The 138,309-nt window shown below is 32.0% G+C and overlaps 2 protein-coding genes and 1 long non-coding RNA gene across 6 annotated transcripts; 2 read left to right on the forward strand and 1 right to left on the reverse strand.

The window, feature by feature from the left end:
- Window positions 1–19,354: 19,354 nt before the first annotated feature.
- LOC143056799 (uncharacterized) lies at window positions 19,355–82,354 on the reverse strand. The gene is made up of 4 exons (XR_012972509.1): window positions 82,268–82,354; window positions 79,934–80,059; window positions 21,396–21,551; window positions 19,355–19,873 (listed from the first exon to the last, which is right to left on the reverse strand). It is a non-coding gene; the product is annotated as an uncharacterized LOC143056799 (long non-coding RNA).
- LOC143057091 (O-acyltransferase like protein-like) lies at window positions 23,498–58,880 on the forward strand. Its single transcript, XM_076230316.1, has 15 exons — window positions 23,498–24,808; window positions 44,418–44,620; window positions 45,835–45,925; window positions 47,353–47,449; window positions 48,741–49,138; window positions 50,298–50,483; window positions 51,075–51,168; window positions 51,697–51,810; window positions 52,541–52,706; window positions 53,801–53,880; window positions 54,773–54,871; window positions 55,785–55,914; window positions 56,246–56,438; window positions 56,913–57,055; window positions 58,462–58,880. Exons 1-15 carry the CDS (start codon window positions 23,632–23,634, stop codon window positions 58,570–58,572), a joined length of 3,282 nt encoding a protein of 1,093 aa, XP_076086431.1. The 5' UTR covers window positions 23,498–23,631; the 3' UTR covers window positions 58,573–58,880.
- Window positions 82,355–90,281: 7,927 nt separating the features above from the next.
- Window positions 90,282–115,497, forward strand: LOC143057798 (nose resistant to fluoxetine protein 6-like). 4 transcript variants are annotated; one of them, XM_076231210.1, is made up of 16 exons: window positions 90,282–90,368; window positions 90,911–92,084; window positions 93,535–93,737; window positions 95,794–95,884; window positions 96,833–96,929; window positions 97,241–97,611; window positions 98,645–98,830; window positions 101,023–101,116; window positions 101,623–101,736; window positions 104,672–104,837; window positions 105,546–105,625; window positions 106,230–106,328; window positions 107,180–107,309; window positions 110,230–110,422; window positions 110,859–111,001; window positions 115,168–115,497. In XM_076231210.1, exons 2-16 carry the CDS (start codon window positions 90,953–90,955, stop codon window positions 115,276–115,278), a joined length of 3,210 nt encoding a protein of 1,069 aa, XP_076087325.1. In that variant the 5' UTR covers window positions 90,282–90,368; window positions 90,911–90,952; the 3' UTR covers window positions 115,279–115,497. The 4 variants fall into 4 exon arrangements, with proteins under 4 accessions (XP_076087325.1, XP_076087324.1, XP_076087327.1 ...); XM_076231209.1 differs by lacking the exon at window positions 90,282–90,368 and adding an exon at window positions 90,377–90,456; XM_076231212.1 differs by lacking the exons at window positions 90,282–90,368; window positions 90,911–92,084; window positions 93,535–93,737 and adding an exon at window positions 94,539–94,579.
- The last annotated feature ends 22,812 nt before the right edge of the window (window positions 115,498–138,309 follow it).

Consider the following 138,309-nt stretch of genomic DNA (forward strand, 5'->3'; position numbering starts at 1 on the left):
TAATCCAAAAGTTCCAAAAAGTATAGCCAAATCCGTGAAAGAAATCAGAGCTTTGCACGAGGGAGATACATTCCTTAATTTATAATAATTTTTAACATTTTGTAACAGCTAATTTATGAACACAAGATTTGACTGCTGGTGGACGTTTTGACATCAGTCCAGCAGTCAGCACTTCTATGTAATTTCAAATGTGACGTCACTTTGTGAGTTGAGGCTTGGGCTAACTCGGCTGTGTATTTTTATGTGCTGGATTAGGTTATCTTATTCTGTAGATAGTCACCACTTCAGTTTCATCATGTATATCTGTTATATAGTCATTTTTAATCAAATTTATTGTTTGCAAAATTATGAATAATTCTATATAATAAGGATGTTCTTATCCGAGGCAGAAAACCTTAGGCGTATTGGGCACAACTTTTTGAAACTTTAAGTTCTCAGTGCTCTTCGAGTTTGTACTTGTTTTGGCTTCCGAACTATTTTCATCCGAGCGTGTTTGATTGGTCTTGAACGGACGAAACGCACGTCTGGCGTATTGAATTTTAGACCTGTTAATTTTATTGGAAATAATTCGTGTGTTTCTCTGTCCTATATGTTCTCCCATTTATTTGTATTATAGTCTCGTCATGTAATATTGTCATTTTAATGTTATATTTAACATTGCCATAAAAGCGGGAGGTTTGACATGCCACAAAACCAGGTTTAACCCACCATTTTTTCTTAAAATGTCCTGTATCAAGAAAATGGCCATTGGTATATGATAGTTCGTTTCTGTTGTGTCGTTGTTCTCCTCTTAAAATTGATGCGATTCCCTCAGTTTTAGTTTGTTTGCTTTTTCTCTATCGATTTATGAGTTTCGAACAGCGGTATACTACTGTTGCCTTTTTTTTTACATGGATATCAATATGGTCATCTTTATAAATAAACTGTTTGCGAAAGTATGAATTATTCCGAGGCAAAGATTACCTTAGCCGTATTGGCACAACTTTTTGGAATTTTGGGTCCTCAATGCTCTTCACTTTAATACTTGTTTGGCTTTTTAATTATTTTGATCTGAGCGTCACTGATGAGTCTTATGTAGACGAGACGCGCGTCTGGCGCATCAAATTATAAGCCAGGTACCTTTGATAACTATTTTACTGATGTTTGTCTATTCGTTGGTTTTTATTTTTTTACTGATGTTTGACTTTCATGAGTTTTTACTTATTTTTTTCTGAGGTTTGTCTTTCAGTGGTTTTTGATTTTTTTCCAACTGATGTTAGCCTTTTGTGTTTCATTTGTTTTGCAGATGATTGCCTTTTCGTGGGTTTTCAATTCATACTGTTGTTTGCCTTTTCGTGGGTGTTCATTTTGTTTCTGAAGTTTGCATTTTTGTGGATTTTCATTTTTCTTACTGATGTTTACCTTTTCGTGGGTTTTCATTTTTTATGATGTTTGCCGTTTTGTTTGTTTAATTTTGTATTTGGTGTTTGCCTTTATGAGGGTTTCCATTTTTGTTGACTGATGTGTGCCTTTTTTTAGGGTTCTAATCTTTAAACTGATGTTTGCTTTCATGGGTTTTAATTTTTCTTATTGCTCTTTGCCTTTTCGTGGGTTCACATTTTTTTTACTGAAGTTTGCCTTTAATGTTTTTTATTTTTTACGGGTGTTTGCCGTTTCTTGATTTTTTCATTTTTTACGGGTGTTTGCCTTTTCATGGGTTTTCAATTTTTAATTGATGTTTGCATTTTAGTATGTTTTCATTTTTCACTGATGTTTGCCTGTTTGTGGGTTTTTAATTTTTCTGATGTTCGCCTATTATTGTGTGTGTTTTTTTTTATTTTCTTATGTTTGCCTTTTCGTAGTTTTGTTTTACGACTTCAGCACGGATTGAGACAACAAAAATTTTACTGGCTAAAACTTTTCAATGTTATCATTGTTGCAGTACTTTTGTACAAAAAACCGACCTTGCGCCGATAGAATACAGTATAAAAGTTTTAATTGTTTTTATTGTTAATAACAACATTACAACATGTTCAACTTCATAAAAATATGACTAATTAATAACCATAGATGTTAAATAAGTACAATAAAAGATATGATATATGATTGCCAATGAGACAATGTTCTACTAGTGATCAAAGTGACGTAGATATAATCAATTATGTATATGTCAGCAACTATAGGTCATCATACATCTTTCAGCAGTAAGCAAAACTAAGCGGCAAAGTAATCTATTAAAAAGTGAGAGATATGTAAAACAATTCACACGTCTTAAAAAAAGAGGGACGAATAAAGGCAACAGTAGTATACCGCTGTTCAAAACTCATAAATCCAGGGACAAAAAACAAAATCGGGGTAACAAACAAAAACCGAGGGAAACGCATTAAATAAAAGAGGAGAACAACGACATAACACCGAAACGTAACACACACAGAAACGGACCAAGCATCAGACAAAACACCACGAGAATAACAAATATAACATGAAAACCAAATACATGAATTTCTGATCTCAATATCTAAAAAATAAGAGAAAACACAAACGACTCAAAGTTAAAATGCAACACACACAGAAACGAACAATAATATAACAATGGCCATCTTCCTGACTTGGTACAGGACACTTTTAAAGGGGAATAAAAGTGGTGGGTTGAACCTGGTTTTGTGGCATGCCAAACCTCGCACTTTAATGGCAAAGTTAAATATAACATTGAAATGACAACATAATATTACAGGACTACAGTACAAATAAATAGGAGAACATATTAGACAAAGAAAAACATGATTAATAGATAACAAAAAGCATCAGGTTTAAAATTCAATACGTCAAAAACGCGCCTTGTCCACACAGGACTTACAAGTGACGCCCAGATATAAAAGATCGAAAGTGAAAAAAGTACAAAGTTGTACAGCACTGGAGATAAAAAGTTGAAAAGGTTTCGCCAAATACGGCATTGTTTTTATGCCCGGGATAAGAACATTCTTATTATATAGAACAATTCATGCTATTGCAAACAGTAAATTTTATCAAATGAATATGAAAGAGATATACATAAAGAAACTGAAGTATTAACTAATTACAGAAAACTAAACCCGAATACATAACGCCCAGATATAAAAGATCGAAAGTGAAAAAGGTACAAAGTTGTACAGCACTGAAGATCAAAAGTTGAAAAGGTTTTGCCAAATACGGCATTGTTTTTATGCCCGGGATAAGAACATCCTTATTATATAGAACAATTCATGCTATTGCAAACAGTAAATTTTAACAAATGAATATGAAAGAGATATACATAATGAAACTGAAGTATTAACTAATTACAGAAAACTAAACCCGAATACATACGAAATATACCAGAGGGACAGTCAAACGCATAAATCGAAAATAATTAAACTGACAATGCAATGGCTAAAAATAAAAAAAGACAAACAGACAAACAATAGTACGAATGAAACAACATAGAAAACTAAAGAATAAGAAACACCAACCCCACCAAAAACTAGGGTTGATCTCAGGCGCTCCGCAAGGTTAAGCAGATCCTGCTCCACATATGCCACGTGTTGCTCATGCTATAACAATCCGGTAAATAGTCTAGTTTGGGTAAATAGTCTTAAATTATGTACAATTCAACAACCGAAAAACAAATTTAAGGCAGCATCCAACGAAAACTATTCATTGCTCCTCATACAAATTGAGGCGGGGTCTATTTTATTGAGCTATCAACATCCCCTTTCTTTAATCTATCAATTTTGGTTACATTTCGTCTGATAAATCATACATCTTTGAGTTTTCTTTAACCGCAGCTCTGGCAAAATTGGTCCTCAAAAGAGATTCCAAGCGCAAAGCCACGTAATTTTTTATTTACATCAAAATAAATAAGTGTTTTCTTTTCTTAAAACTATTAAATTGTAAAAAAATCTTTTTTTAAAATCTTTCTTTCAAATGTGTGAACGGAATCCCATTTTGGACCTCCTAAAAATTTAAAATGAATATCACGAACTTACGGAAGCCGATGAGGGTCATTCAAATGATGTCGTAATAACGAAACCGTCATGTCGAAATCACTACAAAAATCAAAAAGTCTGAAAAGACCAGTTTTTGTCTGAATTAGCATGAATTTTTACTCGATATTCTTAATTTGCCTGAATAATTTAAAAAAATTCTTGACATAGTATGAATTTGTCTAATAAGATTCTTGATTTTTCCTGACAAGTGTCTTGACAGTATGAACATTGTCTTAAAATTTCTCGACACTTCTTGTATCATCTGATAAGAGTCTGGATTAGTCTCGACCAATTCTTGACTGTCTTAAATTTGTCTCGATATGTCTTGACATTCTAAATAATGTCTGAATATGTCTCGACACATTCTTGACAGTCTTAAATATGTCTTGACACTATCTCAACAGTATAAATTTCACCTGAAATGTGAACAGACTTATTATTCCTGGAGTAGATAATAATTTATTTTTAATCTTTGGGAATTATTCAATTTGTTTTTATGTTAGAATAATTAACTTCATAATTTTGATGAAGAAAATTCATTTTAATTCAAATTTTTTTCATCATCAAAATGATGATTTTCCTTTTCATCTATCAACACATTTTTTAAATTGTACTGGCATGGTCAGTCAAATGATAAGTTGTATGGCTGATTACAGGTAAATCAGTAATTTCTATTTGATAGTTGCGTGTACTCTGGGGTGTGGAATACCTTAATTTTATGGGGAACATCCTGTCCATGTGTATTCCAACCGGTGACATTACACAAATTGTTCTTTTATTAAATGAATTTGTATATCATCATGATTTGCTTTTTATATAAACCACATTTTGGTACAATAATTATTTACCATATAAACATTGAGTATTATGAAATAAGTCTACAGTATGATTGGTTTTAATCATTTAATTTCTAAGATTTAGGAATCAAAATTTGTAATAATTTAAAAACCCACATTTAAATTATTTCATACTTTAGATTTCATAGCCATATTTGCATTTGTAAAAATATTTATATTTCCAAACTTTCAATTATTTTACATGCCCAACTTTTATTTTTGTTGTAAAAAGTGTAACTTGAAACAACAGTATATCATATGAAGAGAAATAAAGATAAAGTTATATCATGAATATTGGTCATGATTTATAGAGCTCAGAACTGTCAAGTAAATTTTAGACACAATTCAAAATGTTCAGAATATGTCAAGCCATACTAATATAAAATAAGAATGTCAAGAATATGTCGAGAAATTTCAAGACAGTATTCAAATATCAAGAATTTGTCAAGTAATTTTAAGACAATATCCAGAATGTCGAGAATATGTCGAGTAAATTTAATACAAATTTAATATAAATGAGAATTTGTCAAGAAAAATTAAGACACAAGTCATACTTTTGGAGAATGTCGAGTAAACGTTCATGCAAATTAAGACAAAAACTGGTCTTTTCAGACTTTTAGACTTTTGTAGTGAATATATCCTTAGGTCGTTATATCGATATTGCTATTTCGTAATTACTACATTGCTATGTCATAATTACGACAACCTTAGCGTTGTTACTTTTTTAGCTGAGCAGAAATTGATAATGGCCGCCAGCGGAGGTCAAAGTTTGCACTGAAAATAATATTTAAAACCGCATTTTCATCTTAATTTTGAAAACCACAAATCATAATTGAATCATATTTGATAGCGGTGTTCACATAAAGGTTTTACATAATTGTTATTACTTTGTTGCCAATATTTTAAAACACATGGCCAAGGGACTTTGAAAATTAAATTTTTTATAATTGGGTTTAAACTTAGTATGTACCTATCAGGTGTAATACCTTATTAGCTTCCATACGTGCTGCATTGGACTCCAGTATTAATTTGCTAACGAATAAGTGTATCATTAATTTTACAATTAGTTAAAAACATTGATAAAGTATATATATTTCAAACCCTATCAAAAAGTGGATTTAGCGTTGACAAGGAAACAAAACAAAAAGTTATCTAAAGTTCTCAGTGATAGTAAGGTGCTTGATTTGGTTAGTATCTTTGGTTAATATTTGAATATTTGTGTTCAGTATCATTCAAATATCTTTGTTGTGAAGGTACTACCTTGTAACGATGTCACCCACAAAACAAAGTCCGTTCTTGCTGACATGCGCAATGGACGGTCCGAATTGCCTTGTCATTTTTATCTGTTTATAAACAAATCTTACACAATCTTATTACCATACTATTTGACAGCTAACAGCTGATCGTTATTAACCTGTAGAAAAAGTTCATCAAAGCTGCAAATTTTCGATTAACGTTGTAATTATATAAAAGAAATGAATATTAATTTTTCATCGTGAAAAATTATAAAGTTGATTTCAGAAAGTTTTTTCCGGACAGAAAAACAAATAAAGCCAGAAATGGCACATGTTCATGTCAGTTTGTTGTGTATATTTCTCATTTTGACTTTTAACATTTCGTTCACGTCTGCTGCTGCTGCTAGAAATTCTGAAGTTAAGGACGAAGAGAAGCCGTACTACATTGCTGATGTCTTAGTGAAAAATCCGAATCTGACAAGACAACTCTGGAAAATAGGGGAAGCCGCGGCTGCACTGGCAAGTAGTTGGGTTGGTAATAGTACCGGAACCTCCTTGGATCAGCAAACCAAATACAGTTTCTATAATTACATTCTTGACAATATTCCAGTTTTGATGAGAAACGAAGTTTTCCAAAATATAACGCATGACATCACCGATGAAATATCTATTGCTTACATCAAATCCGACATTTCTAAAAATGTAACTGCTTTTAAGAATGAGAATGGATCATTCACAAACAAAGCGGCTATGGATGTGTTGAAGCATCTTGACGTTGTCAGACTTTTACACCGTAGCATTGACAGCGGAAAACCAATCATTGACGAAGTTCGAGGAAATGATTCTACAGTATTTATCGCTGTTGTGAACTATCTTATTGGAATGGCTCCTATCGTATGGAAAGATCCTTCTTTTATAAAGATTAAAGGTATTGTAACATAAGAGCTTACTTTAGGTTTAACTATCTAAGAAAAGAACATAGACAGTCCTGCTCTTGCAGAACAAAATTCAACATTACTTGTCATGGGCGTACTGCAGTACACGAAAAGAAAACGAATGCTTTTGAGGTCGATGCAAGCAGCTATTGTGTTGTGTATTGTATAAGTTTCACATCGTTTACAAAAGCTATCGGTTTTTATGCAAACGCATTTGAATTACATTAAAGATTGGACATATGTAACTCCTCACTTACGTTTAGCTTATTATACTGAATTCTTACTTTCCAATATAATGTTGATGCTACATCAAATTTCCAAAATGGGCGAATGAGAATTTCTTTGATATATTCGATTAATAGAAGAGTTAATATATATCATATGTATTTGATAGATAATTATATATCATGTGTGAATATTTAATAGTATAGAGATTAATTAACGGCTTAATGAATATATTCAGCTTATATCAGCATCGTATATAGTTCACAAATCCTAGTGCTTGTTTCATAGCAGTGCTTCTGCCTTTTGCTGACTGTTTCTATGATCAAAGCCTTAAATATCAACAATTAGTTTTATTTGTTCTGTTAAGCATAATCAAATAATATAGATACATATCAACAGTATTTAATTTTATTCATAAAAAGTGTATATTCCTTTATACTTTTTCAAATCAACTCATTGTACTAATTTTACTGTTGGCATGCACAATGTAAAACATATTGACTTTTGTAACTATTTTAAGATTTTTTAAGGATAAGGATTCCAACATAGGTGATAACATTCTGAATGTATTGTATATAGGAAAAAAGTATGTATGTTTTTCAAATAGATGGTTGTGTTTTACATATATATCTCTGAACGGGCCAAAAATCGGCTTCCTGGAAATTATAATATGTACAAACAAATTCATTAAATAACAGAAACAAAGAGGATAGATCAGTTTAACTGTTATTTATCCTATAATTGATTTTTTTTCTTTCATTTTGCTAATTTAACTGTAAAAATAAACTTATGGGCTACTTTTCCGTCAAAGTTCATATTTCAATACTCAAAATGGTTTCAGGTACAGAACTGTTAATTTGAAAACAAAATCAAAGATTGCAATTGAGATAACGGACTAAATGTTTGAACCATAAAATGATAATACAGGATAAAAAAAATATGTGTTTATGTCACTGGATATATGTATCCGTTTTGTTTCATTATTTAACATATTGTGTTATGTGTGTTTTCAGTGTTATATGTTTCACATTCATATCATATTCATATTTCATATTCATATTTCTTGACGATTGACGACAATAGTTTTGCGCTGCGTATTTTAAACAAACTATAGCGTTGTACGCTATATTTGGCTTGATATACTGAATATTTAGATTAGTACAATAGAAAGTTAAAGCGATTATTTATTATTATGTTAATGATATATATTCAAATTCAAATGGCATGAGTAATGCATGAAATCAAAGAGCGGTAATATTTACCATATGTATATATATACTAATATAAGCACTTTTCGAGTCACTGGTCAATATAACACTCAGGAAGGGCGGAAGACGAAAGACGCCACTACAGGTACTTGTAACTTTATTTATCATTATAGCTATGTTTAAAAGTAAAGTTCTTTTAGCATTTCAGTTTGGCTTGAAAGCCGCATTTTGGTGTATTAGTAAATGTCAGAATAAAGCTCCGTTGCATACGAATATATCAGTTATATATACTGTGCATATTTATTGGAACAGAATTGTAAATTTGGTTTACAATTTGTATATTTTCAGATCAATATAATAAAGTATATAAACTGGACGACTCATTAATGCAGAAAAGGGCCCACTATCTATAACACATCCAAAGTATTAGTGACCCAGGTTGGAGATAGTATTGGTGTCCAATTTTTCCTGCGACATTTACATTGTCGAAAAAATATGTTTCATTTGTTATTGCTACTACAAAACTATTAACATATGCATACAACTATATATATTGCAGTTGATATAAGAAAGCCATCAGTGGTTCAGCGTTCAAAGCTCAATTTAATAAATTCGCTCATTTATACTTTCAGGAATAGAATTGGGATAGCTTGTGTTACACTAAAGACTCTAAACAGTGTGGTCACTGGTTGGGAACGAAGAATGTATTTAGAAGGCACACATTTTTGCAAACCCACTTCGATCGTACAGAAAGCAACATAAAAGTCACGCTCATGAACATCCATCATTGCACGTGCTCGTGGCCAAATTCAACATAGAAGTAATGGTTTGCCAGAACATGTACAATATAATATCCAAAAAAGATTTAAAATAATTTAAAAAAAAGACATATAAAAAGGGCCAAAATAAATGATCTATATACAACAATTATAGCACTCATACTATAATATCATCCCCGGAATTAATAGAAAAAGAGACAAAAATAAGATGAACTACGTATAGATTTTTTTTTAACAAAAACAAGTATCCGTAGGAGAACGCGATAAAAAAGGCAACATAATAGTATACCCTGTTAAAAAGTAAAACATCTATTCAGAGAAAACTAAGCCAAGGCTAACACATCAACTATAAGGGGAAAACATCAGAGCAACAAAATCAAACACAATTTACAGAGAAACGGACTATTTGATAACACCTGTCATATTCCTGACTTTTAAGGGGAAAAAAATTGAAGTGAACCTGGTTTTATAGTTTGCCAAACCTCCTGCTTAAATGGCAATCTTAAAAAAACATATCTTTAAAATGACAACACTGCGTGACCGGAATAAATATAAACAAACGAAAGAACACTCAGTACAGAGAAACTTATAAATAAATAACATAATAGTACATTAATAACATAAAAGCCGTAGAATATCAAGGATGTTTTCTTCTGCCGTTGAAATCTCGTTCTGAAATTATTGACAAAACATGTGATACAAGTGGAAAATATTGTGGAATTTAAAAAAATGCTATAATCAAACTTAACTCTGAAAAAAATGTGTATTTACAATTAGTAGTTAATGAGTAATTTCACAATTCATTACCAATCACGTCAGTCGTTTTAGCCAAAAAAATGGGTGAGGGGTACAAGAAATGATTGTATCACAAACATGTACATCCCATTTCACGTTTATCTTTTCTTTTCAAATTTATAAGATATGTTTTTTTCTAATCATTTATAACAAATAAGTTGAAATAATATTATGTTGTTCTTAAAATAGAGAAAAATCACAAATTGACAAATTTGACAGCATGGTAAATTTGGACCAAAAAAACATCAAAATATGAAAAACGATCTTATATTAACACCTACCTATATTTTCTGTAAGTTAAATTTCTTCAGATTGGTCCACTTCATCTTTATAGAAAGTATGAAAAAAAGTTTAATTGCGGAACTGTGATTTTTCTTTTCACAAAAATAGCCCAAAAATAGGTAAAAATTGATGAAAAATGAAAAAAATTATCAAAATTGGGTACTTTTAAAGGGCCGTAGCAAATAAAAAAGTGCACCACAATATGATTTTTTCTTTACAAATTATTTGTTAACAGTCTTATAAACCCTAAAATCAGGTTAAGAAAAAAAGTTTGATTCTAGAAATGTTTGGCTCCTCAGAGGTGTACATCCTTCATGGACATCCTATATCAACGAAAGCACAAGACACCAGAAAATAAGATCAGCTGATTGCACAAACAATTGTTTGCATATGTATTAAAGATATTTTCTGTTTAATTCATCCATACCTTTTATACTTTTGACGATTTACAGATTGACATATTGTATAGAAAATTGTCTATTTTGAACACTGTATGTTACTGTATGGGTGTTTGTTGTGTCTGGTTGCAGTCTCATTCACTTCTATCCCGAATGTTCATTTATTTATTTGCAAGTACTACAAAAGACGTCTGGAAATTTCAAGAAGCTTACAGTTAATTGCACAATAACTACACATGAATACGTATGGTAACCAGTAAATTATCGGTGTTCAATTTTCAAATATAGTTTAAAAAAACTAACCAAGGTTACAAACTTAAAACTGAGAAAATTGCATAAAAAATACATAGTCATGCTGTGCCGACAAAGAAGGAGTCTCCCGTTATGGATGGATAATCCTATGTGAGTCCGCACTATCTCAAAATTTCACGAACGTAATTAGGGCAAAATCATTAAAATTATAGACAAGACTACAGTTCTGATAATCAAAGATTTAAGTCTGCGAAAATATATCTCTAGTGAGATGAAACACGCACATATCGTATCAAGTCAACTTATTTGGAGGATAACCTCAAAATTAAAATTCATGTAGTTGCGATATCAGTCGTTGTTGCATTTACAATATCAATGTTTTTTGTAACTATGAATAACAATTCTATATTTCAGAGGTGATCTGAATCAGTACTTTGGATTGCAAAAAACATCTGAGTAAAGTGATTTACAACAGGCTTCATGAGAATATATATCAGGATTGAGCTCAATTACAAAACATCAACATTGTTTTCATTTGGAAAAAAGTCAAATCACAAAAATACTGAACTCAGAGAATATCTAATCGGAAAGTCAATAATCACATGGCAAAATCAAACTATACGTAGAAGATGCAAAATATACATTTTTAAGTGTTCATCTCGACCTAAATAAGGTTTTCTATGTTCATTTTGAAGGCATGTTTGCAATTTTGTTTGTCACCATTATAAATTGTACACAAAGCATGAAATTACAAATATGTAGTCGAAAAAGCTAGAGTTATCTTTCTTTATCTTAAAAGGTATACTATTCAACATTAACAAATTTGTTATTTGAAAAGAACATGTAAATGAAATAAATGTAAATAATGAATACTTTGTAATCAACTACGACTAAATAAAATAAAATCACTAAAAATGTATCCAAAAACTTAAGTAATTTAATTCTACCGCATGTTAGCCATATTCAGATTAAGAAGCTGTTATTGTGCTTATAGGGAAATATTGTTATTACTTGGATTTGGCAATATAGTATGTAAATTACACATTGCTGTATATCGACTTCCATTTTTTTTCAGTTTTGCACGGGATTTGTTGTCAATATAAGGAAATATTACATATAATGTAGTATTCTACTGTTTTCATTGGATATGACGATCACTTGTTTCAAAGGTTATTTTACGTATCTGACGCCTTGTTTTTATTTTTACGTACATTGACGGTATGCTTCTAATAATACGTATATTGGTAGTAAATATGAAAATGTTACTAAATATAGAATTATGACGTCATGATGGCACACATAACAAGCGCTGCATAAGAAAAGAAAATTTGCAAGTTAATCATGAGATTTCTAGAACTTTATGTTGAATGCAGACAATAAAAATATAAGAATGCTAATGCAACAAGCTATGAAGTTTAAAAAAAAAAAGATATTCTCCATAAAATGTTAAAATTCTTACAAATACAATAAAAAATTACACAGAAAGAACATTGAACGTCATTTTCATAATATATATATTTATAATCATTATTTACATATGTAATATAAAAATTAAGGACTTTCACTCATTCAATACGATATATATGGACTATCAAATTATATTGACACTCGGACTTCGTCCTCGGTCAATATAATCTGAACAGGTCCATATATAATGTATTGACCTCGACAAAAGTTCATAATTGATCAATAGTATGCGACCGTCATACAAGTAACAGGTGTAGCTAGCTACAAAACCAAGTTTAATAAACCATTTTCCTCGTATTCACATGACTGTACCAGTCAGAAATATAACACTGTATGTGTTTGAGCTTTTGAATTTGGCATTTGGATGAGGGACTTTCCGTTTTGGATTTTTCTTGTAGCTTTGTATTTTTTGTTATTTTACTTTTTACACGGTATACATGGCATGTAAAGGCAACAGTAGTATAATGCTGTTAGAAAATCATAAATCAATTGAGAGAAAACAAATCCTCAATGCTCATCAACCTTGTTCTTGTTTGGCTTTATAAATATTTTGATATGAGCGTCAGTGATGAGTCTTATGAGGACGAACGAGCGTCCGGCGTACTAAATTATAATCCTGGTACCTTTGATAACTATGTACAAACTAAAACCGAGGGAAACACGTCAACTATAAGAGAAAACAACAAACGTAACAGAAACACTAAAGTGCACAAAGAAACAAACGGTAATGTAACACATACAGAAACTAACGATACGATAATGATCATAGTGCTCAGATTTATTCATGTGTTTTTATTATATCAAATGATTGTATAAAAAAGTATTTCGTGCGTCAAAGGTATTAGATAGTTAAATTTTGAGTTTCTCTTATAACTCATGTTACTGCTTACGTCAAAATGTTTGCGATGATGGGGCGTAAAGAAATACAACACTCAAAGTATACTGAAATAATTTGTGAAAGTCGTATGGCTACAATATATAAGACCATTTATTACTATGAACATTACTATTGACGATAAAAAGAATACTTCCAATAGGGGCATCTATCTAACTTTTTAGACTGAACCCCTCAAAAGGATTCATAGGTGCTTTATGATAAACCAGTTATCATATTACACATTTTCATTCCGACCAGACACAACTGCGAATCATAGCCTCAAAACAGGTAAATATACGCTCCATTATCAGGAGGTGTTTTGGGGCCGAACACGACACAGTCAGATGACAATACTAGTATGTCTTTACTCCAGTCAACTCTTTTAAAGTAAACATGAAAAATGATCAGTACAATAGGAAATGATCTTTATGAGTGATCTGGCACGGAGAACATGTTAAACTAATGTCTGCCAAAGTATCACAGGTGTATGCTTTGATTGGGATCATATGTTATCATATGCTTTGACACTTGCATGTTATACTTTAATTAACTAATATGGCTTTTTATGTTTATGTTTCTGAATGATTTATGTATACTCTATGTGTGTTCCAAACAACTGATAAATAGTTTACTTAAAGGAGGTCATGCTAGTAGCTCTGCCGTACTGTTTGGTTATATAATTTTGAAGGACACATTATACAAGAATGTTTTTGTAGAATACTGGTTTGATATATAATTACGGGATCTAATTGACGTGTATCCTAAATATTCGCTTTTCATGCAACAAATCAAAGAACAGGAACCACGCATGCCAATCCTTTTGTGTACCCGGTCTAAAGACTAACACTACGGCGATGTACTAGTATGATGGCAAATGAAACAAAAATGAATTGGTGTTAGTTAATACAGGTAACCAAACACCCATCAAACGTAAGCAAACAACATATACCGTTTAGTAAGCTATAAAAGCCTCGACATGGAAAATACAAACTGATTCAAAATAGTAACCACAGGACTCAAGAAGTTAGTGAAAATAAGTTCTAGCAAATATCGAAAGAGGGGCGAAAGTTAACAAAGAGACATTTAAATTCATGAGTTAAAAATATACTGACAATGCAATAGCATAAAAAGAAAAAGAAAAAGACTAACAGACGAACAACAGCATACAAAATAAACATAGAAATACTGAGCAATACGATATATGATTATGACTTGGCACAGCCATACATATATATGATATGGCAGGGTTTAACATGCTTGCGAATGGTCAACCCTTCCCTAACCTGTGACTGGTAACATAAGGAACAAACTGTAAAAAATGTTCGAACGGGGTTGTCTTATCAGATCATAAATTATGTAATGTTATAAACTAAATATTTTCTGGGGTAATGGGCCAACGTAGATACAATCATCCTATTTCAGTGAGGGGTAAATCCAATTTTGTAAAAAAAAAAACACTCTGAACTATCACACGAAAAATTCTCTGAAACTGTCATTATCAAGATGCTTGATTTGTTGATTGACAACATAATTATGTGTTATGTTTGGCATGTTTGGAAGCGTGTTTTTCAACAAGCATTCCCATGGGATCAAACCGTGCTCCTATCGTTGCCAAATAGTTATTTCTTTATATGAGACTGACGTCATGTAGTAACTCCTTAGGTAAAACGATATATCCGTTTCACAGATGATTACGAATGTGTTCCTATTGTCGTAACAACAATTCCGTTCCTTTTTATCGAATGTGAATTACCGAATTAGAATTATTACCGAGTTGATACAAGCGCGACGGGTGGCAAATGTATAGCAGGATTTGCCCCAGTTTTTGATGGGGTTCGTGTTCCTTAGTCTTTGGTTTTCCATGTTGTGTGTTTTGTGTACTATTGTTTATCTGGATTTTTTTATTTATGGCGTTGTCAGTTCTTTTCGACCTGCGAGTTTAAATGTCCTCTGGTATCTTTCGCCTCTCTTGGAGAGGAAGTTTCTGATATTGTTGGCAATAATCAATATCGGAAACTAATCGTGCATGTTTTGGCAAAGTATACGCTGCTGAGTGATATTCGATGATTTTTTTATGAAATGAGGAATAGATTTAGAACTCGCTCAACTGCACTGGATTGTCGAATATTCAGTTAAAAACTAGTTAAAAAATATTTAATAATCTATTCAATGTACTTAAAAAGCTCAGTACATGAAAATTATGTCACTATGAATTAAACTTTAAACTCTAAAACTACATCATGACTGCTATAAAAACTTTTGTTTTAATGATACTGATTTATAGATTTATTTGGTTTTTGCTGGGGGTCGGGGGTCACTAGAATCATATTTATTTTATGTCCAAATCAATATGTCTGGATTTGTAGAGTGAGACAAAGCAGTGAAGATAACAACTATATGCGGTAACATCGTTGACAGCATTTACATTAACACGTACATCTCTTCATTGAAAAAGTTAAGCAACAGTATTTATTGAATTTCAAATATGATGATACATGTCAAGGTTACAAACAAAAACTGATGGAAGCTCATGAACAACAAACTTTATTTGAAAGAAAGATAACAGAAAGATGCACAATGCTATAATTTTCTTATAAGATTTGCAATGATATTTCACGGTGTTTTCACATATTATTCTAGTGAATTTTAGTAAAATCTTTACTGATCGAGTTTTTTGTAGACAAAACTCGCATCTGGCGCAAATACTAAATTTCAATCCGGGTATTTATGATTAGTTTATTTAGTACAAATGTTATTATATATACAATTAGAACGTCAAGACTGCATGTACAAACAAAATTTAACATTGGTATTAGGGATAGGTTTTCAAATCAAATGCATAGCCTTCTTACTATTTTGAAAGAATCAACAATTCATATTCGGCATTTATGGGAACTATCGGTTTTAATATTTTTAACCTATAGCTATTCAGATTTGCGTGGTTGGTACAAAGTCCATTACATACTGACATTTTTTATTCAAACTTTTATTACAATCTATACAGAAAGAAGAAAAACACTATATTGCTATACAACCAAAGAGCTATAGATATATTCAAAATATGCAGTTATTCAATACACGTATCAAAGTCCATTTAAAAAGGAATTTAATATCTAGATAACAAATTTACGGAAGCTAAAAGTTCCATTAATACTTCATATATTTCCTTAGCTCTGCGTGCTCGGTTCCAAGTCCATTAATGAATACAATTGAGTAATACTAGCTTATGGTGATTCATTATGAACATTCTACGAGTCTAAGATTAATTTTTAATTTTAATAGTCTGATATGAATTAGTTTATAAAATACAGTATACAATTTTTATTTTTTTCTAATGAGAATCACCTAAAAACAGAAACATTAAAAATCTGATAACGGACTCAGACTTATTTTAAATTGGGTTATACTGTGCGTATTACTGTGTGTTTGTTTAATTTACATTGGCTAAAGGTATATGGGAGGGTTTAGATCACACAAAACATGTTTAACCCGCCGCATTTATGCGCCTGTCCCAAGTCATAAGCATCTGGCCTTTATAGGCCTTATATTATTTTTTGTTTTGGTTCATTTATATTTTTTGATGTTTAGTATGACGTCCATTTTCACTGAGATAGTACAAATTTTTGTTTAGGAGCCAGCTGAAGGACGACTTCGGGTGTGGGATTTTTGCTGTGTTGATCCCTTTGAGGCCTTTGGCTTTTTTTTTACTGTCTGGTCGGAATGTTGTCTCATTGACACATTCCGCATTTCTATTCTCTACATTGAGATAAATTATACAAAGAATTAAAATATTGGATAACTGGACATGTATTCATCACAAATCTTAAGTCAAAGTTAAGTTTCTAAAAAAACTGAACTATTTATAAAACTATCAACCTAACCTCTGTGGACAGCAAGTAATTTAACATCAGAAACATGTCCAAACTTTGAATATGCTCCGCATAAATTTGGGTAAAAACTTCTTATGTTTTACTCCCATTCCCATCTTTACAAACTTAGCGAATGACGAAATCAAGTTTTCACGTTTGCAACAGTAGCTGAGTTTTAATGCTCTCTTCTCTTATCCACATTGCTCCCTCGCTGCATTTGTATTTTCGAAGCACAGTCTGATTAAAAGTCAGAAAATTGGGAATTAAACCTGTTTTTTAGCTAGCTAAACCTCTTACTAGTATGATACTAGTAGTCGCGTAATAATCCATAATATTGACATCAATGTGTGAACAAAACAAACAAACATTATTGATAGAAGATTCACCATTGTGTCAAAATCTTAATTTCTACAAAACAAACAACAATGTAAACAAAGAGGAAACGACATTTATACATATTGGTGTGAATAAACTGAAAGTTATTTTTAGCGGCAAAAGATTGTAGAAGTAAATTTAAAAGATTTGGCTATCGAAGGAACAGTGATGCAAAAGACTTTTTTCTTAAATACAAATTTTGTACAGATGTACGACCGTACTCAAAGTTGAAGTCGCTCATAAAATCTAGGAATTACATTACATCATATCTTAAGGCTGCTAGAAAAAAAAAACCTACACACCTTATCAGATTGTTTTCGGTAATACATAAACAAAAAAATATTATCGAACAACGATATAGCCATGGATAGTTTAGTCATATTCTGATATGTCATCCCATTTCAAAGTCCAAGGAAAAGTTTAAGCCTATCAATAAAAACAAGTTTAAATATAGATAACAAATTTACGGAAACTATCGGTTTCTGTTCTGGGTACATATAGTTATGTAGATCAGCGTGATAGGTTCAAAGTCCATTAACAAGTAAAATGGTATTACACCAGTCTTGGATGATTCTTAGATTTCTATAAGGCGTCAACTACTCTCCATTGTTGATAATCTGGTACCAATTAAAGGTCAGACGTAGAAGAAACACGGGGACATATGATAAGGATGTAATAATTTTTTGTCATCTTAAAAAAAGGTTATATGTATCTACAATGCTTAAGCTCTAATTACGTTTTACACCACTGGGTCGATGCCACTGCTGGTGGACGTTTTGTCTTTGATGGTATATCACAAGCCCAGAGGTCAGCACCTCGGTGTTGACCTGAATATCAATAACATGGTAATTTTCATAAAATTACTGTTTGCAAAAGTATGAATTATTCGGAATACTAAGGATTTTCTTATCCTGGGCATAGATATCCTTAGCCGTATTTGGCACACCTTTTTTGGAATTTTTGGTCATCAATGCTCTTCAGCTTTGTACTTGTTTGGCTTTCCAAATATTTTGATCAGGTAAGGATGGAACTATGATTTGTCATCTTAAAAAAGGTGACATATACCTACAATGCTTTAGCTCAAATTGGTGTCACTGATGAGCGTCACTGATGAGTCTTATGTAGACGAAATGCGCGGTTCTGCGTATTATATTATTAGCCTGGTACATTTTACAACTATTTACACCACATGGTCGATGCCACTGCTGGTGGACGTTTTCCCCCGAGGGTATATCACCAACATAGTAGTCAGCACTTCGGAGTTGACATAAATATAAATGATAATGGTAATTTTTATAAGTTTACTGATTTCAAAAGTATTAATTATTCGAAATACTAAGGACGTTTAAATCCCAGGAAAAGGTAACATTAGCCGCATTTGGCATACATTTTTAGAATTTTGGGACACCATGCTAGTCAACTTTGTACTTGTTTTGGCTTTCTTACTATTTTGATCTGAGTGTCACTGATGAGTCTTTTGTAGACGAATCGCGCGTGTTTTTTTTTTATTGCACGATTGAAAAAAAAACAATGCTTTTTGGACATCAAATGTAATAAACAAAATCATGTGTGCTAAATTAAAATATATTAGTGTATTCAAACGTTTTAATATTTTCAATTATTCGTGCAACTGACATTTTTTCAGTCCAAAGTGCAATAAAACTTGCAACGCCTCATATATATGAAGTTGAGTCATTAAATGTATATATACATAGAAAGTCAATAATGTACGTATATAACATTACTTTATCTTATATTGCAGACTTTTAATGATACAACACTAAAGACTTTTACTATGCTGTTAAGCGACTATGTTTTAACTACACAATTAAGGAATGGCTGTAATACATTTTTCTGTCTATGACGAAATAACATGTTGCAAAAATATGTTGCACACTAGACAACTTGCGTAATCGGTTATTTAAAAGTTATTTTCGAATATACAGGATATATTCTTCTATCATTCTTTATGATTTAATCCAAAACTCCATTTCGATAAGGAGCAAATCAGGACAAAAACGTTGATGACGTCACGGTCATATGACAAAATTATGTCTATGAGCTGATAGACGAAACAATGTCAGCCAATCAGAAGACGCCTCACATCAAAAACTAAATTATAAGTATATAACAAGAAAAATGTCACTACGAAATGGTTCAATATAATATACTGTTAGGGCTAATATTTCTCAGTTTTAAGTTCAACAATCATTGGATATACATACTAGTAGTGTGTTGTTCGCTGTTGTTAGTCTTTCTGTGAAGTGTTTTTTTTTCCCCTTTTTTCCGGAGGAGTCGTTGTTCATCATTGGTCTGTTTTGCTATCTGATATTTGTATTGATTCCTGGTATTCTGCACTGTTATGACAAATCAAAACCTTTTTAGATTGAAGGCATGACATAGCTAAGAGACCTATAAGGTCAAGTAAAAGTAAATTGACTATGTCACAGATTTCAGTAACATATTGCAAACAACTGTAGATAAATGAACGTCAACCAAAAATCTTCAAACTGATTGTTTTAGTTTTAGTTCAACGAGCTAAGCTAGGTTATAAGCACATATTTTTTAATAATCTGCGGCATAGCCAATTTACTGACCTTAAGGTGGTACCTAACACTACAGGGAGATAACTCTGTAAAGTCAGCTAAACGTTTTAATTACGTTGTGTTATGAAAGGAATATTAAGCTTCTCAATGGTCAAAATTGGTGTTTGTCAAACTGCTGTCCCAAGACCACAATTAATGACCCCGCTTTTCGTTGTCCACGAATATAGTTCCTTTTAATTAGAGTGTATTTTTCCTTATTTTTTTTTCTTTCCCTTCCTCACTCATTTCTTAGATTTTTTTTGGTGGAAATAAATGAAGAGAGGTGAAATGAATTTTTGGATGTTGTGTTTTAACTGATTTTGATTTGGAATGAGTGATTAGGCCAAGTGCAAAAGGGTAATATTTACAGTTTTCGGAACATCTCTTGACTTGTCAATAGGGGTATGGATGTGTATTGGCTAAATTTGTAAAAGTGATTGCGTCAATCTTTCTGAATTTTGGATATATATTTGGACTAGGACTATACATTACACACACAAAAAAATTGACAAAAGTGCATGGTGCAATTTTTTTAATGATGCAAAAGGTTATAAAGAACTGATAGAGGAATTAATTGTGGTCTGTGGCCATATAACCAGTGTAATATTTCTGACAAAACGGTTGGTTCAAAATTTTTGAAATTTTTATACTTTTGTAAAAGGGTCAAAGTAAATACTTTGACAAAATTTTATGAAAATTAAACGAGCCAAATTAATTTTAGTGAAAGTGTTAAACCTTAAACACTATAAATCAAACAATTAATCTTCTCAAATAGTAAAAGATATGCAGATGTTAATATTACAACAATCAACAAAAGCCAAATAAAGCACTTTTCGCATTATGGTCGAATCTTTAAAATTCAACACAATTCATCAATTTTATTCACTTATAACATGCATACAATTGAGAATGGAAATTGGGAATGTTACATAAAAGACAACAACCCGACCATGAATATTCATTGCTGTTTCGTGAATCAACGATGTACACTTCTCGAATTTATTACTCTCTATAACTTACATTTTTGGTTATAAGTTCAGAGTATTCAACATACACAACAAAAACCAAAGAATAAATTTGCAAGTTTTGTGAAAGATAGAGACGTTCTTCTTTTTGTGTGGCATATATCGTGTCCTATGGTACCAGTCCAGAATATTTGTTTATCATTAAAACAAAGTCAGAAAGAAGGACCACTGGTTATTTTTGTGAATTCACAAAACAAATATCTCTCGGTCATGAATTGTGGCCCTTTTTGATGCAGAAAAATTATGTTAAAATAAGTTATTTAGCTCACCTGGCTAAATGGGCAACGTAAGCTACTGCATTCACTAGCGTCCATCTTCAATAGTGTCCGTCAACTTTGTTTTTACTAAAATTATCCTACTGAAACCACTGAAGGAACTGCATCTAATCTGATGTTTTGATGGAGAGTTGTCTCATTGCATTGGCACTGAAAAAAAAAGATGTGGTATGATTGCCAATGAGACAAATATCAACAAGAGACCAAATGACACAGAAATTTACAATTATTGGTCATCGTACGGCCTTTAACAATGAGCAAAGTCGCATAGTCTGCTATAAAGACCCCGAAATGACAAATGTAAAACAATTCAAATTAGAAAACTGATAGTCTAATGTATGTTCAAAATAATGAACGAATAACAAATATGTTACACAGCAAAAAACGACAACTCAATTACAGGTTTTTGACCGGAGATAGCCCACATACAGGATGGAATTGGGTTAAACTAGTTTGTCAAACCCTCTACCTAATTGGGGATAGTGGTGTAACGACACCACACAATAATAAATATTACAAAATAATAAACATTAAACAAATATGAAAAACTGCATAAAACGATCATAACCAATCAATTACAGGTTCCTGATTTTGGACAGGAGCATATAAAATGTGTCGGGGTTAAAGTAGTTAAAGCAGCCATCCCTCCCCTTATCTTCAACAGTGGTGTAACAGAGCAAAATAAGAAAAAAACTATTCCTCGATCAGTTATGTGTTATTTACACATTATCAAGTAAACTATAAAAGATAAATCTGACAGGGACAAAAATGCTAAAAATGTATTGCTTCGACAGTTTTAAAGATGTTTAATGATGTTTGCCTTTTCGTAGGTGTTCATTTTTCTTACAATAAAATTGAGAATGGAAATGGGGAATGTATCAAAGAGACAACAACCCGATCATAGAAGGTTTGCCTTTTGTTGGTTTTCGTTTCTTTTAATGATATTTGCGTTTTCGTGGGTTTTCATGTCTTTACTAATTTTTGCGTTTTCGTTGGTTTAGGTTTTTACTGATGTTTAGGTTTTCGTGGGTTTTGTGTTTTTACTGATGTTTATGTTTTTGTGGGTTTTCATTTTTCTACTGAAGGCTGCCTTTGCATTGGTTCTAATCTTTTATACTGATGTTTGCTTTCATGGAATTCTATTTTTTTACTAATGCATGTGTTTTCATTGGTTTTAATTCTTTATACTGATGTCTGTTTGTTCGTGTTTTTTTCATAACTGATGTTTGTCTTTTTGTCGGTTTAAAAAAAAAATAATGAAGTTTTGCCGTTTCGTGGGTTTTCATTTTTGTTAACTGATGTTTGCCTTTTCGTGAGTTTCCATTTTATTACTGATGTTTGCCTGTTCGTGGGTTTTACAATTTTTCACTGATATCTAACTTTTGTGGGTTTTTTTCGCAGATGTTTGTCTTTTCGTGGGTCTTCAATTTTTACTGATGTTTGCCTTTTCGAGTATTTAAAACAAAAAAATTACTGACGTTTGCCTTTTCGTAGGTGATTAATTTTTTTACTGATGCTTGCCTTTTTGTGGGTTTTATTTATTTTACTGATATTTGCCTTATCGTAGTTTTTTATTCTATTTTTTACTGGTGTGTATCTTTTCATGGGTTTTCATTTTTCTTACTGGTGTTTGCCTTTCGTGGGTGTTTTTTGATGTTTGGCTTTTCACTGGTGTTTGTATTTTTGACTGATGTTTGTATTTTTGTGGGTTTAATTTTGTTTAATGAAGTATATATCTTTTTCAAACACTATTAGTTTAAACAGTATTTATTAATGAAAAATTACAAGATAAAATATTACAATATTACACTATTGAAAAAGTGGATATAGCGTTGACAAGGAAACAAATAATAGTTTTCTATTATAGTTCTTAGTGATAGGCGATTGATTTTGTGATTATCTGAATATTTGTACTAATTTCAAATCAAGCAATTTTCAATATCATTCAAATATCTTTGTTGTGAAGGTGTTACCTTGTAACGATGTCACCCACAAAACAAAGTCCATTCTTGCTGACATGCGCAATGGACGGTCCGAATTGCTTTGTCATTTTTATCTGTTTATAAACAAATCTTACACAATCTTATTTTCATACCATTTGACAGCTAACAGCTGATCGTTATTTACCTGTGGAAAAAGTTCGCCAAAGCTGCAAAATTTTCGATTAACGTTGTAAAAAGAAATGAATATTAATTTTTCATAGTGAAAAATTATTAAGTTGATTTCATAAATGTTTTTTCCTTTGAAAAAAATAAAGCCGGAAATGGCATATCTTAATGCCTGTTTGTTGTGTATGTTTCTCTGTTTGACTGTTAACGTTTTGTTCACGTCTGCTGCTGTTCACGGAAGTTCTGAAGTTAAGGACGAGGAGAAGCCATACTACATTGCTGATGTCTTAGTGAAAAATCCGAATCTGACACGACAACTATGGAAAATAGGGGAAGCCGCGGCCGCACTAGCAAGTAGTGGGGGCGGTACTAGTACGGGAACCTCTATGGACCAGCAAACTAAAAACAGTATGTATAATTACATTCTTGACAATATTCCAGTTTTGATGAGAAATGAAGTTTTCCAAAATATAACGCACGACATAACTGATGAAATTTCTAAGGCTTACAGCAAATCCGACTTTTCGAAAAATGTCACTGCTTTTAAGAATGAGAATGGATCATTCACAAACAAAGCTGCTATGGATGTGCTGAAGCATCTTGACGTTGTCAGACTTTTACAACGTAGCATTGAAAGCGGGAAACCAGTCATTGATGAAGTGCGCGGAAATGATTCTACAGTGTTTATCGCTGTGGTGAACTATCTTATTGGAATGGCTCCTGTCGTATGGAAAGATCCTTCTTTTATAAAAATTAAAGGTATTGTCATACAAGAGCTTACTTTAGGCTATAATACCTTTTTAAAAGAAAAAAAGGTAGACGGCCCTGCTCTTGCAGAACAAAATTCAACATTGCTTGTCATGGGCGTACTGCAATACACTAAAAAAGAACGAATGCTTTTGAGGTCGATGCAAGCAGCTAAACCTGTCATTGATAAACTTAGAGGTAAGGACTCAACCGCTTTGTTAATGGGCCTTGGATTCCTTGCACAAGAGTACCCCGTTGTGATGGCTGATCCACGTTACCAGCATATCCAAGCAGTGGTCACTAAATATGTGGAAGAAAGTTTTGGAAATCTGAACTATACACTGAAAGACTTACAGAAAAACCAAAATGAAGTGGTAACAAATGTAATTGCCAACATTAGTAAGATCCATATGATTCAGGATATTCTGAGAGGAGGTAGTATTCGAGATGTCCTGCCATTGTCTCCTGACGATACAGTCAACGATGCCTGCTATGGGGATGCCATGGACTTTGTTGATTCAATGGTTGAGATCTCTCCATGGGCTCTGAAAAGTAAGTTTTTTACTCCGATTTTTATTGTAGGGTAGTAATATTTGGCAACATATTAGCATAACATGGAAGTTTAACTTTGATTTGAAGGGGAGGTAGTAATGTTTTGACACACACCGGTATTTTCATTTGTATTATATGAAAGTTTACCTTTAATTTGAATACAAATGAGATACAATGAGATGTAAATATTTCTAGATAAATTAGAGCAAATAAAGGGCGTCAGTAAGAAAACTCAAGTATATAGTTCAGTAAATGATTAATCTTCAAACTTTTTTGTTGATCTCTTTATCTGTTTTTTTTTCTTTCATTTTTACAATGCTCCCATTCATTGCAATTTAACACAAATTGTTTTCCATTACGCTTAATAAGAACCTATCAAAGAATTTTATTATATTTGGAAGCATTGTACTGTACACTTTGGATTCAATTTTTGGGGAATTTCTTCCTAAATCTGCTCAATGAATTTTTTTCAACGATGATAGTTCTTTCTTGCTTAACTATCAACATGTAATGCATACATTTATTTAAAAAAAATGTTAAACTAAGGTAACCATCCCAGCGGCAGGGTATAATAAGGAGTGTTTCTATATTCTTTTCTTACCTATCTACCGAGCGTGCAAGACCCTCATGGGCAGTCGAGGTCGCCCCCCCCCCCCAACCCCCGCATCATACCCTTCTTGCAGTTAGGAATATAACTCGTCGTACAATTTCTTCTTCTATTTTCATTATTAAATTTTAGAAGCAAATAAAAACATACCCTTAATTTTTTTCAATTAGTTCAAATTGGTACCCATTTTAACCTCTACAATTCATTTGTACTTATACATTAAGTGTCTACGAAGGCACAATTCACAGATGATGGACAATGAATATTTAAAACGAGTTTAAATTACAAAAAAAAGTTACAGGTCACGAATAAAATCGTGGTACAGTAGAACTTGCTTAATTTGTGTTTTCACCACAACTGGAAAAATGCGCATATAGATTAATTTAAATGATTAAAAGCGAATAACGTAGTAATGAAGAAAAAAAAAAAAACATTATTGATAAGAATTGATAATGTGTTAAAAATATAAATCATTTTATTGTTCCAAGTGTTGTACCCCGTGATGTTGTCAATCGGGAACCTCGTGGGCAGATATCATCACTATAAGACCAATACTGTTTGTTATAACACCTAATTAGACAAACTGGCATATGTTATTGAATTACCATATGTCAAGGATAAAACCTACATCTTATAGTCATAATGTTACAGAAATAATTTTTTTTGTGTATTTCGTCAACATTGACAGCTGCCAGATACACAAGAGAAAGGAGGGGACGAATTAATGTGTAATGCTTTATGTCGCTATTTTGTCATAATAGTTTGTCCAGTTGTTTGGCATAAAACAGAGACAAGTTGGGAAGTTTGTTAGAAAAGGACAATACCCTTTTCTGCAAATACTGCATGTCTTTCTTATCAAAGTCTTGTAAACGTAGTGTGCCGTTTGTTAAAGTTAAAAGGATGTTCGCTGCTCAGTTTCAAAATAAATAACTTTTCATGAAACTAGTATGCATTGATAGGAAATAAATTGCGGAATCAAAAAAGCAAAAAAAATATAGGGGTCAATGTGCTTGTTTTCGAGATATTAGTCATTGGAATTTTGGCGGGAAAATGTTCTCTCTTGACTTTTCATAGCTTTATCATTGACCAGTAAAAGTTCTCAAATACTATTAAAAATTAAATAAAATTTAATAAATAAAGACTTTTACAAACTACTTATAATTAAACATATAAAAGATTAATTAAAAGAAAAATGGGGGTTCATGGGGAAAATTTTTTAAAGCATTCAAATGGATAAAACCAGAGGATTCTGAAAAACTGATAAAAATTCAAAAACATGACAAGCAAACATCCTTAAACGTTACAAAAATAGAAACAAATGTATCGGTTAATCAGTGTTTGATCTGTTAAAAATGGTAACAAACTTATTACGCGGGAAAATAACTCCTGTAGAAGATGTTTATGATACACAAGATTATTTGTTTCTAACATAGGTTTGCAAGGTTTTCATAAACTTTGACAAACTAAATACACTGCTAAAATGCATCTACAGTTTGTCGTTTATTGTTTAATAGTGCAAACGCTGCATATCTTTCTAACTTTAGCATTGAATCAATTATCTATTTTTATTTTTCCCACTAAAAAAAATTGATTCTGACGAAAGAAAAAGGTGTAATCCTTATTTTCATAACTCAAAACAATGTCAAGAATTACCCAAATTTGGGTATATTAGGTATATGCCCTCCGTTTTTACAGTGTTGCTATTTTACATTCATATACAATTTTGTTGTCAGTTCTTCGTCTTCTTCATATGAATGTAAAATAGCAACACTGTAAAAACGGAGGGCATATACCTAATATACCCAAATTTGGGTAATTCTTGACATTGTTTTGAGTTATGAAAATAAGGATTACACCTTTTTCTTTCGTCAGAATCAATTTTTTTTAGTGGGAAAAATAAAAATAGATAATTGATTCAATGCTAAAGTTAGAAAGATATGCAGCGTTTGCACTATTAAACAATAAACGACAAACTGTAGATGCATTTTAGCAGTGTATTTAGTTTGTCAAAGTTTATGAAAACCTTGCAAACCTATGTTAGAAACAAATAATCTAAACTTGTCCCCGCTGAACCGTTTATATTGTTTGTGTTAGAAAGAAATGCACTCGTAGCTAAAATGTTAAAGAGAAAAGAGCTCATAAGGATTGCTAAATAAAACATAAAAAAAGGTAGAACTAGGTAAGTCTTTCGTCAGAAGCGATCCCTGGTCTGGTACAAAGTCCACATTTTCAGTACCTACTGATCGAATGTACTATTTATAGATCTTCTATGTGATTGTAGGTCACGTAAACAGGAATATAATACCAACATAACCTCGATACTACAAATGGAGTACGGAATGTATATGGTTTTTTTATTAAAATTCTTTGATATGGACTTTGAACGGTTACATGTACTATTGATATAAAGATTTTGATTTTAATACGCAGATATCAAAACATTTGAATAACGTCACATATTACTTTTCGGAACATGCACTTAAAAGATAATTTCAGTTGCTGTCAAAATATATGCTATTTGAACATAGTTCTATGTGTGTGATGCTATTTTAGTGTTGTTTATCACCTGAGATCACCCACGGTTTTTGATTGGGTTTCTGTTGCTCAGTATTTAGTTGTCTTTGTTGTTTTTTACATATGTTGGTTGTCTTTTATCAATTTATTTGCCAGCTTAATTTTTGTGATATCCATTTGATATCTTTTGACTTTCTAGTCGCTTCCTTTGTATTTAGAAGAATGTTTGTTTAGATATTTGAGTTTTAAGGCTTTTATATTGTATGTCGTTTGATAAACGAGTCCATGTATACAAGACTTCGGTGCTGAGGCTGTTCTTAGCAGGCTCGGTTAATTTCATTAAGAACTAAGTCTTGTCTAGACACAATAATTATATCAATACGTGTCATTTGGTTTGAATGTCTTTTGATGTTTTTTTGTTGTTGTTGGGTTGCTGTGTCATACCATGTATTCCACATCTCATTTCACACATACCTATAAAAAAAACTTATCTACGTGGGTTAAAGGTATACTTTGCTGAGTCTTTACATCTTTTGTGTTTAGCCATGGATATGTATTTATTCGGTGATATATAATAATTTACAATAAGAAAGCATATTATCTCTTTTTTTTTCTTTCCCTAAATTATGTGCGTGTTATCAAATCTACCTAATTTATAAAACTTAGGTACAAACTGAAAAATATTTTATTCTATACAAGTGTATTTGATGTTGTTATTTTGGGAGCCTAAGGGACATGCATTATTGTCATATCAAAACTAATATTGGATTAAGACTGTTCATTCGGCATTAAACTATTTCTTGTTTATTCTACACTATTGGTGCCATTGAAATACTTTTAAAAGTACATAATTGATTTATAACGAAATTACGAAAGAACGTTACTGACTATAAAGAAACGTAACAAATCAAATTTTTCGTCTGATTTTTCATCTGATTGGTATTCTTCTCAAATAAAATTCTCAAATAGAAAACATATATATATGTTTTCTATTTGAGAAGTTTTATTGTGAGATATCTGATTCAATACCTTAAATAAATGAAATATGGGGTTTTCAAAATATATTGATTGATTGTTGGTTACATAACATCCAATGGCAAAGACTTAAGCTGTATTCAGGACCATTTAAAATCTAATACATTACATGGTTGTACATGTATATTTATTATGAATCTGTTTAAGTATTCAGAGAACTAGTTGGACGGATCATTTGGCCGTAGTAAAATGCAAATCTCGTGAGCATTTATAACAGCATTTTTTTTTCATTTCATTTTCAATTTCTATTTCGTGTATTGTCTGCTTGTTGTCCCTTTGGAGTTGACACACCTTCTTGTTTTATTGATTTTGCTTTTAAATAAGAATTTGGGATAAATTTGCATAATTAGTTTTTATTCTTTGAAAGTTATAAAGATTGCCAAGTATTTTCTATGTTACGTACACCTATTATACCCCGTTGAGGACATATGGACGAAAACAGTTTGTATGTTTTTCAAGTCATCAAATATTATATTATTTATGTGTTCTAAATTATCATCCGATGGGATGATTTAAAAAATATATAAAGTTCGTTATCTTTGTTCATTTATTTTTTATACATTTTTTTAAACAGTCTATATTTTACAACAATTTCTCACCGATTAGAATGCGAACAAAATATAAAAGAATGAAAATACGGCTTTTAAAATAGCAGGGTTTATAAATTTGAAAACAAAAACAAAACAAAATGAATAAAAAAAGCCGTCAGAATATTAAACACATATACATATATGAATCACAGAAATGTTTGTACTCTATTCACCTCGTTTGACCATAGGTTTGTTTGGGTTCTAATCAATATACTCTCAGGCTGACAGTACTTAATCTGATAAACACTATATATAGTATCTACACCTTAACCTAATCCGCGGTTAAGATATTTATGTATAATCTAGAGATAGGAATATTTGGTTTGATTCTAGGTTATAAATTTAAACGAAGAGCTTAATATCTCATATTTTGATACAATTTGATAAATGAATAAGTTATTCGGTTGACGTATTAAAAGTCGTCTGCTGACCTTTTAATAATATTGAGAATGGAAATGGGGGATATGCCAAAGAGACATCAATAATACCAAATATAAAAAAAGAAGATGTGGTATGATTGCCAATGAGACAACTGTCCATAAGAGACCAAAATGACAGAAAAATTAACAATTATAGGTCACCGTACGGCTTCCAGCAATGACCCAAGCCCATATAGCATAGTCAGCTGTAAAAGGCCCCGAAATGACAATGTATTTAACAATTCAAACGAGAAAACTAACGGCCTTATTTATGTACATAAAATGAACGAAAAACAAATATGTAACATATAAACAAACGACAACCACTAAATTACAGGCTCCTGACTTGGGACAGGCATATTCGTACATAATGTGTCGGGGTTAAACATGTTAGCGGGATCCCAACCCTCCCCCTAACCTGGGACAGTGGTATAACAGTACAACGTAAGAACGAACTATAAAAATCAGTTGAAAAATACTTAACTCATCAGATGGACAAAAATACAAGTGGACGTGGCCGGGTACTTGTACATCCCAACAACAAAAAGACACTAGGAACAGATCTGAGAGTACTCACAGTTATCTGACATCTAGTTGAAAGCCACTAACAACTATTAAAAAATTCATGCATCTAAGACTAAATCGAAAGTTCAAAATCAGCAGAAGGCCACCAATGGGTCGTCAACACAAACGAGAACATCCCGCACCCGGAGTCGGGATTCAGTCCCTATACAAAAAAATGTGTACTTGTTGATGTCTCTTTTGTCTTCATTTCATTTACTAAAGTAGAAAATCTTGAAGACTTAGAGTGATATTTACATCAAAAAGACTCTTGGCTAGTCGAGTAAGATTTTGTATAAGCTGTTAAAACTGTTTGCGTCAGCTTATTTGACATGAACCATACATGATATTTGGATAAACTTTAAGGGTTATTTGATGCAAGTTATTGACAATTGGGAGAAAAAGAGGGTATACTGCTTTTGTTGGACGAACTTGATTTGTTATATTATGAAAAATACAATAGCGACAACAACGTAAAAACACACTGAGAGCGTACTTGTAAACATAAATATAAATGTAAAAAATTTACATTCAAAAACCCGCTTCCTGATTATAGACCATTTCATGTTGTACTTTAGCTTTTGTGAACTTGAGAATTCGGGTTGCTAGCTTACTCATGACATTAACTCGATTTATTACAAGTCAATTTCCAAGCAAGGACTGAATCTCTTCAACTCGGCAATCAAACTTGGCACATAAGGAAAGCATGGAGATTTTTCTTCGGAAGTTGATCAGTATGAAAAGTATATATATTTGCTTGTAAATAAATCCAGCTGAATTTAAGATTTTGTTCACAGGAATAAAAAAAAAAAAAAAACTTATATAAAGTTTATTGAGGTCTTTTTTTAATTATGCCGTTTAAATTATCGGTTACAACGGACAAAAGAACTATCGAAGTAATATGCATTGTTATCTAACCAACTTCCATATACACGAACTTATAAAATGTAAACAACAGATAAAAATATCTCTTAAGAAATTATGTCAAATGAGCATCAGCTGCCTTCTTGTGACAAAAAGATAAAAGATATCCTGTCAGTAGTTCAACAACACGTTTAACCTATATTTCAGTTCCTTAAGATAAATGAGTATGTTCAAGTTTTAGTACGAGTATCAAAACAATTGTATTCATGTGACACATGAGCCTTGTAAAGTTTAAAAAAACCAATAGATGAATTGAAAAAGAAACAAGAAAATAAATTGCAGCAGCATATGAATTCATATCTGTCCAAATTTTTAAAACTGTGAAAGAGTATTTTGTTCTATGAATAATTCGGAAGAATTTAACATTAATTATTTTTTTTTGGGGGGGGGGGGGGGGGCAAATTTAGTAAGATAGATTTTATGCAATAAATCAATTGCTGATGTTTTAGGTTTTTTCCTGAACCGTCATGGTCTACCTTTTTAATTTTTGCGGTATTCATGGGTAAATTGCGTATTGTACTTTGGGAAGTTTTACTCAAAACTTATACAGTCTATTCCTTTCTTGTTTGTTAATAATGCAGAACATACTAATCCTTTATGATAAATCTATTTCAGCTTTTTTATTGTTATTTACCGCTTTCTAGACTAAGTGAACTTTATATCGCTAACAAAGTGCCTGACATTAAAGAGCTCAATTGGAAGGAACTTACGGATATTTTTTGTAATCAGAATTCTTACTCATTGAACGTTAAATGACCTTATTGGCTTTTGATTGATAAATACAAATAATCTAAATCACGAGACTAAGAATTCGACAATGATAATGTTTATCTGTATGTCTGAATACCAGAGCGATAAATAAATATATAACAGCCTTAAATGTTCTGATTGTACATCATAACTCAATTTGTATTGTTGCTATTCGTTTTATACACTAGTTCCGGCTGAAAATGCAGATTATCCATAATGAGTGTTCATACAGTAAAACAATAGAAGCTTTTTGTGTCAAAACATCGTTTATGCCAGGAGTTTTGTGTTAGCATTCGACCTATTTTATGTCATGAAAATCATAGGCAGGAGAAATAAGATTCAATTTGAAGGTGTTAATTGTAAGGAAATTAGTTAGTTTCTTCTTCAAAACAGTTTTGAAGAATGTCGAATTTTATCTTTTATTTTTTTATTTTTCTTCTTGCTGCTGTTTTCAATTAAAATATGTTAATAAACAAATGGTACAATTGATATGTTTTGTTCTGTATAAAAGTACAATTTTACTAGGTTAAACGTCAGTGGGTTTGAAGGGGTCCTTATAATTTGAACGATTAAGGACAGATAACATTATTTATAAATCAACACTTTAGATGAACTAGTTTTGTGCCCAATCTTTACAGATGCACTCTGACAGATAATCTACCTTTACCTAAATTCTTACATATTTAGGGCGACAAAGGGGTTGTTTAAAATTTGCAATAAGGTTGAACAGTATTTCACGACGAAGAATGCAAACTAAAAAAAAAGCGAAACAATGTTCTCCTTAATGCATTTGGTTTGGTCAAGTTCATGTAAGGATTATGGGTAATAAATAAATACGCCATATCCGATAGTTTGATTGTTTTACTCTTGAAATAATGAATCTCCACCAACAAATGTACCAAACGAAACACATCGAACTTGTTTGTTTCCGTGTTTCTCTAATACTTCGTTTTTATGTATGTTGCATTGTCGTTTATGTTTTGTTGCACTATAGTGTGCTGTTGTTTCGTTGTTTAAATTTCCTCGTATAATGGATGTGTTTCCCTCAGTTTTAGTTTGTAACCCGATTTGTTTTCTCTAAATCGATTTATGACTTTTGAACAGCGGTATTGCTATTGCCTTTATTTTCTTGAGAAAAACATTTTCAAGGCACTATAATTGAGCAAGTTTCGTTGAATAGGAATAATGTATATTAACGCCAATTATTGATGTATTCATTATCCGGCTAAATTTACAACTGAAAGTCAACTATTGACGTCCGTAAGTATGTAATTCCATAATTCGTACAAAACAGATTCAGATTTAGCTGGCAATTTGATTATGAGAAATATGTCTTAAATATCAATGGTACGTTTTTGTCAACTGTATAACACATATTATTTTCATTATGTGTCACTTGAATACTTCAAACGAATTGACGTAACTGCCTATTACATGCACATTAATACAGGTTTATAGAGTTATATTCGTTTAACCAAGATATTCTGCCATAAATGCAATCGGGAAACTCGAAAAAGATAACAATGTATGAAAAAGGCAAATTAAATCAACGAGACAAATCAAAGGAATGAGAAGACGTTTACGAACAGAAAACACTTCATCAAGAGTGATGGACAATACGGACTTTCATCAAAAAGGGTGATTGATAACATATGTTACTTAAGGAAAGACTGTAATATATTTTCATTTCTATGAAGAAATAACATAAAAAAATGTGGTGCACACTGAATAATCCGCGAAGCGTGATATTTTAAAGTTAACATCACATTGTTATGTTATTTCGAAAAGACAGGAAAAAATATTACAGTAATACCTGATAAATTAGTTCTAATTTCAATTTTAATTTTAAAGCAGAGTAAATCATGAAAAACGTTGATGATAACGGTCACATGACAAAAAGCTGATAGACAAAACACTGTCAGCCAATCAGAAGTCACATTACATCCAAAATTTAATTATATTGCGTTATGTTGAATGTCACGTATTAATTCGAGCCAGACACGTTTTGTTTTGCTGTTTTAATTTATTCAATGAATATATAAGCTTGTTACGTAATTGTGAATGATTGGTAAAGTATAACCACACAATTAAGATTTTGTTTTCGTGCACTTTTAAAGCTTACTTTAATCTTAGATCATTGTTTAAAAGATTGAACACTTGTTCAAATCCGCGTCATTTTGAACATTGTTGAACTATATTGCAAACTTGTCTCATTTGGAATCCACCCATATCTCTTATGTCATATATGAATCATATAATAAGCTTACAAAGGCTTAAACAAAAAAATGTAATCTTTAAATGCATTTATTCAATTCCGATATCCTTTCCAAATTTTCATCTATCTTTTTTTTTCTGAAACTGTTATATTTGACTTGACGCACGAAATTATATATTCATTTAGAAAACCCCAAATTCCTGTATATTTTTTGGTATTGATTATCATCCTGCTCTTGCTATTGGCAAGGGCAATTTTCCTTTTTTACCAGGCCAAAATGATTATTTCCAAAATCATCTTCTCGCCTGCGAATATTATATGGTCACCACCTTATACTCATAGACATCGGGTTGAGATCGAATATTACTCCTTGCTAACAAAACATAGAAATAACATATGTAAAGAACGAGAACATTGCAGCCAAATATTTATTCCCGAGTTAAATTATATTAAATTTAAGTTGTTATAATTCTCTCACTCTTGAACTGTCTTTCATCTTTCATCAGTACTAAATCAGGAATCGAAAGGAAAATAAAAAAGGAATATGTTCATGGTTTATGGATGCCCCACCCGCAGTATTATTTGCTATGTTCAGTGGACTGTAAAATTGGGATCAAAACTCTAATTTCGCATTACAATTAGAAAGATCATATCATAGGGGCAGGTGTACTAATATTTAGGTTGATTGGACTTCAACTTCATCAAAAACTACCTTGACCAAAAATTTCAACCAGAAGCGGGACAGACAAACGAACGGACGAACAAACGGCCACACAGACCGTAACACATATTGCTCCTCTACTATCGTGTTTGCATGTAAATATAATAAACAACATATATTTCGGTGACATAACTACAAAAATCTAATTCAAGAACGATTTCCTCGATCAACCTGATCTATTTTATGTAACTATTTTTTATAATGATCAAAATAATGCATGAACATAGTTTATTTATCAGAATTTAGAATGTTTTGGACTTTAAACATCAATTCCGCATGACATCACGAATGCAAATACAATTAAAGCCTCTAGCTTTGCAAAAAAAAACCCAAAAAAAACTTGGACTTTGACCAGGAGTGAACATTCTGGTATCTATGATGAAATTATTTATACACAATCTATGTCTTTTTATACCTATATAAAACAGCCATAATGGGAGGATCTGTTATTATTCAGTACTTAGTCTAGTCAACAGGTTACGAATTTTTGGTTTAACACGTACAGCGTAGGACCAAACAAATGTGCTATAACTCTAATTCTGTCTAAAAAAAAGGCTTTTGCGCAGCTGTAGCTGAAATAAAATTGACTTTAATGATGATATCTTTATCATAATATTCACATAAAGCTTGGGAACTTGTTAAATACATAGAGAATTTAAAATACTAAAATACTCTGTTCAGCTTGATGGCTCATGATGAACCAATATTGAAGAGAGGGACATACTGAATTATACAAAGTTACATTTTTGACATTTTGATCAAGTTAAAAATTTCAATAATGACGCATTTGATCATAAACTGACTTTCACAAACACACGACAAACAAAGCGTCAAACCATTCTGATAAAATCAATACTTTTGACAGCGGGTCCAACGTATGAAGAAACTTAAATAAAACACAACACCAAACAAAAATGAATTTACTAACAGTATGGCTATAAGAAGCAAACTACTATTTGAGAGTTGGAAAGAAACGAAGCATATTCTACATATGGTTCGATTTCAATCATCCCGATATTTAGGTTTCCTTATGAATAATCATTTTTGTTAAATTTGACGTATGAATTTGTGTGCTTCTTTGTTAAATATTTGTTTCTTTTTATTGTGATTAAGATTATAAAACAATGTTGACTGTTGTACCCCTATTTTAACATTTTTACTTTAATGTCTGTTTGTTTTGTTCTTGCGTCGTTGTCAATATAATATAATTTGATTCGACTGTCGTATAAATGAGAGGTTCAGCTAGCTATAAAACCAGGTTCAATCCACCATGTTCTACCTACGAAAATGCCTGTAACAAGTGAGGAATATGACAGTTCTCATCAATTCGTTTGATGTGTTAGAGCTTTTAATTTTGCCATTTTATTAAGGACTTTCCGTTTTGAATTTTCTTTAGAGTTCAATATTATTGTTATTTTACTTTTTTGAGCGTTTTTGTTTTGGGGGTCCTTAAATTTTTGATATATATTCTTTGGATAGAATCATATACCATGTATTTTCCAATAAAATCGTTGCTTCATTCCCATTAGCAAAGTTGTAATATAAAAAAGAAGATGTGGTATTATTGCCAATGAGACAACTGTCCACAAGAGACCAAAATGACACATACATTAACAACTATAGGTCACAGTACGGCCTTCAACAATGAGCAAAGCCCATACCGCATAGTCAGCTATAAAAGGCCCCGATAAGACAATGTAAAACAATTCAAACGAGAATACTAACGGCCTTATTTATATAAAAAAAATGAACGAAAAACAAACATGTACCACATAAACAAACGACAACCACTGAATTACAGGCTCCTGACTTGGGACAGGCACATACATAAATAATGTGGCGGGGTTAAACATGTTAGCGGGATCCCAACCCTCCCCATACCGAGACGACTCTGTTATAAAGTAATCAACAAAGGTATAGCACCAGGCTGCCAAAACAACATAAACGTTAACAAAAACAAAAACAAAAAATAAAATAAACTAAGTTTTGATGATTTCTGACCTTCAGTCTAGTTTATTTTCATTTTCTCTCTCGAGACATTACATACACTTTATTTATAGACAATATTGCATAATAAGCGCTAATGATAATGCCATGTAATGGTGTGTATTTACATTGATGTTTTATCTTACAGTAAATATCATTATCATTCATTGACAAGACTGTTGAAATATAAATAAATTGAGGATATTGCAAAATATCAATACAAAAAAAAACCGACATTGAATATTAGAATCCAGATTGCGCCTCGCCTGGCTTCGACCTCTACACGGCACACAGAATGTCTAATCATTATTATGAGGAGAGCAGGTATATCATTTGCTCCATAGGCGGCAGCATAAAAATTTTCTAAACTTTTTATCATAAAAACAAGGACAAAACAGTTTGCGGGATATAAATACTTTAAAATTCTGTTTAAAAAAATAGTCTAATGATGGCATGACCATCTTCGAGCGGAGCTTGTTTTTTGTATACACATGGCCACCGTTGGTTTTACATCAAATTTACTCAAACTTTAAAGTCTTTTCGAATAACACTCATGAAAATATCTCTGTTTTTTTTGTAAATTTATATTGTTTACATACACAGTGCGGCAGTATTAAAAAAAGTCACCGCTTCTCCTTTTTTAAAATGTATAACTTACTAGTATTCCTTTCCAAACTTTCACCATTTTATGTTGACAACTGCCAAAACCATAAAAAGCACAATTAAAATAGCCTACGATATATAGTCATTTCACTAACGCTACCTATTTTTCTAAATGTTGCCAAACTGGTTGATTTGACTAGACATTGCCGAGTGACAATGTTTTTTCAAGTCGTTAATAAACTTTCTTTTACCTTTCTGTCGTATAAACTAATATAAGTAAATTGAAGGGAGAATAAAAATGAGGTAAAATACTAAAAAAAAAAACAAGAACTTGATTTGATTTTGTTACGATTTTTTTCACATTTATTTTAAATGTATCTAAATACTAATAGATTTCACTCCTGCATATCATTTACCAGGATCAATAGCAATTCTTCTGCTTAGGACTTAGTAAATTAATTTACACATGACATTACGAATGCTAACAAAACTTAAGCTTCTTCGTGAATGAAACCACGGAACTACGTAGAGAACGATGGACTTTGACTAGGCGTGAACATTTAAATTAATTAAATGATAAAGAACATTTTTAAGAACATTATGGGATTATCTGTTATTCAATATTGATTAACATGGAACGAATTCTTGGTTCAACACGTACAGTGTACTAGAAATAAACATATAATGTTATAAGAATTTTAATATATTTTTATTTTCTGAAGAACAATTTGAATTTTTACATAGTAAAAACAAAAGTTTCGACTTTAGCTCAGCTGTTACAGTTGGTAAATAAATTGATACGATAGTGATGGTTCCTACTTTGACGGTATGAACATGGAGCTTGGGAAGTTGTTAAATACATAGGCAATTTTAACAGCTTTAATAAGTCTATGACGAAAAGACATTTTTATACAGCTAAAGCTTTTAATAAAGTTCAAACGACGGATTTGATCATAACCTATCTTTCACCTACACATGACATATATAGCGTCAAACCATTGTTATAAATACTTTATCTGTTGGCAGCGGGTCTAACATATGAAGACACCTTTGAAACATAATTAGTTATAAAAGGTACCAGGATTATAATTTAATACGCCAAACAAAGATGCGCATACAAAATGTACGGCTACTAGAGGCAATATAAAACTCAAGATTTTGAAAAAAAACGAAATATATTCAAATCGTTTATGGCAATCTCGCCAATATTTTGTTTTCCTTAAGACTAATTATTTTTTTCATTTATAATTTTTAAATTGATTTTTTTTGGCTTTCTCATACGACGCTGTCATAAAGCAATTGGTAAATGTTAAACACCGGGCCTGTTGGGTCTGCAATTTAAAAATAACGTTAAGCAAGTTAAGTTTTGCTTATTTCTAATATTAAGGCCAGTGTATTTTCTTTTCTGCTGACTCTCTCTCTCTCTCTCTCTCGATCGATCGATCTCGGTCGTACGACATTTGTATATGTAAAGAAAAAAAAAGTCAAATCATTGTTATACTGACATTTGCTTTCAATGTACACACATATCATAAATCAAAATTCATCTTTTATACTTTTTCTAACTACTCGGTATGTCAAAACAACAGAAAGGTCAACAAAAGAAACAATTTAATATAGTCTTCTTTTTAAATTAAACGTTGATGTACATGTATTTTCATTTTGTTTCTATCTCTCTCAAATAACATACCGTTTATTTAAAGACAACATTGCATACTTAGCAGAAATAATAAGTGATGTAACTGTTTATTTTTACATTGATGCTTTATCTTACAGTAAATATTGTTATCATTCATTGACCAGATCTTAATAAACTGATAATTTGTACAACGTCAATAGGTTCTCAAAAAAGCGATATTGGATTTTAGAATCTGGATTGCGTTTGACCTGTCTTTCACCTGTACACGACACACAAACCCTTAAACCATTGTATTACTGTCAGAAGTTTTCATTGTATCTTTTGAAACACAGTTGCAAAAGTAGGATGAGCGAATGACCAGTATGTCTATAAGAGGCAAACCTTAGTTATGGATTGGATTAAAGAAACGTGCCAAAATGTTTTGAATATTTTAATATTTTGTTCAATATTTTCTTGATAGACAATTACGTGTATATAAGAAAACAACTATGTTTTTCATTTTTCATTTGCTTTTTTTGCTTTTGCATATCCAGACAACTCTGTCATTTAGTCATGCGGAAAAGATATATACCTTGAATGTAATACCGCACTAACATACAGGAAAAAAACAGGATTAAGTCATCCTTAAAAATAAAACTTTGACAAATTTCAAGGTCCCGATTGTTTTTTATTTGTCGTTTTCATTCAACATTACATATAGTTTATTTATAGATCATTTTGCATACTTAGCAGTGATAACTATGTGACAAAGTATGTATCAACATTGATGCTTTATCTTACAGTAAATAATGTTATCATTCATTGACCAGATTGTTAAAATTTAAAAACGTTTACATACGAAGTCAATAAATCAATGAAGAGACACAATGGTTTTTTTTTTTCATTTCATGTTCTTTGCGCAACATTTCTGACTTCCTGGCATCCGCTTATTGTTTATGGTAGTCTGATCTTAAAAAAATCACCTGCACAAGCTGTGTTTTCTGTTTTTCTTGTCAATTATGCAGTTTTAAAGAGTGAAAATTGCAATTTGTCGAGTCTGGTTTGTTTTAATTTTTTTTTTAAAGAGTGTCTCTTAAATTCAAATAAAACAAAACAAAAAAGGTTTCATTATCCTTCCTCTGTATTACTGGCCTTCTAGTACAATACAATTTGGCGAACAACATCAGTCCTCAATCGATTTAGGGTGTATCGTTCCCATTCAATATTCTCCCTGGTAACAGTAGTTAGTGCCCAAAATAAGAGCTGGTCTATATTTAGTTGCATATTTATAGTATATCACGTACGAAACACTTACACTGAATGTGATTTTTTTTAAACTGAATAATATAAAAGACGCAGTAGGTGGGGTTATATGATAAGGCGAAAAAGTTTGAACGAACTATTAGACAGATCTTTTTTTTTTAATAAATGTACATAGTGATGAAACAAAAGTTATGATTATGATAAATATTGGCCTCTCTTCTTCATCAGTCATCAGTTAATAATGCAATTGATTCAAATGATTAAAAAAAAATGATCGTATTGTTGTGACAAACTTTACTGATTTTTTAAAATATGCGACAATGATTTTGATGTGGAAATTCCAATAATTCTTAAGTTTTTTGTCTTCATGAATACATACTGCTGAAAAAAGAAATTTTCTATCAGTATAATATTTTTAGAATGTGTCAACCAGAGGTTAAAAGTAGATAAAGATATATATCACGAACTGTGTTAAAATATACAGATGAGTAATACAACGAAAAACGTACTGAAATTTTCACTTTTTTGTACTTTGAACTCCGTTTCATTCAAGATAGCACGCATAACAATTTCCATGGTGTAAAAAAAACTTGCGCATACAAGCAAATTAGATTTCTGTTAAACAATGTTGAACTATATAATGTCAATCAAAATCCATGAATATTTCAAAAAAAGTTGTTGATGTGAATTATTAGATCTACAGCAAAATAACATAATTATGAAAAATAACAATGATATAACATTAATAATCCTTAAATGAGTTATTTCTTCTTTTTTTTTTGAAAATATCTCTTCAAGTGGTTAATACGTATGTATTTGATTTTGGACCATTAAACAACGAAACTTATGACCATAATATTGACTTATATTTAGTTTCACTATTTACATAGTTAATATACCATTGTTTTATTCAACCTAACAATTTGAAATTAATATAAAAGGAAATAATGAAGTTGATACATTTAGAATTAAATATGCATTTGTAGTTATGTCTGCATATTTTCTCTTGTCGACAAATGCGAAACGGTTATTTTAATAATTTCATAATACATTGGCAAAAACAGTTCTCTTAAGATTATTTTCATATCATCGTATTTATCAAATATGAATATGATATCAACAAGTCAACATTGATAAAAGTGTTAAATATTACGCAATCACAATTGATAATATTGACAGTTATGCTGACAATAGCAGATGACTTATCGATACATACATAACGCAGATAATTTCACATGAAGAATTAAAGCTTATCACGTGAAGAGAAACCGATTAAATCATGAAAAAAATGACGAAAAGACAATCAACAGTCTACAAAACACAGAAAATAAGACTTAATAATGAGCAACACGAATTCCACAAAAAAAATGTATTTCATCTCTAGTATTTTCGAAAGGTAGGCAAATCTTCCCCACATATGGCATTCGTATTGCATACAATTTTTTTAATTTTAGGGTAGAAATAAGGATTTCACTATACCTTAGAAATACTTTTTTACTTCTTTAACTTTTTTTGTTGTTGTACGCAATTCAGACGTATATTGAGACTCAAGTATGTGTATCTAATTGCTCTAAATCCATATAAAACATTCAAATAAACAAATGTTTGAAAGATAGATATTTTGCACTTAGATTTCTAATTTTAGAATTGCAGTGTTTTTTATAATAGTACAGAGAATTACCGTGACCGTTTGTTAACCTACCATTTTATCATGCGTTTACCCTTTGCAGAAATTCCTTACCGATCACGCATATACCCGTTTCCTTATATAAACAACCTTTAAATTAAAACATATCTCATGATCTTGAACTTGACCTTAGGCGGATTTAACTTTTCATTTTTTATCATGAATCTCCTCGTGTAAGTTCTTATACATCATTGGCATTCAATTGTTTGCATTTAAGCGTTCCTGACGAATGTAAATCCAGAAAAGCGATTCGATCCGAACGAAATCTTTGTTATTTTCATATGCATATTGATATAAATAAATGATCGATGTCTTTGCACTAATCTTTCCAATGTTGGAATTTCAAGGTCTTTCAAACGTTCTAATAGTACAAATAATGACCCTGGCCGTTTATTAACCCGACGTCTTATCAAGAGTGTTATCCTTGCAAAAATTCCACACTGATCATGTATATATTAGTTTCCGTGTTTATACCCTGATTTCATTGAATTTGCTTATTGTCATCTAATTTTATGGCAATGGTAATTCTAGTTTTACAAAACTCATGCCACAGTTTATTTTCCCAATTTTTAATATAATTAACTGTGAAGGAATAAATGAGTTGTTCTTTTGTCTTTACTGATAGTTAACTCATTGGTAATCATTCTACATCTTGACATTCATATCAAATTTAGACCATTTAATTAAAATTAACTCGATCGTAGAACACATAATGATAATATAAGATAATGGTACTAAGCTAGGGAAAATGTAATATTTTAAGGTTTCATTTCAATGAAATATGAACTAATTTTTTCGTACAAAATTTCTTTTCTATTCAAATTGTGACCTTGCACAAATATCAATAATAAACTATGCACTTATTATACTGTGCACCTAACTTCCATTTTCTATTACATAATAGAACCTAATACCGGTCTTCGGATGATTTTTAATTCCTCATTAAAATAAAAATCTGTACAATAGAATCGAGATATGTTTATCGAGGTTATATCCGGATAGACCTATTAAATTCTCCTGAACTCGGAAATCGGCAACTTTATCAAACGTTCAAGGAGATCACAAATCTAAAATTGATTTTATTGAAGCCAGATTCCAATATGTCGCTGATATGAAAGTTTACTCTTTTGGTCATAGTGCCAACGTACTCGTCGTCATGATTTATGTATTGACTTTATGTAAACCTCCCACACGTAGAACATGTCTGTATCATGTTAACCATGTTGAAAAGTATATCATATGCCTTAAAGTACCTGTAGCATATTTAAATTTATTACATTTTCACTAAGATTATAATAAGTACGTGCGTACTATTGCTAGTGAGACAATTTTATTGTATTTTGAGTTATATCGGATGCAAGAAAGCTTCAACAGCTAAATTTTGTTTTAAAAACTTACAATAAAGAAAGTGAATTTTCTATCATGTCTTGGGTTGTAAATAAGATGACAGGAATATCATAATCTTACTTTGAATAAAGCTTTTTTCGGCCTGTTAAATATCAATTTCCAGCATATTGCGAGTTTCACTTATTCTCGTCATAAAATTCTTTCAATCTTGCTTTGTTGTTGTTGGCGATAAACTATTGATTTTACGTTTAAAAAGGGCTTATACACGTTTAATACTATGGGTGACTGAATATGATTTGGGGAGAAGATGCAGCTGATGTTTCTTTTTCAAAATATACAAATGTTTTTTTTTTAACTTATGATGGCATTCTCTACATACATACGGGAGCACAGACTAAACTTTTATCATAATATTACGGTAAACGAGAATATCATGGAGGAACAAGGTCGAGATAAATAAATGTAACCGCAGAACTATATCCACCTACTGAAAATCAAAGAAGACGATCTATCATTAAGTATGAAATTATAATTTATGACATACATAGACAAAGCAAATGTGTATGATAACTATGAAACAAATACACTACTCATTATGGTTATACATTTGTAAATTGTAAACTAGCTTTCGCTAGTCATAGACCATTTCAAGTAAGCATACAGTGCTTTGCTAACCGGGTCAAATTCAGGGATAATTTGACACCTACTCCAATTTGAATGTTCTAAATTCTAGATGATTCTAGACAAATTACATTTATTTCTATTATAGTGTTTGACTCTATGGGAAAGCTCCGAGAAGGTGTGATGCACGGTCAGTTGAACTTGGTTGGTTCTTTTGATGAATGCATGGAAATACAAGCACAAATAAAGGCGGGGGAAAAATTAGGAAATAGGACAAAAGAGACAGCATCATCATTCGGAACTCGGTATTGCAGAGTATCAATGGATATTCCATCCGGTGTCCTTCCAATTGTAAGTACCATCGTCAATCACCTGTATTGTTGATGTTCATTTGTTGTTGGAATTTTATGCGACTGTCATACAAGTGAGAGATTAAGCAAACTATAAAACCAGGTTTAATCCACCATTTTCTACATAAGAAAATGCCTGTACCAAGTTATGAATGCAACAGTTGTTATCCATTCGTTTGATTTTGTTTGAACTTTTCATTTTTTCCAATTGATTAGTGACTTCCCTTTTTGAGTTTTCCTCAAAGTTCGATATTTTTGTGATTTTACTTTTTGATACGTTTATAGGTGAATGTTTGTTACCATCTTCCTGTTATTTGTACTGATCTGCTTCCTGACATCGTAATAATTGAAATGTTTTGTCATGTGCTATATATTAACACTAGACCGATACCGTTGATAGTGGACTGTGAATTACCAAAAGTACCATCTGTCTAGAAGCAAGTGCTTCGGTATTGGAATAAATTGAATCATTTTCTGTTATTTTTACAATTTTGAAAACAAATATTTGAAAAGAAATGATTCAATTAAGAAATTTTACGAAATCATCTAATTGTCATGGTTTCCTAATGGTCACTCGACATATAAGACAAAATGTTATTGTATTTTCTGACTTTGACATAAGGGCTTTTAAGATCTCGTACGATAACTTTTAAATTAAATATAAAAACTTAATTTTGGCTCAAATTTGTCGTTAATCATTTGCTTCATCCGATTTGACAGTATATTATTAAAGGGGACGAAAGATACCAGAGGGACAGTCAAACTCATAAATCGAAAATAACCTGACAACGCCATGGCTTAAAATGAAAAGGAAAAACAGACAAACAATAGTACACACGACACAACATAGAAAACTAAAGAATGATTTTGTTAATGATTTTGTTGTATTGATGATATTTTGATTTTAAAACTCACAAACGATCTATCAGCTTTGCTTACAATATAGTCGGTCTCTTGCGTGTCAGATAAAGGTTTTCGTTATATGCAAGAAAAGCATACACATTTGTTTAATAAAATCAACAAAGTGCTGGACAAAATACGTCACCATAACGCAAAGCATTGAAATAATGTTAAAGCAGATTGAAAGTATGAGCAAATTGAGGCAACAACTTGGCTGAAAGAAAAAAGACGAAAAGACAACAATAATCGATAAATTCGCTTATTAATAAGATGATCATACACATGTAACTACCATTTCTCCCTTATAATTTACAGGACACCAAAGGCGTTCCAGTTCATTTGACCTGGGGAGCGTGTGTACCAGATAGTTGTCATTCTCGCGATATTTCAGGATTGTTCAAACTAGGTAAATAAAATTTTATTATATAAAAATATTTTGATTTTATAGTATATTTCATAAAGAACTCTTTCCACTTCAACTAGATATTTAGAAAATGTTATATACATATGCACAATGTTGATAGCAGTTTCACTTTGTAAGCACTAAATATTCATTGACGACATGGCTCATTTTGGCACTTCAACTGCAATATTTGACGCCGAATTAATATGTATTGACACATTGTATAAAAGTACATTGGAATTTCAAATTCGGAATTATTAAAAGAAAAACGTTAATGCCACACACTATTTTGAATAAAGTGAACTATGAACAGTATCCTTGTCAACATGTAGCTACTCATAGGTAAAATGAGATGCGGGGGATACGTGCGCGAGGTTTGGATAGCCACAAAACCAGGTTCAGCCCTCCATATTTTCTTAAAATGTCCTGTACTAAGTCAAGAAAATTGCAGTTTTTATCTTATAGTTCGTTTATGTGTGTGTTGCATTGTCGTTTGTTTTTGTTGCACTTCAGGGTTTCTGTTGTTTCGTTGTTTTCCTCTTATAGTTGATGTGTTTCCCGCGGTTTTAGTTTGTAACCTGGATTTGTTTTCTCTAAATCGATTTACGACTTTCAAAAAGAGGTAAATTACTGTTTTATTAATGAGACAGCAACAAACGATGCAATATTCAAACACATACTAAAGGTGTCATATTACAGTTCAAGATGCATAGATAGGACACCGATCTGTGTACCCTAACCACCCTGAGTGTTAGCCTATCTTAAGTTATCAAGTCTTAGGTTATCATATCTTCATGTGTTGCTTTCCAGGTCGGTGTAAAAGTAATTTGTCATGCAATGTTAACCAGGTTGGGTAAATAAACAAATAAAGATGGATTAATATTCACAACCCTGACCGCCTTTGGATAATTTGGTTATCATATCAATGTATGCAAATGAGTACAATCAAATATAACTACATAGTTTTGATACTTCCGTACTTGAAGTACGTGACGTTTTGTGCAGATATCATAGAGCAGTATTGAAAAAAAATAAAAATTCCACGAAGGTAGCAGAATCTTGAAAAAAACTGTTTCAGAACATTCTCAGAAAGATGAAATATTATTAAAATGACAGGCTCCAGCGTCCATCTTTGCATGGTATAAATAGAAAAAAAACCAGAATTAGGTTATTAAGTGTAGATGAAATCCGTATTGGAGCTATATCATCCTTTTTGAAATCATTGAAAGAAATATAAGATTATGGCCTTGCTGCTTATACTGATTTATGCCACCAAAATATATGTTGAACTAATTAACCATTTTGTTATTTGTAGTTTACCAGTCACCCTATCTTACGTATTTATTTCAAGGTACACAACTGAATTTACTTAAAGGTTTTGAATTAAAACATTGACATGAAAAATAATTAAAACTGCAATATTGTTTCAGAGGCTTTACGCAATATGACTACGACGTTTGATGGCGTATACGTTTACTGTTTCGACAATAAACCAATAACGGAGGATGATTCAGCTGTTGCTGCCATGTAAGTAAGATATTTGACATGTTGGAAAATAAGAGGAAACCGTGTCATCGTTGAATCCACCATTTTCTATTTGAAAATGCCTGTACCAAGTCAGGACTATGACAGTTGTTGTCCATTCGTTTGATGTGTTTTATCATTTGATTAGAGACTTTCCGTCTTGAATTTTCCTCGCAGTTCAGTATTTTTGTGATTAACTTTTTTCATGGTTTGCTTGCGTCGGCAGGATAATCATCTTCTGGTAATGCACGAATGACAAATTTTAAGAATCCAAAATAAAGTAAATAATATTGATAAAATTTAAAGGATATAATCGGTAAAATTTCATATCAAACCGCTGTCGTGGTATACCAAGATCTTATCTCACAGAATGTGTGTCAAAAGCGTTCCGATCAACCAATCCGTAATGTCAAACTTGTGTATTATCTGTTTTACTAATTTTTCCTGAAATCCTTCTGAGGAAGTTTTTGTACGCTTATATACTTCAACTTCAATTGCTTATATACATACTTCAATATATTCCCATTCTCAATTTTATTCAAACATGTCTTTGCGTAACATGTCAATTGTTAATTTGTCATTGATCCTAGTTTTGAACTCGTGCGAATGTGTCTATATTAGAAGAAGAAAATAGAACTAGATATGGCGCAGACTTCTGATTTTGATATGGTCTATTTTGCCATGTATACTTGAATATATGAAATGTTATTTCTTGAGTGACAGTTTTACGTGTTTTTGTACTTGAACCCAAAAGTAAAGAATGATGGTTTTCATATGTGCTTTTTCATTTATTCATATTCGTTAAGAAAGATTATTTAAATTCCGCTTTATTTGAATACTAATATAGTTTTTTTTAGAAACGCGCGTCTGGCGTATACATTATTAGCTTGAAATCTTTGATAATGTTATTTGCCAGTAGAAATGACAGCTAGTATGCATTTGAATATCAACTGTTTGTTGAAAAATCATACCACCAAAGTTGGTAAACGTTTTGTCGTTCGAATTCAGTAAAACTAACAAGTTTCGTCTCGTTTTAACAATCACAAATATGATCTCTAAAATCGATAAATAGTGATAGGTTTTTCTTTTTCAGCAACAACAATAAACAGCAGGGTGATTTCATTATTGAAATTAATCAAACTTTAAAAACAATTATTTAGAATAAAGTTACAGATATTTTAAAAATTTCTATTTTCTAAAACAATTTTTTTTTATAGCCGTCCCTTTATGTCGTATGTATGTTAGTTTCTACTTTAGTGTTGAAATATAATAAGAATACAAATGAACTTTTCAGAGTAATGTTATCCATCTTCGGTTTACTGATTGTAATGGGCACTTTATACATGATGGTTACAAATATGAAACAGAATGCAAAATCGACAGGCAATGCATATGAACTGCCAAAAGTACCATTAGAAATGAAAGCAATGTACAACATGGCTTATCAAAACGACGAAGCTGAAACTAAAGTCGATTTATCGAACAGGACAACAGACATAGACATACCTAAAGGATATATGCCTCATGCCGAGAGCAATCAGAATGGTCTTACGCATACAAATGGATCTGTGGGAAATGGATCTGCAGGAAATGGTCACGCCAGCTACGAAAAACAGTCATTCCATCAGCTTGAAAAGCCATCTCAGCAAAGTGGAGGAAAACCAAAGGCTATCAATGAAAAGAAAAAGCAAGGTACTTATGAGCAAATTGGCTTTAAGTTTTTGATAACACCCTTAGTATCGAATCTTTTTTTATTGATTACCTGCTCAATTCTGTAATTCATATTAAAAAACCCCATGGTAATATTTAAAAACAAAAACCAATACACTACATCATTGTGAATAATACGTTATATTGTAACCAATAAATACTTGGCAAATGTCGTAAAGTAAATATTAATTTGATGCACGCACACACACACACACCCTTTTTCAACCCTAAGAATACACAACCATAGTTATATTTAACAAATTCTTTTGGAAATATGAGTCTCCAGTGTTCTTCAAACTCGTAGTTTATTTGGTCTTTTAACTGTAACATCCGAGTATACTGATGAATCTTCTGTAGACTGAACGGGCATACAGCGCACAATTATAAGCCTGTATCTGTGATGGCTTTTATAACACACAAACCCATAGGAATTAACAATTATTTTAATATTGTTAAATAGTAAGATCTGTGTACAATGGTATCAAGTACACTATGCATTCATTATCATTTTTTTAATTACTAATACTTTTCAATTCTAAATCTAGAATTGAACATCAGTAAACTTCAGTCGCCTTAATTCGTATTTGGTTTCATTCGGTTGTATTCGGATATAAATGCACTTTCTGATTGTTGTTCGTATTTGTGCTTTCCTCGCTTTTGACCTAAAATATATTATATTGCATTAGAATTATTGGTATACATTTGAAGGCAGTATCCCAAAGGTCTACAAAAGTTCAGGGTCGCAACAAGTTTGAATAATAAACCAACTAGTCATGATCTTGTGTTGGAAAGGAATTATTTTTTTTGCTACTTACATGTTATGTCATGTTTCTCTGTTGACTCTGACGATTATGGTTTGTTTTCTTTGCTACGTAAAGGGGTGCTTTCGTTATGACTCTTATTCTTATTAATAGATGAACGCAATATTTCAGTTATATCTTCGTTAAATAAACATTTAAACCTCTAATTGGATATATGTATGCACCATGTTATAAATCAGTTGTTTTTATAAGAGTTTTTTTCTTTTTTTTTTTCAGAGGAGGGAATGTTTTTGTTTAACTCGGTAGTTAATGTATACTATTTATATTTTTTTGTTTGTTTAAATGCATTATTTTATATGATAAATTTTGCCTTTTTTCAGGCGTACTTCATAGAATCTTAAAAGCATTTGCTCTTCAAGAAAATGTGGAGAAAATTCTTTCTGGAAAAACAAGCGGAAATTCCATCAACTGTATTCACGGCATAAGATTCCTCAGTTTAACATGGGTTATTCTCGGTCACACATTTAATTATGGAATTGTGTCAATTCCCTCCTTGTGGACAACTGGTATGTATATTCGTAGATTTACCTATTGTTGAAGACAATATGTTGTACTTTAGATAATTTGGTTTGTATTATGATTGATTGTATGGTCGACATAAACTGATATCTCTTCTTTATGTATATAGAAACCGTAGACCATCTAAAAAGAAAATCACAAAAATACTGAACTCCGAGGAAAATTCAAAATGAAAAGTCCCTAATCAAATGGCAAAATCAAATGATAAAACAAATCAAACGAATGGGCAACAACTGTCATATTCCTGACTTGGTACAGGCATTTTCAAATATAGAAAATGGTGGATTGAACCTTGTTTTATAGCGCCAAATCTCTCACTTGAATGACAGTCGGATATTTTCTTTGTTGGTTACCATTAGAAAATCATTATTCAGCAAAATAAAATTGTGAAAAGGACACAAAATGTTCGTTTTCTATACAGCTTTTTTTCAAAATTATTTCTTAAGAATGGATGGGGTTATATGATTCAGTATGTAATTCAACCTTTCATGGTTTTTTAATGTTTTGGATTTTAATCTACGTTATGTATAAATATATATATATATCTGTGAAATTAACGAAAATTTTAAATATTCCAGAAAACATTGTGGAAGCCACTGAGATGATGAAACGATTTACCTTCCAAGCTGTGATTGCTGGAGGATTTTCTGTTGACACTTTCTACATGATCAGGTATTTACGGTTATTGATGAAGAAAATTACAAAGAAATTTCCCATAAAAATTTAAAATATTGCAGATGTGTCTGTTAAAAATATCAAACCGTCGGATGGTTTTTTTCTGCATTGACAGAAAAACTGCCAAAAAGTCATATAGTCTAATTTTGATATGTTACTTTAACTATTTTGACACGCCAATAGCTTACCCCAAAAAGAAGAAGCTGTGTCTTATTAAAAAACAGTGTATAAAATTGTCATTGTAAATGAAATGAATTTGTCAATTTTGACATGTAAACGATTTCACAGCGATTTCAAAAATTACTTTACTGGACTATATTGACATACTAATGAAAGAGATAAATAATTGACTTTGTTTTGCTGTTGTTTACTCTTGTAGTTGATGTGTTACCGTCTGTTTTAGTTTGTTACTCAGTCTTTTTGCTAAATCGTTTTATGACTTTTAAACAGCAGTGTACTACTGTTGCCTTATTTTATGAGCATAATACTGTAAAAATTTTAACAGATTTCTATATTTATTTTTAGTGGAATGCTATTGACGTACCTGCAAATAAAACAAGTAGAAAAGTTGACAAAACGCTTCAACTGTGCAAAAACAGCGGCTTATACTTTTAACTACTATTTTCATAGAATATGGAGGTATGTTGATAATCTATTCATTTGAAGGCTTATACTGGCTTGTTTCGTGATGTGTACCATGGGCAATACGTTTTGAGGTACAAACATGACTACTAAAACGGTCAGCAAGCCGAAGGCGAAAGAAATAATAATGAATCGCTACATTTAAAGTCAAGTGGCACATTAAATTCAAGACAAGAAAAAAATAATGTAGTATGAATATTCAACCCTGTTGTTTACTCGATCAACACGCTGAACCGCGAGTTCACAATGTAATTGTCCGCAGAAAGAAAACATGTAAGTTAACCCTATCCGAACACACATTATGACTGCGAGCCGACCAGTATTTGCTTTTAATCTTTAACGTCATGTGCTTAGTAGGGAAGCAGAAAATACTAGTGTTAAAGTCTTTGGTTTACCCGGTCATATTGGAATCCACGACCTCCTGCAGTCGAGGCAAACACACTACCAAGATACCATTGAGGCGATCTCAATAATTTGAATAAAGGAATTCCTCAAAAATAAACTAAGCAGTTACAGGTTATAATCTTTAAGGTTTAATTTAATGTGTACATCAATTTATACTAGCTTGTATATGTAAGAAGCCGGTTTGTATTTCTTATTGGGAACAAATTTCAAAGTGTTTTTTTTTACCTATTAATTAAAATGTTTGATTTTAAAAGATATATTATTCCTTCATATTAGAATAGGTTCTTGTTAATAATGCAAATTTTCAAAATACTATTTTTAGACTAACCCCAATGTACATGATGGTTATTATGGTCTATGGATGTTTGATGAAGTATTTTGGTGATGGTCCACTATGGCCAGAAGCAGTCAAAACTGCTGACGACTGTAAAATAAATTGGTGGACAAACTTGCTATACGTAAACAATCTTGTTCACGTCGATGGTCAGGTTAGTATGAACTATAAACTCATCATATACACAAGGAATGAAATTTTGTATTCGCGCCAGACGCGCGTTTCGTCTACAAAAGACTCATCAGTGACGCTCGAATAAAAAAATATTAAAAAGGCCAGATAGAGTACGAAGTTGAAGAATATTGAGGACCTACAATTCCTAAAAGTTTTGCCAAATACAGATACGGTAATTTATTCCTTAGGTAGAAAAGCCTCAGTAAAAAAATCAAAGGTTCGTAAAAAAACAAATATATCATTATGACCATAAGAGATGTGGAATGCTTGACAATGAGACACCACTACTCACAAGAGACCAAATGCTGTGGATGAAAAAAATGTGAACACTGTGAAACAATTCCAACGAGGAAACAAACTACCTGATTTGTCATTTATCAAAAAACAAATATAACAGAAGGCAACCATAGACAATCGCTATAACTAAAACCAAACGCATAATATTTTACAAATCAATTAAAAAATTATGACGGACATCAGCCAACGAAAAGACCTGAAATACAGGCTTCTAATTTTAAACAGCATTTAAAACATTTTGTGTATCAGCGCTACCATAAGTGAGACTTTTAAAATACGCGTAACGCAATTTCATGTCACAAATCCGTCATGAGTATACAATGTAATAGTAAAGGAAACACTGAATTGTCGGATTGTAAAATACAAAGCTTATAGTGCAATGCTGATTAATTTCTGTTCAAAACAAAGGAAAAAAACGATCACAGAATCAAAAACCATAAGTCGAACAAACCAGAAAAATGTTAAGATGGAATAAATCCATGCATGTTCACGCAATATATGGCCTTCTTAAAGAATGGTGTTTTTCTTCCCCTTAAAGTTATTCTAAATAGGTTATGAGGAAGAACGACTGATTCAGAAATCTACACTACATACCTTATACGGTCATCATTTGAAATTAGTTGACCGATGCGATGTCCCTCCTGCGCCGCCCTTTCTTAACGAAATAAAAGATTAGTTCCCTTACTTTATCGTTAATCAAATACTTATAGCTAGGCTAAGCAATTGTTCACAAGTCATCTTGATTTGTTCTCTACATGTCGTTATCTTTAATTGCAGTGTATGGCATGGTCCTGGTACTTGGCAAATGATATGCAGTTCTATGTTGTTTCACTGTTCTTTTTAGTATTCCTGGCAATGTGAGTTTTGGATAAATATACTGTTTACAATACACCTTATCGCTATTTGTCGCCTTTACTGAAATTAACAAGGGTGCCCGTAGAACTTTGACGTCATAATGGTAAATAAATTCATCATAGATACCAGAATTGAAATTTTGTATTTACGCCAGACGCACGTTTCGTTTACAAAAGACTCATCAGTGACGCTCGAATCCAAAATAGTTTTAAAAAAAAAGGCATATAAAGTACGCAGTTGAAGAGCATTGAGGACCAAAATTCCTAAAAGTTTTGCCAAATACAGCTAAGGTAATCTATTCCTGAGGTAGAAAAGCCTTAGTATTTCAAAAATTCAAGTTTTGTAAACTGTTATTTTATAAATATGACCTGGTCCATATCAATGAAAATTCATGTCAGCACAGAAGTGTTGACTACTGGGCTAAAGTGATTGTTGAATGACTTCATACTGAACTCCGAGGAAAATTCAAAACGGAAAGTCCCTAATCAAATGGCAAAATCAAATGAAAACATAATTTTCAGCTGTTAGTTTACAAACGTATTATTGAATGAAAGCGTTACTGTCCATTTGCATTTTTTTTTAAGCATGTCCTTCTGTTTATCTAACACGTACAACGGTGGTCGTAATAAGCTGAAATGATTGTATTGGACAATTTAGACCAGGATGCATAAAACTTGTTTTCGAGTGTTTATTTATGAAAAGGTGTTTGATAGTAGGATTGAACATTTTTTACGAAATGCAAATAGACGATTACGGGCAATATATATGACTTGTAGACAAGTGTTGTGATTACAGTAATGTCAATCATAAGAGATATGTTAACAGAATCATATATATTTAAACCAATGGTATAACAGTTTTACGTGTCGTAAATGCTAAAAAAATTATTTTCAGTTCCATTCCTGTTGGTGTTATTCTGATTTGTTTGTTGATGACTGGTGGAGTAGCAGCAGCCTGGTATGAAGAACACATCTACAACGGGAGTTTCTTTACGTAAGTTAACTTTTCTGTAGCATCTGAGATAAACACACGGTTTTCGTGCATTAGACATTAGTTTTCTATGTACATACTGTTTTTGAAATATAAAAAAGAAGATGTGGTATGATTGCCAATGAGACAACTATCCACAAAAGACTAAAATGACACAGACATTAACAACTATAGGTCATCGTACGGCCTTCAACAATGAGCAAAGCCCATACCGCATAGTCAGCTATAAAAGGCCCCGATAAGACAATGTAAAACAATTCAAACGAGAAAACTAACGGCCTTATTTATGTAAAAAGAATGAACGGAAAACAAAAATGTAGCACATACACAAACGACTACCACTGAATTACAGGCTCCTGACTTGGGACAGGCACATACATAAATAATGTGGCGGGGTTAAACATGTCTTTCGTCATTTTGTCGTCATGGCGTTGTCATTTTCTCGACTTTTGAAGTTTGAATGTCTATTTGATATCCCTCCCCGCTTTAAAAAAAAAACCGTTGTATGACATGTGATGACCTGAACTATATTAAACAGCTCTATTTTAAGACGCATCTGTATACACTTCGTTTTAATTCCTTATCAATCAAAGGGACATTTGAATCAAACTGCATGCAGTCATTCAAGGCAAGGCACTCAATTTCTTTTCAAAATGACGAAATGTCAAATCATCAATGAATGTCATTCATTGGGGGCATTTGTTTTTGAACATGAAAATGAAATAGCATTATATTTACAAAAAAATATGAAAATGAAGTTGTTGCACATATTGAACTTAAAAAGAAGTCATAATTATTTTCTTTAACTTGAAAATCAAAGGATTTTTTTTTCAATTATCATGATCATATTTTTATCTTGTTTAAGTCAAAATGTTTTAACGATTATTGAAATTCTTCCATTCGATGAATATTGTAGAACAAAGAAAGACGGAGGTGGCTATTGGAATAATGTGTACATTTCTCCATGGTGCAGAGTAGCAGCGTACTGTGTTGGTATGCTTCTTGGTGTATTGTTGTATAAACGTCCAAAGAAAGCATTAAAAGCGGTAAGTTGGTCAAATATGCAAATCGTCTGCCTTGATTTCTTTTTATAAATTTTGAACTCACGACCACATTTATATGATTGTTCGATTCTGAATGGCTTTATTTCAATCAACCTTCACTCGAAATTTCTCATATCAATACAATTGTTTATTTTTTTGTTTTTTTAATACCTATTTTTTATAATACATACAGATGGCATGATTTAATCTGTTGGTTTTTTTTTCATTCTAAAGAAATATGAAGAGATTTTATTCACAGTTCAGATATATTAATCTTCTTGGATCGGTAAGCTGTATGGAAAGTTAACTAAGACCTGATTGTTTTTCTTTTTAGAAATATGCGTTGCTGGGATGGTCTCTTGCAACAGCTATGGGACTTGGTCTTGTGTATTGCACATATTCAGAATACAAAGAAGGAGGAACAGAATGGTCAAGAGATTTCAGAGCAGCTTACGAATCATTAGGACGTCCATTGTGGGCAGCCTGTGTTGCCTGGGTTGTATTTGCCTGCCATAATGGCAATGGAGGTTTGTACTGTCACATACTTTTGATTTTTGGTTTAAATAAAACATAAGATATTCACAAAGCCGATAAAGTCATGAAAAGAAAAAGAATAAGTAGCAATATAAGAGAGAAGGACGAAAGATACCAGAGAGACAGTCAAACTCGTAGATAGAAAATAAACAGACAACGTCAGGGCTTAAAAAGAGACACTAAACAAAAATGATTTTAAAACAATCAATCAAAAAGTTTACCATTGAGCAACATAATGCCACCAAATTATTTAAGCGGGTGTGAACTACATTTCTGGTTTTGAATCTTAAAAAATAGAACACAAAATTTTTACATGAAATAGCACTGTATACATTATATATGTACGTGTAAATTCAGACTTTCATGTATATCAAAATAATCAAATCTTTATAAAAAATTATGTTTAAATCTTAAATTTACTTTTTAAGTTATACATTTAATACATCGATTTTATTATTATTTTCCAGGTGTGGTTAACAGTCTTTTATCATGGAAAGGGTTAATTCCTCTTTCCCGCCTGTCCTATGCTGCTTATCTAGTTCACCCAATTATGATGATGATACATGTTTATTCTAAGAGGGCTTTAGTTTATATAAGTGACTATGAAATTGTAAGTTTCATCAATTAACACTAGATATGAAATTAAGAAAATCAGGTATGATTGCCAATGAGACAACTCTCCACAAGAGACCAAGTGACACAGAATTCAACAAATATAGGTCACCGTACGGCCTTCAACAATGAGCAAATCCATAACGCATAGTCTGCTATTAAAGATAGTTCTTAACTCGCACAAGTGTGGGCATGATACTGTATACTGTTATGCTGTATTTACTTTAAGATAACTGCTATTATGTGAACTACTTCGTTGTATTTCTTTCCGCCAGTTTGTTTATCGACATTACTATGCACAAATTTCCGAATATTCACCGTATTCATACATGTACATCATTTCGTGCTACGTTCGCTCGTTAAGAATAACACAAAATGTACCAAAATGACATGTGCATATCAAAAACGATAAGGAACAATGAAAACCAGCATTTTAAAACACAAAACTTCATAGAAAAACATAAGATTGATTGCAAAACGGTCATTTGTTTTTGTTTGTGTGTGGTTGCTGTCTCATTGGCGTTTTTTAATTTAATAAGAAACTGATAAAACTGATAAATGAGTTTGGATACCTGAAATGCATGAAGACATTTAACTTAAAGATAACAAAGGCATTTCTTATTATCTGTAGAAAGCATGCAGAACACGGAAACACAATGATAATAAAAATTACTTTTGTTAACAAACATCAAATCTTTATTAGTACTACCTCTTACGTTGATGGTAATATTACAACATATGCAAATTAACAAAACAACAAATGCCAGTGACAAAAAAATATCGCACGCATATGTTATAGTTTAGGCACTTTAATATTCTACTCATTTTTTAATTTCAATTGTTCAACATTCGATACGTAATTTTTCCCATACTTTGTTTATCTACAGATTTATCTTTTCTTTGGACATACGTGCTTCACATTTATGGTAGCCTTTGTTTCACATACTTTGTTTCTTTACAGATTTATCTATTCCTTGGACATACGTGCTTCACATTTATGGTAGCCTTTGTTTCACATACTTTGTTTCTTTACAGATTTATCTATGCCTTGGACATACGTGCTTCACATTTATGATAGCCTTTGTTTCACATACTTTGCTTCTTTACAGATTTATCTATTCCTTGGACATACGTGCTTCACATTTATGGTAGCCTTTGTTTCACATACTTTGTTTCTTTACAGATTTATCTATGCCTTGGACATACGTGCTTCACATTTATGGTAGCCTTTGTTTCACATACTTTGTTTCTTTACAGATTTATCTTTTCTTTGGACATACGTGCTTCACATTTATGGTAGCCTTTGTTTCACATACTTGTTTCTTTACAGATTTATCTTTTCTTTGGACATACGTGCTTCACATTTATGGTAGCCTTTGTTTCACATACTTTGTTTCTTTACAGATTTATCTATTCCTTGGACATACGTGCTTCACATTTATGGTAGCCTTTGTAGTGTCCATATCGTTTGAAGCTCCTTTCATGGCCCTGGAGAAGATCATCATGGGAAGATGAGTTAAATCATCTATTACAGACTCCAAATGTAAAAATGAAATGCATTAAAATATCATCAAAATTCTTCTTTCCGCTTTCGCAAGCTAGCATTTGACATCATATATTTCAACTTGGGGAGCTTTTGTAGTGATTAGTGTATCATTGTCTCATAGAAGAATACATATGAAGATAGAAAGTTGTCCCGCTATGGACAGAGTTGAGTTAGTGTTATTCATATAACATTCAGTTGAGTAGATAAACTATGTTTACAAACTAGAATACGAATATGTTCATATAACATTCTCCTGAATTAAACAGTAAAAATTGTATACATATTTGTAAAAGAAATCCATTTTAATGTACTATTTAAGACGCAATCAAAATTGCAAAACAGCTTTAGATTTGTCTGGCTTGTTTATTTATGTTCTCAGTATTATGAGTTATGAACAATTCAATTAATATTTTCCCCAAATTTTGTGTCTTTGTACATATATTGTATCTTTTTGATGTAATTGTTTTGTTTTCTATGTGATGTTTTAATATCGACCTGAAATGGAGATCAAACAACAAAAGGTGCTCTGACTTAAGAAGTAATAAGACAGTAAAGGCTTATTGTTCTATAGTCAGATCGTTTGAATAAAAATATGCATACTTGTTTTCTGTAGTAAGAAAACTTTGATCATTTTCTTTCAGAAAGAAGGAATATTTATATTTAAGCAATCTAGTGTTAGTTTGCTTAACCATTTGCATTTATTTTCATTTAGATTTTTAAAATATTTTTTTGGCAATAATGTCAAAAGAGGATCATTACCATTTGATTTTTAGGGGGGACAAGGATGACTTTTGAAAAAAGGCTGGACCGATTTGAGTAAAAAAAAGGTAGGACAGGGATTTTAACTTAAACGGAGCTCAGTTTTTATTGTATTTGTAAGATATAAAGAAGAAAATACGAAATTGAAAAAAAGGTCTATAATTGTTAATTGTTACGTATTATTCCATCGAATCTATTTATTGGTGCTTTGTTACGCCGCCTTAGAGCAAAAGGATATATCGTAACGATCTATAGTAGGAGGCTATATAGATTAGTTATAAAGAGAGTAAATATAAAAACTTCCGTCATAAGTTTTTTTGTTAGATCTGAATTTTCTAGCAAGTGGATGTTTTTTCAAATATAATTTGTTCATTGTTATGTAATTTATATATATGCATTCAATCGTATTCCATATATACACTTATGTTGTTTAACTTGTTTTCATAATAAATGCTGTACTTCTTTAATGCCTTTTCATACATATTTTTTTTAAATAAAACAATTGCGGTATGATTACCAATGAGACAAGGTTCCATCTAAGGCAAATGACTTAAAAGTTTTAAGTTTGCGCCAAGTGTCAACGGCAACGTAACTCTTTGGTTTTCAACTTTGTCAGAAATATCACTGATTGTATGGGCGCATTACATTTTAGCGAAAAATTTGAACTACTAGGGGTCATTTGAGCGCCAACATTAGATCCCATTTTAGCGCCGGATTAATCCGTTCACCTGTATTTTCGATAGCCCATTTTAGCGAAAACTTACCTGGTTGAAAATACTCACTAAGCTTTGGGCAGAGGTTCAGTGTAATACAAATGGAACAAATAATGGTCCAGAGTAAATAATGGTCCAGAGTAAATAATAATGGTCCAGAGTAAATAATGGTCCAGAGTAAATAATGGTCCAGAGTCATTCCATGACCATTATAATGAGCAATGTTATAGTTGTCACCCAGCTATTTACGTTTTTCTTGATACTATTATCAAATTGCAAACAAAAACATGTACAAAAATACGAAGTATAGACGAATGTGTATCACAATCTAGACAAAATAAAGAGAAAGAAGTTTGTAATGCAAATCAACAGTATTGTGCAAGGAGACGGTATATTACAAATAATTGAATAATTAACTGCTCTTTGTCCATTGGCACGCATATCATTTATATTCAGGAGGAGAATTAAATCAAATAAATGAATAATCAAAAGGTACTAGGGTTTCCCAGTGCGCAGACTGAGATGATATTGGAAAGAGCATACTGAAAATTGTTTGGCAACAGGAATTATAAAGAGGCAACATTTATTTTACAAAGGTTTTGAATGCTTATATATTGGCGAGTTTTGGATGTGTCTATTGGCCACTCGATATCTCTCGGGCGGAAGGCAGAATAAAATTCTCGGAACGTCTCGAAATTTTTCGGTCATTTATACAGGTTGTTATAGATCTACGTCTTTGATATGGTCCCTTGATGTCCCATGACGACGCAATTATATTTGTTTTAAAACGACCACTGTACACTGTGTGTATCTGGGTCAATTATAACGTGGTATTGTCTGTTGACTCGATAACATGTAAACTTATTATGTTTAAAGATTTACCACGGGATACTATGTATTTCATCATAGACTTACGGGAGAGAACATTCTGGTTAAAATATTAATATTAGATCGGAAAACAGAACTTGAGATAATATTCTTATCAAAAGTATTTAATTCAATCGGAATCAAAGAAATATATACATAATATATACTGTATTTATGTTTCTGAAGAAACTAACAATGATTAAAATCAGAATATTTTCAGAGTTACAATTAAGAAATAAGTATTTTATATGACAATATACTCTGCTTTGGTAACGGAAAGTAAGGTAAATTTATTCAATATTTAAATTTTAAACGGTCGTAAATAAAAATACTTGTGTGTTTTCTAATCATAAAGCATGATTTTAAATCCTTGCAGCTCACAACAACCGTAAAATTATTTACAATAATCACAACAAAATTTTTAAAATTACAATTATATTAATGTTGATTATTTTATACTGTTTTAGTATGGATTTAGAAGTCTTTGCTTATAGTTTGTATAGTAATATATTACAAAGTGGAATGTTAGAATTTAAAAAGAGATTCATTCGATAAATAAAATGTCCATCCGTAAATACTTGACGTTCTTGTTTATTGATATTATATATATTCAAAAGAATTTGAAAAAAATACTAACAGGAACGTTAGTTTATTATAAAATGTTACTTCAATTTTTGTTTGTTTGTTTTAATAGTTTAACCTTATAGCATCTATACATATTTGTACTATGATACTGTTTTGAAAATTGTATTCACTGTGTTGACCAACTATCCTTCACGTCTTGATTCATTCACATTATATAATAGATCACATTGCAAAAGCACACTATCGGTTTGCGTTCTAAAAAATTCCGGATAAAATGTCAATGAATCCGGAGTCAAAACCTTTAATGTAGGCCGTTTGACATTCGAATTCAACTATTAGTTTAAGATATGTGATAACGCAAATGCGTGTTCTTTTCCTGAGTATCAGTGAGATGCTTTCTATGTACTCTTCCGTGCGCTAAAACACTACTTGCATGCAATCCTATTTTAAAACTCACTCGTGAAAGCTTATTTTCGTTTTTGTTATCTATAAATTCAGGACGCGGTAGAAAGAGCTTTACATGTGACTTTCAAGCACTGTCATCATTACTAACGGTATTCTAACCTCGAGTTGGTTCTCTTTTGTTTCTTTTTTGAGTCACTGTTCTATTATAAACATTGACCTTTTCGAAAAGCTAAGGATTGTCTACCCACAGAATAGATTCCGTAACTTTGTAATGTATTTAGCCGCCTTTTAACTTTTTTCATTCATTTTTTTTGTAGACTTAACTCGTGTCTGGCGTACATCATTTTAATTCTGGTATCTTTTTATATCTACATACCTTTTTATATAAATTGGTTATTTTAAAAGTGTGTACAGGTATTCATAAACTTCTGAATTCATAAATTCTTCAGCAAAACTAATTTTCTCTGTAAAATCAGGAAACCTTAAAATTGAGATGTTTTATGAGGCAAAAATAAGTCTCTTCTTAAGAGTTCCCAATCAATTGCATGCCACAGGTTTCACCGCATACAACATCTTCCATGAGTAAAGACAGCTTCAAATACGAGTTGAGAACATATAGGCCTTCATGTAGGAAACAAAATATAAAGATATGATAGTTAAAATAAATGCATCCAGAATTCCAGATTATAAAGCAAACTTAGTGCATAAATTTAAATTGCGATAGTTAAATTGTGCAATTTGCATAAGTCATCCGGTTAGTAGAAATCAGGATTTGCCAAAGGGTTATAATCGGAAAAATTATGTACATTCCAAAGTAATAAATAAAATAGTCAAGCTTTAAAATAACCATTCAAACAGAAGCTGTAAATATATACTTTCATCTGGCTTCTTCTATTCACAGTCAATAATTTCAATTCAAAAGCAAACACAAATTCAGCAACAATCTTTTGGTGACCCGGCAGTCAGCAGTCTTAGGTTCATGTATTGCTTTTCTTTTTTTAAAGAAAGCAACTTGTTTTAATTTGAAGAGAACGTGGTACTCTTTCTGCACGAGACATCATATATTACGTAATCATTTCTGTCTCATTTGGCTTCGTATTGTTTTTTCAACGTGGGTGTTACTGAATTTGACTCGAGAAATTCAAGTGACCATATATCAATACCCAAGTCTACTGTTGGGTTTCTTTTTGAAACAAAGTATTGAGGTATAGAACAAATGATAATACAATATGTATGACACACATTTTTTCGTAAACATTCGATATGAAAAATAGTACATCTGTCGTTATAAGCACTTCAAAGTTTCAAAGACGATAAAAGAGGGACGAAAGATACCAAAGGGACAGTCAAACTCATAAATCTAAAACAAACTGACAACGCCATGGCTAAAAATGAAAAAGACAAACAGAAAAACGATAGTACACATGACACAACATAGAAAACTAAAGAATAAACAACACGAACCCCACCAAAAACTAGGGGTGATCTCAGGTGCTCCGGAAGGGTAAGCAGATCCTGCTCCACATGTGGCACCCGTCTAACCATGCATATATTTAGTATAGTCTCGTAATATAGTTCCCTCTTGAATCACCGGCAAATCTGACTCTTACATTTTTAGAAAGCTCTTGAATTAGTCTTGATGAAAACCTGTATTAATATCGGATTAATGTAGTTTTGTCGATGAGATTATCTGGATTATCTGGACTTTTGTTTTCTTTTTATTTATTTTGCAGCTTTATGGATAGAGTTTTTCGACCTGTCTTCCCTATTGACATTTCATGTGCTTTTGTTTCTTAACGATGTTGTATATTTTATCCGTAACAAGTTGTGAGTTAATATAAAAAAAAAGAAGATTGCCAATGAGACAACTCTGCACAAGAGACCAAAATGACACAGAAGTTAACAATGAGCAAAGCCCATACCGCATAGTCAGCTATAAAAGGCACCGAAATGTATGGTACATGTTTATGCCTCCATCCCGACAACGAAATAAGAAGCATACGTCAAAATAAGACAGACAACGCCATTGTCAATAGAAAAAAAAAAGAAGAAAAGAAACACAAATTTTCTTAGGTGATCAATAAAATCGTTTCATTAAAGTTCCTTGTTTTCGTACTAATGATAGAATTGAAGGATGTTTTGTCTTACTTAAGATGATTTTTACAAAAAATAATAGAAAAATATTTTAGGTCATCGCATGAAGTTACAGCGATTATAGAGAAAATAAGAGATAAAAGAAACATCGGCGATCATATTAAATAATACTAAAACGTATTTGACAGGCAAACAATATCAAAAGACCCTTATATTTTTAAATAGACCTAGTCATTGGCTATGGGAATAGACTTTCTAAGTGTTGATGAATAAGAATGGACTTAACTTTATGCTTTAAATTTGACTTTAGTATTTCACTCTAATTATGTACCTAGTGTTCTGCTATACAATTATTCCTAATGTAATGTTACTAAAATTGATCTAGTGTAAAGCTCTTATAATTTACCTAATGTTCTGCTATACATTGGATTAAATGCTTTGCTTTAAGAATGGACCTAGTTCATTTGTATAAAAAATGTACCCATTGGTGTGCTATTAAGCCTTGAGTAAGAATACACATTCTCAAACATGTGATTAAGAAGGGATACATCATATGTGTCTGTATGGCTTAGGTTGAAGATTTCTCAAACATCTGCTAGAGATCCCAAGCTTGTCTCATATGCATCTGTTTCAGTAAGGACACAGCTTTGCAAACATATCAGAATATGGTTCCAGTCTAATCTACATTTTATTGAGTAATTGTACAGCTTCTCGTTCATCTTATTGAGTCCTAGTACTTAAAAGTATTGTGAAAATTGATCCCATGTATAATTGTAGTAATGTTCATAGTGGTCTGCCTTAAAGAATGGACCTGTTGATATGCGATAAGAATGGATGACTTAGTGTTCTGCTATCAGAATCAGCATAATGCTATGCTTTAAGAATGAACCTAGTATGTTGCTATACTAATGGACCTAGCTATATAGTCTTTGGCTATGAGAATGGACCTAATGCTATGCTATAAGAATGGACTTTCTTAGTGTTGTGCTATAGGAATGGACTTAACTTTATGCTTTAAAATTGGCTTTAGTGTTTCACTTTAAATATGTACCTAGTGTTCTGCTAAACAATTATTCCTAATGTAATGTTATTAAAATTGACCTATTGTAAAGTTCTGATAATGTACCTAGTGTTCTGTTATAAAATTTGACTTAATGCTTTGCTATAAGAATGGACCTAGTTCATTGGTATAAAAAAGGTACCCATTGGTTTGCTATTTTAGCTCTGAGTAAGAATACACCTTCTCAAACATGTGATTAAGAAGGGATACATCATATGTGTCTGTATGGCTTAGGTTGAAGCTTTCTCATACATCTGCTAGAGATCCCAAGCTTGCCTCATCTGCATCTGTTTGAGTAAAGGCATAGCTTTGCAAGCATATCAGAATATGGTTCCAGTCTAACCTACATATTATTGAGTAATTGTACAGCTTCTCATTCATCTGATTGAGTCCTAGTACTTAAAAGTATTTCGATAATTGATCCCATGTATAATTGTAGTAATGTTCATAGTGGTCTGCCTAAAAGAATGGACCTATTGATATGCGATAAGAATGGACGACTTAGTGTTCTGCTATAAGAATCAGCATAATGCTATGCTTTAAGAATGAACCTAGTCTATTGCTATAATAATGGACCTAGTCATTGGCTATGGGAATGGACCTAATGCTATGCTATCAGAATGGACGTCCTTAGTGTTGTGCTATAAGAATGGACTTAACTTTATGCTTTAAAATTGGCTTTAGTGTTTCACTCTAAATATGTACCTAGTGTTCTGCTATACAATTATTAATAATGTTATGCTATTAAAAGTGACCTAATGTAAAGTTCTTATAATGTACCTATAGTGTTCTGCTATAAAATTGGACTTAATGCTTTGCTATAAGAATGGACCTAGTTTATTGCTATAAAAATGTACCCATTGGCTATTAAGCTTTGAGTAAGAATACACCTTCTCATACATGTGATCAAGAAGGGATACATCATGTGTGTCTGTATGGCTTAGGGTGAAGCTTTCTCATACATCTGCTAGAGATCCCAAGCTTGTCTTATATCCATCTGCTTGAGTAAGGGCACAGCTTTGCAAACATATCAGAATATGGTTCCAGTCTAATCTACATTTTATTGAGTAATTGTTCAGCTTCTCATTCATCTGATTGAGTCCTAGTACTTAAAAGTATTTCGAAAATTGATCCCATGTATAATTGTAGTAATGTTCATAGTGGTCTGTTTTAAAGAATGAAACTATTGATATGCGATAAGAATGGACGAATTATTGTTCTGCTATAAGAATCAGCATAATGCTACGCTTTAAGAATAAACCTAGTGTATTGCTATACTAATGGAACTAGCTTAATAGTCAGTGGCTATGGGAATGGACATAATGCTATGCTATAAGAATGGACCTTCTTAGTGTTGTGCTATAAGAATGGACTTAACTTTATGTTTTTAAATTGGTTTCTGGTGTTTCACTCTAAATATGTACCTAGTGTTCTGGTTTAAATAATGGACCTAATGCTATGCTATAAGAATGGACTTTCTTAGTGTTGTGCTATAAGAATGGACTTAACTTTATGTTTTAAAATTGGCTTTAGTGTTTCACTCTAAATATGTACCTAGTGTTCTGCTAAACAATTATTTCTAATGTTATGCTATTAAAATTGACCTAGTGTAAAGCTCTTATAATGTACCTAGTGTTCTGCTATACAATTAGACTTAATGCTTTGCTATAAGAATGGACCTAGTTTATTGCTATAAAAATGTACCCATTGGTTCGCTATTAAGCTTTGAGTAAGAATACACCTTCTCATACATGTGATTAAGAAGGGATACATCATATGTGTCTGTATGGCTTAGGGTGAAGCTTTCTCATACATCTGCTAGCGATCCTAAGCTTGTTTCATATTGATCTGTTTAAGAGAGGGCACAGCTTTGTAAACATATCAGAATATGGTTCCAGTCTAATCTACATTTTATTGAGTAATTGTACAGCGTCTCATTCACCTGATTGTGTCCTAGTACTTAAAAAGTTATTCGATAATTGATCCCATGTATAATTGTAGTAGTGTTCATAGTGGTCTGGTTTAAATAATGGACCTATTGATATGCAATAAGAATGGACGACTTAGTGTTCTGCTATAAGAATCAGCATAATGCTTTGCTTTAAGAATGAACCTAGTGTATTGCTATATTAATGGACCTAGTCATTGGCTATGGGAATGGACCTAATACTATGCTATAAGAATGGACTTTCTTAGTGTTGTGCTATAAGAATGGACTTAACTTTATGCTTTAAAATTGGCTTTAATGTTTCACTCTAAATATGTACCTAGTGTTCTGCTATACAATTATTCCTAATGTTATGCTATTAAAATTGACCTAGTGTAAAGCTCTTATAATGTACCTAGTGTTCTGCTATACAATTAGACTTAATGCTTTGTTATAAGAACGGACCTAGTTTATTATGTATGAGAAAGCTTCACCCTAAGCCATACAGACAAGATAATAAACTAGGTCCGTTTCTCATACATCTGCTAGAGATCACCCCTAGTTTTTGGTGGGGTTCGTGTTGTTTATTCTTTAGTTTTCTATGTTGTGTCATGTGTACTATTGTTTTTCTGTTTGTCTTTTTCATTTTTAGCCATGGCGTTGTCAGTTTGTTTTAGAATTATGAGTTTGACTGTCCCTTTGGTATCTTTCGTCCCTCTTTTATTGCTATAAAAATGTAGCCATTGGTTCGCTATTAAGCTTTGAGTAAGAATACACCTTCTCATACATGTGATTAAGAAGGGATACATCATATGTGTCTGTATGGCTTAGGGTGAAGCTTTCTCATACATCTGCTAGAGATCCCAAGCTTGTCTCATATGCATCTGTTTGAGTAAGGGCACAGCTTTGCAAACATATCAGAATATGGTTCCAGTCTAATCTACATTTTATTGAATAATTGTACAGCTTCTCATTCACCTGATTGAGTCCTAGTACTTAAAAAGTATTTCGATAATTGATCCCATGTATAATTGTAGTAATGTTCATAGTGGTCTGGTTTAAATAGTGGACCTATTGATATGCAATAAGAATGGATAATGCTTTGCTTTAAGAATGAACCTAGTGTATTGCTATACTAATGGACCTAGTCATTGGCTATGGGAATGGACCTAATACTATGCTATAAGAATGGACTTTTTTAGTGTTGTGCTATAAGAATGGACTTAACTTTATGCTTTAAAATTGGCTTTAATGTTTCACTCTAAATATGTACCTAGTGTTCTGTTATACAATTATTCCTAATGTTATGCTATTAAAATTGACCTAGTGTAAAGCTCTTATAATGTACCTAGTGTTCTGCTATACAATTAAACTTAATGCTTTGCTATAAGAATGGACCTAGTTTGTTGCTATAAAAATGTACCGATTGGTTCGCTATTAAGCTTTGAGTAAGAATACACCTTCTCATACATGTGATTAAGAATGGATACATCATATGTGTCTGTATAGCTTAGGGTGAAGCTTTCTCATACATCTGCTAGAGATCCCAAGCTTGTCTCATATGCATCTGTTTGAGTAAGGGTATAGCTTTGCAAACATATCAGAATATGGTTCCAGTCTAATCTACATTTTATTGAGTAATTGTACAGCTTCTCATTCACCTGATTGAGTCCTAGTACTTAAAAAGTATTTCGATAATTGATCCCATGTATAATTGTAGTAATGTTCATAGTGGTTTGGTTTAAATAATGGACCTATTGATATGCAATAAGAATGGACGACTTAGTGTTCTGCTATAAGAATCAGCATAATGCTTTGCTTTAAGAATGAACCTAGTGTATTGCTATACTAATGGACCTAGTCATTGGCTATGGGAATGGACCTAATGCTATGCTATAAGAATGGACTTTCTTAGTGTTGTGCTATAAGAATGGACTTAACTTTATGCTTTAAAATTGGCTTTAATGTTTCACTCTAAATATGTACCTAGTGTTCTGCTATACAATTATTCCTAATGTTATGCTATTTAAATTGACCTAGTGTAAAGCTCTTATAATGTACCTAGTGTTCTGCTATACAATTAGACTTAATGCTTTGCTATAAGAATGGACCTAGTTTTTTGCTATAAAAAATGTACCCATTGGTTCGCTATTAAGCTTTGAGTAAGAATACACCTGCTCATACATGTGATTAAGAAGGGATACATCATATGTGTCTGTATGGCTTAGGGTGGAGCTTTCTCATACATCTGCTAGAGATCCCAAGCTTGTCTCATATGCATCTGTTTGAGAGAGGGCACAGCTTTGCAAACATATCAGAATATGGTTCCAGTCAAATCTACATTTTATTGAGTAATTGTACAGCTTCTCATTCACCTGATTGAGTCCTAGTACTTAAAAAGTATTTCGATAATTGATCCCATGTATAATTGTAGTAATGTTCATAGTGGTCTGGTTTAAATAATGGACCTATTGATATGCAATAAGAATGGACGACTTAGTGTTCTGCTATAAGAATCATCATAATGCTTTGCTTTAAGAATGAACCTAGTGTATTGCTATACTAATGGACCTAGTCATTGGCTATGGGAATGGACCTAATGCTATGCTATAAGAATGGACGTTCTTATTGTTGTGCTATAAGAATGGACTTAACTTGATGCTTTAAAATTGGCTTTAATGTTTCACTCTAAATATGTACCTAGTGTTCTGCTATACAATTATTCCTAATGTTATGCTATTAAAATTGACCTAGTGTAAAGCTCTTATAATGTACCTAGTGTTCTGCTATACAATTAGACTTAATGCTTTGTTATAAGAATGGACCTAGTTTATTGCTATAAAAAATGTACCCATTGTTTCGCTATTACGCTTTGAGTAAGAATACACCTGCTCATATATGTGATTAAGAAGGGATACATCATATGTGTCTGTATGGCTTAGGGTGCAGCTTTCTCATACATTTGCTAGAGATCCCAAGCTTGTCTCATATGCATCTGTTTGAGAGAGGGCACAGCTTTGCAAACATATCAGAATATGGTTCCAGTCTAATCTACATTTTATTGAGTAATTGTACAGCTTCTCATTCACCTGATTGAGTCCTAGTACTTAAAAAGTATTTCGATAATTGATCCCATGTATAATTGTAGTAATGTTCATAGTTGTCTGGTTTAAATAATGGACCTATTGATATGCAATAAGAATGGACGACTTAGTGTTCTGCTATAAGAATCAGCATAATGCTTTGCTTTAAGAATGAACCTAGTGTATTGCTATACTAATGGACCTAGTCATTGGCTATGGGAATGGACCTAATGCTATGCTATAAGAATGGACTTTCTTAGTGTTGTGCTATAAGAATGGACTTAACTTTATGCTTTAAAATTGGCTTTAATGTTTCACTCTAAATATGTACCTAGTGTTCTGCTATACAATTATTCCTAATGTTATGCTATTAAAATTGACCTAGTGTAAAGCTCTTATAATGTACCTAGTGTTCTGCTATACAATTAGACTTAATGCTTTGTTATAAGAATGGACCTAGTTTATTGCTATAAAAAATGTACCCATTGGTTCGCTATTACGCTTTGAGTAAGAATACACCTGCTCATACATGTGATTAAGAAGGGATACATCATATGTGTCTGTATGGCTTAGGGTGGAGCTTTCTCATTCATCTGCTAGAGATCCCAAGCTTGTCTCATATGCATCTGTTTGAGAGAGGGCACAGCTTTGCAATCATATCAGAATATGGTTCCAGTCTAATCTACATTTTATTGAGTAATTGTACAGCTTCTCATTCACCTGATTGAGTCCTAGTACTTAAAAAGTATTTCGATAATTGATCCCATGTATAATTGTAGTAATGTTCATAGTGGTCTGGTTTAAATAATGGACCTATTGATATGCAATAAGAATGGACGACTTAGTGTTCTGCTATAAGAATCAGCATAATGCTTTGCTTTAAGAATGAACCTAGTGTATTGCTATACTTATGGACCTAGTCATTGGCTATGGGAATGGACCTAATGCTATGCTATAAGATTGGACTTTCTTAGTGTTGTGCTATAAGAATTAACTTAACTTTATGCTTGAATATTGGCTTTAATGTTTCACTCTAAATATGTACCTAGTGTTCTGCTATACAATTATTCCTAATGTTATGCTATTAAAATTGACCTAGTGTAAAGCTCTTATAATGTACCTAGTGTTCTGCTATACAATTAAACTTAATGCTTTGCTATAAGAATGGACCTAGTTTATTGCTATAAAAATGTACCGATTGGTTCGCTATTAAGCTTTGAGTAAGAATACACCTTCTCATACATGTGATTAAGAAGGGATACATCATATGTGTCTGTTTGGCTTAGGGTGAAGCTTTCTCATACATCTGCCAGAGATCCCAAGCTTGTCTCATATGCATCTGTTTGAGTAAGGGTATAGCTTTGCAAACATATCAGAATATGGTTCCAGTCTAATCTACATTTTATTGAGTAATTATACAGCTTCTCATTCACCTGATTGAGTCCTAGTACTTAAAAAGTATTTCGATAATTGATCCCATGTATAATTGTAGTAATGTTCATAGTGGTTTGGTTTAAATAATGGACCTATTGATATGCAATAAGAATGGACGACTTAGTGTTCTGCTATAAGAATCATCATAATGCTTTGCTTTAAGAATGAACCTAGTGTATTGCTATACTAATGGACCTAGTCATTGGCTATGGGAATGGACCTAATGCTATGCTATAAGAATGGACGTTCTTAGTGTTGTGCTATAAGAATGGACTTAACTTTATGCTTTAAAATTGGCTTTAATGTTTCACTCTAAATATGTACCTAGTGTTCTGCTATACAATTATTCCTAATGTTATGCTATTAAAATTGACCTAGTGTTAAGCTCTTATAATGTACCTAGTATTCTGCTATACAATTAGACTTAATGCTTTGCTATAAGAATGGACCTAGTTTATTGCTATAAAAAATGTACCCATTGTTTCGCTATTACGCTTTGAGTAAGAATACACCTGCTCATACATGTGATTAAGAAGGGATACATCATATGTGTCTGTATGGCTTAGGGTGGAGCTTTCTCATACATTTGCTAGAGATCCCAAGCTTGTCTCATATGCATCTGTTTGAGAGAGGGCACAGCTTTGCAAACATATCAGAATATGGTTCCAGTCTAATCTACATTTTATTGAGTAATTGTACAGCTTCTCATTCACCTGATTGAGTCCTAGTACTTAAAAAGTATTTCGATAATTGATCCCATGTATAATTGTAGTAATGTTCATAGTTGTCTGGTTTAAATAATGGACCTATTGATATGCAATAAGAATGGACGACTTAGTGTTCTGCTATAAGAATCAGCATAATGCTTTGCTTTAAGAATGAACCTAGTGTATTGCTATACTAATGGACCTAGTCATTGGCTATGGGAATGGACCTAATGCTATGCTATAAGAATGGACTTTCTTAGTGTTGTGCTATAAGAATGGACTTAACTTTATGCTTTAAAATTGGCTTTAATGTTTCACTCTAAATATGTACCTAGTGTTCTGCTATACAATTATTCCTAATGTTATGCTATTAAAATTGACCTAGTGTAAAGCTCTTATAATGTACCTAGTGTTCTGCTATACAATTAGACTTAATGCTTTGCTATAAGAATGGACCTAGTTTATTGCTATAAAAAATGTACCGATTGGTTCGCTATTAAGCTTTGAGTAAGAATACATCTTCTCATACATGTGATTCAGAAGGGATACATCATATGTGTCTGTATGGCTTAGGGTGGAGCTTTCTCATACATCTGCTAGAGATCCCAAGCTTGTCTCATATGTATCTGTTTGAGAGAGGGCACAGCTTTGCAAACATATCAGAATATGGTTCCAGTCTATTCAACATTTTATTGAGTAATTGTACAGCTTCTCATTCACCTGATTGAGTCCTAGTACTTAAAAAGTATTTCGATAATTGATCCCATGTATAATTGTAGCTGTGTTCATAGTGGTCTGGTGTAAATAATGGACCTATTGATATGCAATAAGAATGGACGACTAAGGGTTCTGCTATAAGAATCAGCATAATGCTTTGCTTTAAGAATGAACCTAGTGTATTGCTATACTAATGGACCTAGTCATTGGCTATGGGAATGGACCTAGTACTATGCTATAAGAATGGACTTTCTTAGTGTTGTGCTATAAGAATGGACTTAACTTTATGCTTTAAAATTGGCTTTAATGTTTCACTCTAAATATGTACCTAGTGTTCTGCTATACAATTATTCCTAATTTTATGCTATCAAAATTGACCTAGTGTTAAGCTCTTATAATGTACCTAGTGTTCTGCTATACAATTAAACTTAATGCTTTGCTATAAGAATGGACCTAGTTTATTGCTATAAAAATGTACCCATTGGTTCGCTATTAAGCTTTGAGTAAGAATACACCTTCTCATACATGTGATTAAGAAGGGATACATCATATGTGTCTGTATGGCTTAGGGTGAAGCTTTCTCATACATCTGCTAGAGATCCCAAGCTTGTCTCATATGCATCTGTTTGAGTAAGGGTATAGCTTTGCAAACATATCAGAATATGGTTCCAGTCTAATCTACATTTTATTGAGTAATTGTACAGCTTCTCATTCACCTGATTGAGTCCTAGTACTTAAAAAGTATTTCGATAATTGATCCCATGGATAATTGTAGTAATGTTCATAGTGGTTTGGTTTAAATAATGGACCTATTGATATGCAATCAGAATGGACGACTTAGTGTTCTGCTATAAGAATCAGCATAATGCTTTGCTTTAAGAATGAATCTAGTGTATTGCTATACTAATGGACCTAGTCATTGGCTATGGGAATGGACCTAATGCTATGCTATAAGAATGGACTTTCTTAGTGTTGTGCTTTAGGAATGGACTTAACTTTATGCTTTAAAATTGGCTTTAATGTTTCACTCTAAATATGTACCTAGTGTTCTGCTATACAATTATTCCTAATGTTATGCTATTAAAATTGACCTAGTGTAAAGCTCTTATAATGTACCTAGTGTTCTGCTATACAATTAGACTTAATGCTTTGCTATAAGAATGGACCTAGTTTATTGCTATAAAAAATCTACCCATTGGTTCGCTATTAAGCTTTGAGTAAGAATACACCTGCTCATACATGTGATTAAGAAGGGATACATCATATGTGTCTGTATGGCTTAGGGTGGAGCTTTCTCATACATCTGCTAGAGATCCCAAGCTTGTCTCATATGCATCTGTTTGAGAGAGGGCACAGCTTTGCAAACATATCAGAATATGGTTCCAGTCTAATCTACATTTTATTGAGTAATTGTACAGCTTCTCATTCACCTGATTGAGTCCTAGTACTTTAAAAGTATTTCGATAATTGATCCCATGTATAATTGTAGTAATGTTCATAGTTGTCTGGTTTAAATAATGGACCTATTGATATGCAATAAGAATGGACGACTTAGTGTTCTGCTATAAGAATCAGCATAATGCTTTGCTTTAAGAATGAACCTAGTGTATTGCTATACTAATGGACCTAGTCATTGGCTATGGGAATGGACTTAATACTATGCTATAAGAATGGACTTTCTTAGTGTTGTGCTATAAGAATGGCTTAACTTTATGCTTTAAAATTGGCCTGAATGTTTCACTTGAAATATGTACCTAGTGTTCTGCTATACAATTATTCCTAATGTTATGCTATTAAAATTGACCTAGTGTAAAGCTCTTATAATGTACCTAGTGTTCTGCTATACAATTAGACTTAATGCTTTGCTATAAAAATGTACCCATTGGTTCGCTATTAAGCTTTGAGTAAGAATACACCTTCTGATACATGTGATTAAGAAGGGATACATCATATGCGTCTGTATGGCTTAGGGTGAAGCTTTCTCATACATCTGCTAGAGATTCCAAGCTTGTCTCATATGCATCTGTTTGAGTAAGGGCACAGCTTTGCAAACATATCAGAATATGGTTCCAGTCTAATCTACATTTTATTGAGTAATTGTACAGCTTCTCATTCACCTGATTGAGTCCTAGTACTTTAAAAGTATTTCGATAATTGATCCCATGTATAATTGTAGTAATGTTCATAGTGGTCTGGTTTAAGTAATGGACTTTTTGATATGCAATAAGAATGGACGACTAAGTGTTCTGCTATAAGAATCAGCATAATGCTTTGCTTTAAGAATGAACCTAGTGTATTGCTATACTAATGGACCTAGTCATTGGCTATGGGAATGGACCTAATGCTATGCTATAAGAATGGACTTAACTTTATGCTTTAAAATTGGCTTAAGTGTTTCACTCTAAATATTTACCTAGTGTTCTGCTATACAATTATTCCTAATGTTATGCTATTAAAATTGACCTAGTGTAAAGTTCTTATAATGTACCTAGTGTTCTGCTATAAAATTGGACTCAATGCTTTGCTATAAGAAGGTCCGAGGAGGTCGTAGTGCATTTCTTTTAGAACATAAATGAATATTAAAAAAATCCCACCTGCGCTTTCTCAATGAAATTTTTACAGTGTGTTGTACTACTTTTGGGACAAATTTTATCAAAATTATAGAAAACTTTATAGGCTCTAACTCAAAATATGGACAATTTTATGTTTAGGGCGTCTTGAAATCTTTTGACAGCTTCCGAAGTACTAATTTTTAACCTTTTTTAGCTGTACCAAATCACTACTTTCCTTTAAAATTCTGGACCCAAATTTACAGTGTAATTTCACCCCCCCCCCCCCTACTTGCAATTTGAGGCATAAAAATTGGAGAAATAAATTTGAAAGGGGTATAAAAACATTGGCAAGTAACCTTCTCATACATGTGATTAAGAAGGGATACATCAGCATAAATATGAAGCTAGTGTATTGCTGTTATAATATATCTAGTGGTCTGCTATTTAGAATGAACCTAATTATATGCTATAAGAATAAAACTAGTGTATTGTTTTACTAATATACCTAGTGTATGGTTTTAATAATGTACTTAGTGTTCTGGTATCATACATTGAGTAACAATTTACTTTCACATATAAGTGATTGAGAATATATGCATCATATTTGTCAATATGGATTAGGGTACAGCTTTTCATACATCATTACCAATGAGGCTATTCTCCACTAGAGACCAAATGATGACGTTAAAAATAGTTTACTGTACAGCTTTGAAAAATGAGACAAACCTAAACCAAAAGACCTTGAAATAACAGTTGTAAAATAATAAAGCTATTTTAAATAATGGAATAAATGTAAAATCCAATGGATCTATGCAGAATATCATTGGAATATCCAGAATCCAATAAGAATATGCAAAATCAAATGTTTGTTTTAATTCAAATTCCATATCAACTTTACAGTCTAGAGAATTAAGACTATGTATTTAATGAATCCTAATTTATTGTGCACATTTTGGTTATTCATATAACCGCTTGTCTTAAAGAAAAGGCAGCGACGGATTGCAAGTGAGTGGTTTGCAAACTAAAGTGTCCAGTGCAAAACCACAAAAACAAGAAATATGAATGTGGGTCAAGGTCAAATGAAACCGGCCAGATAGATACGATACAATATTTCCATATACCAAATATGGTTGCCTAATTGCTTAAGTATCTGAGATATATAACACAAACATGTGACATGTCATCATGTTATTCAAATTAAAGGATTTTATTTCATTGACTACAAATAAAATCATTCAAACATTTTTATCATAGTTTAATCTACATTACTAGTAACTATTTTATAAACTTATAACAGTTAACTCGCATACATAATTGATTTTAACATACACATAACTGTATATCTATAATTTGAACTCCATTGGATTTTATTTTGTTCCATGGAATTTGATTTGTGCCATCCATGGATTTTTATTCGACGCATATAATTTATTTGTCCCATGGTTTTTTTTCTGTTCATGGGATAAATCAAATCCCATGGGACTACACATATCACTTTGCCATGATATCGTATGGGATGATGTAAATTCAAATGAAATTATACAAAATCCCATGTTTTTTTAATACAAATTCCATATCAACTGTTTAGTCTAGAGATGTAAAACTTCGTCTTTAATGAATCCCATTTTATTGTGCACATTTTGGTTATTTATATAATCCCGTATATTTAAGTAAGGGCGCGGTGGATTTGCAAATGATTATTTTGCAAATAAGAGTGTCCAGTGTAATATAAAACCACATAGACAAAACATTGTTCAATGAAATATGAAATAGAGGTCAAGGTCAAATGAAACTGGCCAGATAAATACGATACAATATTGCCATACACCATGTATGGATAACTTATTGCTTATAGTATCTGAGATATATAACACATGCATGTGACATGTCAGCATTTTATTCAAATTAAAGGATTTTACTTCATTGACTGCAAATAAAACATTTCAAAACTTTTTATAATAGTTTAAGGATGTTCGCTGGTCATAATTTTGAATTTTTGTCAGATTTTTGGAATCCTCTGGGGTTTTATCCATCTGAATGCCTTAAAAAATTGCCCGTTGACCCCCATTTTTCTTTTTATAAATCTTTTATATGTATAATGATAAGCCATCTGTGAAGTCTTATAGAATTATATCTATTTTTTAATAGTTGTTGAGAGCTTAAACCTGTCAATGATAAAGCTATAAGTCAAGAGAGAACATTTTCCCGCCAATATTTCAATGGCTTATATCTCGAAAACAAACACATTGACCGATATATTTTTTTTTTTTGCTCTTTTGATTCCTTTGTTTATCCCCTATCAATATAAACTAGTGGTTTGAAAAACTAATTATTTTGAAACTAATAAGCAAACTACCTTAATCTACATTGACTATTTTATAAACTTATAACAGTTAACTCGCATACATAATTCATTTTAACATACACATCAATGTATATTTATAATTTGAATCCCATTGGATTTGATTTTGTTCCATGGGATTTTATTTGTGCCATTCATGGATTTTTATTCGACGAATATAATATTAGTTATCTTGGCGTAATCAGGGGTGTACAGAATTTTACACCGTTGTTGAAAATTCATACACCCTGAGGCGCCGCCGAATGGGTGTATGAATTTTCAACAACGGTGTAAAATTTCGTACACCCCTGATTACACCAAGATAACGAATTTATTTCTTATGAACAATTCCTTTACTCATTTTGAAACCAGGATGTAAAATTGAAAAAAGGTAATAAAAAATTTACAGCGTAACATTTTGTCAATGTCCATGTTGCTGCACATTGTCAAATACTTTTTACATAATTTTTGGAAAAATTGAGAAATTTTTGTGTTCTTTGAGTTTTCCGGGTGAAAAAAATTTGAAATATTTTTTAGAATTTTTTGAAATATTTTTTTTAATTTTTTTAAATTTTTGCTTATTAAATTTTTTAACATTTTGTTTTGATTTTTTTTTTTTTTTTTTTTTTTTTTTTATCTTTGGCAAAATTTTATTTATCCCCGGGTGAACCAGGGTGGGGTGTGATTTACACCGGGGTAATTAACCAATCAGATTGCAGTATATTTGCTGCATAAGAAATAATTTGATTTATCCCATGCGATTTTTGTTTATCCCATGGGATAAATTAAATCCCATGGAACTACAAATATCACATAGCCATGATATCCTATGGGATGATGTAAAATCAAATGGGATTATGCAACATCCCATGATTTTAAGACAAATTCCATATCAACTTTTTAGTCTAAAGATTTAAAAGTTTGCATTTAATGACTCCAATTTTATTGTGCACATTTTGGTTATTTATATAACCCCGTATGTTGCAATAAGGGAGACAGCGGATTTGCAAATGAGTGTTGTGCAAATTAAAGTGTCCAGTGTATAACCACAAAAAAAAAAGGGAATAGGAGTCAAGGTCAAATGAAACCGGCATAATAGATACGATAAAAATTTCCATACACCTTATATGGTTGACTTATTGCTTATAGATTAGTGTATGAGATATATAACACATGCATGTGACATGTCATCATTTTATTCAAATTAAAGGACTTTATTTCATTGACTACAAATAAAATCCTTCAAACCTTTTTTTATATTGTAGTTTAATATACTTTAACTATTTGATAAACTAATAACAGTTTACTCGCACACATAATTCATTTAAACATATATACACATAATTGTTTTTTTTTTATAATTGAATCCCGTTGGATTTCATTTTGTTCCATGGGTCTTTATTTGTGCCATCCATGGATTTTTATTCGACGCATATAACTTAATTTGTCCCATGGGATAAATTAAATCCCATTGGATAAATTAAATCCCATGGGAGTTTAAATATCACATGGCCATGGTATCCTAATGGATGATGTAAAATACAATGGGATTATGCAAAATCACATGAATCCATGGGATAATAAAAAATCCGATGGGAAAATGCAAAATGCCATATTTTTTTTTAAACACAAATTCCATATCAACTTTTTATTCTAGAGATTAAAAACTTTGCATTTAATGAATCCCATTTAAATGTGCACATTTTGGTTATGTTTATGACCCCGTATCCTTAAGTAAGGGCGGCGTCAGATTTGCAAATGAGTGTTTTGCAAATTAAAGTGTCCAATGTTAAACCACAAAAACAACACAAATATGTCATGCATGCTAAGGACCAGAACACACAAAAAAAAACCTAGTATGTTGGTCCTTTTATAGAGGCTGTCCAGGATAAAAGAAGAAACATATGGACTTCCTGGAATTGGGGACTGCAAAATGAGTGTATATTGGATACGGACAACCAAACGGACATCCCTCTATTGCAAAGGTGACCATATTTCTCTTCCCTCTTCATCCTTGAGAGTTCGACTATTTATAAAACAATAAACTTTTATTTCTTAAAAAAAAAGAATAAAAACATTTCCTTACCTTTCCTTTTCAAAGTTTGCTTCTGTTTTGTGAGATTATACAATTCTCGATATTAACGAATATTCGTCTGTTTTAGATCCTGAATACTGTTTTCCTTGTCTTTCTTCCTGTCCTTTTGGTCGAGAGCTGAAAAAAAGAATACTGACGTAAAAACATGAGCTCTATAATGCTTTGTCTATCGATGCTTAAGGGTGTACTTATGTGAACTTAAAATGAAATATAATTTAAAATTGATACTATAGGTTAGGGGAGGTTTGGAATCCCGCTAACATGTCTACTCTCGCCACCTTATGTATGTATGTGCCTGTCCCAAGTCAGGAGGAGCCTGTAATTCATTGTTTGTCGTTTGATACATATTTGTTTTTCGTTCATTTTTTGTACATAAATTAGGTCGTCAGTTCTTTCGTTTGAATAGTTTTGAATTATCATTTCGAGGTCTTTATAACTGACTATGCGGTATGGGTTTTTTCATTGTTGAAGGCCGTACGATGACCTATTGTTGTTAATTTCTGTGTCATTGTGGTCTCTTGTGGACAGTTGTCTCATTGGAAATCTACCACATCTTCTTTTTTTATACTATCAGAAGAGCATTAGTTTAAAAACAAAATAAGCTACAAATATTAATAGGGTATGGAGCTCCTTTTCGAAATAGTATTTTCAAATGACAGGAAAAATCAGACTCAGTAATGTACCTTATATGTGCGTTGGTATTATTTGGGTCTCAGATCGAAAGAAAAGAAATCTAGATTGATATAAAAAGATGTGGAATGAGTGCCAATGAGACAGCTCTCCATCCAAGTCACAATTTGTAAAAGTAAACTATTAGAATCTGCTTAAATTTTAGTAAATTTACTTTCAGAGCTATTGCAGTCTTATATGAAAAAATAATGTGTGATAATGGTCAAAATATACACATGTATACAGTATCCTAAGAAAAAAACAAGAACTTAGAATAAGTGAATGCGCTGGGACGTTAAACAAAAGTCTTACTCTACAAGCATTAGGAAATTTGCTCTAAAACTTCATTAATGACCAGTATCATATTGATTGATTATTTTTTGCTTGACTTTCTGTCACGTCAGACACTTATTTTCGGACCTTTTGGATTATAGCTCTTCATCTTTTATATAAGCTTTGGATTTCAAATATGTTGGCCACGAGCATCACTGAAGAGACATTGATTGTCGAACTGTGCATCTGGTGTAGGAAAATTGGTACCGTTAATGTTATTACTACCACTGGGTCGATGCCTCTGCTGGTGGACTGTTAGTCCACGAGAGTATCACCAGCCCAACAGACAATACTTCGGTACTGGCATGAAACTGCGGACTTTTGTGTTATTAAAATTTGCTGTTACAAAATGCTAGAAATTATTATAAATTAAGGAACGTATCTCCCTCATGCAAATCTCAGATTCCTTTCACGGACCTGGCTATACTTTTTGGACCTTTTGGATCATAGCTCTTTATCTTTTATAAGCTTTGGATTTTAAATATTTTGGCCACGAGCATCACTGGAGACAAATTGTGTAGAAAATTGGTACCGTTAATGTTGTTGTTAATACTTCATATATATTCAGGACGATCAAATAAATTGAAAAAAAGTCTTAAAATCTAGAAACTTGTCAAACAATTAGAGAAAATGAGGGTTTAGGGCAGGTAAATCTAGTATGAACCACTGTGGGAGATAGTTGGTAACCAGTAGTTTTGTATACTGGCAACCAGGATACAGGATTTTCAAAACGGGGGCTCAGAATAGGCAAATATTGATAATGTAATAAAATTTAAGGCACTCTTTGGCAATTAATGTAACCTTTGCTCTTATTTCATCACCTCCTCTCTGTTTTTGTTTTTGTTTTTGTTTTTTTTTTTTTGGGGGGGGGGGGGTTCTTCTGGGAAGAGGTATGCTATCTTTATAAATGAATACATATTGTTCAGTTGGTGCCACTTTAAAAATAGCGATATACTTGTTACAACAAAGTTAAGTTGACTGCATTGGCTCAGAGTAATAAAAGTATGCAAGTGTTTCCTTAATATACATGTAGGCTATTGGGGTTTTTTAAAATATTTTACCGGAAGAGCTACAACGACATTGATCGTTCCAAAAAGTGGGTCCCAATCCCCAGGACCCTTCCCCTGGATACGCCACTGGAGGAGGTATGTTGTCAAAAAATAATTGTAGTAAATATTAACGTTTTCTTTTTTCCAATGCTGCATGTATTGTTTATTGTCGTAAGAACAATATCATAGTTTAGATTTTAAACTAACACAATTCTTATTCTTATTCATAAAACTATTATAATGATCTCGAGAAATATGAAGAGTAAATATCTACCTTGTACATGTGGTCTTTAGAACAGTTTCAAATGTAACATCATATATTTTGCTTCTTTAAAATTGTCCGACGGGAAGTAATCTTCGGGTCAAACCATTAAACCAATGAAATAAAATTGAGAATGGAAATGGGGAATGAAAACCCACAAACAGGACACACCCTCGGAACTGAAAAACTACTCACCATATTCATTTGACCACAGCCTTAATAATTGTTGATCAATTAACTTTCACCAATTCGAGAACAAATTTAGCCTACGGACAAGTTATAGTTAAAAACGGACATTCATTTTAATTTGTGAAAATACGTGAATTATTGTTTTTAAAAGGTGTTTTTACAACATATATATATATATATATATATATATATATATACCAATCAAAATCTTAAATACGACATAACCGGTGCAATTACCTTTTACGGACGTACACCTGATATATAGATTTTAATAATTTTTGTTTTGTTTTTTTCTAGAATGTGCATGTAATATTTGCAACTGGACGACTACCAAATCGTATAATTATTTAGCTTAAACAATATCTTATTTTTCAAAAGTGCACAAAATACAATTATACAATAGAAATACTCGGATTCGGGACAAGAAGAACTTACATAAATCTGGCTCCCTTAAAAAAAAAAAAAAAAAAAAAACTTAGGAACATAGTATAAGGAGCTCGTAAAATATAATTTTCAATTCACATTTCATGTTTATTCTGTTGTTTGTCCGTTACTCAGAAGTCAGTTTGATTGAAAAAATTAAAATCTACTCTGTTATCATTTGACAACTGTATTCTGAACATTTTTTTTCTTTCTGTTATCAGTACATGTTTATCCTATTCTTTAACCTTTGCCGTTATTGCTTATAATCAAGCACCCTATTATTCTCTATCTTTTTTTTCATCTTTGTTGTCCTTTTTCGTTTCACTTTGGGTTGTCTATTCTCTATTTTATTCTGTAAACCTAATCCACACCCCTCATTAATCATACGGTTAACTAAAAATACTAAAAAAAACTTTGTTACACTGTTAATTAGTGTTACGGGAGCCTGTTACTCAGTGGTTATCGTTTGCACGGTAGGTATCAGTGTCTGGCTAGGATCTTGGTTTTTAAATTCCAGACTCTCGAAACCGTTTAGAAACAACCAGGAGAATTACACAGGCAATTTGAAAAAATCACGCGAAGTTCTCGAATTGTTTTGGATAAAAAGACTTCAAAAAGCTTATCCTCTCGGTCTCAATGACAAAATATTAGGGCAAGGGAACATATCTAAAACTTCTATCGATGTCATTAATATTGTTGATAAACGACTTAGAAATAATAAGTCTCATGGTAAACGCAAAAACCGTAATCAACGTATTAAACATCGTATAAATTATACACTTGCTGATCTGTTATCTATAATAAAGAATAATGGTAGACATCAAGTATTATGCAAACTTGGTCAGATACCTATGCTATTTTTCTGGAGTGTGATAAAATTTCTTTTTTAACCCGTTTTATGAATACACCCGTATTATTACAGCCTTTTGCCATCACAGGTTATTCCCTAGTATTGATAAACCTGAAAATCATAAACGACATTTTCTTAAATTAAAATATATAAATAGAGGTATTGATTTTATTAATTTGTCTAGCATATTCAATGAATCTTCCGTCTATAGCTTAATACTTCCATATTTGGTAATATAGAACAACGGTTACCCATCATTTCGTATTCTTATAAAAAAAAAACGAGCAGAAATTTGAATTTTAATTATACGTCAATTACAGCAGACGTCAATATAAAATAATGTGCCTTCCACTTGAGACTGCGAAACATCTAGTTTTAGATATGTTCCCTATGGTCATGTTATTACATGAGACCTCAACATCGTCGAAGACCGTGAGGTCATAACTTTTCTAAACAACCGAAATACCGTACTCAATCTATAATAGATTGGAAACAGTGTCGTCAGGTCATTAAAGTCTGCCCACTGTAAAAATTTGTACAAACGTGAAAAATCTGATAAAAAATCTTTAAACAGTTATTTGAATAAAATTATGAAAACTGTTAATATTCGAATATCTCATTTAGAAAACAATTCTGAAATTAATAATAGGAACCATGATATTCCAATTTCTAGAATAAGAATAAACTCAAGGTACTCGCAGAGCGGTTTGTGTTCGTACCGGCAGACAAAGCATTCAATAATGTAGTGGTGTAGAGAGCCGTGGTGTAGTGGTTAGTGCATCGGACTACTAACACAAAGGTTCCTGGTTCGATTCCCGTTTGGGATGAAAATTTCAGGAACTCAATTTTCGGCTCTCCCTTGACACCATCTGCGAGTATGGTCTTGAGGAAACGATGATAGTCCGTCGGAAGGGGACGATAAATGGCTGACCCGTGTTAAGAGAGAGCCATATCTCTTGCACGTTAAAGACACCCTTGTAGATTTCGAAAAAGAGTAGGTTAATGCCGCTACAAGGCAGCACTCGCACCCGCAAAGTGGAAAGGGATTAATATAAGTTGCAAAACTTGTTTCCCAATCCACTATTAATAAATATGTTTAAACTAATGTAGTGGTGTTGTGACGCATATACTACGCGGAAGTTCTTCAAAGCGAAATTATCAATGCCTCTACATTCAGGTCCGTGCGCACCACAGAGAGTCAAATCGTTAACAAGCATACCACTGCCACTACCCAGCTTAAAGCACATTCAGAACATTTGAAAGTCCCTACCATGTACTGGTTACCGAAATTACACCAAAAAAAATACCATTTAAATTCCGTTTCATCTCCGCATCGAGTAAGTGTTCTACTACTAATCTATTAGTGCTTCTAACTACAATGTACCTCCCTTACTACTATCAAAGAACTGATTATTAACTTTTGTATGGTATTATTTATTTTTGGAGTGTTAGAAATTCTTTAGAGGTTTTAGACAAAATACATACTTTTGATGGTCCTTATAATTCTGTTGACAGTTATGATTTTCTACTCTGTACACTACACTTCCACACAATCTTATAAAGAAAAAGTTTTTGAATTTGATAAAATGGTCTTTCGAAAAATCTCATTGTAGCTTTATTTGCTGTAACTCGTGTAAAGCCCTTTTCTGTAACGAAAAAGGAAGGTATGCTAGATACACTTACTGGAAATGTGAGCATATGATTGAAGCTTTAAATTTTCCGCTAGATAACATTTATGTACGTTTCGGCAATAAAGTGTATCGTCAGGTAGTAGGTATTCCTATTGGCACTAACTGTTCCCTTTTAATAGCAGTTTTATTTCTATATTGCTATGAATCTCAGTTTATGACCAAACTCAGTATAGACCAATCATTGTTATATTTGGTTGATACATTCAAAAATACCTACTGTTATCTGGATGATATTTTTTCGCTGAATAATCCAGAGTTCTCTAAATATACCTCCGAAATTTATCCAAAAGAACTTACTTTAACTAATTCTAACATAAACAGAAGCAGTTGTCCTTTTCTAGATTTGGACATTTCAATTTCAAGTTAATATTGAACTTTTACTATTACATAATGTACAACACATACCTATAAAAGAAAACAAATAGATAAATACATTGTTTGTTTTACATGGCATGTATACCAGGGACTCGGTTATATATAGAGGTGACCTCGAATAAACATAAAATTGAGAATGGAAACAGGGAATGTGTCAAAGAGACAACAACGTTTGTTTATTGTACTGGTCACCAAACCTGGGATGGGATGTGTCACTTCCTGTATTAAGTTATGTATGTTCTTGTTCTTGTTCTTATAGAGTAGAGGACTTGAGGTATTAAGATGTGTCGCTGGAACGTGCTTCCTTTTCAACGTCGCAAATATAATTACTGTCACTTGGCAGGAAATTTCTACTTAATATGTATCCCGGTCAAAATAAGACTAAATACATGAAATACTTAGTATAAGACGGCGGTGCTGGAAAATGTATACTATATTGTTCTGGGCCGCAAATTTTGGACTAAATGTATAATCGGAGAAATGGTTTGACACCCATTATTCCTTAATATTATAATCTCAATATGAAAATTTCAGAAAAGAATGTAATTATCTAATGATGTTTTAATACAAGAAGCAAATGGACGAACAATCTTTATTTATTTGACTCCTGAGTAATGACGATAAAAAAAGTTTTATTATGTGATATTTGTACTGGTTTCTCAGTGCTATAGAACTAGACATTTAAAAAAAAAACTCGTCCAAAAATAACACTGAATTGCTGCCAAGGGCCCAATTTAACAATTATCAGTTAAGAAATGTTGTGAAAAAACATGCAGATCAAAAACTACACAAAGTGTTTTACGATCTCAACGAGCAAAAAACCACAATATTCAGGCAACCTCATTATTCGTAAAAACAGTATTCGAATGGAACCACCTTGAAGAAACTGTAGTGTGCACACCGAGCGTTGACAACCGTTCAGAAACTGCTCTCGTGCATCGTCAATACATCAACGACGCTCTCTCTACCGTTGTATTAAAATCGGTATTTGTACCCACAATGTTTTTCTACAGATACAGATACATATCTAGAATGATCATGTTACATGATCAAAATATACTAGGAGGTGTCCCCTCTGCGTAATGTGTAAATTACCATGATCGTAAAACTATGAAACTGTTTATTTTTTACTATACACCTACATAAAATTGAGAATGGAAATGGGGAATGTGTCAAAGAGACATCAACCCGACCATAGAACAGACAACAGCTGAATGCCACCTATGGGTCTTCAATGCAACGAGAAACTCCTGCACCCGGATGAGTCCTTCATCTTGCCCCTAAACAAATATGTATACTAGTTGAGTGACAATGGACGTCATACTAAACTCCGAATTATACACAAGAAACTAAATTAAAAATCATACAATACTAACAAAGGCCAGTGACTCCTGACATACGCAAAAATGCGGCGGGGTTAAACGCTTGTTTTGAAATCTCAATATTTGGACATGATTTGGGGTTTGGCCCGGGGGTATGTATTGGGTTATTTTGAGAGTAAAATGGTAGCCTTTGATCCTGGCTGACTGCTCGACAGAAGAGCCAGGCGGAATACAACATGGTTTGTCAATTGGGTATTAGGATTATATTGTTACGAATTCATTGCAAATGATCTTTTATTTTATATGACATGCAAATTAAAAAAAAATAGCTTTATTGATTAACATCGTGAATCATTTCGGTTAATTAACGATCCGATCGACAAAATATTAGATTTGGTAAGGTTGCCGAGCTATAAGAAGGTGTGGCATCGGGTGGGGTTCATATCGGGAGTACTGGGCGTTAAGCAGCTGTTGAGATCGAAGGACTCGTGAATATTTTGGCTTTTTGGTTGTCAATGTTTATAGAACGGAAATCTGGTAGCCGCAATTTTTTAAGCTTCTTTACTAGAAAAATATAGTAGGCATGTATATTAGTATTTGTATGTCAGCCCTTCCCCTCCTGTCAAAATAAAATGGTTCGATAATAGCATTTAAGGATTGATAGAAATAATTTATATAGTACCTGGGTTTTCCAGTAATGATGTAGTCTTTTATAGCCGACTATATGGTATTGGTTTGCTCATTGTTGAAGGCCGTAGATTGCCTTTACTTGCTTACGTCGACTTTATTTGAACTTCGCTTTGATGGATTGTTAACTCATTGGCAATCATACGGTTTATTACCACATCGTCTTATTGTATTTACCAGATTAATCCAGTTGTTATATTCCACTGACCAACGACAATTAATTTTCATTAACCTCGCCATTAGGAGAGATAGATTACGTCGAGGGACTGTACTAGTCATGATGCATTTTTATATAGTTTCCGTTCTCGAATGAAAGTCCACGTCAATAAGCAAAATAAAACTGGGATCCTGTAAACATGCATTTTTTGTTTTGCTTTCTTTTAGACGCATTTGCTGTAATTAATTGATTTTTAAATTGCTAAGGTATATATTCCATATGAAGGTTCTCCTATTTACAGGAGGCTTATAATATACAACGAAGAAGAAACCGAGCGCCATCTGTCGTCATAATGATCATTAGCATAATACAACGATGACATTTCACACATGGACATTTCACACATTGACATTTAACGAATCGACAATGTTACAAGTTACAAAACATCAATTATATATACAAATTATCAATTTACGAATCGACATGTCACAAGTTACGAAACATCAATTATACATAAAAATTGACAATTTACGAATCGACAAGTTACAAAATATCAATATACAAATTGACAATTTACGAATCGACAAGTTACAAAACATCAATATCCAAATTGACAATTTACAAATCGACATTTAATGATTCGACAAGTTACAAAACATCAATATACAAATTAACAAATCACACAGTTACAAGTTACAAATTGATAAGTTACGAATCAAAAAGTTACAAAACATTAGTATACAAATTGACAAATCACACAGTTACAAGTTTCAAATTGACAAGTTACGAAGTAAGAATTTTGACCCCGTTGGCTTTCCATAGTAAATGTCCACATCAATAAAAGCCATTTTTTTACTAATTTATGTGGACAGATTTTTAAGAAAATAACGTATATAATATGCCGCTATTTGCATACATTCTATATTATTTACAGATCTATATTTTGTATTTCTTATACAGTTATATAATATCTCTTGAAGAATACAAGTTACTTTACATTTTATTATTTTTCGGTAATCAGATGCAGTTCAATGATTTCTAAATACATACTTAGTTTCACCTAAAACCGAAATATCGCCCAATTATGCATACTTTTGCCCTAGGGTTTTGTACTTAAGAATTTGATTTTGACGATCGATCATTGATCTATTCACAACGTCCCGATAAATATTCCATTTCCAATGCATCGCATGACACAAACATATGTGTAAGTATTTATTAAAATAATATGCTATGAGAAATACATAGTTTAAGATTTTTTTATGAATACCACTTAGTTAAAAGGGTGGGTTTCCTTAAGGAAGATCGCTTGCCATGTTTTGGGATTTTTGTCTGATTTTCGGAATCCTCTGGTGTTATCCATTTGAATACCTTATAATAATTTGCCCATTGACCCCATTTTTCTTTTTATAAATCTTTTACATGTATAATGCTAAGACATCTGTAAAAGTCTTATAAAATTTTAATTATTTTTTAATAGTTTTTGAGAACTTAAACTTGTCAATGATAAAGCTATGAAAAGTCAAGAGATAATATTTTCCCGCCAAAATTTTAATGGCGCACATTCACCTAAATATTGTTTTGCTCTTTTGATTCCTTGACTGATTTTTTTTTCATTCAAACTTATTTAACTAGAAAACGAGTTCATGGACCCCTCTTTTTTGAATTGCCATTTTGGATTGATTACGTAAGAAGATTATGTGTACCAATTTTCATAAAAACGACAATAGTGCAATTTTTTTTAAATTTGATAAATATACAAATATACAGCAAAAAATGATGTTTTTTTTTTGTTTTTTTTTACATTCATGAACATTTGATAAGTATGAGTTATTTCTAAAACAAAATAAACAAAATTAAAGGACATTTATGTGAAATAGAATTTACAAATAATTTTACAAAAAAAGGCTTGTGTTTATCTTTTAAAACAAAAAAGTTATGTAATTCTGTCGAAAGGAAAAATACGTCCACAAATCAGAATTTAGAGCAAAATATGAAATTTCGGACTCATTTTACTCAGAAAGTAGGACTCAAAGGTATGTTTTTGATTACACATTTGATAAATCAGGCAATAATAGCCTATATCAAATTGTCAGCAAAATTTCAATATGGGATCAAAAGTGTATCGTTAACTTAAGAGTTTTCTAAGGAAAACCTTAAAGAAATCCTTAACTTTAGTGGCTTTATGCATACGGGCACAGAAACAATTTTCCACGATGCTTTACAAAAAAATAATATTTACGAATTAAAGGTAATGAACTTTGTGTTAGTGGTTACATTGAGAAAAATTATGGAATAAGGAGATCGTGTCATTATTACGTTCTTGTTCCGGTATATTAATGCCTGCAGATATATGTCAAAATATAGTAATCTTCTAAAACTTCCTTTTAGTGGAAGACTAAAATATAATTTCTCAAAGGTAAGAATCTTGTTTTTTACTGCTTTTTAACTATTGATATCTGAAAGTAAGTTTTGATAAAGAAATTAGTCATAATGCATCTGCTCAGGTGTGTATTATTTATTTTTCCAATTAACTATAATACATTTATTATTTCATCTTTTGTATTTATTTTTCATTTATACATTGTTCAATTTGTAAAATATTGGGAAAAGTTAATATATTGTGTACAATTATATGGAAATTTATGGAAATAGCAATATTTTGCTTACTAAAAAAAACCCTCTGCAATTCTCATTCATTCATTCATTTTCATTCATTTTATTCATTTCATTCCTTTCATTCATTCCATTCATTCATTCATTCATTCATTCATTCATTCATTCATTCATTCATTCATTCATTCATTCATTCATTCATTCAAATCTATTTCTGTATTTATTTATTGATTTATTCTTCTTTATCGGAAAAATCACGATTAGAAACAAATTTAAAGAAAATTCAGTTATTACCAAACATCTTATCCTTATTCATTATAATGTTTCAAAAATATTAAATTGTAGATGTGACATAAGATAAACAAACATCAGTCAAAAGCAGTAACCATGGAGATTAAATTAGCAAAAGCACTACCTTGCCTTGCCATACTTCTGCTCTTTATTTTCAATACATCCGAAGCTGTCGAGAAAAAATCAAATGACAGTTCCGGTAAACAAAAAGCTTTGTATATTGCTGAAATTTTGCTTAAACATCCTCACTTCGCGGAGCAAATATGGAATATTGGATTTACTGCTTTAATTAGTGGTGTAGGTCATGGAAATCAATCTATCGATAAAGAAACAAAGAAAATCTTTTACAATTACGTTCTGGACAACATTCCTCGCCTTTTGAAAAATAAAGATTTTGAAAATATGATACACGATATTTCTTACGAATTCACTGAAGCATATAAGAAAGCCAAGTTGACTAAAAGTACAAATGTTCCGAACTCAAACGAAAGTTCTATAACACATGAATTAGCTAGAGAGATTCTATATAATTTGGATATTGGAAGAATATTAAAGAAGAGTGCGAAGAATGGGAAACCATTATTAGACAGGATAACGGGGAGAAATACGACAGATATCATTCTGATTGCTCATAAAATAATTGATATGGTTCCATCAATTTTGAATAGTACTACATTTACCCAGATACAACATGTCGTTATTAAAGAATTGATACAAGGATACGAAACATTTATGAAGGAACAAGAAGGAAGTTTTGACAGCTCTAATGATAATGTTACTAACTTCATTATCAACGTTCTAAAGCATACAAATTTACAAAAACTAACCACTGGTGTCTTATTGGCGGGAAAACCAATTATAGACAGTATTAGGGGGAAGGATTCTACGGGTTTGTTGATGGGACTAGGGTATATCGCTAAAGCCTATCCAAAAATACTAGCCAACGAACATTTCCAACGTTTTAAAGATATAGCAATGACGCGATTTGGATCTACGTTTCTTCAGTTGAACCTAACTAATTCGGACTTGCAACAAAATGCCAGTAGTGTTATCAAAGATGTCTTCTCTAACACAAATAAACTCCAAATGGTTCAAGAAATACTGAAACAATACAGTGCAAGCCAAGTGCTCCGATTATCTGTGAACGATAGTGTAAATGGTATCTGTTATAGTGATTCCATGGATTTTCTTGATTCCTTGATGAATATGTCACCCTGGTCAGTAAAAAGTAAGTAGATTTGTTACGTTCAAACACACCTCTCTAAGAAAAACAAGAATTAATTTCACCTAGAAACTGCAGTTAAGCATAATCATATATAAAACAAATGTCGTGTGTAAGTCTGTGCACTAACAACATTTCTATAACCTTATTTGAAATTTTAAAATCCACTGAAAAAGTTTTTACGTTTTGTTTTGTACTGATAACACATTATTGAAAAAGTTTTAATTTATTTGAATTGAATTGAACCACTGGATAATATGAATTACAAAAAAATAGATGGACCATTTGAAAAAAGTATTGATTACCACTTTTAGTACATAAAGTTTTCTTGAGAGTTACAACATTCTCACCAAAAGAGTCCTACACGAAACTGAACTATGTATCTTGTGTTGAAAGAAAGGCTCAAGGATTTATTTTGCATCTTAGAAAAGTATACATGTATATCAGAATGATGTTTTATTAAGGTAACTTTCCTGGACATATTTGATCTTCAACGATTTTGGTTCTGTTTTAACTGGTTTGCTTGTGATGGACTCAAAACTATTCATGAATGCTTACTTGGAAACTGTACAGATTTAAAAAAAATCAAGTCGTAAAAATTATAGAGTATCAAAATATGAAAAAAATTCAACTGTCTATGAAGAGCTTAATCCAAAGGAAAAGCCATGTCCTCTGCCAACAACGCCAACAACAATACGATCAAAATTGTATAGTTTAATTTCGTCCAATTTTTATCTTAAAGACATATAATATGAAAAAAGAAGATGTGGTATGATTGCCAATGAGACAACTCTCCACAAGAGACCAATATGACACAGAAATTAACAATTATAGGTCACCGTACGACCTTCAACAAAGCCAATAGCATTGTCAGACAGCATGATACAACAAATTGAATCCATAAATGCAAAATATTACTTAATATTACAACAAATGATATTTTCATAACAAGTATTTCATTGTATTATTTTTGTTGTTGTTTAGTGTTTGATTCCGTTGGAAAGTTAAGTGACGGTATAATGTATGGACAATTATTTCATTGTTTTATTTTTGTTGTTGTTTAGTGTTTGATTCCGTTGGTAAGTTAAGTGACGGTATAATGTATGGACAATTATTTCATTGTTTTATTTTTGTTGTTTTTTTTTTAGTGTTTGATTCCATTGGAAAGTTAAGTGACGGTATTTTGGATGGACAATTATTTCATTGTTTTATTTTTGTTTTATTTAGTGTTTGATTCCATTACGGTATAATGTATGGACAATTATTTCATTGTTTTAATTTTTTTGTTTTTTTAGTGTTTGATTCCATTGGAAAGTTAAGTGACGGTATAATGTATGGACAATTATTTCATTGTTTTATTTTTGTTGTTTTTTTAGTGTTTGATTCCATTGGAAAGTTAAGTGACGGTATAATGTATGGACAATTATTTCATTGTTTTATTTTTGCTGTTTTTTAGTGTTTGATTCCATTGGAAAGTTAAGTGACGGTATTTTGGATGGACATTTAAACATGGTAGGATCGTTTGACGAATGTAACAAAGTCCATGCATACATTCCTAAAGGAACAGTACTTGGAAACAAAACAAAACAAACAGACAGATCATTTAATGGACGATTTTGTACAGTCAAAATGAATGTTCCTCAAGAAGTACTTGCAATGGTAAGCATGCAATCATGATTTTGTACAGTCAAAATGAATGTTCCTCAAGAAGTACTTGCAATGATAAGCATGAAATCATGATTTTGTACAGTCAAAATGAATGTTCCTCAAAAAAGTACTTGCAATGGTAAGCATGAAATCATGATTTTGTACAGTCAAAATGAATGTTCCTCAAGAAGTACTTGCAATGGTAAGCATGAAATCATGAGTTTGTACAGTCAAAATGAATGTTCCTCAAGAAGTACTTGCAATGATAAGCATGAAATCATGATTTTGTACAGTCAAAATGAATGTTCCTCAAGAAGTACTTGCAATCCTCAAGAAGTACTTGCAATGGTAAGCATGAAATCATGATTTTGTACAGTCAAAATGAATGTTCCTCAAAAAAATACTTGCAATGGTAAGCATGAAATCATGATTTTGTACAGTCAAAATGAATGTTCCTCAAGAAGTACTTGCAATGGTAAGCATGAAATCATGATTTTGTACAGTCAAAATGAATGTTCCTCAAGAAGTACTTGCAATGGTAAGCATTTAATCATGATTTTGTACATTCAAAATGAATGTTCCTCAAAAAAATACTTGCAATGGTAAGCATGAAATCATGATTTTGTACAGTCAAAATGAATGTTCCTCAAGAAGTACTTGCAATGGTAAGCATGAAATCATGATTTTGTACAGTCAAAATGAATGTTCCTCAAGAAGTACTTGCAATGGTAAGCATTTAATCATGATTTTGTACAGTCAAAATGAATGTTCCTCAAGAAGTACTTGCAATGGTAAGCATTAAATCATGATTTTGTACAGTCAAAATGGATGTTCCTCAAGAAGTACTTGCAATGGTAAGCATGAAATCATGAGTTTGTACAGTCAAAATGAATGTTCCTCAAGAAGTACTTGCAATGGTATGCATGAAATCATGATTTTGTACAGTCAAAATGAATGTTCCTCAAGAAGAACTTGCAATGGTAAGCATTAAATCATGATTTTGTACAGTCAAAATGAATGTTCCTCAAGAAGTACTTGCAATGGTAAGCATGAAATCATGATTTTGTACAGTCAAAATGAATGTCCCTCAAGAAGTACTTGCAATGGTAAGCATGAAATCATGATTTTGTACAGTCAAAATGAATGTTCCTCAAGAAGTACTTGCAATGGTAAGCATGAAATCAGAAAAATACATACTTTTGGTATATACCATATTAATCCAGTAAGACGGGGCGTATGCATCTATGACAAAAATAATGACACGAAGAAGAAAGAAGATGTCTAGTGTAAGTAGTAGTGTTCATTATATATGGTCGTTAACAAGAGACAAATGTCTATGTATAAATTGACCTGATTCTAGAAATGATAGTGTGTAACAGTAACAGAGGATTTCTAAAAGAGAGATGACCCGGTTTTTGGATGTGGGATATAGGTGTTGAAAAAGTGGGAATGTTGGGTATAGGATGTAAAAGTTGGAGAATTTTGGTATAGGGATGTTATAGTTGGAACATGGGGTATGGGGCGGAAAAGTGGCAATTTGGGATATTGGATGGAAAAAATGGGGATGTAGGTTATTGGGTGTAAACAGTAGGGATGTGTGACATAGGGGTTTAAAGGTATGGATGTTGATATAGAAGGTGGGAAGACGAAACAAATCCGTCGTGTCCCCCCTCTGAGGATTGTTTCCTATATGACAAATCAAATCATAAATATTATTAAATTCACTCGCAGGTTTCCTGATATGGAGCAGGAACATGAACAATGCACAAAAAAAAAACAATGATTAAAACACAAACAGTTTTTTTAGTATGACGTCCATTATCACTGAACTAGTATACATATGTGTTTAGGGGCCAACTGAAGGACGCCTCCGGGTGCGGGAGTCTGTCGTTGCATTGAAGACCCATTGGTGGCCTTCGGCTATTGTCTGCTCTATGGTCGGGTTGTTGTCTCTTTGACACATTCCCCATTTACATTCTCAATTTTATTAATAAAAATAAGATTTGAATACCGTTAGCTCTGATCTATTGCTTTTTGAACTGAAGATAATTTTGATGTTTGGTTCTAGGATACAAAAGGAATTCAACTTCATCTGACATGGGGTCTTTGTATTCCTGACAGCTGTCAACATAACGACGTGAAAGGACTCCTCAGTACAGGTATTGTAGATCAAGCATATCAAATAAAGGAAAGCAATACGTGAATATGTATAATCTGTACATACATGTATGATCAAAAAATCATTACTAGTGGACTGTTTGGCACTCATACTACATCTTCTTATATCTATTAATAAAACAATGAATAGAAAATACGTGAGGAACTCAGATATGCATTCTTAAAAGAAATCAGACGAACATTTGACACTCTTTTTTTTTTAAAGTGTAAGAATGATAAATTATTTTTTATGTATTGCATAATACTCAATAATAGCATTAATAGCGCGAAACACACGAAAGAGTGCTGATGAGTTGATATTTGGACAAAGGAGAATGTATGTTACGGACGCTCCTCTCTTTCCATAAATTCTAAAATCAAAAATATAAAAAACGTATCCTTTAACACCCTTCAGGTTTTCACCAGATAGTCAGATATACTTTTTTATATTATCGAATTTAGTCCGATATATTTACCATAGTCCCCGATATATTTATCATAGTCCTTCAAGTTACTTGCGTTTAGGGAAGTCTGGACAGAAGACTCTCAAAGTTGCCTTATTTGAGATCTCATCATTGATATCAAGGAATGAACCAAAGAGTTAGGTGTTTAGGTGAGGCCTTGACTCAGAACCAAATTGACCAAAAAGTTGTTAAATGTTATATTCAATACGACTGTCACTTTCAACATTTCCTATCGAAGGTCGGTGGTTTTCTCCGGGCACTCCGCTTCCTCCATCAATAAAAACTGACCGCCACGAAATAGCCTAAATGCGGGGCTTAAAAGTGGCGTTAAAACACCAACAAAAAATCAAATCATTTTCAACATTATCATGATGTCATATAAGGATATCATTATCTTTTTAATTATTGATACTTTAATTATTGTTGTTATCACATTCCACTGTTTACAATCTGTACTCACATTTCATTTATGACATTTACTTTTAGAAGCACTAAAGACGATAGCACCTTTCTTAGGCAGTGTGTCAGTACATTGTTCAGAGGAAAAATCGGTCTCCGATGATCCATCAGCTATTACGGCAATGTACTATTTTCTTTTATTTTTTTAATATTTCCATCTGTTAACTGAAGTAAAGTTCTAACTTATGTTTTCATCAAATATTTTCATCTGTGCGTGCTAAATGTAAAATTAACATACACTGGTGTCCCAATATCGTTTTTGAAACATAGTTGAAGTGAATTTTTAAATTTTTTTTTTTAACAATTAACTGATATTCTTTGCATATAGTTACTAGTTAATGTCTTTCATTAATAAAAGCAACACACTTTTTTCAAATTATATAATATATAAGTCGATAAATATTTATTCTATTATATTGTATTCTAAATTTGCAGTGCTATATTAGCCATTTTCGGAAGCATCATGTTAATTGGTACAGCTTTGGAATTCATATTATCAAAGAGATCAAAATGGCACAAGTCCTGGTCTCTGGACAAATTTTCAAAAGTGCAAAATAATTCCAAACAGCACAACGAAATAGACACAACATCCGGTAACAAAGACATGTCGGCCGGAACTGTCGAAAGTTGTAAAACCGACAAACTTGACAATAAGGAAAATGTCCTACCAGAAAACTATGTGCCGCATGCTGAACATGGTATGAATGGAAGTTGCAAAGATATGTGTTCGGAACTTGATATGAAAAAATATTACCAAAAGGAAGTTGTACCTGAGTCAGAAAAGAATGCATGCAAGCGAAATGACGGTAATAATCAAATTATTACGACTTGAGTAGCATTTACACTTCCCATGTGACATTAATATTATCATAGAGTTATGTGTACACATGTTTTATTGTTAACATGTTTGAAAATAATGTCAGACCCTTATTAATTATAATTGAATTAATTATTCGACACGCAATCAGGTCGCATCCTACTGATTCTAGTGTTTTCAAAACTAAAGCATTGATACTTTATAAGTGTATTCATGTTCAAAAATTCAATTACACATGTTTCTACCTTGTTTGAGCCTCGGTGTGAACACGACTTTTAAAGTTTATACGGTTCTTTTAATTGTAAGGTATGTGTACACTGAATCAGATTCTCGAAAAACATACCAAAGGGTATTTATTACAGCCAATTTCATCGAGTGTGAAGCCAAAGGTAATATATTTGGTTAGCTTGCTTGTTGGCTGAACCGTGAAGTTATTGTTAGGTTAGATAAATTAAAACATTTCGAAGTAGATTAATCCGACATATATCTAATCTATCTAGGCTACTTGAAAAGGAGGGTAGTATACCTGACTTAATAATGACGCCACGGTTCAGCGTACAGTCAAACTTACCCAATATATTACCTTTGGCTTCAAACTAAGTGAAATGGTCTGTAGTTGTTTGAATTCAGAATATTCAATTACAATAAAAATGAATGTCTGATCAGATCAGGTAGAAATTCATAAAATAATACTAATAAGTATATGTTAAAACCGGTTGTCAATTGCATGTTTTAAATATAGTTCAATATGTAACAGAGACAAATTGTGATTCACTTGTTTTTGTCTACTAAGAAAAAAATATTTATTGCGATATGGGGTGGGGAGGGTGGGGAGCACACTATTGATAATTATCGCGATATGGGGTGGGGAGCACACTATTGATAATTATTGCGATATGGGGTGGGGAGCACACTATTGATAATTATTGTATGTTGAGCTTATGTTTTTTTAACTAACTGAATTACACGAATTATGGAATTAGAAAGATAATTCAATTTATTAATTTCTTTTATCATTTCAGGAGTTTTGATAAGATTTTTGACGGCATTTGCTATTCAAGTAAATACCAAGAAAATCGTTTCAGTAAAAGCAGGACAAAACGCGATAAACTGTATTCATGGAGTTCGTTTCCTCAGTATAACATGGGTTTTACTTGGGCATTCATTGAATTATGGACTGTTTTCATTGCCTGGAGTATGGACCACAGGTAAAACGTTTCCTAGGAAGTTTTCTTTTTTGCTGTCTGTTTGTACATATATTGAAGGAGTGCATGTGTCACAGTTTTAATTTTTTCTTCCAGACACAATTATATCTCAAAGCAAATCCTACGTTGACTTTGTTATAATACAGTTGCCTCAGAGTGGAGTGCGGGGGCATACTCTGTCTAGTTTAACAATACTTTGCGATCGAAAATAATAGTTCATGCCGAGTTTTAACATATAAATACTAATTCTTTATTATTTCTAAATAGAATCCAGCCAAACCTAAGTATTGCTTTGTGTTGAAAAAGAGGGACGAAAGATACCAAAGGGACAGTCAAACTCATAAATCTAAAACAAACTGACAACGCCATGAAAGTGTTTTTATGCTCTTTTGTATTTGTGTTTTCCATTCTATGGTATTGAAATGCCACGTTAACAATTATTCTATTTTTTTTAAATAGATGGTGCAACTGCAGTATAAGTTCAATATTTCCTATTCAACCAAGTATATCATATTCAACCAGATATTTTTTAATTTGTCATAACAATATTTTCCAAGTTCAAAGCAAAGTAATCAGATTTTTTAAGCCCGTCAAAATGTTGTTTTTTTTATGATGGTCAAATGATCTGTATACTTTTTGGTGAAAATAGGATTAAAACTTTTTGAGTTACAGCACTTTGTAACTAAAACAGGGGTGTGTTTTTTTCACATGTCGCACTGTATCTCAAAAACGATTTTTGATTATTGCTTAAAACTTTACAAACTTCTTAGTTATATTAATTTTAAGATCTGTATACTTTTTGGTGATGATTCAAGATTTAATTTTTGAGTTATTGAGTATTTTGTAAAAAAGGGGTAGAGTTTTTTTACATGTCGCGCCGTATCTCAAAAACGATTTATGATTATTGCTTAAAACTTTACACACTTCTTTGTTATATTAATCTAAAGATCTGTATATTTTTTGGTTTTGATTAAAAAAATTATTTTAGTGATATGTAGTTTGTAAAAAAAGAGGGGGGTTTCACATGTCCCGCCGTATCTCAAAAACAATATATGGTTATTGCTCAAAACTTTCTCAGAAACTATTTATGATTATTGCATAAAACTGCCACACAAGGCGTCGGGCGTATCATGCGCTCATGGCGCAGCTGTTTATTCTTGTCACGAACAACATGATAAGCATCACCCTTTGGCGGATTCAAGAGATAACGTAGAAGGCGTACCCAAACCTCCATACATTTTCTACCATGATTCGTTTTAGTATATAACGCCCCCTTTTAAAAATTTTGGACCCCCTCCCCCTAATCACCTATGGAAAAGAACTATTCGTTCTTCATCTGATAGACTTTTACAGTACAACAAGTAAAGTCAATTCATTTGCGCATTTGATGATTCGAAAACATGGAAATCGATTGATTAAACACCCAACATCTCTACCAAAGATAAAGGGGAATTGTGTCTTCCCGTCTGTGCTTCCGTCCCGTGTCGTGTTAATGTTTCGTTCGAGGTAGTTTACCGTTAATTGACACATGTTGATTATCAAGTAATCTTTTTGTCAGTTTCATGTTTTTGTAAACATATATATACTAAGTGCAAACTTAGCTTTGCGTTTTATGGCCACACATTCTTGTTTTTTTTAAACAGGATTTTGGAGATTGGGTCAATAAATGGACTTCTTATAACATTTGTTAAGGGTAACACCCTACTCTGTATCTAAACTACTTTCAGTAATTTATTGGGCAGATTTGAAAGTATTTTGTATGGTCGTTTGAAGTGAAACTCAGCTGATTTGCTGAATAACCATCGATTACACATATATATATATATATTTAAAATATGTGTAGCATCTATTTCATCACATCATACTAACAATTATTGGTCATAGTATCTTTTCAATTGTTTATCGAACTTTGTTCATATGTTAACAAAGGAGGGACGAAAGATACCAAAGGGACAGTCAAACTCATAAGTCTTAAACAAACTGACAACGCCATGGCTAAAAATGAAAAAAGACAAACAGACAAACAATAGTATACATGACACAACATAGAAAACTAAAGAATAAACAATACGAACCCCACCAAAAAGGGGAAGGGGATAATTATATTATTTTTTTTTTAAAGATAATGGAAAGTGCCGTTTAATTTCAAAGAATACCGAAATTATTTATTTACAATGTTTCTCTTTAATTTTTAGCCAATCCTGTGCGAGTGCCGGAGATGCTGGAAACTTTTACTTATCAAGCTGTCTTATCAATACCCCTTGCCGTAGATTCCTTTTTTATGATCAGGTGAGTCTAGTTGAGGGCTCAAGCTTGTATAATGTTATTATATATTTAAACAAACATTTATACAAAAAAGCAAGTAAGCCAATCAAACCTTTAATCTGCATGCATTAGGAAAATAGCTCTATTTCGCTTGTAGTTATTGAACACACAAACTCGAGAAACAGCAAATGACACTATTAATAAGGCCTAAAATAAAACAAAGTACTCAAAACATAATAAAGGTCGTCGATAAGTTCATATTTTTTTTAGTACTTTCACGAGTAACATTATGAGTGCCACATGTTGAGCTTTAGAAGTACAAGAGATCACCCCCGAATTTTGGTGGGGTTCGAGTTGCTCATTTTTTTTTATTTTTTACGTTGTGTTATGAACAACTGATAGATGAATAAATCATGTTCGCTGAGACTAAAAAATCAAACAAACACATCTAACGAATTTAGTGTGAATGCCTTTGTATAATACCAAAATATTGGTAAATAGTATCAACAGTATGTCGATTGTTTTTGCAGTGGAATGTTGGTTGCATACAGTCAAATAAATAGTGCATCAAGATTAATGGACAACTTCAGTTGCTCGAAGACAGCCGCATTTGCTGGTAAATACATATTCCACAGATTTTGGAGGTATATTTCTTATATATAGTCACAGTAAAATTATTGCAAAATTAAAGTTATCATTATTTTGACGAAGTAATGTTTTATTATTTCATCAAAACTAACATCCAAGAGGTTAAAATTATGCAATCCTCATCAATTCAATACTTTAGGATATGAATAAAAGGACATGTGGGATGATACCTAACACAAAAAGAATACTAAGATGTCACCAAACAGTTTCCAACAAGAAAAACATGTCTTAACAAAACGACACAAACAAAAAATCGAAAATGAATCAAATTGAAACACTCATTTCTGCAATCAATTAAAAAAATCAGAATAACAAACTAAAATATAATAAGATATGACATCAGAGTTCCTGGCTTATCAAACAGGCAAATAATTTTGTGTCAGGGTTAATCTTGTTTTTCGTAACAAATCTCAACCATCCCCTTTTTAAATATTTTTAAACACACATCGACGATATTCCACAACTATAAAATGTATACAACAATACTTTAAATTGGTGTAGCATTTATTATAGTTTTTTTTTTTTTTTGAGATTTTTAGTTTTGTTTTATGCATGAAAGTTAAATGAAAATAAATTTATACTTTGGTAAACATTTGACACATCAAATATGGTTATAATATAACATAATGGTGTGTTTCTTCATAATGCTTTCAAATATGTCCCATTAAAACAGCATTTATGTTGTAATAATCAGTTCAAATACACTAACATAATGTAAAATCACAATAATACTGAAATCCGAGGAAAATCGAAAAAGGAAAGTCCCTAATCAAATGGCAAAATCAAAAGCTCAAGCACATCAAACAAAAGGATAACCATTATCATGTTCCTGACTTGGTACAGTCATTTTCTGATGTAGGAAAAGAATTATTAAAACTGGTTTTATAGTTACATGTAGCTAAACCTCGCACACTATGGCATAACAGTAGTCTATATACATGTATATATGTTACAGTGAATTTATATAATCAGGGATTATGTAGAATCCATAAAATTTTCAGGGATTATGTATAATCACTGTTAGTTTAGGGATTATAAATAATCACTAAAACTTTCAGGGATTGTGTATAATCACTAGAAAAAACGTCAGGGATTATACAGAATAACTGAAATGATACTAAAATATATAACATATTGAAATATCTTAAAAGTTAACCTTTATATATCATAATAATAACCTTAATATTGTAAAACGTTAGGCATAATTCATTAATATGAAAAACACAAAAATATTGAAATGTTATACACAAAATAATCAAATGATAAGCACAATATAATTAAATGATAAGCAAAATATATATGGAATAATTGATGTTTTGTTTTTAATACTGACTTTATCAGTAATAATATCAAGCGAGCCCTTTTTGATATTGACTGTATTAGTATTAATAATATCAAGCGAGCCCACACGGGCGGCTTGATGAAGTCAGTATGAAAATGTTAAATTGCATAATGATTATTCTTTTTATCGTATTGTTTTAGCAATTGTTTTTAGGTTGAGAATATGAAATAATTTTAAAATGAAATTGTCATTAAAACTATTTTTATGCGTACAGTTGTTTTGATAAATGTTAATGTTATGTATAATATTTTAATATTAAACATTTTATTTACAAACTAAATTTGGGTGGCATCGACTATTACACATTTGCCCTGATTTTCTACAGGCAATGAAAATGCCTAACGTTTATCAAATTCACATCTGTTTTTACCACGATATCAACATTAAAAAAAACCTTGTCCTCCACATCAAATCAGATTTTACGGTACGTCTTAGAGAAATAGAGTTTTCAGCACAAACATCTGAAGGTACAAATTGTACCAATGAAGGGTAATCAGCAACCTCAAACTGATATCTTGTATTAAAGATCCGAGCAGAATTCCATGCTATATAGCAAGGCGATATCCTTCTTCAGCCTTTTCGTGAATAGTGACCATTAGTTTTTTGGGATCTCCCTTTCCTGGAACCAAGGATTTGTATATTAAGACTATACAAATCCTTTGCTGGAACCACTAGTGTAATTGGTTTGAGATATCATCTTTGAAGCTTTTAATTATTGATAATCCCTGAAATTATATTAGGGAATTTGTAGAATAATAATTAAAATTATCAGTGATTATATAAAATCACTGGTCATTTTCAGGGAATCTATGTAATCACTTATGTTTTTAGTGATTCTACATAATCCCTGATTATACAAATTCACTGTAACATATATATTTTTTACATGCACACGTATAAAAATTGCGGTTTTTATCCAACGCAATCATATTTTCCCTCCGGTTTATATGATCCGTTCATCCTGTATTGACTCTTAAAATTCAAGAGTTTATCTAAAAATGAAGGTACTTTTTATATGCCTTCCATATACCGTTTCGATCCCTAATATCAATGAAGAGACATTTATTGTCGAAATCCGGATCTGGTGTACTAAAAAAATACTGACACCGTATGTTTGTGGCATAACATCGTGGCCACAACTTAATTTTTAATTTTTTTTTCTGTTTAGTATTAAATTCATATTAAGATCCATTTTGTTAAATCTTATGATCAATTTTATTTGGCTATCGTCAATGGCAGTCAGCAGGGTTAAAGAACATCAGTTGTTCGACCTGTTAGTCAAATGCGTTTTGTTTAAATATACTTTTTCACTTTTTTGGTCTTTTGGAAAATGTTATTTGTGCTGTATTTAGACCCTTCTACAACGAAATTTGTTCTACATGCACACGTATAAAAATTGCGGTTTTTATCCAGCGCAATCATAGGTTTGAACGTAGTTTTCAATTAAGACTCGTAATTTCTCGAGCAGAGCTCTTGGGATTATATTGGTGTCTCGGATTGATACGGATGCGATATTGAAAAAGCCATATGATATTCTCTCTCTATATATTCCTTTGATTAGTTTAAAATTCAATTAATCTTCTTTTTAGGTTAACCCCACTATATATGATAGTAATCATGGTATTAACCTGTTTGATGAATTATTTTGGTGATGGACCATTTTGGCCTTCTGCTTTACCATTAGCAGATAATTGTAGAACCAACTGGTGGACAAATCTGCTGTACATCAACAATTTTTTACCTGCTGTTAATCAGGTAATTTTCATAGATTTGTTTACTAGTATCTCATTTATTGCTTTAATTGCTTTAATTGTTGGTATTAGGTGAATTGTGTCTGTTCTTGCTGTTCCTATTATTATTCATTTAATTCAAAAGTTAGTTCCAAAAGTTTACGCAACATAGTTAGACAATTTTTGATTATTTAGAGTAACAATATCATATTAGTAGCAACAAGTTTCATCTAGTTTATCAATCACATAGAGTTACACGCAAAGCTACTGATTTTGAAGCAAGTCTGCTTTAAAAGAGGTGTATCTGATACCCTTTCGAATAGACATTTTTTTCTAAAATGCGGTGACATCTAAATTCTTTGAAACCTCTTTATTCGTTAATGTATACATTTCAGCTGTAAATATCACAACAATATCTTTTTAGTTCAGGTACATGGAATAGTTACCAGTTTCCAAATGGCATATTAAGGAGGTAGACCTAGGTTAAGGGAGATAACTCATAAAATCATCAGTATGTTTGTGTCAACCACTTTCATAAATATATTCTAAGCTTCTAGGTAACATAGGTTATTTCTACTCTGTTTCAGGTAAGTGCTTAAAATACATTGATGAAACTTGACTTTTACAAACGCATTACTGATTTAATGAGTTATCTCCCTGAACCAAGGTCTACCCCCTTAATATGTTGATAACATAATCATGTTGTAATAAATCTATTGTGTTTATATTGCAGTGTATGTCTTGGTCTTGGTTTCTATCAGATGATATGCAATTTTATGTTATGACCCTTTTCGTCCTGATATTTTTGGCAGTGTGAGTACACTTTTTTCTCCAATTCAACAGACTACATTACAAATAGCACATACAGAAGAAACATGTTCGCCTTTATGAAAATCAATCACACGGAGAAAGAAAACAAGCAATCATACCACATCTTCATTTTTATAAGTATAACAAAGTCATAGACAATTGCTCTCTGTACTGAGAAAATACAACATTGGGACAAACGAAACGACACAAAAAAAACTCTTTAGAAGTCATCGTAGGTCATTGAAACGTTTTAAGCAATCAACCAAGATTACCACGTACCTTACGTTGACAATAATGGTAAACGGGTAAATATAGATAGAAATGGAACAAATTTAACATTTGGGACTAAATTTTTGATTATGAAATTCTATGTAAATTGTCAGAACATCAGTTTTTTTGTACTTTATAGTTACAGGTATATATTTATGAAAGATGGATGCGTGCATTGGTTTCATATTTAAAAAACGAATTCATACAATTTATTAATCTGAATTGGAAGACCATTCACTGGCATGCAGTGTATCTCTTTATTTAGTGTGTTAATAATAATGCATTGGAAGGGAATGATGATTTGATTTTAATTATAGTTTTCTTGTTTTTTTTTTAGATCAATGAAAATTGGTCTGGTTCTTATATCTGTGTTGATGATTGGAGGAATGTCTGCAGCAGCTTATTCGGAGCACACATATAAAGGAGATCTTTTACAGTAAGAAAATTTTATATTGAGATTAGATCTAGAATATTATCATTTCAAGAAAATGTATTTATCTCTAAAATAGAATTATATTTTATACGCGAAGTTATGCTTATTTAGCTGTCTCTGATTTATGATTTTGTTACTTAAATTTTTCATCTTGTTTTCTTAATGTTTTCTTAATTGGGAAATGATTTTATCGCTTTAATTCTTAAATTCTTAAATTGCTATAAAAGAAATGAGATTAAGGTTGAACACAACTAGGGGCAAACCAACCGATTCAAAAAGATATTTGAAGGTCATATTAATTGATTATTATGATTTTAAATAATTATGCAGGAGGGTGCCTATAGATTTTTTTTTATTACACTCATTTTTGTCATAAGAAGAGCTTTAGATTGCTTTTTATCCCATGTTTTTGATATGTTAATCAACGAATTTTTATTGTAAAACGAGAATGTGTCCCAAGTTCACGGATGCCCGACTCACACTATCATTTTCTATGTTCAGTGGACAGTGAATAGGGTTAAAAACTCTTAATTTGACATTGAAATTAGAAAGATCATATCATAGGGAACATGTGTACTAAGCGTCAAGTTGATTGGACTTCAACTTCATCAAAAACTACCTCAAAAAAAACTTTAACCAAAACTTTAACCCGAAGCGGAACGGACGGACGGACGAACGAACGGCCGAACGAACGGACGGACGAACTGACCCACAGACTAGAAAGAAAACATAATGCCCCTCTACTATGGTAGGTGGGCATACAAATACTTACACTGCAGCTTTGTTAGCTATGATTTGGCAATCCACATTGCTATTTTTGTAATATCTCTGACTTCGTCTTCATCTCATTTCAGTGGCAAGGAAGATAATGATGTATATTGGACCAATGTTTACACTCCACCATGGTGTCGAGTATCTGCTTATTGTGTTGGGTTACTCCTCGGAATCATAATGAAAAAACGACCAAGGAAACAATTAAACTGGGTATGTAACACTTTTCATCTTATATTGTCGTTTATAAATTTATAAATTATTTGAAATTATTTAAAAGAAACTTAGGTTTCAACTCCCAAAATTGATATGCCGTGTAATCGAATTAAGACATGCGCGTTACATTGACCTGTGCATGAACTGTCGCAAGTCTTGCCTTCCTCTGATAACGCGATTTAACGGTCAAGCCCTTTAAATCGAATTATAAGAGAGAAGACGTTATTAAAATCAAAATATATTTTATTGGCGAAGTAAGATCATGGCTTCTGTCGGTTACCAACCCACAAACAAATGGTCTTTGGGCAACCGTAAATTAGATGCAAATAAAATAGATAAATAAAATTCAAAATTCAAATAAAAACTAAAATGAAATAAAATTTTGAAATAATGGGGTGCTGACTTGAACCCTGGCAACAGATGTCCAAAATCAACATGAGAAACTACGTTTGAGGTGGAAATGAAGATTACATGGATTAATGTTCTAAATTAAATAATAATACAGCCTCAGGTAAAGTTGGCTTTAGATTAATTTGGCTATTTATTTTAGGTATTTTTGACATATAGCTCTTCAACGGTTTCGGTAATTATACATCTTCGGATTTCAAATGATTGGCTTTGAGGGTTCTTGATAAAGGTTATACAGAAAAGCGCTTCGGACGCAAGAAATCATTAAACGTGGTGTTTTCATTATTTTTTTTTATATAAAATAAAATATTTGCTATCAATCCATAAATGTATGTCATATTTATGATTAAATCTCAAATAGGTTGCATAACAGTTATCGATCAAAGTAACCAGAATTATAATTAAGTATGCCAGACGCGCGTTTCGACTACTTAAGACTCGTCAGTGACGCTCATATAAATATGAATCATAAAGTCGAAACACAACATGGGTTTTGTCGGATATATTGATTGATTATTTGGTTGCTTAACGTCTAGTTGTAAGTATTTCATGTCAAGGACGAGTATCGGATAAAAATAGACCTTATACAGTTGCACGTGTACATGCATATATGTACATGTATAAGTAATAAATAATACTAGTGGTAAGTATTTCATACATGTCCAGAACGAATATCTGATAAAAATAGACCTTATACAGTTGCACGTGTACATGCATATATGTACATGTATAAGTAATAAGTAATACTAGTGGTAAGTATTTCATACATGTCCAGAACGAGTATCGGATAAAAATAGACCTTATACAGTTGCACGTGTACATGCATATATGTACATGTATAAGTAATAAGTAATACTAGTGGTAAGTATTTCATACATGTCCAGAACGAGTATCGGATAAAAATAGACCTTATACAGTTGCACGTGTACATGCATATATGTACATGTATAAGACTTTGATTGTTTCTAAAACATTCGAATACAAAGTAAGGCCACATTTAAAAATATTTTGGTTTGCCCAAACCCTACCCAAGGTTGAGACAGTGGGTAGGTAGGTAGGAATTTTTTTTTAAGAAACTTACGTATCGGATGTTTATTAGTCTTCATGCCTATCTGATTAAAAAAAACTTCTTCAAATTAGGACAATAAAAGAATTTGAGTAGGCAGCTTTTTTCTGGGTAGGTAGGGTTTGGGCAAAAAAACCCATTCTTTTGTATGGCCTAAAAGATTTAGTCTGTTTTGTGTGATTCTTATAACAAGCGCATCTTCAAACAGCTACAGAAGATTACATAGAAGATATTTTTCACACCTAAATAGGTAAAAAGTAAAATCACAAAAATTCGTAACTCCGAGGAAAATTTGAAAAGGAAAGTCCCTTATCAAATGGCAAAATCAAATGATAAAACACATCAAACGAGTGGACATATGAATTGAAATTCAATTGCATATAGTCGATCTCTGTATATCCGACGAAGCTCATTTATCTTTTTTTTTAATCAATAACTTAAATTTAGGCAGTAACAGTTCACCGATGTTCAAATAACATAAACAGTTATGGCCCACAAAATCTTTTGATATCGTCAAAGACGTCCATAGATATCTTCTAATGATAGTAGCCAGAATCCGATCGAGTATGACAGCAACAAAAGTTACTTGCGGTTATTAATTATATTAATATTCAAAAAGACTAAAAATTCCTAAAAGTTTTGCAAAATACAGTTAGCTTAAGGTAATATATTCCTGGGGTAAAAAAGCCTAAGCATTTCTTGTAGCCGATTTTTTCTTATTGCCATAAGTAACACGGCTGGTGCCTGAGCACCTCAGATCCCTCTCTACTTCGGTAAAACTCATCTTGTAGTGTAGTTCTCTGTGTATCATTGTGTAGACGAAATTTTTTCATTATTACACTAATAACATAATTTATGTCTTAAAACATATCATAATTGATCTGCAACACGTAAGATAATGACAAATGTGATTTTATTTGATTTCCTGCAAAATTTCTATTGTTCTATTGTATTGGTAATTTGTGTATTTTTAAATCCTGAATTTTTTTCCAGTTATTTGCATTGTAGCCCTGTCATGTAATGTTGTCTCTATAGTGTTAAACTTAACATTGCCATGGGAGTTTGTCTAGCCACAGAACCAGGTTCAATCAACCATTTTTTTCTTAAAATGCCCTGTACCAAGTCAGGAATATGGCTTATGTTATCTCATAGTTCGTTTCTGTTGCATTTTGGTATTTCTGTTATTTCGTTTTTTTCCTCTGATATTTGATGTTTCTATCAGTTTTAGTTTGTAACCCTGATTTATTTTCTCTCAGTCGGTTTATGATTTTCGAACAGCGGTATATCACCGTTGCCTTTATTTACATTTTAAAGACAGATTCTATATCCAAGAGATAAATATTGATATAGTTTATGTGTGTATATGTCGCCGTTTGTCCTGGTCGAAGATCATAATCTTCAAACTTTGATTCAAGAAGTTTGCATCTGCTATTTCTTTTACAGATACAGGCGGTCATTGGGTGGACACTAGCAACTGCTGGTGGATTATTTGTGGTTTATATACCTTATACATATTATAGGAAAGGAGGCACACCTTGGTCAATAGACGTTAAAAGTGCATACGAGTCTTTAGCAAGACCTTTGTGGGCATCATGTGTTGCATGGGTTGTGTTTGCCTGCCACAATGGCAATGGCGGTAAGTAATTGTAAACAATTATAACAATATAATTCAGATTATTAATTTTCAACAAAATTTACATTAATATTAACGGTACCGATTTGTCTGAACCAGATGCACAATTCGACAATAAAAGTCTCTTTTGTGATGTTTCATTAGCTCATCAAAGGTTATTTACCACAATTTAAGTAGATTCTTCTCTTTTTGTTTGGTAGTCAATGTCAGTCTTTTTTCTGACATGTTTTTCCTTTAAAATCTAATATCTCAAAAAAGAGCTGTATAACCCATCAATATTTTAGCTTATTCTTTTCCTTAATGTATGCTCATCTGATTTAGAATATCAATTTCAAATTCTAGTTGTTTTTTTTTTAATTTCACCTAATTACATCTTTAATGCTAAAGTATTGTTTAATTTTAAACATGTGACAATAATTTTGATCTGTTTTTGTTTCAGGTGTAGTGAACAAGATTTTGTCATGGCGTGGACTAGTTCCTCTCTCCAGACTGTCATATGCTGTATATCTGATACACCCTATCGTCATGATGACCCATTTCTATTCCAGGAGGACACTATTCTATATAAGTGATTTTAATGTGGTAAGTTTAAAGTTTCTTGGGATACAACTATCATTCCGAGATATATTTCATTATACTAGAAATCGTATCATGAATATCTAATATATAGTTATCAAAGGTACCCGGATTATAATTTAATACGCCAGACGCGAGTTTCGTCTACATAAGACTCATCAGTGATGCTTAGATCAAAATAGTTATAAAGCCAAACAAGTATAAAGTTGAAGAGCGTTGAGGATCCAAAAATCCAAAAGCATATATACAACAGGCTATTATTTCAACTAGAAATTATTTTTAGTCATGGAATTTGCATAATTTCTTGTGCTTGAAATTTTTAAATAATTCCATGTTAATTCTGTATTTAAATGTTCTGTGCGGCGCACAACACTTTCTATCACAGAGAAGAAAGCACATTTCAATAGAATGTACTGTGCCGCGCACAACACTATCTACTCAGTTAACAAAGTACATTGTATGGAAAGTGGTATGCACCGCTCAAAACATTATAATACAGAATAAACATGGAAATTATTAAAAAAAAATCCATCACAAAAATTATTCATATTCCATAATCAAAAAAAAATTAAAGTTGAAAAAATAGACTGCTATTTATACATTTTAACTGCCTTTAAAATTACGTGATGTACCAAAATAATAAATGGAATAATTTCTTGTTTGAAGATAACAGTTGGATACTGCTTTATCTAAAAAAAACATAAAAGACATTAACCTTTTGAAACCTGCATACAATTTTACGCAATTCCATGATTTAATAGTTTCTAGCACAAAATTTTGAAAGCTATATTTTTATTCTCTATATTTTACTTTTGTTTTTTTGTTTTTTGTTTTTTATTATAAACTGTTTGGAGGAGTCGCAAATTTGAATGTACTTAAAACACATTGTTTTTTTGGAATTAATTAACTTTAAAAAGAGCGGTGTCGTGTGCGTTGAAGTCTCGTGCTTGTAACTACATCCACACTCAGCGAAACGTCACAATCGGTAATTTTACATTACTGATAAATCTAGAATAAAACCGCGAAACGTATCGTAATCAAGGACACTTTTCGAATTTTTATTTTCCATGATCGATTTAAGAAATATGACTTATAATGAACAAATAAACATATCTTAATATTTAGAATTAACTTCATTTGTGAATAAATGTTGAATTTCCTAAGATGGTCATAAACAAGTGTTCAAAACTTACAAGGGACAATTAAATAATAAGTCGCGTCATTCAAATATCAATCATGTGGACAAACAAAAGATTTTTTTATTTCCTTTAATATAACCCTTTCACGAGAGAATACATGACAAAACCAAATGAATCGTGTATGTTATCAGACAAACGATGGAATCTAGTCAAAAGTGCTTCAGAGCAAAACACTAATTTGCAAATTGAAAACCAATAAAAAAAAAACTATTCGTATGAATTTTGGAAAATAAATTAAAAAAGAAACATCTTATCCGAAGAAAATTTGTAATGATATCAATAGATTGACATGACAGAAAAACAGACAAGGAATGAAATGTACAAGTATTCGTTTTATCCTGCAGTTAGCAAACTATTCTACAAATAACAGATAAAAAAAATAATATATTGTATATATATACCTGTATGCGTATTACAATGATACAACACATTATTATTGCCATGATTTATAAAATGAAGAATAAATTTGAAATGAACGTACACATTGAATAATTGATATACAGGGCCGTAACTACATTGAGGCAAATGAGGCAAATGCCTCATGTTGGAAATTTCCAATACAAAAAACAAAACAAAAACTGAAACAGGATTGTCTTCATATCAACCTGAATTGTTTTCACGGAAAGTGTCTTGCAAGTCTCTCTGATGTCTCCCGTGCATGTTTTTCGAGATCCATGTTTCTATTTCACTTTTAGTTTTCAGAGTGGATGGTCTATTGTTTGTACTTCTGTGTCCCGGGTTTGTCTTTTGTTCATTTATTGTCCTACTTTATAACTATAGTCTGCAGAGTGTTGATTTTCATTCGTAAACTGTGGTTTTGCCATGTTGCATGTCCACCGATGTCCAGACATTGTACGAGAAACTATTTTAAGAATATACGATGCTACTGGACATAAAAAAAAATTGTCGTTTCTGCATGGAGAATTGAACTTGATATCAAAGATTACAAAACTGGCTCTTTTTTGAAGATGAAACTAGATAGCTGACATGGTTTAAATTAAAGTAAGACCACCAATTTCTCGGTATCAAATCATCTTTAAAAAAAGTCAATGTATTGCCATATGACCTTTTACTATGGAACGCCATAGCTGTCTTCCGTTGTTCATATTTAGTATATGCTGTGATCATTTAATTATTTTCAGCGGTTTTTTCTCGATTATGAGTGCCGTTTTCATTGTGTTCAGTAGTATAACAATTATGTTGAGCAATAACATCATAATGATCAGTAGAATACTCATTATATTGTGCAGATCTGGTATTATATTCAGCACTTTAATCAATATACTTAGCAGCCGTGGCTTTATGTTCAGTGGGTAAATTATTCTATTGAGTAGATTTGTCTTTATATTCAGTACTTTTGAAAATATCTTCTGTCAACATAGTTTTATATTGTGTAGATTTCTCATTATGTTGACTACAGAAACCGAAATATTCAGTGGTCAAACACACTTTATAATCAGTACTGTTGTCATTATGTTGAGTGAAATAAATATTATGTTCTGTAGACTGATCATTATTTTCTGTAAAATAAATATTATGTTCAGTACAAACAACTTTATGATCAGTGGTCAAAATGTTTTATGTTTGGTTAAAAAAAAATATCATACTAGGTGGTTAATCAATTATATTCAGTGCTTTTTTCATTATGTGGTGGTGGTAGACTTCCGAAAATAACCGAAAACATACGATATACATGTATATACATAACCACCTAGTATAATATTTTTTGAACCAAACATAAAACATTTTGACCACTGATCATAAAGTTGTTTGTACTGAACATCATATTTATTTTACAGAAAATAATGATCAGTCTACAGAACATAATATTTATTTCACTCAACATAATGATAACAGTACTGATTATAAAGTGTGTTTGACCACTGAATATTTCAGTTTCTGTAGTCAACATAATGAGAAATCTGCATAATATAAAAATATGTTGACAGAAGATATTTTCAAAAGTACTGAATATAAAGACAAATCTACTCAATAGAATAATTTACCCACTGAACATAAAGCCACGGCTGCTAAGTATATTGATTAAAGTGCTGAATATAATACCAGATCTGCACAATATAATGAGTATTCTACTGATCATTATGATGTTATTGCTCACCATAATTGTTATACTACTGAACATAATGAAAACGGCACTCATAATAGAGAAAAAACGCTGAAAATAATCAAATGATCACAGCATATACTAAATATGAACAACGGAAGACAGCTATGGCGTTCCATATTTTACATTGAAGGATTAAACTTGCATGAAGTCGTGTTTAGACTCTTAAACAGAAAAAAAGAATATGGAGTAAACGTGCACAGGACACGAAGTCAATGCATAGAAAAAATACAAATGATCAATGGCCAAAGTTTTTTTTCCCTATTCTTCATCTTGATAGATGATGGAGGGTCTTCAACAATAAAAGAATCATTAATACCATAAAACAAGGTCAAGATGGTCCTTAGTGTCGACTTAAGCAGTACTAGTACTTAAAATATAATACTGCACTGTCACTCTATTTCAATCTAGACATAAAAAAATCACCAAAGTCTGAATTAAGCACAATACAAGACAAGACAAGAACAGACAGACATCATGATTATGAGAATTTCGGTTTTTGCTTTATTCTACATATCGGTCTACTTTTAATGTTGTCTCCGTAAAACCAAAAAATCTTAAATTACAATGAGTTTTTGCTTTGAGACAAGAATATTGTCAAAAGAAATAGCTTAACATTAATTGAGTTTCAATGTAAGAAAGAGTCCGCCGGGAAACGCTCAGAATGCACGATCTTGCGTTATTTTTCTCAGAGCTTCTGGGGGGGGCCTTAAGCGGCCCCGAGACCCCACGCATATTTTTTTTCCACCTCGCTACGCTCGGCGAATATATTTTGCCTCAATATTATAAGAGGCTAGTTACGGCCCTGATATAACAACTGTAACAATTGATTTCCTGATCTATTTTAGGTTTACCTGTACATCGGACATACTGTTGTTAGTTTCATGGTGGCATTTGTGGCATCATTAGCATTTGAGTCTTCCTTCTTATCATTAGAGAAAATAATAATGGGGCGATAGCATCAGTCTTAAAGTAAAATATAGATGGACTACAGAATTACGAAATACTGCATGGAGAAAATTTGATGGAGTACTACATATATAGATTATTGAAATATACTGTGGATTCCTAATTATTCGTTGGATACCAATTTTCTAGGGTTTCGTGGGTACAGGTGAACAAACATTTAAATGTTCAACGAATTATACATTTTCTATAGGTTTTGTGTGCAAAGAGTGCATGAGAAAAAAAAACACGAAATTAAATATCCACGAAAATAAATGAATCGACGGTATACCAATATTGTCACCAGCTTACAAATTATTATATATAATTTTTTCTTGATTTTGTTTTTTGTTTTGTTTTTCTCGCTTTGTTTTTTAGTAACGAATTAAAACTTTGAAATAACAATCAAATTTTGGAGTAATGGGCATTGTTGCAAATTTTTTTCCAAAATTTGAAATTTGTATTATAAAAATTGAAAAGAAATAGGAAAACATACACGATGAATACATTCAAAATGTGTCCAAAAATTACTCATCCTCGAACTTTTCTGTAGTTTATTAGACAAAAATATCCAAGTATTTTATTTGATATTAATTAAATTTCTTTTTTCGAAATATCTGCATGGTAATCAGTACTTTTTAACTGGGGCGACTGTTGCGGTCAATTTTTGCAAGGAACAGTTTTTTTGGTACTTTTTCCTACATGTTATTGAAAGGTATTCAATACTGAAAGAAAGCTCACGCGTTTCATTCAAGTTAATATGATCTTTCGGCACTATTTGATTTGTAATTTCTCATTATGTAGCGGTAATAAACGAATTGTCTTTGTTTAAGAATGAGCATGTATACATCATATTCATAAGAGCTGTGTCGGTTGAAATTGACCTTGTGCAAATGAATATATATCTGTTAAGATATATAATATGATATTTGTTAATGTTAGCTAATATTAAACGAAATATTTGAATGAAGAAACCAGGCTCATTTTTGTTTTGTACGTCAGACTCACGTTCCGTCCTTAAAAGACAGACACTATCTATCGCATATCATATTCTTTTGTTCGCATCTTGGACGACCCTTTTTGTACTGCTACACTTTATTTAAAAAAAATGTTTTGCTGTTTTAATGAATAGTGCAAATCGCATTCAAATTTTAACAAAATGACGTGCCCACCTGTTGCAATTTTATTTTATTTCACTATTTACCGGATTTGTTATCTCATAAGCAACACGACGGGTGCCACATGGGGAGCAGAATTTGCTTACCCTTCCGGAGCACCTGAGATCACCCTATTTTTTGATGGGGTTCGTGTTGTTTATTCTTTAGTTTTCTATGTTGTGTCATATGTACTATTGTTTGTCTGTTTGTCTTTTCAATTTTTAGCCGTGGCGTTGTTGGTTTATTTTCGATTTATGAGTTTGACTGCCCTTCTGGTATCTTTCGTCCCTCTTTTATTTGAGCACTATTTATTTTTAAAAGCAAACTTTTGGAGAGAAAAAAAATGTTGAACAAAGGACAATAAAAAACAATAACCGAGACTAAACAAATGCCAAACACAATCAACAATCTAAAAAACATCAAACTTCAAAAGACTAGGCAACATCAACCTCAACAGGAACCGGAGTAGAATATAGATGTAATGGGAAACCTCGATAGCTTTATCCAGTAGAATATTTCATACTGTCATAGTCATATCAAAGCTGGTTATTAGATGCATGATTGTAATTATAATGGTAAAAAGTAAAATCACAAAAATACTGAACTCAGAGGAAAATCAAATCGGAAAGTCCCTAATCACATGGCCAACTCAAACGACAAAACACATCAAAAACGAAAGGACAAGAACTGTCATATTCCTGCCTTGGTACAGGCATTTTCAAATGTAGAAAATGGTGGATTGAACCTGGTTTTATAGCGCTAAATCTCACACTTTGTACAACAGTCTCGTCAAATTCCGTTATATTTACAATGATGCGTGAAAATTTGATGGAGTACTACATTTATAGATTATTGAAATATACTGTGGATTCTTTATTATTCGTTGGATACTAATTTTCATTGGTACAAGTGAACAAACATTTAAATGTTCAACGAATTATACATTTTCTATAGGCTTTGTGTGCAAAGAGTGACAAAAAAACTAAATTAAATATCCACGAAAATAAATGAATCCACGGTATACCAACATTGGCACTAGCTTACAAATTATTATATACTTTTTTCTTGATTTTGTTTTTGTTTTTGTTTTTTTTTTTTCTCGCTTTGTTTTTTTGTAACGAATAAAAACTTTGAAATAACAATCAAATTTTGGAGTAATGAGATATATTCCAAAATTTGAAATTTGTATTATAAAAATTGAAAAGAAAAAGGAAAACATACACAATGAATACGTGCAAAATGTGTCCAAAAAATTACTCATCTTCAAACTTTTCTGTAGTTTATTAGACAAAAATATCCAAGTATTTTATTTGATATTAATTAAATTTCTTTTCTCGAAATATCTGCATGGTAATCAGTACTGTTTAACTTGGGCGTGTTGCGGTCATTTTTTGCAAGGAACAGTTTTTGGTACTTTTTCCTACATGTTATTGAAAGATATTCAATACTGAAAGAAAGCTCACGCGTTTTAGTCAAGTTAATATGATCTTTCGGCACTATTTGATTTGTAATTTCTCATTATGTAGCGGTAATAAACGAATTGTCTTTGTTTAAGAATGAACATGTATACATCATAAGAGCTGTGTCGGTTGAAATTGACCTTGTGCAAATGAATATATATCTGTTAAGATATATAATACGATATTTGTTAATGTTAGCTAATATTAAACGAACTATTTGTATGAAGAAACCAGGCTCATTTTTGTTTTGTACGCCAGACTCACGTTCCGTCCTTAAAAGACAGACACTATCTATCGCATATCATTTTCCTTTGTTCTCTTCTTGGACGATCATATTCCTTTGTTCGCATCTTGAACGACCCTTTTTGTACTGCTACACTTTATTTAAAAAAAAATGTTTTGCTGTTTTAATAAATAATACAAACCGCATTCAAATTTTAACAAAATGACGTGCCCACCTGTTGCAATTTTATTTTATTTCACTATTTACCGGATTTGTTATCTCATAAGCAACACGACGGGTGCCACATGTGGAGCAGGATCTGCTTACCCTTCCTGAGCACTTGAGATCACCCTATTTTTTTGTGGGGTTCGTGTTGTTTATTCTTAAGTTTGAAATACTAAGAATTTTCTACCTCAGGCATAGATTACCTAAGCTGGATTTGGCCAAACTTTTAGGAATTTTGGGCCTCAATGCTCTTCAACTTCGTACTTTATTTGGCCTTTTTAACTTTTTTGGATTCGAGCGTCACTGATGAGTCTTGTAGACGAAACGTGCGTCTGGCGTAAATACAAAATTTAGTCCTGATATCTATGATGAGTATATATATGTAATTGTCTATATATATATATATATATATATATATATATATATATATATATATATATATATATATATATATATATATATATATATATATATATGTTACAGTGAATTTGTATAATCAGGGATTATGTAGAATCCCTAAAATTTTCAGGGATTATGTATAATCACTGGTTAGTTTAGGGATTATATATAATCACTAAAACTTTCAGGGATTATGTATATTGACTAGAAAAAACGTCAGGGATTATACAGAATAACTAAAATGATACTAAAATATATAACATATTGAAATATCTTAAAAGTTACCCTAATATACATAGAATAACCATACATTGTTTCGAAATATCAATGTTATTTGTACAAGTCTTAGAAACAGGTAGAAAGCGAGGCTGTGCCGAGCATTTCTACCTGTTTCGAGCCGAGTACAAATAACATTGATATTTCGAGACAATGTATGGTTATTCTTTATATACTACAACTCTTATAACTGTTCTAAATGAAGTATTCAGGGTAAAAACCATCATTTCTTAATGTTGAGCGAAAGGCGTAAAATTTCCGCGAACCTGTATGTTTTATTGACGTCATAAATAAAACTCTACGCAAACGCATTGTCAACGTCATAAACAAGGCGATATATGGTCAGTGACTGTATATCATATATGAATATACGGTCAATGCAATTTGACTGATCAAATAAGCACAGCTGCAGTATATATCATAATAATAACCTTAATATTGTAAAACGTTAGGCATGATTTATTAATATGAAAGCCGACACAAAAATATTGAAATGTTATACACAAAATAATTAAATGATAAGCACAATATAATTAAATGATAAGCAAAATATTTATAGAATAATTGATGTTTTGTTTTTAATACTGACTTTATCAGTAATAATATCAAGCGAGCCCTTTTTGATATTGACTGTATTAGTATTAATAATATCAAGCGAATATGAAAATATTAAATTGCATAATGATTATTCTTTTTATCGTATTGTTTTAGCAATTGTTTTTAGGTTGAGAATATGAAATAAAATGAAATTGTCATTAAAACTATTTTTATGCGTACAGTCGTTTTGATAAATGTTAATGTTATGTATAATATTTTAATATTAAACATTTTATTTACAAACTAAATTTGGATGGCCTGATCTATTACACATTTGCCCTGATTTTCTACAGGCATATCTATCAAATTCACATCTGTTTTTACCACAATATCAACATTTAAAAAAAAACCTTGTCCTCCACATCAAATCAGATTTTACGGCACATCTCAAAGAAATAGAGTTTTCAGCACAAACATCTGAAGGTACAAATTGTACCAATGAAGGGAAATCCGCATCCTCAAACTGATTACTTGTATTAAAGATCCGAGCAGGATTCCATGCTATATAGCAAGGCGATTTCCTTCTTCAGTCTTTTCGTGAATATTGACCATTAGTTTTTTGGGATCTCCCTTTCCTGGAACCAAGGATTTGTATAGTAAGACTATACAAATCCTTGCTGGAACCACTAGTGTTATTGGTTTGAGATATCATCTTTGAAGCTTTTAATTATTGATAATCCCTGAAATCATATTAGGGAATTTGTAGAATAATAATTAAAATCATCAGTGATTATATAAAATCACTGGTCATTTTCAGGGAATCCATATAATCACTAATGATTTTAGTGATTCTACATAATCCCTGAAAAATCAGGGATTCTACATAATCCCTGATTATACAAATTCACTGTAACATATATATATATGTCTGATCAAATATGTGACACTATAATAAAATAAATCATCATTATTATTATTACTATGTAAGTCAACAATTATTTCCAAAGGGTCAAAGTCTTGATGAACAAAATGACACGCTAAAAGACTATATCCATACCCAATTACAATCTGTATTACATGTAATATGAAGAAGATCAAATATTTAGATATTGAAGATAATATCAAGGGTCATTCAAAAACCTTTAAAAAAAGAAAGATACGATAATAAGTAAATGATAAGATACCTCTAAATAGAAAACAATAATAAGACTGAATTATGCAAGGGACCCGATTACTGCCAGAACGATAATTGTATTGCATCCTTCTTCTTAAGAAGCTCCTTTGTAAAGCTTACTTCCAGTTAGTTCTTATGGCAATTATTCCAGTTTAAACATGTATTTATAGTGGATTGGGAAACAATTATTGCAACTTATACTAATCCATTTCCACTTTGCAGTTGTGAGTTCTGCCTTGTAGCGGCATTAGCTTACTCTTTTCGAAATCTACATGGGTGTCTTTACTTGCAAGAGATATGGCTCTCTCTTAACACGGGTCAACCATTTATTGTCCCCTTCCGATGGACTATCATCGTTTCCTCAAGACCATACTTGCAAATGGTGTCAAGGGAGAGCCGACAATTCAGTCCCTGAAATTTGCTCCCCGAAGCGGGGATCAAACCAGGAACCTTTATCTTAGTAGTACAATGCACTAACCACTGCACCACGGCTTTCTTAGTAATAATAATAATAATTCCAGTTATATGTTGAAAACCAACCACATGTACAAATTATGGACAGTTAAGGGGGGAAAGGCAGACAAATACTTCAGACTACACCATGGTCATACGTAACAAATATGCTTTCAATTAAAATTTAAAAAAAAAGGAATCGCCTTCATGATATTAGTTTCAGTGTTAGAGTGTTTTTTGCAAAATATTATTAGTCCTTCCCTTAAACAAGATGTTTGTTTCTACTTTGGCTATATTTTTTCTTGAAACAAAATAGGACTCATGACTTTGATCTGTCTAAAATTTAAGTATGATGAATAGTTATGTAAAATGTTGTCGTGTCAACGTTTACCTCAGCGAGAAAGATTAAAGCAAAATCAACTTTTTGGAAAGCCAAACAGCCGTTGCCTCAAAATTGTATCCTCCGTTATTTGATTGTATAAGGTGACGTTAGTTTACCGATGTTCAAATGCTGTTAATGAATTAGTATGAAGATACAGATCAAAGAAGCAACCGCAAACGGAGGGAATAGCACGAACTCCAAAAAGAGCAAGAACAGTTTCTTTGACTTCGTAAGCGTCTCCTGCTATGTATACATTGTACGCCATGCAAATTCATGCTCATATAATTTAATTTTGGATGTAACGCGTCTTCTGATTGGCTGACGTTATGTTTTTATCAGCCCATAGACATAATTTAGTCATGTGACCGTGGCGTCATCAATGTTTTGCATGGTTGTCTACGGTTTAAAATGGAATTAAATCATAAGAAATGACTGTAATATTTTTTCTGTCCATGAAGAAATAACATAAAAAATTTGGTGCACACTAAATAACGCGCGTAGCGGGTTATTTAACTGTGTGCACCACATTTTTTTTTTATGTTATTTCGAATAGACAAAAAAAATATAAATGTCATTCCTTAATTAAAATATAGCAAGTGGAAATAGTACCTAAACTTACAGATCAGACTAAAATCTAAGAACACCATAGCCAATTGAGGCACCGACAGATCATATATTTGGTCAAACAGTTTGTGCTTGTAATCGTTATACAAATTTATGCACTGACGATGTCAGTCGTTCATTCTCAAAACTCTTTTGAAAAAGTTTTTTTGTGTAAAAACCCTTTTAACAAAGTCAGTAAAGTGTGAATATGCAAGAGATATGTGAACGCCATGCGATGAAGCAGTTGAATTGTTACTGCTGAGAAATAGAAATTCATAATTGAAAAGATAAAACTACGAGATCCTCACGTCTGTCATAGATTTAATTTTTAGATTAAAGTCTTCCTTCTAAGTCATTATAGAGGTATCAGTGGTAGAAGATATACTGACATCGTCATGAAATAAGACGAAAACGACGAAAAGCATTTCCGATAGCCAAAGGTTACGATCCACTTCCCTCCTCTCCACCCTTGGCAGATTAAGCCAACATTTGTAATAGCAATGTTGCGCCATCTATCGGTAGATTAACGTCACGCCCATTCCGATACATTATTCTTGACCAATGGTAGCACTTGAACTCTTCTATTTGGAGGTAAAAAAAACGGTAGCGTCTAGATTCTACACGCTTGGTAAAGCGGGAAACAAAAATATACGTTCACATTTATTCATATGTGCACGAAACATATACAGGAACTTCTATTAGTTGATTAAAAACATTCAAATTGTCACTAAATATAGTCGTATGTTTAGGGATGTAAAGCACGTGGCAAGTGTTTAATACACTTTCTACATTTACTTGTGATCATGTTATAGGCGATTTTTGATTGGATGCAGCGAGTTTCGACTGCAACCAATGAAAATCATTACCTTGTGTCTTGGAAACTCTATTTCATTCTGCCAAGGGTGGAGAGGAGGGAAGTGGATTGTAACCCTTGGCTAGCGAAGATGGACGAAAAGACAAAGAGTTAACAAAATACAAAAAAGAAAACTAAGCAAAACGAAACCCACCAAAACCCGGGGGTGAAGATCAAGATATGAGGCAGACCTTTTACTCTCGATGGTATCTTTAACCTCAAGAACACTGGGAATTATGTGATTTAATCACTTGGTAAAATGTGGGTTATTGAGTAATTGAACATCATCAATATATCTAAAAATGAAATTAAAGAACTTTTCACCAGCTAATATTTTGATTTTTTCTTTGAAAACGTTCTGTATAAATGCTGCTTTATAAAGGTACAAAGCCAAATCGGTCAGTAATGGTGAACAATTAGCGCTCATTCGATTACATATTGTCATCTGAAATATCAATCCACTGAACTAAACAAATATGTTGTCGATTAAAAAATCATTGGAAGATATTAACATTAGTGTATTTGTTTTAGGGTCAGTGAAGTTTTAAAAAAGTAAGATTTTTCATAACCTAAATATACTGTAAATTCAGAAATTATTGCGAGGTTTTTATTATTGCGAAAAATGCGACAGCGTTGTAAACGCAATAATTTAAACTCGCATTTTGAAATATTTCATATGAAGTAAACAGTATTTTTTATATCGCAATAATAAATGCACGCAATAATTTCTGAACTTACAGTAAATATAAAGAGGGAAACGAGTTTTAATAGTACTTCAAAATTGTTAAAGTTTGGCTTGAAGGTTTTGCCGTAGATAGTAAGAGTGTTTACAAATCAACATCTACTTACTTACTTACTGCCCATTACGCCCATTGGCAACATCTGATTAACACCAATTGAAGCGATGAAAAACACAAATGCCAGCAATTAGTCTTACTATTTATTAGATTAAATGTTGCACAGAATAGTTTATTAAAGGATAACGTGGCATTTGCTTAAAAGGACAAATACAATGTTACAAACAGCTCTGCCAAAGACTACTTTATTAATTTTATTGTAGAATTATCATTTCAGGAAAATGTCATTTGTGACAAATTAACAGCAGTACATACAGTGACATCCATATCTAGACGGAGTAAGCTGGAACATATTTTGAAGCGGAAGATTCCGTATATAACATACACTTTTAACATTATAAATGGAAATTGTGAATTGGAATAAAATATATGAATAACAACTAACATTGAACCAAATAATGACGAACATATCGAAAGGCAACCCGTTTATGGCTTCCGACTGGAAATATTTGTTTACAACGGATACAGAAAAAGATTTGTTGAATGTTTTCATTGCTGGCTCAGTACTTTCGTATGTAGCAATGGTCTTTAACATTATAGTTATTGCCATCCTTGCTCGTAAAAACGTGACGTGTCCAATCGCAGTACTCATGCAGGGATTAGGATTGGCTAACTTTCTTACTGCATGTTGCTCTTATGGTTTAGAACCATTGTTTCAGACGAAGTATGTATGTACTCCTAACAAAACCACAGACGGCCAGAAATGTACTTTACCGTACCCATATTGCATGTTTGCTTCACATCTGTCAATACTGACGATGACCTTCCATACCGTTTCTAATCTGATAACGACCAGCATGGGAATATATAAGGTGCTGGCTATTTTGTTCCCGATCTGGACAAAAACTCATATGACCAATAGGAAAGCCTCCGTTTCTTGTTTCATCAGTTTCCTGTTGTCATTAGCACTTGGCCTTCCAAGGCATTTTTCCCTTGAGTTTGAGGATTGGGATTGGGATTCCTCATGTTTAGTGGTATATCAGTCTTTAGGTGTGCTTGAATACTCCACCTTGTATTACATGATACTTCAGATTATTCTGTCGACATGCTGTTCTATAGTAATGGTGATGTCAACAATATATATCGTATACAAACGAGTATTAAGCAGTGCATTCAGAGGTAAGATGTCCAAATATAGAAGACGAGAAAGGAGATCGATGCTGATGGTTGTCATCATTCTTCTCGTATTCCTGGTCACTGAAATTCCAAAAGTAAGTGTGTATTTTTGGTTTTGCGTTACCTATCTTCAAGGTGACTTTGTTGACAGTTCTGATAATAACATTCCCCCTTCATTCTTGTCCGGATTGTTAGCAATGAGATTTGAATATGCTGTAGCCCGGATCATGTCACACTTTACAGACATACTGGAAGGCACTAACTTTCAGAGAAGTCTCGTTTTGAACTTTGCCTTGGAAAGTGTAAAAATCTTTACCGTGCTTGGGTGTTTATCTAACTTTATTGTGTGTATTATTATGAGCTCAAAAATTAGAAATGAAATAAACCACGCAATCAGGAAACCGGCATTACGCTTGAATCAAAAGTAACAACAACATACATCATGTGGAACTGTAGTGAAAATAGACAATCAACAAGTTAACAAAAGATCGGTTAACTTTCATGTATATATTTTCAATGGAAGTGCTTATTTTATTCATTTTTCACAGTGTTGACTTAATCAGTAGATTTGCAATGCATTTGTTTGCCATTTTCCTAAATGTAAAATGATTTTCATCTGATTACCTCGGATTATACTATCGGTGCAAAATACAAATAAAATGTGATATCTATAGTTTACATTTGATCTATAGATACGACTAAAAAAATCAAAACAGAAAAAAATTAAACATATTAATATGTTTAAACTCATATAATAACTTTTTAAATCAATGTTTTTATTTAGAAAACCGTGTGTTGAAGTTGAACTGGTTATGTCTTGGCGTTATATTTTTTAGTTGCTAATCAATATTGACTTATATCTAAAGACAGCACATGCATTGTCTAATATTACCAAATATCTTTATATTCTATCGTAGTTATCTTGTTATTGTTTGAAATATATAACAACCACGCGACAAAAAAAAATGTTTTTTCAGGAAATGCGCTATCATTTCATCTATACAAAAGGTGGATAGATAGCTCTGAAATAAATAAAAACACTGGTTGATTTTTTTATATGAACGATTTTAACGACTGTCATACAAGTGAGGTTTAGCTAGCTATAAAACCAGGATCAATCCACCATTTTCTACATAATAAACTATCTGTACCAAGTCAAGAATATGACCGTTGTTATCCATTTGTTTGATGTGTTTGAGTTTTTAATTTTTGCCATTTGATTAAGGACTTTCTGTTTTGAATTTTCCTCGGAGTTCAGTATTTATGTGTTTTTCCTTTTTTAGCTCACCTGTCCCGAAGGGACAAGTGAGCTTATGCCATCACTTGGCGTCCGTCGTCGTCCGTCGTCTGTCGTCTGTCGTCGTAAACTATTTCAAGAATCTTCTCCTCTGAAACTACTGGGCCAAATACTTTCAAACTTTAACTGAATGTTCCTTAGGGTATCTAATTTATAAATTGTATCCGAAGTTTTGATCTATCAACAAACATGGTCGCCATTGCTAAAAATAGAACATAGGGGTCAAATGCAGTTTTTGGCTTATAACTCAAAAACCAAAGCATTTAGAGCAAATCTGATAGGAGTAATATTGTTTATCAGGTCAAGATCTATCTGCCCTGAAATTTTCAGATGAATCAGACAACCTGTTGTTGGGTTACTGCCCCTGAATTGGTAATTTTAAAGAAATTTTGCTGTTTTTGGTTATTATCTTGAATATTATTATAGATAGAGATAAACTGTAAACAGCAATAATGTTCAGCAAAGTAAGATTTACAAATAAGTCAACATGACGGAAATGGTCAGTTGACCCCTTTAGGAGTTATTGCCCTTTATAGTCAATTTTTAACCATTTTTCGTAAATCTTAGTAATCTTTTACAAAAATCTTCTCCTCTGAAACTACTGGGCCAAATACTTCCAAACTTTTACTGAATGTTCCTTAGGGTATCTAGTTTGTAAATTGTATCCGAAGTTATGATCTATCAACAAACATGGTCGCCATTGCTAAAAATAGAACATAGGGGTCAAATGCAGTTTTTGGCTTATAACTCAAAAACAAAGCATTTAGAGCAAATCTGACGTGGGTAATATTGTTTATCAGGTCAAGATCTATCTGCCCTGAAATTTTCAGATGAATCAGACAACCTGTTGTTGGGTTGCTGCCCCTGAATTGATAATTTTAAGGAAATTTTGCTGTTTTTGTTTATTATCTTGAATATAATTATAGATAGAAATAAACTGTAAACAGCAATAATGTTCAGCAAAGTAAGATCTTCAATTAAGTCAATTTGACCAAAATTGTCAATTGACCCCTTAAGTAGTTATTGCCCTTTAAAGACTTTTTTCACAATTTGTTCATCATGTTGACTTACTTTAAAAAATCTTCTCCTTTGAAACTGCTGTATCAATTTCAGCCAAACTTAGGCTAAATGAGTTTCAGAGTATCTAGTATAAATTTTATATTTTATTTCCTTGTATGTCAAGAAACATAGCTCCTATGGCTAAAATAGAACATAGGAGAAAATGATTATTTTTTTTGGCTTTTGAAGAAAATAGGACGATCCAAAAAACATTTAAATAAATTGAAAAGCCAAAATAATCATTGATGAGAGATTTAACCAAAAGAATTAAGGTGAGCGATTCAGGCTCTTGAGAGCCTCTTGTTTCAATACTGAGTCGACATTGAGCAAGCTACCACTCTGTACAGTTTAACTCTGCTATATGTTTATTTTTATCAGTCCAACGTTAGGAACCTCGTCATGTGTTGTCGAGTTAATGCGTCGATGACGAAGAACGAATTGGGTTAATGGGTCGATGACAAATAACGAATTGAGTAAATGCGTCGAGGACGAAGAACAAATTGAGTTAATGCGTCAATGACGAAAGACGAATTGAGTTAATGCGTCGATTATGAAGAACGAATTGAGTAAATGCGTCTTGGACGAAGAACGAATTGAGTTAATGCGTCGATGACGAATAACGAATTGAGTAAATGCGTCGAGGGCGAAGAACGAATTGAGTTAATGCGTCGATGACGAAGAACGAATTGAGTTAATGCGTCGATGACGAATAACGAATTGAGCTAATGCGTCAATGACGAAGAACGAATTGAGTTAATGCGTCGTAGCGAAGAACAAATTGAGCTAATGCATCGATGACAAAGAAAAAATTTAGTTAATGGGTCGATGACGAAGAACAAATTGAGATAATGCGTCGATGACGAAGATCCAAAAAAAAATAGTAGATATAACACGATGTGGTATGAGTGCAAATGCCACAACTCTCCATCCAAGTCATAATTTGTAAAAGCAAACCATTATAGCTCAAGGTACGGTCTTCAACACAGAGCCTTGGCTCACACCTAACAGCTAGCTATAAATTGCCCCAAATATGACTAATCTATATAACAAACGAGAAAAGAGAAACATTTATGAAGCACATCAACAAACGTCAACCACTGAACGATGTGTTCCTGATTTAGGACACGTGCAAACCTATGCAGCGGGTTTAAAAGTTTTATCAGGTGCCAACCTTCATCCTTACCTGAAAAAATAGTATAACATCACAACATAGAAAGACACGCTGTAGAATATCAATTGAAATGGCGTAACTCAATCAAAAGACATATTAATAAAAAAACAAGTAAACATACACTGCACGAATAAAATTGATCTATGACACAATGTAAATACAAAATTGATATATAGGGAGAAGAGATGTAAAATTATATTAGAAGGACAACTATGACCTTGGACTTTAAACAAAATAACGTTCAGAGGTAAATGAAAATAATTTTATTTTAAAGGGTATATTGAGTACGGGAATATTTGTTTACAAATAAATAATTAGTGTTCATAGTACTATGACAATCTTAAGAAAAATGCTAATGATGACCTTCCTTTGAAAAAGCGTTTAGGTATCAGTTGTTTGCTGTTCTGTTGTATTGCCAGAATTTAGTGAGCAACCCAAAATAGATATAATTGGTTAATGTAACTGTGCAGTAATGGGACTAAGAGAATCTTAAGAAAAATGGCAAATAAAGACCTTTCTTTGAAATGACGTTCAGGTATCAGTTAAAACATAATGAATTTCAACACTATAGTAACTACAATTAAATGTTTTGGTCACTCTTACTGAGTCCTATATATTATCGTGGTATTTAAGGTCGTAAGTGAGTTTTCAAGTTCTAGGATGTTTTGAAATTCTTGCTGCAGCACTTTTAATAAGATTAGTTATAAAGGGTGAACAGATTGTACAAATATTGTAAGATCGTCAAGTGCAGCTGACCTGGATACTTCTTGGAGCATTTTAACGAAACTAAAGAGGTCCAGTACATTTGTTAAATGATAATTTGGATTCTATAAACAATTTTTGAAATACTCTAGTATTCGTTGTAATATATTCGTTTGACGTGTTTGAGCTTTTGATTTTGCCATTTGATTACGGACTTTCCTTTTTGAATTTTCAACGGAGTTCAGTATTATTGTGATTTTACTTTTTAAACAGTAGGTTCTCAGTGTTCAAAGAGAAGGTGTCCGAATACCATGACAAAGAACAAGTGTTGTTGTGATAGATATTGTAATGTTAGCTATTATATTTAAACTAAAAATACTAACTGAAAAGTCTATACCTAAACTAGTCATGGCAGGTACTACTGGTCATGGCAGGTACTACAATTATTTGAAATTCTGACATAATATATCATCAAATATGTCAAGCTTATATTTGTGTACGCTAGACGCGTGTTTCGTCTACACAAGGGTTGTTATACCAGCGTCACACATAAGCATATAACTCCGACGTACGCGTTCAACTTGTCAGTCATATCTGTATCGTGTGCACAACTAGCTTTAGGCATGTTTAGGGCGTACTAATAGTGTAGATACGTCTTAACCGGGGTTTCAAGTAACTTGTGTTGGCGATTGTCTAACGTCGATGAAATGCACGCTAAAAAGGAAAAACGTTATTTGAGCGTATCTGAAACGCGTCCCGGTCGTATATTGGACGATTATCCGTGCTTTCGGCGTGTCTGGGACATGCAATTATGGAGTATTTCATTGAACAAGTACACATTTTTATTTTGGAACCAGCTGAGGTCCATCACCAGGTGCGGGACATTTTCGCTGCATTGAAGACACATAGGTCGCCTTTGGTTGTTATCTGCTGTTTGGTCGGGTTGTTGTCTCTTTGACATATTTCCATTATCATTCTCAATTTTATTGTGTTAACTGCTCCTGGAAACACATGGTCTTGTGAATTCACGGACATATGCCACTATATAAATGTCAGGACAAGTTCCGTTGAATGTCAGAATACATTTTGATACGCCATTGGTGCGTTTTATAAGTTGATGGAGCGCTGAAACAACGCCAGGCATATGTTACAAACACGGCCCGCGTACGTCCAAGTTAAGCTCCGACGTACGTCGGGCTTAGTAAAAAATCATGTACGCTGCCAATACGCTAGTAATTTTGGATACATTCAACCTGTCAATCAAAGCTGTATCGTGTGCACAACAAACTTTAAGCGTGTATTGGGTGTACGAAACGCGTACCTAAGCGTTTGTCGGGCGTTCAAGTAACGTATGTTGGCGTATGCGTGGAGTTTGTCTAACGTAGATGGAATGCACGCTACGAATGGAATAAAAGTCTTCAACTTTCGATCATATCTTTATCGTGTGCATAACGAACTTTAAGCATGTTTAGGGCGTACGAGAAGCGTACATAAGCGTTTATCAGGCGTTCAAGTGACGTATGTCGGCCTATGCCTAGCATTTTTTAACGTAGATGAAATGCACGCTACGATAGAAAAACGTCCCTTGAATGTATTTGAGACGCTTCCAAGTCGTATCTGGGACGATTATCAGTGTTTTCAGCGTGTCTGTGACGTAATTATGGGGTGTGTGTGCACGTGACAAACACGTCCTGCATACATCCAAATAAATGTCGAACGATCTTGAGGCGTATACAACGTGTTCTAATCGTGTCTCAAACTTATCTGTAGCGTTTTCGACGCGCTTGTAGTGTATGTATTACGTGCGTGTAGCAAACAGGTATACGCTTGACAAACGCTAGAGCTAGATGAAAAACTGTATTCTGCATACAAATTTCCTGGAGTTATAGCGTTCACCAAGCGTATATCTTTGCATATCGACGTACTTAAAACTTATGCAACGCGCGTTTATGATAAATGCCGGCATAAGCGACCCTCGAATGAAACCAATTGGAGGGACGAATAGTGCATACGAAGTTAAAGAACATTACAAACCAAAAAATCAAATAAATATGTGTCTGATAAGGCTCATACCTATAATTAATAAATTTCCGTATACCTAAAGTTCGAATAATTCTACATTTAATTAGCAGAACATTTACAGAACACATGAACATATTAATGGCAACTTGCCTGGTGAAACCGTAGGTTTGACACGTCCGTCAGCAGTGGCATTATACCAGTGTTCGTAAAACTGTTAAACATGTGTTATAGTAGTCTCAGGTGCTGGGGTGTAAGAAAACGTTAAGTAACAACTGCATATATTTACAAATAAGAATTAAAATGGTCTCAAATTAAACTTACGTATAATTATATAAAAAAAAAATGTTATTATCAATTTTTGTTTATATTACAAATTTGTCAAGTTGATTTACTCATTTACTGGTTCTATTACGATAACATAATTATTCAGAAAGTTCATATGCACCATATCAGAGACATATAATCTCTGACCATATATATACATGACTTTTGATACAGTAAATCCAAATTTAAAAAAAATAGGAAAGCAATATTTCCCGAAAATTTCATTTCTTAACATTTCCTTCAAAAATGAGAAAATGCTCTAAAAGCAAAATATATCTTGAGAAATCGATATTTGTACACTCAAAAACTAAATAAATGTATGTTGTGTAAGTAATATTATGTTCAATAGTTTATGATGCAATCAATATAGTTTGTTCATGGAACACCGTTCTATTGAAGTGTTCAAGTTGAGTTGCTCTAAAAACTGCAGGCTGCGAATAGCCGTCCGGATCATTTTGTTTTCTGTGTTTAGATTGCACATCGCTTTGTGTCATTATCGCCACTGCATGAAATGATACGTTTACAAAATTTATTCTCATATTAAATTTCTAGTTTTAAATTTAACTTCTGATTTACGAAGAATTATTTAAGTAGTTTATGAAAATTTAATGCTTTTGTTAAATTTCAAATTTTCTTGAGTTTAATTCCGATTTATGGGTTTTTAAATTTGTTAATTATTTGAAAAATAATACAAGTTTAAATTTGTTATTTAAAAGATTTAAATCTAGTTTACCCTCATTAAACTTTTAGTTTACAGATAGGTTTATATTTTAACAAAAGTACTAATATAAGACAATTTAATTGAATTTAAATTGGATTAAGTAACAAGATTATACGAATGTATTTTTTTCAATAAATTTGAAATTTAATGCCAGTTTTCGTAGCGTGTTTATATCTTGTTTTATTACTCAGGACTACTTCTCCTTCTTCTTCTTTGTGCCAACAAGGCTTCAATACTGACGAATACATGCAAACTCCCCGGCAGTTCCAGTTCCGATCCGCATACGGGCCCGAATACTACTCTATTGATGGAGTAAAGGAAAACAGTTCCGGAACGGAAACGATCACTGTCCGGAGTTTGGAATACATGGTGTTCAAAGTAAAACCGAGCGATATTAAGAAGAAGAAAAGACAACATTACAATCCGGCTTATAAAAATTGTCCAAACAGAAAAAAATAGAAAGTTTCGTTGCAAATATATCAACAATTTACGTAAGGAAATATTCAAATTTTGATATCCCAAACCTTTTCACAATGACAACCAATGAGGGGTATAGTTAAACCAAGATAAAGGTCGTTCTCGGATTTCCATAGATATTTCTGGTTATTTGTCTCTATAACAGAAAATACAAAACTGACAAAGCAAATGACAAGAGCTTAAATATTTGCTTGATTTCATCGTTTGTTTTTATCGTGTTTTTTTTTTAGAAATTATTCAGTTCTGATAAGTTTCAACAAATAAATTTATTGAATTATATATGTACAATACAATACACAAATAGAATTTTTTTTTTAAAACAAGCAGTTTTGATTATCCCCCTTGTAATAAACTAAATATATTTTGACATTTATGACATTTTAATTACAATTGATAATATTTATAATAATCATATATATACTATTTTTTCCCGCAACAGTGTACTGTCTCAAGTATTTCGTAAATGTCGTATTACTTTAGTAATATTTATAATGGGATACACTCTAATCTTTTTGTAAACAATATCTGTTTCAGAGGATTTTTTTTTTTTAAATTAAGTATCTCCCCTAACATTGCATTGGCAAAGCTTAAAACAATACATATGAAATCTGTCTTCCTCTTCATATTTAATACAAGTTTAAGAATGGTTGGATAATTCTTTATAAATTTAACAAAATTTGCCGCACACTAGTATAAAAGGACACAAAAAAAAAAGTGAGAGCTGTTTTAAGCGCAAATTTTTGAATATTCACGAAGTAAACGGGATTTTTCTGTATTCCGGTTGTATTTGCTCCTGACTTTTTCGTAAATCATATTAGAGGTTTCTCAACATCTTACGAACGGACGAAACTCGACGAACGTATCGTTATGGAGCAGTCATTGTGTGGAGTAAACTATTTCCAACGATATTGTAGAATGTTTAAAGACAACAATAAACAATTATATACTCTTTTTGCAACCTTGCATTGTATTGTTGTGGTTCAAGATAAGTGTTCTGATTGATTTTCTGTTGTTGAATGTTACGTATTCATACGTTGAGTTCGTTTGTTTACATGTCAAATATATGCGTTTGATTTATCTCCCTTACCCATTTAAAAAGAAATTGTTTCTGGTTTCTCGTTTTTTTTATATAGATTAGACCGTTAGTTTTCCCATTTGAATGGTTCTACAGTAACACTTGTAATTTTGGGGCCCTTTATAGCTTGTTGTTCGGTGTGAGCCAAGGCTCCGTGTTGAAGGCCGTAAAATGTCGAAGTGTATGGAATTTTTTTTGTCTATGTAAAATGGTTCTAGTATGATTGATTAATACAAAATCTCTTTGTTTTGTTTTGTTTGTCCGCTTTTTAGATAAAAATAAATAGTAGGATCGTTTGTAAATGATGAATTTGTTTGAATTTATTAGGTGTTCAGTTTACACAGATTGAAGCAGTCAAGGTTTGAGTTGTATAAATTGAAAAAAATAGAAGATATGGTATGATTTTCAATGAGACAACTCTCCACAACAGACCAAATGACACAACAATTAACAACTAAAGGTCACTGTAAGGCCTTCAAAAATGAGCAAAATGCATACCGCATAGACTTTTAAAAGACCCCGAACTGGCTATTGTAAAACAATAGAAATAAGAAAATACCGGCTTCATCTATGAACAAAAAATGAACGAAAAAAAGTTAACAAACCAACAAACGACAACCACTGAATTAGTCTCCTCACTTGTAACAGGTACAGTTTGAGACACTACAACATGAGAACAAACTACACAAATCAGTTGATGAAGGCTTAACTGATCAGATGGATATAAATAAAAATACTAAATAATCTGACAAAAACACAGATATATGATGTTAATTTTCAAGAGAGTGTAAGAGTAGCCTGATTCGGTATGAATTTTGGTGTCTTCTCTTTTCTGTAGTTAAATCTAAGGTCTATGTTCTGCTTTATTGAATAATGAAAATGTAAATATACAGGACTGATAATGATTAACCAAACAGAATAATTGATTGCCAAGAAGGTACATTAAGATTTGTTGTGACGTGAAAAAGGTTTTTATTTCAATGTTGAAGGATTTTTAAAATATATTTTATCTTTAAAAGGGATAACAAGATTCTTTCGGAAAGTATGAGACAAAAAATAGATTTTTCAAATTTCGATTACAATCTTTGTTTCCAAAAATGAAAAACAACACGACCATTATCACTGAACTAGCCCACTTTTTGGTTTAAATGAAGCACACATTCGGGTGCGAGATTTTCTCGCTGTGTTTAAGACCCATCAGCTGTTTTCTGCTCTTTGATAGGGTTGTTGTCTCCATCTTCATTTTCAATTTTATTCGTGACATTTTATTATAGTTTCTTGTTTTTATGGCTCGCGGCTGACAATTTGATCAATGTGCCAACTATATACTTTTATTGTAAACGTAATGAGCCCTGTTGGTCACATGCAGATGCAGAGTTGATGTTCAGTGTTACAGATCTAACGCCAAGTGCTGTATATGTAATTTAAAAGTCTCGCGCAGTAGATCTAAGGTCAATCTCTGTAGATCTGACGTCTACCACTGTAGATGTACTCTCCAGCGCTAGAAATGTCCATTACAGTGTATGCAGGAATAGATGAAAAAGGTTTTAACACCGCTATATATATTTATTTGTTTTAAAAGGATTTTTTTTTGGGGGGGGGGTCTCAGTAATTATCAAATAAAGTTGCACTCGATAAATCGTAAATTTTAAAATAGTTGTGTGTATTCGAATTGAAAATATGAGTGATACAGCACTAACAAAACTAAAAGTAATAATTAAAGTTATTATAAATCGTTTACATTTAAAAAAAAATATCTGCCTAAAATACAAAAAAATGTATATATATAGAAACAAGTAGAACATAAAAACAGAAATAAATTTAAAAAACATGTCATAAAAGCTCAACGGAAAAAAATAAATAAAAAACAATAGAAATATATTAATACTAAGTGTATACATACGCCTTTACTTTAATAAAATCATACAAAAAGAGAAATAAGAATGGCCATGATATCAAAACAAGCCAAAGGCAAAACAATATACATTACTTAACATCATTTACAAGTCAACTGGCTTTGTTTATTCAAACATTTATTTCAACATTTTCCTATATTAATTTTCTTGCAAATGTAGCTTGAAAATAAATCATTTAAGGCGAAGAAGTGCAAATTTGGATTTAAGAGGTTAACTTTGGGGCAACAAAGTTATCTCAGATGCGAGGATGTTTTTTTCAAATTAAAAACCGGCTTATTCATAGAGGCGTACAGTTAAAGATCTATTTTACCCTTTTTTGCCCTGGAATTTTCACCTTGAATTTGAGCTTAAATAAGTTTCAAAACATTTATTGCCTCTCCCATCCCAACAAAAATACACTCAAGTACAGATCTGAGACTATTTGCAGTCAAAAGAATATTTCGGAAGACATTTCTAACGGAATTTCACAGTCGTTAGTCCAAAATTAACGAATAAATTAATAAGCGCTCTCTCTTTTTTCGTTACGGCAAGTTACGCCAAGTTAGGGCGATTTTCGTTTGTTCGTAAGGTCTAGTTATGAGGGTGCATTACCCAGACGGGTTAAAGTACAAACATATTTTACACAAATATGCATACAACTATGACGATGTGGTATGTTACGGATGGATAATCGGGCAATAACGAAGCCGTACAGAAACATACATGTATATTGTATATAGATACATTCTTGTTTGTGTTAACTAGATTTATACCCATGTATATTTCCAGACATTTATATACCAAAATGGAGACCTATAATACCTATATAGCTATCATAATGATTTAATCACCGTTCTCATTTTCATAATAAAGTATAAGATGCGGCCGTTTGAGACCAACTAATAATTTCTATTACAATTAACAATGAGCAAAACCTTTACTTAATAGTCAGCTATAAAAGACCCCAAAATGACTAATGTAAAATAATTTAAACGAGAAAACTAACGGTCTGATTTATGAACAAAATGTAAAAATTTCTTCATAACATGAATTTTCTTAATTATTAGCCTTGTATAAAACAATCCAATTTAAAAATTATAATCAATAAAAGGCATTTTCTTTTTAAAAAATAATTTGGATCCCAACCAATTTTAATAATTGAAAAATGGTAACGGCAGCATAAGAACACATATTTCTTTTTCAAACTTGATGCACTTTTTATAAAGTTTTTTGTTAAAGATTTTTGAAAATATGCTATTTTTTAACTTTTCCATAAAATCGGAATTGATGTTAAGATTGTGGACTTACTTTATTACGTTAAAATAAATGATATGAATTATAATGTAAGTATAAGTCACCGTTTAAGAAAAATTAAATAAAATCAAATTCTGGGACTAATATATTGAGTTAGAATAATAGTCCCAGTATTAAAGTGCTTATAAAAAAAGATTATGAAAAGAAAAATAGCTGGCGATATACTACCTACATCTTTCACATATCAAGAAGCATTTGAGCATTAACGAAAATTGAGGGAGCGAAATTACCAAATTACAACAAACATATATATATATTTACGTGTAATTGGGGAAAAGAGACAGAAACAAGACACGAAATATTTACATTTTTACTAGCAAAGATAGGAGACGTCCTCTGGCAGAGAGAACACTACGGGGACCTATAGTTGTTAATGTCTGTGTCATTTTGGTATTTTTTTTTTTGGATAGTTGTCTCATTGGCAATCATACCACATCTTCTTTTTTATATTGCTTAACTTTAAGGTTATAAGCAAAGACAGCCAATGTGACATGTTAACTTGTAAGCACGCTCGTCTTAAGAGTAAAGAGGTAAGCCTCAGATTTGTCCTACATTTCTTTCACTCATAGTATGAAACTAAATTTTAAAGTTTAAAAACATTTCGAAGAAAAAAAACGCCAAAATATATACAAACAAACTTTTGTTACATTTTGTAACATAAATTGTACTAGGCATTTAGTTTTTTCGTCTGATTTGTTTTACATGTCATTTCGGGGCCTTTTATCGCAGAATATGCGGTATGGGCTTTGCTCATTGTTGAAGACCATACAGTGATCTATAGTTGTTTATTTCTGTGTCAATTTGGTCTCTTGTGCTCTGTACTTTAAACGGCAATTTGACACGAGTGGAATATAAGGTCAACGTTTGAAACTTTTCGTGGAACAACGTCAAAAATCGACGTTTTATTAGGAATGTCGTGTAACGCTAAATGGAACGAATCCGTGCGTAACGTCTTTGCTATTGACTTGTACATTTTATAATTAAAAAAATAACAAAAGTTGGGCACATTTACAACGCTCTGGTCTTATTTTTATCAGTTAACTACATAACTTCAAATTAACATGTCATTTAGATTAGATTTAGAAGGTACATGCACAGCTTCATTCAATGAGCATGAGATAAAACTAGATGTTAATTCTGAATCAGATCTTTTCTTTACAAAACAAGCTATAAAAGAGAAAAAAAGGGGTTGGGTTATAAGATGAAAACTTATCTGTAATTTTAAATAAACTGATGTGTTCAATTTTAAAGGGTGAATGTGAATATAAAACTT

This window comes from Mytilus galloprovincialis, chromosome 13 (genome assembly GCF_965363235.1).
Source record: "Mytilus galloprovincialis chromosome 13, xbMytGall1.hap1.1, whole genome shotgun sequence".
In the NCBI taxonomy this organism is placed as follows: Eukaryota; Metazoa; Mollusca; class Bivalvia; order Mytilida; family Mytilidae; genus Mytilus; species Mytilus galloprovincialis.

Coding starts and splice junctions, on each gene's coding strand:
- LOC143057091 (XM_076230316.1), top strand. CDS start 23,632: ATGTTTTTTCCTTTGAAAAAAATAAAGCCGGAAATGGCATATCTTAAT. Junction 51,169..51,696: donor GACACTTTCTACATGATCAG/GTATTTACGGTT, acceptor ATTTATTTTTAG/TGGAATGCTATTGACGTACC. Junction 51,811..52,540: donor TATTTTCATAGAATATGGAG/GTATGTTGATAA, acceptor TACTATTTTTAG/ACTAACCCCAATGTACATGA.
- LOC143057798 (XM_076231210.1), top strand. CDS start 90,953: ATGGAGATTAAATTAGCAAAAGCACTACCTTGCCTTGCCATACTTCTG. Junction 101,737..104,671: donor ATATTCCACAGATTTTGGAG/GTATATTTCTTA, acceptor TCTTCTTTTTAG/GTTAACCCCACTATATATGA. Junction 111,002..115,167: donor ATATAAGTGATTTTAATGTG/GTAAGTTTAAAG, acceptor GATCTATTTTAG/GTTTACCTGTACATCGGACA.